This window comes from Tiliqua scincoides, chromosome 1 (genome assembly GCF_035046505.1).
Source record: "Tiliqua scincoides isolate rTilSci1 chromosome 1, rTilSci1.hap2, whole genome shotgun sequence".
In the NCBI taxonomy this organism is placed as follows: Eukaryota; Metazoa; Chordata; class Lepidosauria; order Squamata; family Scincidae; genus Tiliqua; species Tiliqua scincoides.
In genome coordinates this window covers 125,680,315-125,824,493 of record NC_089821.1, presented here as the reverse complement: position 1 = coordinate 125,824,493, position 144,179 = coordinate 125,680,315, and the positions used below count along the sequence as shown (strand labels likewise).

The 144,179-nt window shown below is 44.2% G+C and overlaps 1 protein-coding gene, 1 long non-coding RNA gene and 2 pseudogenes across 2 annotated transcripts; 2 read left to right on the top strand and 2 right to left on the bottom strand.

Annotated features, from left to right (window-relative positions):
- Positions 1-37,147: 37,147 nt before the first annotated feature.
- LOC136636274 (uncharacterized) lies at positions 37,148-48,140 on the bottom strand. The gene is made up of 3 exons (XR_010793510.1): positions 47,934-48,140; positions 38,005-38,200; positions 37,148-37,511 (listed from the first exon to the last, which is right to left on the bottom strand). It is a non-coding gene; the product is annotated as an uncharacterized lncRNA (long non-coding RNA).
- Positions 48,141-49,838: 1,698 nt separating this feature from the next.
- Positions 49,839-143,561, top strand: KLF7 (KLF transcription factor 7). Its single transcript, XM_066624001.1, has 4 exons — positions 49,839-50,078; positions 105,176-105,785; positions 126,158-126,281; positions 135,560-143,561. Exons 1-4 carry the CDS (start codon positions 49,977-49,979, stop codon positions 135,609-135,611), a joined length of 888 nt encoding a protein of 295 aa, XP_066480098.1. The 5' UTR covers positions 49,839-49,976; the 3' UTR covers positions 135,612-143,561.
- On the top strand, positions 94,212-94,331 carry LOC136637801 (5S ribosomal RNA; annotated as a pseudogene).
- LOC136637337 (5S ribosomal RNA) lies at positions 135,222-135,343 on the bottom strand (annotated as a pseudogene).
- Positions 143,562-144,179: the final 618 nt, after the last annotated feature.

Here is a 144,179-nt window from a genome sequence, read left to right as displayed (position 1 = left end):
ACAGTGAGTAGGAGGGGCTGCTTGCACAGTGTGTTACTGCACCTGCAGTACTTACCCCTTTGCCCCTCCTCTAGCTACACCACTGCAAGGACATACTCATCAATGCCAATTCTAGAATACCACAACTAGAAACAAGAAATGGATTCGGTTCCCTTAACATCCAAACCCACCTGCAGCAGAGGGTAACAACATGGCTTCAGAATGGATCTCCATCCACGTGCTTCTCAGTTTCATTTTCTGTCACTGTCAGAAAAAGTGGCAAAGGATGTAACTTACATCTGAATCCCATCTGATGTGGGCACGTCTCTGTTTTAAACACAGTTGGCAGGTTTCTTGTTCTTATATTCCCATTTCAAAAATAAAAATCACTCAAAAGGAAAAAGGTGGAGAGAGAAGTGGCTCCTGCATTGTTCATTTCTACAGCGAAAGCTCTGTTACAGTCCCCAGGGGACTCTGTCTGGCATGAGTCAGCACTGAGCCAGATTTACTGCCAATTGATTAAATTAACATTTGTTACAAGCCAGGGATGGGGGTGGAGGGGATGGACAAAGGGAGGAAAGAGAAACCCTTTTCACAGCTTTTGATTTATTTATGCTCTGGAAGGCAATGTGCTACACTCTGTCCATACTTGATAGGTACAAGCAGCAAGAGTGACCTTGCCTTTAAAGAGACAGCACACCCATATGTTTCACACATTGTCTGCATACCAAGTCTCCCTCAAACAGAGACTAAAAACATTTGAACTCATTCCAAAATGTAAGGATTGTGTTGATAGGAAAGGTTCTGCCACAGCTCATTCCCCTCCCCATTAACACTAGAGGAACATCCAGGTCCTGCAGGAAGAGATTCAGCAGTATTCTTCTTTCTGGTGCAGTAGCCAGAAAGCCACACTCAGGATGTTGCTCATCTACCCCCAATAATACACGGGTCAAGATGTTTGGGTTCAAAACAGGCCACAATTTTGTTGACTGAATTAATCAAATTCTGACCATCCTCTTTAGTGAGGGTTCTAATCCTGCAAGAGATAGCCAGCTACTGTCTATTTCCCCCTTTTGAGTGTTCCCAGGGATGGCGTGACCCAGAATGGCAGCTGCAATTGCAAATGCAATTCTTTCCATGTTAGGACAGTCATTACACTATGTGGTCTGAATCACAGCCACAGGAGCAGCCCTGAACACTGATTGCATAGCACCCATATAATCAATGCTGAAGAGCCACAGAGCTCTTCTTCCTGACTTCAGTGCTCAGCCTCTCCCATCTTAGTAATAGCCCCTTCCTACCAAAGATGAAATTAAATACATTTCAAGCCAAAATGGGGGGGAACCACCTAACGGTTCACCCTGGGCAGGCCGGGTGTCTTGACAAATTTGTCTATACTCAGTTTCTGTTCACCAGTGGGTGCCCTCTTTGCCATAGGTGCAAAGATACCAGCACTTCCCCTCTCAAGTGCTGGAACGTACATCATTTATAAAGCATTTTTAAACTGCAGGGAAAACTATATGACTCACTTGCGTAATTATTCCCTCCCTCTTCGATTAAAACATTTCCTACACAGATCCATAAAACCAATCAATCAAAAAAGCCATTACAATATCAGCAGTATATATGACACAGCAGGTAAAAACAATTTAAAACAGCAGTACTAATTGACCTGGAAAGGTCAGTCTATTAAACAGCAGGCAGGAACAATTTAAATAGCGTTGCTAATTAACCAGAAAAAAATGCCAAAACATACAATATACAACCACTAAACAACTAATAATCTCCCGGCCAAGACTAATTACTGTAACCCTTCTCCCTCCCCATGCCCAAGCATCACTTCTCTAGACCCAGAACAGATTTGTAAGATGAACCCCTCCTTCCTCCTCACTCCATGGAAGGACTCGTCTGTTTTGAAAAAACTAGTGAATGGATAGATTGGAATCCCTTTGCTTTGAGGTCCCCCTTCATTTCTGGTGGCCTGATTTGAATGCTTCAGCTAGACATGGTGGAATGGCGTATGTGAAAGTTCCAAATATGTGAATTCCAAATACCCGTTCAACACTGTTTTCATACTGCTTCTGACTGGCTTCCATCAAAGGCAGCGAGTCTCCCAAAATCCGCACGCCTCACAGATACAAAATAAGGCAAATAATGACCTGATCCTATGTGGGCCTTGTGGTGGCACAATCTCACAATCTGCCACCGTAAGTCCTGGGCCGACAGTGCAAAAGCTGTTTTGCCGTTCTCTGGGCTGGTGCAAAGGCTCAGAGACTGCAGTCGGGTTCCACCAGCCCAGAGAACCTCTCTGTCCTCCATCATTGCTAGTAGGCTAGCAACAGGGGTGGTTCAGGGTGGATCTTGGCGTTAGCCATGCATGCTGAGACCTGATTGCCTCTTTGTGGTCCTAACCTGCCCTCAGGAAACTCCTCAGACTTATACCAGCAAAAGAGCTGGCATAGGTCTGAGGTGACCCAATGTGGACAAAGCCATCTATGGAGAGGTAAGTAAAAAAAGATTTTTACTTACCTCTCCTGAACTGTCTGGTCCCAGGATGGCCCATAGCATCCAGCACTGCATGTTCTGTATCGTCCTAGGGTAGGACTGGGCTCTATGCTATCTGTTATCCTATCCGATCCTATTTCATGCTACTTGCATTTCATGCTGCTTAGGATGCATGGGTTGGGGTTGGGTGGGATGGAAAGAACATGTATTTGATCCTCCATCACAGAAAAGGATCGGCTCAGTTGAATGCATCTGAACTGGGGCTTTGTCTGTACACCCCAATAGCGACAGTTCAAATGGGATGTGTTCCTTTGGATATGGTAGGTTCTGAGTGGTTTCTCCCCCTGCCCTTCTGCTTACATTTAACAGAGTTTCTTTGCTTTGTAAGGCTGCCTGCTTGACTTCTTCTCTTTTATGTCTTCATTGAATCAAAGCTTGTCATTAAATTTTTTTTAAAAAAAAACATACTTTCAGAAGGTTAATGTGCAGCACAGATCCCATGCATCCTGGTCACCATAATCTCATCCATGAATCAGAAAAACAAATAAGCTACTCAGGAAACCTCAGCTGATTTTTAAAAAAATCCATATAGAATATGCATTCTATCCAGAGAACTGTTCTTTCACCAAGAACAAAATGTCCCGTTCCCCCCCATACACACATGAACCATCAAACAATTGCTCCTGTCTCCTTAGGGAGACCCGCTTCCCACACTAATAGCCTCAGTTCTAAGGAGAATTTTGGGATGGAGAGATATTGCAGCATATCACATACCCTTGAGGATGCTGCTAGCTCCACTGGGCAGTCTCCTTCAATCATTTCTACGATGAACCCTGATTTCCTCAATAACACAGTGACAGATAGCAATATATTGCCGCTATATTTTTAATGTGCTTCAGTAGCTCATTATTAATCGTGACTGCTGGGTCTCTAGGTACCAGAGGAGCTTCAGTGCTTCCCCATCTTCCTTTTTGTGGCTTTCATGCCCAATCCTGAAAAATAAAGGCTTGCAGGTTTGATATGATCTCTCTTGATTTTTCTCTTCCAGGGGAATGGATTGTTTACATAAATCCCACCTGCCAATTTGTTGTTAAATTTCTGTGACGCTGAGCATAAGGTAAGATTTGAAAAATCCGAAAGCGGCTCTCTTAAAAGCCTCTCCAGAGGCTGCGTGAGCGCACTGTTTAAAAGGAGTCATCATATCAGAGAGAACAACAGAAGAAGAGTGGCATCCAGTGAAAGATGCAAGAGCTGAGTGGAATTGCTGAATATCAGACCTGAGCAGGACGTATTTTGGGAAGAATCATCTGCAAAACCAACTTGGAGAAAGATTTAGAAATTGCTTAAGAAACTGTGTAGCTAAAAAAATGAATTTTACCCAACTTTTGGGAGACAAGAACTTTGACCAGAATTCATGTTTTTTAAAAAGGAGAATATTTCCTGGTTTCCCATAGACTGATATTCTGGTTTAAAAATAACTTCAGGATGTATTTCCTGAAGGGAGCATTGTATATCGAGTAAGTTGGGTAGCGAAAGGTATATTTAAATTCCAAGCAATAAAGCAAATGTTCAGTTCAAGCAAAATATGGATAAATGAAAGAAAAAGACAAATTGAAAAAAGGTAAACATTCAATTCAAGTGAGAGGATTCTGTGGTTCCTGGACTGGGAGAAAATAGGCACAGAAAATGGATCTTGCAACACATGTATTGTCTAAAGCTGCGGTTTTCAAACTTTATGGTCTCCAGAGACCTTTGCACTCCTAAAATGAGCTTGGGGAGCCCGACCAGTGCATGCATAGAGCCCTGGGACATATGCAGAGTGACACAATGCCAAGCCCTGGCTAGGACTGGGCTGTTAGAGTGCTTACAGCCCAATCTGATTCGGCTCTTAGCATATCTCACAGCCTGCTGCTGTAAGGCCTGCTACAGCTTTGTAAATGATGTACTGCTGTTGTGCGCTGTGGATCTGCTGCCACAAATGGCTGGAGGCACCACGCATGTGCCAATGGCCCACTGAGAAGTCCTTTTGAACTCAGTTTCTCGACATGCAAAATGTAATGTGTCAATATAGCCTCCATCAGAAGATGTACAGAGAAGATGAATGAAATAAGAATGGCTGTGTATACTTAAAGTACAAAATCAATGGTGGGGATGATTATCAGTAGCATGATTATGGGGACAGCAGAGTCTAACATGATGCAAAAGGACCTGCTAGTATTGGAATCAAGCCCACCTCACTGAAAGGCTGAGCATCCTGGACTTGTAGCTCACCTTTATAGATATTCCTTCTTCCACCTGATATTCCTTCTTCCACCCAGGAGGGGGGGGGAGGAGGCCTGTTCTCCTTTGTGTCCTGCAGTGCCTGCAGTGCTCAAGAGTAGCAGGAGCCAGTTTGAGCAATCCAAAGGGTCCTGCACATACCCCAGTCACAGAGCATAAGCACTGCTGCCTGGCATTGATGCCCTTTAGGATGAGATCCTGGCATTCAGTCTCAGGAGCTGCTGCCTCAGCACAATGGCTTGGCTCCTAGGTGAGGACTGAAGTTGGTCCATCTGAAATAACTTGCCCTGCATTATGAAAATGTTCAGTGTTTGAAAAGGGCCTTGGCAAAGGTGCTGTTTCAGCAAATAGTTCAGTGGAGAGAACAGCCCTACACACACACACACACACACACACACACACACACAGAGAGAGAGAGAGAGAGAGAGAGAGCTCTGTTCCTTCTGAATTGAATTGCTGACACAGAGATGGTCAATAGCAGAGATATAACACAAAGAGACACAGGCCTAGCCAACTTTCCAGCACTGGCATAGCTGTACCAGTGGGGCATGTGATGCATCCTGCAGTTTGGGGGGCAGTCATGGAGGCCTCCTCAAGGTAAGGCAATGTTTCTTCCCTTACCTCAGAGTTGCATTGCCCTTACCATGGTACTGGAAAGTTTGTTAGGATTGCGCCCATAGTCATCACTTCACTGCCTGCTCATGGTGTTAGTTAAATGAACTTTGCAGAAGTAAAGTAATTAAATTTATTTTTGGATTAGAAATACCCAGGGCTTTTTTTCTAATGGAATGCGGGGGGACGGAGTTCCGGCACCTTTTTGCAGGGGCCCCTCCCCTTTGGAGGCATTCCAGGAGGGGGAGAGCAAAATAGAGGCATTCTCTGGGTGGGTGCTGGGGGTGCAGGGTGGGTGGGCGCCTGGCCCCTGCCTGACCGCACAACAACCCCCTCCTGCCCCCATCTCCAAGCTCTCGCCTGAGCCCAGCCTGCCTCCCCTCCCCCCGCGCTCTGCTTCCCAGTGCAGCTTCCAAGCCGGTGGAGGGCGCGGGGGACACACGCCGATGCCGAGGAGGAGGACGGACAGCCAGCCAGCCAGCCAGGGAGACGGGCTGCGGCACCCACAGAATGCCCAGGTATTGGCTTGGCGGAGGAGGAGAGGAAGGAAGCTGGCTGGTGCAGCCCCCATGCCAATCTGCAGCATGAACCTAGGTGTGTCTACTCAGAAGTATGTCTCATTGTGCTCAATGGGGCTTGCTCCTGGGAAAGGGTGCATAGCCTTGCAGCCTGAGAGCCCAAGCATGTCTACTCAGAAGTAAGTTCCATTGTGTTCAATGGGGCTTACTCCCAGGAAAGTGTCATAGCCTTGCAGCCTGAATAGACAGGCAGAGGAAGGGCTCTGTGGCTGCAGTCCTCTCCACACTTTCCTGGGAGGAAAGCCCACTGCCTCTAGTGGGACTGACTTCTGAGTAGACAGGCACAGGAGGGGCTCTGAGGCTGCAGTCCTGTCCACACTTTCCTGGGAGGAAGCCCCACTGCCTCTCCGGCCATTGGTCCATCCAGGACAGTATAGTCCTCTTTGACTGGCAGCAACTCTCCAAGGTCCTAGCAATAGTATTTGATATTAAAAGCAGCTGAAATTCCTATTTCCCAGCCAGGGAATGCCAAATTTGGCAATATTACTAGTTGGCTCCATCTTTGTAGTAAGATAACTGGGCTGGAGTATGGCGCTATAAGATGTCAGTCTCCGCTGTAGTCTATTGGAAGGTAGGTTCCAGGCTCTGTGTAGGTTAACAGCCATAAAGTCAAGTTACAATTGTCTACAGCAACCATTTTCAACCACTGTGCCATGGCACACTGGTGTGCCACGAATGGTCCTCAGGTGTGCCACGGGAATTTGGGAGAGGGTCATTTATCAAAAAGACCATTGGGGGATGTGAGCTCCGCACTGACAGTACAGTGTGCCTTGTCAATTGTCAAAAAACTGATGGTGAGCCTTGGCCATTTTAATGCCTTGCTAGTGTGCCGTGAGATGAAAAAGGTTGCAAATCACTGGTCTACAGGGTTGTCTGTTCTGTGAATGTGTTTTGTTAATCCGGTTACAGAGGTGAGACCGAAGACTGTGCAGATGTTGCAGGCACAGCATAGTGCTTTGGTTATGGTAGTATTTGATGGGGAGATGTGAGAGAAGAAGGCTGGGCAACAGGCAGTGCCTGTGCTGGCTTGGATGGCAGAGTGTCTCATTCCTCTGATCAGGCTCGAGGTGCTCACAACTGCCCCTCCACCAAGCTTCATGACCCAGCTCTGCACAGATGAGCTGTGGGAACAGAAAGACATCAGCCACACCAGCGGTTCCCAGAAGGATTGGAAGGAATGCAATTCCCAGGCTTGAAGATCATCTGGTCCCAGGACCTGGAGTGGCAGTGGCAGAGATTCCTCAGTGTGGAGAGGAGGTTGGCAAACCTGTGCTCACATTTGTGGCATGTTAGCAACCCTGATATTTGTATTTAGAATTGGAAAACTGCTCCATTCATTAATTTTTTTCTGCTGTTATACCAGGAAGAAAGTACTGTGTTTTGGAAAGAAACACCCAGGTGTCAGTACCAATTAAAGAAAACCAGCTCTTTAAAGGTGATCAAAATCTTCTTGATGTCTCCTTCGGGAGACTGGGGAGAGATTTTGAGGCATCCATGCTAATTTCCTCTTTCTGTTTATCTGCCCAGTGATATCTGACAGGTAGTAGATAGGTGTTGTAAGCAGAAAGCTTCCTCCTCTTTGCTAGTTTTGTTCTTGCTTAATGGCCCAACTCCCCCCCCCCCTTTTTAAGAGATACCAGGAATTTCTCCAAGTTTGGACTTGAAGAAGAATAGGGGGGTGGTTGTGAAAGCTGACCCCCAACATTAAGTACCAGGAACTTTTCTTAGCCTGAGTTCAGAGATGGTTGCTAGTATCTCTGCCCCTTTGCCCACCACCCCACCCCTTCAAAACACACTCCCCTCTTATTAGTCTAGTGGCAGAAGCGGTAGTGGCAATGCATGGGGGGGGAAGGGAGGGTTTTTATTCCTGTCTCCCCTTTCTCTTATACCAAAAGCCAAGGAGCACTGTGCCTTTCCTTATACCATGTTTATGGGGATAGAAAAGGAACAAAGGGGGAAGCCCTCTCCACATGCTGATTTCCACTGATGTGTTCTCTGGTGCACTGAGGAGAGGAAGTTGGGGTGGAAGAAAAGCAGACACACATACCCCCCAGTGCCTCTCCACTAACCATTCCTTATTGCTGCTACTCTCACTGCTGCACTGATTAGTCAAATGCTGGTGTGGGGGTGTATTTGGCGTGGATGTGAAAGAGGGCTATTTTCTTAGCCTCAGATTGGTTTGGCAAAGATAGACATTTTCCCAATCGCAGGAGTGAAGGGGAGGACTCGGTTCATTTCCAAGTTAATCCAAGGTGAGCAGGGAAGAGCTTGCCCATGTCAACTTTTCGGTCTTTTTCGTAGGGCCAGACTAGACATGATAAATGTTTTCAAGCTTCTGGTCTTTGAGTTCAGCTGAGAAAAGTGCTTGGAGAGACAAGCGGCACAGAAGTTGGCAGGGGCACTGGGATGAGGGTGCCACAGTCGTCACAGATACTTCTCCTTTGACCCCCCCCTCTTTTTATATGACTGGGAGTGCAATCCTAGTGTTGAGCTAGGCTGGTACAGGCCTCCTGCACCGGCCCAGGAATGTCATGAATATGTCGTAAAGCATGTTTGCGGCCCACCAGCCAGGGAAGCACTTGTCCCTGCCCCTCTAAGGAGTGGGGAGGGGGGGGAAGGCAACAACATGATCCCCAGGATTATGCTGCTGGGGATGGGTCTCTCTCTCTCTCTCTCTCTCTCTCTCTCTCTCTCTCTCACCAGTATCCAGAAACTGGAAGTGCGGGTTTTTTTCATTTTTCTTTATATGTTTTGAGGCATGGTGAGCCCTGCAGAGAGCTCCCCGGATCCCCCAGAACTCTGGTGCTGGTTGCCCTCTCAACCCCAGCAGCAGCGCAAACCTGAGGATCATGTCGCTGCCGTAGCCCCTCCCCCTCACACACTTACAGTGCTCCCAACTCCTGTAGGAGTTACAATGCTCCAACCTGTAGGAGCTTGAGAAGCACTGCTCTAGAGCTGGCCAGGCCAGCACGAGGATGTACGCCGGCCTGCTGGTGCCATGTTCAGGTCTGGATGGGATAAGTTTGCATTGGCCTGGGTAGGCTGGCATCGGGCGGAGGGAGAGTGTGTTGGAAGGGGGAGATGGCATTTTTGGGTGGGGGAGGGCAGGATGGGAGGCAGATTGGACCTGGGAGGGGGTGGGATTGGCACACCCACACTGTGGGGGATTCTAACCCACACTCTTGGGCCCTCCAGCCTTACACAGGCTGCTTGGCTTTATGCCAGCGATTTTGCTGGCACAGATCCGAGTAGCCCACGGGGTGGTTGGGGCGTTTTCCCAAGGGGAAAAATATCATCTTATCTCGAGTTGTCCTCCAGCTGGCACCTACCTTGTGCTGGATATAGTGCAGGCCACTTGGCCTAGTTGTTCCAGCGCAAGCTAGGATGGGGCTGTGGGATAGTTAAATGCTTGTATAGATGAAACTGCCATTAGGAGTGTGCAATTCTTTTGATTTTATTTGACTTTTGATTTCATTTTGTTTCATTTAGGGCGCAGTCCTAACCAACTTTCCAGCACCTGCATAGCTGTGCCACAGGGGCATGTGCTTCATCCTGCAGATGGGAGATAATCATGGAGGCCTCTTCAAGATAAGGCAATGTTTGTTTCCTTACCTTGGAGTTGCATTGCCCTTAAGTCAGTACTGGAAAGTTGATTAGGATTGCGGCCTTAGTTGGCTTTACTTTTAAGTTTACTTTAAGTTGCATTTCTTACTTTCATTTTAATTTGATTTTTGCTTTCACTTTTTTTTTTTTGGAAACAATAAGCAGTGTATCCTACTATTACTACCAGCTCTGGATTGGGCTTCATTGTGCAGCAACCTCCTCCTAGTGGCCATATTGTTTTATCATATGACCTCCAATGCAACAACAGCTATTTTTTAATGGTGGTGGCCTTTTTTAAATAATGCCTTGTGCCTATGCTGCCTCATGGACCATTTAATAAAGCAATATGACTGCTGGGAGAAGGTGGTTGGCTCCAGCATGGAGCCAGTATGACGCCAACAATTAAAGCAAGATTCTACCAGTTCTTTAAAAGAACAAAATAAAATAATAGACCTTCAGTAAGGGAAACATAATTCATCATCATTTATTCTGGGGTGCATTAATTTAGGAATTAATGGGATATAATATAAATGGAGACCATTAGTGTCTATTACTTTTCAATTACAAAAATGAATGCACATACTTTATCTGCCACCATCAAGTCTAGTTTGGTCTCAAAATTTTACTTCTCCAATCCAAGAGCAAATGCAAGAACTGGAGCCTTCAAGCTACTTATCTTGTTGGCTTTACTAAAAATGTCTTATTTGGAGAGCCATTTCTCTGAGATCCTCATTGATAAACAAGGCTGCCATCAAATACCTTTCATCAACCCCAACGACCATTATAAACATACTTAGGGATTTTGAAAAAAAAGGGACAAGTTGTAAATACAGGAGAAGTAAATATCAAGCTGAAAAACTGCCTAAAGGAACTCAAGGGAATCATCGAGGAAACAGAGCCTTTCATTTCTAGGTCACACAGTTCTCAGTACTGTACTGTGCAGCAAGAGGCAGTGACTGAAAGCACATTTATTTAAAAGATAACATGCCTGTATTAAGAGGTACAGCCCTAAGATGATTATTTCCCCTAGGTAATTTAATAACTAGGTTTCACAACTGATGTTGGAAATAACTGGACATTGAAGATTTCTCCACCCTCCCCAGTCTGGTCTGTTATGACATTGTCAAAATTATTCGAAAAACAACAGGAAGGTGATTTTCAATCCAATTCTATTCCTTTTCCGTCACTGAAATCTGTGTGGGCCCGTGGCATCAGGTCTGGGAAGGAGGTTAGGATTCAGCAGCCACTGCTGTTGTCAAACCTGTCCCCTTCCTGACCCAATCCTACCACTAGTGTTGGGAGAGTTAGGATGGACAAAAGAAAATATTTCTTTACCCAGTGTGTAATTAGTCTGTGGAACTCCTTGCCACAGGAAGTAGTGATGGCATCTTCCCTAGATGCCTTTAAGAGGGGATTGGACAAATTTCTGGAGGAAAAGTTCAACACAGGTTACAAGTCATGGTAGGTATGTGCAAGGTAGAGGTAGGCTGCCTCTGATTGTAAGATGTAGGGGAGGACACCAGGTTGCAGGTTGTGTCTGTTGTCTAGTGTGTTCCCTGAAGCATTTGATGGGCCACTGTGAGATGCAGGAAGCTGGACTAGATGGGCCTTTGGCATGATCGAGCAGGATTCTTCTTATGTTACCAACCTTGCCCAACCTCGCACTGTCTCCTTCAGCTTTCCCTTTCCCCTGTTCCGCCCTCCCCTACCCTGTCCCACCTCCCTGCCACTTCCATCCTGACACGCCACCCTGACACGCCTCCCCCACCACCTCACCTCTCTCCCTCCCATCCCACCTCCCCCATCAACTTACCTCAATCAGTGGCTTCTTCTAGCTGCTTCAGCCCTCCCACTGTTGCTTCAGCAGTGCATGCATTTGCATGCTGCTGAAGTACCTTTTATGGCTGGCACTTTACAGCAGTCAGTGCCAGTGGAACTACTGCCCGGCCCACTTAGCATTTGGCTGCTATATTTGTTTCATAGGATATGACATAAAAAGTGAACGTAAGGGTCTACGTTACAATGAGTTAGATTGCTGGCCCATCTAGCCCGAGTACTGACTGATCTATCTAGCTAGCAACTCTCAATATCTCAGGCGTAGGTCCAGGGCTGGACCAAGAACTCCTGACTCCTGAGGCAGCACCCCAATTGCTGCCCTCCTTACCTGCCCATGAGTCCATCCTCCCATGTTCTCTATGGTCACTGGGTACTGGGGTTTCAAGGACTGGCCAGCTGGGCTTTCTAGTGCATGTGACCCTCTGCCTGCCTGGCTGACCAGTGACACCTCTCTTGGCTACTGGCTACAGGTAAGTAAATAATGTCATCCCCTGTGTGTTCTAAAACCATGACCCCTGGAGAGTTGAAGTAATTTGTGAATAAGAAACTGAATCAGGAAGTATTTGGTTCAAATCTTGTCTCAGCCATGAATTCATCATCTGAAGAAAATCTGTCTCTCAGCCTCAACCCTGCCACCTGCAATATGGGAACGAGTACACTGAAACACCTTATTGCAGTGATTCCCAAACTTTATTGACTGGAGGCTCCCTTTACCAACTGGGCCATTGGCCACAGCTTCCTATTAGGGTACAATCCTATACATTGTATGGGGCGGCGGGGTTTTTCATGAGGATTCCGCTGCTCCCTTATTTGATTTCCATGGCTTTGCGAGGATCCACAGCTCACAGTTTGGGAACGACTGCCTTATTGGTTTGTTGCAAGGGTTATAACAATGCATTGAATGTGAAGTGTTTTGAACAGTCTGAAATGTGATACATTATTACGATGTCTTAGACATTTATACAGTACTGGATATGACTCCCCATAAGTATATCATGTGCATTCTGTTTCAAAGAAGGGGTGTGTTGCCTCCATACTCAGTAGGGAGGCAGGGAGTTTGCATTTCTTTGGAGGAGGGTACTAAATAAGAGGATTGTTTGAAGGAAAAATACAACATTCATGAGAAAAAGTATGAATGAACAGTGAGCTATTATTCACTGCAATTCAAAGCAACTGGACTCAGCAGCAAGTGTCACCGTGGCAGAAAGCTTACAATATCCATGGCAAGCCACATCATTTTCAAATTATGCAGCAATGAGCGAGTTAAGCGTGGAGAAGCGGACAAAAGAGAGAACTGCAATACCTCTGTGTGCAGGACTCCACTTAATGCTTGGCAGACTCTCTGAAATGGCGGGGGTGCCAAGTCTGGTAGAACTGCCCTTGAGTTTTCAAGGAATTTAGTGATGGGAGAATCTGGGTTGGTTAATTAGGTCAGCAGCCTCCAACTTATCAAGAGCTGGGACCCATCCCAGACTCAAATGTGGGACCCACTTTTCAGGAGCCCTGCAAGTGAGAGGAGTGGGCAGGGGAGCCTCTCCTCTTCTTTTTCTGCCCAGTGATGGCCAGTCAGCAGGCATTGCTGCTGTGTCATTTTGTCTTTTGTTTCCTTCTGGTCCAATGGGAAGGAGAGGAGGGGCAGAGAGTGGTAAAGCATCAGCATGACCTCAGTTTTAAAAGGGAAGGGGGAGAAAGAGGAAGTGAGGCAAGGCAAACAGTGGAAGGCAGTCAGGTAGGTGGATGGGAGACTAAGGAGGCCAACTGAAGATTAGGGGGAATGGCTAAAGCAAACCCTCCAATGACAAAGTCTCTGGTAGGATTCGCCTCACTCCTTGGCTACTGTTCCAATTGTGCAGGCTTGAGCCTTAACACAGAATGGCAGCAACAGCACTGCCATGATCCACCTGACCTCAGGTCATGTCTGGGTTCCTGACCCATCTGCTGATGACATCTAAACTACGATGTCTCATACATAAAAGGGTTGACTAGCATTTTAGAGGAGGCTGTAACTTTGAAGCCCTCCATTATTCCCAAAGTCCAATGTGTGATCCACGGCTGGCCCATCCATGATGTGAATGTTGCCATAACGCACTGGTGCAGCAGATGGGGGAACAACAAGCAGACACCCAGCCAGTCGGCTGCTGACAGAGCTGGCCTCTTTCACTTCCCCCTTCCTCCACTTGTGCTCCTTCAATGAAGCAGGAAATGCATAGCACACTGGGATAGTTTAAAGCTTTGCTTAAAGAGCCTGCGCAGAGGAAGAAGCAAGATCCCCATGTTACAATCCTTGGAGTACACTGAACTGGCTCCTTCTGTTCTCCCCTTGCTCCTTCCTCCACTGGGCTCTTTAAACAATGTGGGGGAGAGGGAGATTCTCTTAACAATATGTACATGTTCCCATCTCCTCCAGGCGCCGGGGCAACACAGCAATGTTTCTGGATGAATGGGCTTCTGCGAGTCATTGCAGGATCCAGCCGAATGCAGGCAAATTGTGGCAGAGCTTCCTCTGTGTCTTCCCAGTAACAGGGAAGTCTGACTCAGGGGGTGGCGCTAATTTCTCAGTGATTCACTTCCTCTCACTTGCTTTGATCCATCCTCCTGCTGAACTGTGGAGGGTAATATAGCATGTGACCTATGGCCAATCAGGGCTCTGCTGCTCAGAACATAATAGTCTTCTATTTAGTCTTTGTTTTGTATCGAAATTTTATTTGTTGAGTTCACAAAAATCACTGAAGACTTTTACAGGCCATTTGAGTCAATCAAGTGCAAAAGCATTAATTTTGCTTCAGTTAGTTTCAAGGCTGGTGTGAAAAGTGTATCAAGAACAGAAAGTACGCTCTGAATTATTGTACTGTCTCTCTCCATTCCTTTCTGTCTGAAAGGTGATCTCAGTGTTTCATGTGAGGTCTTGACTCAATTTTGCCAAAGCTTTCTATTATGAAGAGTCCTCCACTAAGATGTGACAAGAGCATTCCTGGGTAGGCAAACAACCAGGCTTCTGCACAAGCCCAGGTTTGAGCAAGGAACGTCGCCAGGCATTGTTCCAACATTGCAGAGTGAAAAAGTAGGTCACGGAAAGTAGGTTTAAGAGAACAGAGAATTGAACTTGTCACCTCAGATTCCATTGGGGTAGAAATTGAAAACTGCCAGCATGATCTAGTGAGTGGGAACTGGGCGCTCTGCATTAAAAATAGCAGGCGAGACGCAAGGCAAGGCAGGCGTGCATGGCCTCACCGTCTCTTTTCCATGAAGGGAGAGAGCAACGTTTGGGCTTTGATTCTTTTCGAGAGCTTTGTTTCTGAGGTTGCTCCACCAAATCTCCTGCTGCTTTAATCCCATTGAAATCAATGGGATGAAAACCAGATTAAGATGGAAATGTAATTAGATACAGGTTGACTTAACTCAGTGGACTGTTTGTGTTGACAAGCTCACGTCAGTGCATCCGTGTGTTCTTTTGAGCTTAAATAAGGAGCGTGTGTTTTCTTCTGGGATACAGAAACCATTTGGAACAGAACACAGCAGTGGTTTGTGAGGGGGTTATTGTAGGAAGAATTACCAGCAGTGTTAAGGGCAAGACAGGGAAGGAGACAAGGGGTGCCTGGATCAACCCTGCACAGGTCAATGGCTGCAGACTGGCTGGGTGCACGTGCTGTGAGCATGGGATACTGACAGGGAAATGGACTGGGAAATTACAGATCAGCAAAATTAGAGAAGGAATGCTGGGGATGCAGCTGGATAAGAGCAGGGGGTTGGGAAGGAGGAGTTGCTGAATATGGAGCAGCCCTCCTGGCTTAATTTCTATACACAAAGAGGCTGGGTGTGGGGACTGTCTATCATTAGTCAGTGGGGAACTAAATGTAAAGCAACTCTGTACAACTTGGGCACCGGACTTGGGAAGAGTTTTGCTTCAATCCAAGCACTCCAGCTTCACTATTTAAAGGTGACTAGGCAGTCACAATAGTATTCTTTAGAACAAAGGTGTTTTCCTTCCTCACAAAGTCGTGAACAATAATACCAAGAACAAGGGATGCTTCACAGGAACTCCAAGCTCTGTGAGGCATCATGTTGGAACAATGGCTTTCTTATTCCACATGGGGGTGACTAAAGGCGCAATCCTAACGCATTTTCCAGCATCAACATAAGGGTAATGCGGCTCCAAGGTAAGGGAACAAACATTCCCTTTCCCATTCCCAAGGAGGCCTCTGTGAGTGCCCCCCAACTGCAGGATGCAGCACACACATGCCCCACTGGCACTGCTGTGCCACTGCTGGAAAGCTGGTAAGGACTGCGCCCTAAGGAAATTTAAGTATAAGTTGAAATGTGTGTGGATCAGGCTGGAAACGAGAGCCTTGTGTTTCAGCTCTCCGATCCTCCTCTTGCTTGCTGAGAGAGAGGAAAAGAGGATCAGGGCAATGGCAGCCCACCTGCTCAGCCACTGCAAACGAGTGACCCTATTTTGACTGCTTGCTCTCATGAGTAATCAGAACAGGGGTTGCTAAATTCTGCCTCCTTCTCCTTCTTGCCCACACAGCAAGAAGGCAAGGCGAGGGAGAAGGAGAAGGAGCCTCCCCCCACCACCCTCTGTCCAGCTTGTTTCCTGTGGGACTAGTGGTGATGGATCTGAAAATAAGAAGCAGGTGGAATGACTGACTCCTCTATGCCCCGCCACCCTCTTCTTGCTTTCTCAGCTGCTTCCCTATGCAGCCAGGCAGGTGGGGAGGAGGAAGAAGGGCAGGCAACCCATCTTGGCGGCATGCATGGGTTCTGAGGTTTGAATGAGGCTTTTTGTGTTGTGGATGTTTGAAAAAGGATAGGATTCCTTTTTCCAAAGGAATTTTAAAAAGGGATTCTTTTAAAAATGAATGGGTCTAATTAGAATTAGCAGGGTTGGCGAGTCTACTCCTGTTCAGGCTGTGGATCTTCTCAGGCTGCTCCTGCGTGAGGCAGGTGGCGATTAGATAGGAAGGAGACTGGTGCCTGGTCCCAATCACAATTCCTTCCCCCAGTTCTTCCCATGTGCCTTGCGGCCTTCAAAAGCACAGCTGCTGCTCTTCTCTTCAAACTCTCGCTCTGCTTCTTCCAGAGCTGCTTGCAAATGATGCTGCTGTTGGTGACACGTTGCTGTTTTCGTCCTTTGGCTACCATTCAGTCAGGAAGTCCTTATTCCAGTGGGTTTTGCTTACTCTGAGATGAGGCATGGTGCCATTTTGTTCCTGTTCTTGCTTTCTCCCGTTCGTCTGGTTGACAGCGTTAATGTATCCTGAACATATCTGAACTGCCTCCTGCTAACCACTGGGGTCATCATTTATTCACAGGACTCGAGCCCCCAAAACAGCCTCCTGCTGCTTGTCACTCGGCAGGGGGCTAATGCAGCAGGGCTAGCCAATCACCAAGAAGGATGACATCATTTTTATGTCAAGAAAGATGAGTGCAGATTGGGAAATGGAAGCACGAACAGGACACCTAATCTCATCTGAGATATGTGTACATGTGAGCACATGTATTTTGCACACCAATCTGGCAACTCCCATAAGCTTTTCTGAATGTAGGACGCTGTGAATTAGTTGCATCTAAAACTAGGGTTCCCAACCCGTGGTCCGCGGACCACTGGTAGTCCGCGGTGCCCTCCCAGTTGGTCTGCGACCTCTCTGGTGAAAAAAGAAAAAAAATGCCCTTCCAGGAAGAAAAAACACCTCTGCAGCGCCAGCAGCCAATCAGAGCAGCTCAGAGCCAATCAGAGCATAGCCTTTCTCTGTCTCCTGCCTCCCCCTCCACCTTCCTTGCCTCCTTGTCTGTGAGTGCCCAGACAAGCAAAAAAGTGAAGCGCAGGCGCCTTGTAAGGTGCCCGCGTTTGTGCAGCCTCCTGGCACAGCTGCACGCAGAGGAGAGGTGCCCTGCCGCCGCTGCCTCCAGCCTGCTGCCTCCATTCCTTGACCCTGTGCCTTGAGGAGAGCCCTCGCAGCCTGGTTTTTCAGGAGTCAAATCAGGACTGCAGCCAGCCTGGGAAGTCTCTTGGGTGGGTGGGTGGGCAGGCGGGGGGGCCACAGCCACCGCTGCCGGAGGAGGTGGAGGTGGGGGGACCTGAGGAGGGAAGGAATGGGAGTAATAAGGAGGAGGAGGAGAAGAAACAGGCTCCCAAAGCATCGCTGGCTGGCTGGCTGGGGGGGGTTTCCCTGGGAGTGGGTTTCTCTGGATGTGATTTCCCTGGGAGTCTGGACTCCAGCTGGCCAGGGAACACAGAGGAAGGGAGTTGGAGGCAGTGTGGCAGCAGGAGAGGGGAGAAACAATATGCTCAACCCCCAGCCCTGGTACCCCCTCCCCAGTTGGCAGGATTGGGCCCCCTGGATGTGCTCTTCTAGCGCCCAGGGGTGGAGCAAGGGATCCAGGCAACCAGATTTGGGCACCCGTTTTGGAGAGGGAAACAGGCAGCACCTCTGCTGTCTTACTGCAAGCTGCCCACCTGGGGAGAAGCAATCCCAGAAGTTGCAGAACAGGCACCACCATAGCCAAGTACAGCAGGTGCAACCCTCCTCAGAGAGCAGCAGCAGCTTTGTCCATGGGGAGCCCTCCCCCACCCCACATTTGGCCAGTTTCCTATCTCCTCAGATTGCAATCCTATGCATGCTTACCTTGGAGTAAGCCCCATTGACTATAATGGGACTTACTTCTGAGTAGACATGCCTAGAATGGGGCTGTTAGTCACACTGTGGCTGTGATGAACTTCTCCAGAAATTTCTCCCACATGTCACACACAGTCTGCACAGCTGATGACAGTATGAACTTGCCCTCAGCAGACACCACATTTTCACCTGGGATAGCTTGGTCATCGGTCTCAATCTGCCAAGCAGCAAAGAAAATTTAGCACACATAAGCTACAGACGTATGGTTTAATGGGGATCTGTAACTATCTGGGGTCTAAAACCTTGCATGTTTTCAAAAAGGGTCACGGTGACACAAATAACCTGCTGGTATCCACTGGCTACCTCTATTGTCAAATGGTGACTTGCTTGTGTGAATAAGTCCTTCCACATCAAACACAACAGTTCATACTGTCTCATATCACCCAACGTTTAAATGGGACAAGGAAGCTCACGAGTTCCGCTGCGAGTCATCAAACATAAAAAAAATCAAGCAAGGTACCTGCTGGAGTGAGGTTATCATTTTACCATGTTCTGTGCTCTGCAGCACAGTTGCAGCTGTCCAGGTTTCTCGTGGTCTAATTGTAGCTCTCAGCACATTTGTTAAATGGTGAGCTCAGCAGATGAACCAGCAAAACACCTAGGAAACTAAAACAAAAATTTTACTCACTATCATTCTTCAGTCTTATACTTTATCTTACAACCATTATCCTTTCTTTGTCTGGTTAGATTTGCAATCCCTTTGGAACAAGCATGAATGCAACACCAGGGATGCTGTGGACATTGATTTATAAATCAATAACAAAAAAGCCAAAGACACAGAGAGATTAAGAGAATTTTTTTTTTCAAGTGTGCAAGCTCCCATAATAATGACCTAAAGTCTCTAAACAAGCAAGGCACATATTTATATGACAAATTTAGACACACATAAGCCAAATACATAAATAGGTCCCCATCAAGTCATTTGAGGTGTTTTTTTCCCTAATGGTGGGTCCCTTTAGGGAGAAGGGCGGGATATAAATAAAGTTTATTATTATTATTATTATTATTATTATTATTATTATTATTATTATTATTATTATTATGTGTGTGTTTTTGGATGGGGGAGCTTGTCTGATGGAATAAAAGGAAGCTTGGTGCTTTAGAAAATGATGCCTTAAATGGCCCAGGGCATAGTCTGAAGGCACATGGTGGGGCAACATGCTGACACTAAGCTGGTCGGGGTCTTTGGGGAAGGGTCACAGCTCAGTGGTAGGGCACATGCTTTGCATACAGAGCACTCCAGCACCAGTCCCTTTTATCTCTAGTTAAAAGGCTATCAGATATCAGGCCCGGGACCCCAGAGAGCAACTGCTGTCAGAATAGACAGCATAGGCTGGATAGATCAGTGGACCAGGGCAACTTCATACGTTCAGAGAAAACAGACCCTACGCAGCATGGCTTTCTAGAGGCATATGGAAGTTCTGTGGGAATCCTAGAAAGCAACACAGAATCTCAAGTTTTATGGTCAGCCCATACCACCGAACCGTATAGGACAGGGGCAGATATTTTTGGTGTTATTATTTCTTACTACATTTTTATTAGATCTCTGCAAGGAAAAAAAGAAATATCATTTCCTGCCTCTGTTCATTTGCATAACTAAATATCTTGTGTCCATTTATGACAATAGGATTCATGTCGTCATGAAAAATTGCCCACTGTCATTCAATGGATTGCCTGTTTTCATTCCCATCAGTTTCGATGGAGGAACCAACTTCAGTTCTCCTGCCCATACGTTCCCTATTGTCTGCCAAGCCACGTAACATTTCTAGGCAATTGAGGATATGATGACTGAGTTCCCTTTGCTCTCTTCTTTTTCCTCATATGTTTCCTTTAAGAAAAGCTTCAGTAGGAAAGAGGCTTCCCTGAGACACTTTGAAATCAGCACCATTGTAGAAAGACAGCCTGCCCATGCAGACAGGCCACTGTGTATTCTGTATCTTTTCCATATGAGTTCCCCAAGAACAATAGGTCCTAGCCACCCACCTGCTGAGATTGGCATGTGCCAGCCCACTTAGTTTCCAAGGCCATCTGACCAGGTCAGAGGGCATGTAGGGATGCCCAGATACTGTAGCTGTAAAACATCCAATAAGCCAGACAAAGATATAATTAAACCTGTAGGTTTCTTAAGGATAACACCAGGGTCAGCCCATCCATGAGACCAACTGAAGCAGTCCGCTCAGGCAACAGATTGAGGAGGAGAGCCCATCTCTGTCCACCTAACTTGTCTCTTCCTTCTTCTTTCACTGCCTGGATTGGATGAGGAAGAGGAGGACAGAGGGGGAGAGGAAGTGTGGTGGGGAGAAATGTGCTGAGCCAGAACATTGAAGAGATGGAGGAACAAAGGCTGGCAAATCTTTGGGTAAGGGGGTCTTGGGCCAGTCCTGGGCAAACCGAAGGATGAACTGTGTGTGTATTCCTGCTTGGCTCCTTCAGAGAAAGCATCTGTGTGTAGTCAAGTTCTCACTCCCCTCCATGTGGATCAGAAAGGTGTCATGATGTCAGAGACGTATCAGGCCTCAACCTGATCCCAAGGCAAGTACAGTTACAGAACAGTGAGCCTGAGGGCGAAATCCTATCCTGCACTGGAATAGGCAAGCTAGGAGGCTTGCACTGTATCCAGCGCAGGATAGGGGCTATAAGCGGCTTAGCCAGATGGAAGGGGAATCTTTTCCACTTACCTCTGGGTAAGGGCCACTGGCCCCAATGAGTCTCCTTGGACTTGCGCCAGCTCTGGAGGTGGCACAAGTCTGAGGAAAGCGGAGCGGCTTGAAGCTGCTCTGTTCTCCCTGGGAACAGGGGTTGGGATCCAGCATAACTGCCGGATCCCAGACCCGCCTCCCTCTCCCTGCCTGCCTGCCCCTGGGGCCGCTCACCACCCACCCTCCCCCCACCCAGGAACACCTCCCTCCCTCCTCCTCCTCCCTGCCACCTACCTTTCATCCTTTTGTCGGCTCATGCGAGCCGATGCAATGCGCTGGGAGGAAGCCGGCGCGGAGGCTTCCATCAGCCTCTGCAGGCTGGCGCTTCTTATGCCTTATGGCTTGTTTGTGACCTTCCCAGGCCAGTCCAAGGAACTTGGGCCAGCCTAAGTACATGTTAGGATTGCGCCCTGAGTCATGTTAGGGAATTATTTTGCTAATAAGTCTGCCTGCTTGTATTTTTGTGAAGATTCACACCTGGGCACTTCCAACATCCAAGCCCATTTGCTTGTTTTATTCTTTCCTTCTTGCATTACCCACAGTGGCATACCCACCCAGCCCCACACCCAGGGCAAGGGTCTGCAAAGCCCCCCCCCCCGTGCGAAGCCATCCCCCTCACTCACCTGGAGTGAAATGGAGCCTTGCATGGCTCCAGGACCAACCTGAGAAGCTTTCTAAGGCTTCCCTGCAGTCTTCAACTGTGCTTTTGGCATACTGGAAGCACAGTTTTGGACCGAGTCAGGAGCCTCAATGAGACAGTGAAGGCCACTGATTTTGACCTTGGTATGGGCAGATACCAGGTCCATTTTACCAAGGGAAAGGAGGAAGGTGCCATTGGTTCCTGGTGGTAGAACAAATGCAAAAAGCAGCATAACTCTGTTCTCTACATAACTTATTATACTGAATCAGGTCTTTTGTAGTGAAGAATAGCACTGGGTTATTTGCACATTTCTGATATCTAGGCACAAAGATAAATGAACCTCCCCTCTTAGTTAAAGGAAAATTTTTAGGAATAAGAAGGCACCCGCCATCTCTGCCAGGCCTTGATGATTGCTGCAGTAGGAGATGGGTATTTAATGACAATGTGCCACTATTGTTAACCTCTGCAAATAAGTCTCATTAAAACAGATTAATGAAAAGAACTTCACGGAGGGGTTTCTCCCTAGCCATGTTTCGTTATCTTCATAAGCACCATCACTCCCCATGCATGCTGTTACATTCATTTGAATATTATTTTAGATGGGCCAGTAAAACAATCAACACAGCAAAAGCCCACCAAAATATGTAGGAAAGCTTATGTCTGATTAAAACCAGGATCCCACCGCATTTGTTTGCTTTCATAAGCAGTTTGATAAGTGAGTAGGAACTGCATTGTACAGCTTCATTATTCACTATGGATTACCTTTCTGTGACTCCAGATAGTGATGCCAGCTGATTTTTGCAGAGGGAAGAGGCTGCTCCATAGCCTTTATTTATTTATTTATTTATTTATTTATTTATTTATTTATTTATTTATAATTAACACACACAGACATACAAACATATATTTAGGAGTGCTAAATACCATATACCATTACTCATTAATCATACTATATCTCCTAATCTTACTCATCTACTTCTGCCTCTTAGTTTATCCATTTATTTATATAATATATACTAAATTTTCCCTAATGCCCTGTACTATATTTTCTAAATTTTCACTTTCTATCAAACATAAACTTACTTCAATTACTCATTAATACTAAAACAAAATAATCTAATTACCAAAGTATAACAACATATAAAACAATTCTTCCATCTACTTCTAACTGTTCTACTCATTTATATATTTCTTATATCAAATATAATAGATTATTCCTAATTCCCTATAGTATCTTTTCTAAATATTCATTTTATCATCTCAACTAGTTCAATTACTCATTAATATCAAATAAGAATAATCTAATTTCCAAATTATAATAAAACCAACAATCTGTTATAATATGTTCTTTACCATTCTCCAATCTAATTCTCCAATCTGATTACATTTTTTTCTTTAACATAATAACCACCTATAAAACAATTCATCCACACACTAACATTTCCAGCTACCTTTTCTAATTCATTCTAAATCATATATATCAATTCCGTATATATTTATTTTTAAAGTAAATTTAAACCAGTTACCGTATTAACTAAATAAAATCTAACCCTCAGGTTTCTTTTTCTTTCTTTCTTTCCATTTTTTCTCCTGTGATATCTTTAATAATTTATCTCCATAACAGAATCCAATAAGCCCACACTTTCTTGTATAAGGTATGTTCATTCTTTCATTTAACTGGGATATGTTTTCTTCTTCTTGTTCCAACAAATTTTGTATTTTGTGCACCCATGTTACTCTGTCCATCTTCTCTATTTCAATCTCCATCAGCGTCCCCTCTAGATCCTGTTGATTTTCTACTCTTCTAATTTTCCACTCTTCTGATGATGATTTCATCCCTCACCATCATCTTTTCCGCTTTCTCCTTCTGTTTCTCTTCTGTTTTCTTCACATCTTCCAATTGCTCCTTGCACACATCTATCTATTGAGAGAGAATCTTTAAACTGGCTTGAATCTACAAGGACCAACTCAACTGCTGTCTTCTCATTGTGAGCAATTTTTCCAAATTTTTGAGGATCATTTGAGTCCAAATATCTGGAACAGGCTCCATCTTGCAATTTCTCTCTAATGCACAAGATGTCCACAGCGTATTATTCTCCTTACTTCCACAACATGTTTTTTCAGTCAAACATTTTTTGAATTTTTCTTACAGATAACAGTGTGATTAATGGAGAAAAAGAAAATGAAAGAAACAGTCTCAAGGAGACAAAAATCTTTCAAGTCTAATAAAAATGATGTCCACAAGTAATTCTGGATTTTAGTCCACACACCAAATTATATTTATAATTATAATCCACGACCGATTTATTCCACTACAAAGATAAAAAGCACTTTCAACATCCTTAAAAAGTTTCTCATTAACGCCTTCAGTGTATCCAGGGCTTTTAGCCAAATCAGTCAATCAAAACTGGGGACAATATTCACATACTTATCTTAAATTTCCAACTTAAACTTTATGCTTCATGCTTTTTCTTCCATATGGTATCTTAGCACGGAGCCAGCAGCTTGATTGCAGACATTGCACCTCCCCCAATACTGTCCCTGATGATTAGGTTTCCGAGAAGAAAGCCCCCCCCCCCTCTGGCCGGGCTTTCAAAATCTCTGGTATCTGCACCATGGAAAGATCTTATCTCTCCTGATAAAGATCTTCAGATCCTCTTCAGACCTGCAGTTTTTTTGGGGAAAACACACTGTCTCTCAGGAGCCCCTGGAGACATGTCTGTTCATCCACTGTTGGCTCCTCCTCCTCCTCTCCATAGCCTTTCTACAGGGGGTGATGGAGCAATTATTTCAGCCAAGAGAGTCCCTCTATTTTTGCCTCCTCTTCCATCTGTCAAGGCAAGCTCCGTCACAAACCGTATGGAAGCCCATGTAAGGCGAAGCCATGGGCAGACCAATTCTAGCTAATGTCGTGATGCAGTGGTGCCATCATGGACTACACTGTATCCCATAGGGGAATTTTGGCTGCTGGAGGTATCCTTGGGATAGGGGACTGTTGTTCCCTTGCCCCTGGGTAGGTCCCGGCAGCCACAATGGGTCAACTTGGACCTGGTTTTGGATATGGTGTACGCTGGCACTGCTGATCCTGCCCCTCCTAGGCCTGATTTGCCCACTCTTGCCCCATTTCCTCCACATTCCACTCCTTCCTGCCCTCCCTCCACCCTTTGCTGGACCTACCTGATCTGGTGGGCATCCCTACGACTACGGCACATGCACGAAGGATCTAACCTTCCCACCAGTGCTCTGATACATGTTCTGGCAATGCTACTACTAAACAGGATTGGGCCATAAAGCTAGTTTGCTGAGGGTTCCCTAAAACCTGGAGCCTGCCCAGGTAATGACAATTTAAGTGAAGGAGAAACAGTGGATGAAGCATGAGTAGTGACTCAATACTTGATTGGAAGAGTTATGCTGAGAATCACTCTGATAAAAAGACCACATGCAGAAAACATTAAGTGCAAACTTGACACTTCCTATTTGGAAGCATTCAATCTGGTTTCCTGTATTTTCCCATTTCTCTCTAACACGGCGATTTTCAACTACTGTGCTGTGGCATTTTGGTGTGCCGCGGATGGTCTACAGGTGTGCTGTGAGAGTTTGGGGAGGGTCATGTATCAGTAGGGCAATTGGGGGATGTGAGCCCCCTACCAGCAGCATGGTGTGACTTGTCAATAGTCAAAAACCAACCGTGTGCCTTGACTATTTTAGCACCTTGTCCATGAGCCATGAGATGAAGAAGGTTGAAAATCGCCACTCTAACAGGACAAAATCTCTGTGCTTTGAGGGATAGCATTTCCAGGCTTTTTACATCAGCTAGGAATTCAACAGATGTGGAGGAGGCTGAGAGGGCATATTAGTATGCGACCAATGGAGCCACAGATGCAGAGCTGATTAATGCGGTGCTCAAATTACAGCTGTCTCAAAAATGTGTAAACAAATAACAATAACAGAATAATAAGAGAACTTGTAAATAATGCAGCATGCTGAAGTGACTTCTCATACATGATCTACATATCCTTTGCAGGGAAAATTAATTCTGGACCAAAGGGGACAAAATAGCACACATTCTTCTAAGATGTATGTTTTATTTATTTCCTTCCTCAACCATTTTTTAAACAGGCTAAATGCTACATTCTGAATCTTTTAAATACTTGTATTTGCTGTTCCAGCAGCAGCAACATGGACTGCATGACCACAACAAAGGAAACACATAATGGCATGCTGTAGAAAGACTGCCAGCACCATCCTATCCTCTTCCTGTACCAGTGCAATGACCACTGTGCAGGTGATGCTGTTGCAAGCATACCATAAAGCACGTTGCAACAGTGCAGAAGACAGAGGCATTGGCAGGAAGACCTGAGCCATCAGAAGCCTCATCACATGCCAGAGCAGATAAGCTGTGCACTGGGCAGCAGAGGGGTGAGGGAGTGTGGGAAGGGTGTAAAGAGCAGGTGTGGGCAGATTGGGCCTGGGAGAGGGTGGAATTGGCAGCACTGGCACACGTTGTATCCTATCCCCCTTCTCAGGCTAGATCTGCTGACATGGTTCCACTCAGACCAGCGAATTAGCAGGTGCAGGTCTGAGTAGCCCCATTGCCACGGCTAGGGCTTTCCCCGGGTCAAAGGGACAACTGTCCCTTTTCCTCAAGGAGACCTCCAGCCTGCTCAATTCATGCATAGGATGCAGTGCATCCGTGCTGGCCTTGCTGTATCAGCTCAGGTTGGGATTGGGCTGCTTGTCACTTTGTAGTGGCTGGTGGGGCAAGGGGATGCTAAGCTCCAGGCAAGTCCCTCATCTGGGAGATATGGTATGGGACAGGGAGCAGAACTGGGGATCTGATGTATACCTTGATGCAAGCAAGGGTCTGAAGGAAAGCCAGTACTGATCTCAAGAGGCTGTCTGGCTCTGAGATGCAGGAGGGTGACCCCTCAGACTTGAATTGCAAAGTCTTATCTCAATGGCTTCCTGGTTTGGGATAGACTGAACAATTTGGCTGCCACTACCCCCTTTCCAGGGGCTGGTTTTGGGAAGCTGGTGCTGCCGTAAGGAAATGCTGGATTTGAGGTAGGCTGGAGAGGCCTGGGGGAAGGCGCTCCCCAGAGTAAGTGCCTGCACTAAAATGGTAGGTGAAGTTCATTAGACTGAAATGGAGTGACTTATAAGAGGAATCCAGACTCCAAGGCTCTAGACTCCAGATCCAACCCACAGCCAGTGGCATTTGAATTTAGCTTTCCCACTACATCAACTACTCCACAATGGCGCCAGGTCAAGTTGCTTAGTTTGCATAATTCATTCCGCTTCGGTTTCTAATTACAAACTATGGGATTTTCATTTTCTTGCATACAATTCCAGATGTTCTCTTAAATTTGGGTTGGATGAGTGGAATCTCTTGCTTCCCTTCTGTACATATTCTGTGAGAAATGTAATGACAGAGCAAATTCACAATCAGGGAAACATCCCCAGTTCAAAAAGCCTTATACCATTTTGAATTGGGCTCAAACATATTCAAATATGGATCTAGCTCAAAATGTGGGTTGACCTCCATACCCAGTCAGCCCTCCTTGCTAGTTTTCCTCCTTCCCAAGCAAAAAAAAAAAAATCTTTTTGAGAAGCTCACCAGAAAGAGGGCATGCCTTGTTGGGTCACAGCTTACCAGGAAATGACACTTCTGAGCATGCTACGGAGTGACAGTAGTGGTCTTATGTGGTTGAGTGTTGAGTACGATGACGGAGACTTGGGTTCAAATCTCTATACAGCCATAAAGCTCATTGAGTGACCTCAGGCCAGTCATGATCTCACGCCCTACTCTACTTCATAGGGTTCATTAGAGCCTAAGAGCAGCATTCTCCGTGCACACCTCAATTCAGGAAGCAAATAAATTACAAACTCCATTATCCCAGTTGCCTTAAAGTTAACCCATTTTTGCCCGGCTCACAGGTGTACACATTTGGTCCCTGTTGCGTTTCTGCAACATTGTGCAGAAATGGCTTAAGGAGTGGCCCAGTGAGACTGCTTTAGGGCACAATCCTAACCCCTTATGTCAGTGCTTTCCAGCACTGACATAAGGGCAGTGCAGCTTTGAGGTAAGTGAACAAACATTACCTTGCTTTGAGGAGGCCTCTGTGAGTGCCCCCAACTACATGTCCCATTGGCACCGCTATGCCAGTGCTGGAAAGAACTGACATAAGGGGTTAGGATTGCGCCCTTAGGCTCTGTCAAATCCTACCTGCCATCAGGGAGAAAGGCAACGGGGAATTTTCTTTGTTTGTGAAGAGGGAAATGGCGGGGGGGGGGGATTGGGAAAGTGGCATTTATTTATTTTAAGGTTTCTTGGCAAATGCAACAAAAGAAGAACCGCTCTATTATTTTTAGCATTCATTCGAAAAGCTTGGGGGGAAAGCAAAAGAAATTCCTTCTATCCCCATTGACAAACACAGCACTACAACCCCATATACTATTGTCTTTTCCTTTCACAGAACTTGACCCCAAAAATCAGGTTTTGTCTGCAACAATGCTTCCTTAATTAACAACCAAACTACACGAGCAGAGAGATAAAAAACAGTTTCTTCCCCCAGAGAGCATTCAATGGCTGTTCCAAAATTATACTATCGCCATTCTGAAATTCCCTTCCTGTGTTTATTTAGGGAAATTGTTTGCAGCTCTAAAAGCCATGCTTTGGAAACCTCATATCCAGGATGGAAAATGATCCCTTGTATTCTAGTGTGCAAATATCTGGTGGGGTTATTTTTAAAGGGCAGCACCTACATTATCCCTTCAAATCAATACCTGACAGCTGCTATGGGGATGGCTGTTGCTATGGGTTACGGAAAGGCACATGGCAACAATGGCCTTTAACGTCACATCCTCCACTGAGATAGTGTCTCTCAGGAGAGATGACCTTTTCTTTCCTTTCCCCCCCCCCATTAGTGTATGCTTATAGATCCATAGCATTGTAGAATTGTCATGTCACATTTAAAATTCACAAGCAGATGTATTTTGGCACTGCCTACAAATGGTGTTTCTTGTCATGAAACATGGCCCATTGCTCATTGTTACTCTTAAGTCCACAGAAAATTTCAGTGTAGAGTATTACAAAAAGCAACCTACAAGCCTGACTGCAAGAGATAAATTCTAGGCCCTTCTGAAAATTCATGACAAAACTTTCACCCAAGAATGTATTTATTTATTACACTTCTGGCCCAATCTTATACTGACGCCATGCGGGTAGCCCAGCAATAGCAGTGCAATAGTGGCAGCACAACTGCTATATCCAAAGCCTGTCCAGTTCAAAATGGAACACCAGAGCCCGTACAGCACCATGCTGTTGCAGTCATTCCAGAAATGCTGGCAATGTCCATGGAGGCCCTGACATCCATAGAGTTGTGGCCAGAACCTAGTGTGCTCTAAGCGTGCACGGCAAGAGGCCAGAGAGGTACAGCCCTGTGTCATCATATAAGTTGTGGACTCCCTGGCAGGGGCTTAAATACTGGAGCTGAGGTGCTGTAATTGGCTACAAAGTGTACTCTGTACCCTATGGGCCATTGTAGGAAAGTGGAGGGGGTGGCTGAAGTGTTATTTTCTGCTTCCCCATCATTCTCTAAAAATTTTCCTCTTCTTATACTAGCTCTGTTGGTGGTGTAGCATTTTTCTGTCTTGGAAGTGTGACCATCATCTGAAGGGGCTTTAGGATATGGTGTCCATTAACTCTTCCTTGCTCCACCATGTCCCTCCCACATCTCTGCTCTGTTTTAGCCTCCCCACCCATGGGAGTTGTGTCAGCATCCAGGGCTCCTTTAAATGTGTGCTAGTATGCAAGAAATTCTCTCCAGTTTCTGTTTGACTTCTGAATTTTTCTTCATGTGAAAAAAATTAGACAATAGCAGATGAGAAGGTGGCATTGATGGGTTTGAAGGGCCTAGTATGCCAATAATCGCCATCAAGTATTTAATTTACCTACAGTAGTGGTTCCCAAACTGTGCGTCAGGACCCACTGGTGGGGTGCGACCTGATTTTTGGTGGGTCACCAAAGGATGATGGAAAGATCAGATAACTAATTGCTTCAAGCCCTGAGGCTGTTCAGAAATCAGATACTGTAGCTGCTATTGACCCTGCAAAGAGCATAGCTCCTGAAGTTTGCAAACATGTGTAAATATAGGCAGATAAATGTTTTTTCTGGTTATCACTACTTCTAAATAAATAAATAAATAAATATTATTCTTTTCTATGTCTCCTTTTTTAAAAGTCTGGTAAACCTAGGTGGGTCTTAACAGAGCAGGCATGGGCAAACTTTCAACTTTAGGGATCCTGGACCTTTAACAATTGTACAGAAGAGGGAATTTCAGCAGGTGCAGCTTGTCATCTCAGAGATGACAAGCTGTACCTGCTGGAATTCTCTCTCCTATACAATTGTTAAAGGTCCAGGATCCCGAAAGTTTGCCCACCCCCGCAATACAGTATCATTTAAAAAAATGGGTCCCAGTGCTAAAAAGTTTGGGAACTACTGACCTACAGTAATATCAGTTTGGCAGCTACCTTCACCAAGTGTCCTGTGAATTTTCTCTGCCTTCTCTATGGTTTCATTTGTTGGTACAATTGATAGTTCAGAGAAATCCCATTTAAAATAGGTAGAGCAGAATTTTTGCCCAGAAGTGTTTCTGAAAGAAACTCCCTCTCACTCCCCCCTCCATACCTTCTAGGGAAACAAAAGCATTTTTCCATTGTTAGCATAATAGTAATGCTTGAGACGGCTGTGGGGATCATCTCTATAAATTAAAACTACTGCTTTAATCTGCAGAATTTGTCCAAAGTGTTCATCCTGTGTGTACTCTGTTTAGTTTCCCCCTGTCCCCATGCACATTATACCACCTCACACTTGGCCTATTCATTTGAGCTATCTTTCAACTGCCACATCACAGTAATGGCTTCTTTGCAGATAATTGAGAAGGAAATATAAATATGCTGAGATGATTAAGATATACATTGATGAGTATGAGGAGAGCATCAAGTACAGATGAATGAAAAGGCTGTGCTGTGTAGCAATGACACAGCTATGACCCTTGTCCAGATTGTGTCAGAAGGCAAGTCAACTACATTTCAAAATCATGGCTCTCTGCCTTCTGGGATTACTCGTATATTATCATGTCATCTTCATTTCCTTGCTGTTGGTTATTTAAAGCAAGTGTGTATATCAATATGGCACCTATTGATTAAGCACATGTTTAGAAAAAAATGTTGGCTTATGTTGGAATATTGGCCAGCTAGGCTTGTGTCTCTCATACAACTTCTATTATTTCTATCACACTAAAAATGTGTTGTGGAAATATATGCATTTCAGACACACAAACTGCTTTACTGTATTCTTTTGGGCAAAAAACCTACTTCCTTTCAGTAGATCCCCGTAGAGTTGTTTATCCTCCTCATAATCAAATTTTTATACTGCCCTTCTTCCAAGGAGCTCAGGATAATGTCCATAGTTGCTCCCTTTCTTTTGTTACATTACATTACAACCTGTGAGGTAAGAGAGCCTGAGAGATAGTGACCAGCCCAAGGTCATCCAGGAAACGCCATGGCTTAGAAATGGCTTAGGCTGCAATCCTATCCACACTTTCCTGGGAGTTAGCCCCATTGACTGTGATGTGACTTACTTCTGAGTAGGCATGCATAGGATTGGGCTGTTAATCAACAATTTGGCATCAACGTTGATTAGTCTGGATGGAATAATGGGGGAAATTAATCTTTTAGTGGATTTTGCTGGGCCTCTGTTTACTTTTTCTGGTAGCAGCTATACAAATGCACAGGCATATAGACAAAGGACTCTGCCTTCCAAGGTCAGGCACAATGGAGCCTACTAGTAGTGTTTGTGAATGCCCTAAGCAAGCAAACACACCAATAAATAAGTTAAAGCTGATGAACACCCATTGATGAAGCCTACAGTGGCTGTTGGGGATGTACTAGTACCTTCTGACTAGATTAGCTACCTTCAACCTCAGAAAGGGCTTTCTACTTAATATGTGACAATCACACACATCCTTACCCCTACTGTTTACTTATCAGCCTTGCAGCTTCTCTGTTAAGATAGCAGCCTTTTCTGTTCCTTAAACCGTACTGCTCATTCACTTTCTGTACAGCTGCTGGACTAATTTTTGTAATCCCACACCTGGTCCTTCACCCTCAGCTTTACCTATTTTCCATGAAAACAGAGTAGTTCAGCCAATGAGAGGGAAGATGTGCAGCCAAGTGACAGTCAGCTTTTTGCCTATTACAAAATAGATAGCGCACAATTCAATCAATATGTGCCCCACAAATAGGAATAGCTAAGGACCAGATTCTACATTTTAAAAGAAAAAAAATCTAATTATCTTTCCCAAGTGCATTAGCTGAATCAGTGATTTGCAGACTCAAGCAACATGATTATCCCTCCTCAAAACATCAAGAGTTGTCTTGTGCAGGTTTTTTGTTTACTTGAAATGAGAGCTAAGCTTTAGGTATGCTGGGTATCTGGATTAGGAGTAACAATCCTAATTTCTAGATCCTATCCTACTTGAATTTCAGCATGCTATTTATTTTCACTTGCTACAAGCAGGTTCTTTCACAGAACATGTGCAGAGCAACTTTTACCAACAATACACTTTACCTATAATGGTAATGTGACATGTGAAACCAACCTACATGGGCCAACCTTGATCACTAAGGTGATCTTAACATGTGCTTGTCTCATAGGACCAGACACAGAAAAAGGCTCCAGTTCAATGTCAAGCATCCCTCGCAAAAAGGAATTCGGTTAGTTGGGTTGGAAAAGGTCTTTGCCCAATACTTTTGAGACAAGCTGCCACTCAGATATTAGTCCAACAGACGAACAGACTAATAGATGCAAATAAAGCAGAACGTTCATACGTTCATATAAAATACTTTGAAATTATATAATGCAGCATTTTGACAGTGTAGGCCAGTATTATTATCCCCATCTTATTAATAGGGAATTGAGATTTCCCAGTTTATCCCGTTTCCCAGCTTATCCCGTCTTATGCACTTATCCCATTTTCCCAGCTCTATCAAGCCACCCAGCAGAAAGACTAAAAGTACAAAAAGCACTGGAATGCAGCCAAAATATGCTCGAGGGTGATATGTAGAGCAATGAGGAAATATATGACAGTGCTTGGGGGTTGCAGGTACTGTCTCCCAATTGCCCAAGGCAGGCAGCAGAAATATTGGACACAACAGACTTTGGAGGTCCACCTTGTGAGACAAGATGACTTCAGAACTTTGTGTGTCTTTCCTTTTTTTTCCAGATACATTTTGAGAAAACTTGAAAAATAAGGAAGATCACAAGAGTAATCTATTAGGACCTATGCTAGCAAAATTACTGGTGCAGGTCTGCATGTACCTGTGCCACAGGATTGGGTCCAGGAAGGGGAGTTAGGATTCGAGAGCCACCACTGCCACTGAAACCCTCCTTCCTCGACTCTGTCTGCCCATCCCCCTGTCGCTGCTTCATACCATCCCCCATCCCAGTTCTGCCCTCCCTCCCCCCCCCGGCCCACCTCCCCCCCACCTTGTCTCCATCAGTATCAGCCTTTGGTTGCTCTAGAGCACGTGGGAAGGCTCTGACCTTCTCGCTGGTGCTCTAGTAGCACATAAGTTCATGTGCTGCTGAAGCACATTAATGGCTGGTGCTGACTATATTAAGGCAGTCAGCCCCAACGAAACATCCGTTTCGCTGCCACCCAGCCCAGTTAGGATTGGTCTGTATGCATAGTATTGGAAGACTTAAGTGCATTAACTTTTGTTGGATCATACCCTAAGGCTTCAGTATTTACAGTAGCTAATACATCTTATGCACACCTCTCTATGTACCTGCCTTGTGTATTGTTAATTCAACACTTGGGCTCTATAGAAGGAATTGTAGGGAGAAAGTTCTCTTTATAAAAAGAGCCAAAGAGTTGGGTGAAATCCCTAACATACTGAAGCAGCTAGTATGCTTCTTGCTAAAATCTGAACCTCTCCAATCTATTATACAATTTACAGTTTTCCCAGCTGAGATTTTATTGAGGCAATGGGCCCATCATTCCAGGTGCTCTTAAAAGACCCGACACCTAAAACTTTAAGAAATTCTTATAACTTAATTAAATGTAAAAACCACAGTGTAGTACTCTTTTGTGGCAATTTTTACAAATCATGTAGCCTTAAACTTCCACAAGACTACAGGGTGTTTCCCCATCCTATTACAGAGCAAATCACCATACTGTTTCTAAACTGTCCTGTTGCAAATCAAACTGTTTTATGTTTAGTACAGCATTTAATAATGCACACCATGAGTGCTTTAAAGTTAACATTTTGTATTCAGAGTGATTAATGGCACCATATTGTATTTCAATTACCAGAAAATAGGTCTTGGTAATAAACAGTGGCAATAATATTCACATTAAGCCAATAAAAAGCATCTGCAATGTGTAAGGTATAAGAGCTGTTATCACAGCATAATTTGATGGCATCATACAATGAATTATCAGCATGTTTACACAAAAATCCTGGCACCAAGTGGTATATTTTGGTCCTGATCATCAAGCAGTTGAGTATGTATCTCTTGTTTTCACTCATTTATCCTTGTGGGCTGCAATGGGATTGTATAATGAGTAGCCTGATCCCAACCTGTGCTGGCGCAACGAGGCCGCACAGCCTATGCTGTAAGCAGCACATGTAAGAAGCGGGCTGGAGGTATCCTTAGAGTGATATTTTTCCCTGTACCCCAAATAACGCACCAGCCTGCCCAACGGGGCTCCTCAGATCAGCAGTAGCTGAATGACTGACGCAAATCCGACCAGCCTCGTGTAGGGCATTCAGACCCTGGAAGGAGGACAGGAGACCATGGAGGCCTCCACTGTCGATCCCATCCCCTCCTGAGCCTGATCTGCCCCATTCTGCCCTCACCCCTCCCTGAAATGCCCACTCTCCACCTCCATCCCAACCTCCCCAAATCCCTGCGCTGCTCAGCACTTTTCTTTCTTCTGCTGGCAACCTGGGCTCTGGATGCAGTGCTGGAGGGTCAGTACTGGCCTTTCCACCAGTGCTGCTGGCTCTCGAATAGCTGCAAATGTGTTTTACAGCATGCTTGCAGCACTCTTAAGCCAGTGCAGCAGTTGCTACGCTGGCGGAGTGCACCATTAGAATTGCACTGTGTGCCTATGGGTGCAATCCTAACCAACATCCCAGCACTGGCATAGCTATTTCAGTGGGGCATGTGCTGCATCCTGCAGTTGGGGTGCAGTCGCAGAGGCCTCCTCAAGGTAAGGCAACGCTTGTTCCCTTACCTCCGAGCTGCATTGCCCTTATGTCAGTGCTGGAAAGTGTGTTAGGATTGTGCCCTATATAAACTAACGCTGATAAGATCGTTCAAAATATTGCAGACTTTAGTGCCACTTTTTAAATTATGAACATTTAGCCCATAAAATCTATATATAGAGAGATACAAAAGAGAGGATGATGATGATTACAGTATACTACCTTTCAACTAAAAGTACGGTAGTTCGCAAAGTTATTTACAAGGCAAAATAAATTAATAAATGGCTCCCTGTTCCGTCTGGGTTGTACTACTGCAAGTCAAGGCTCATGTGACTGTTCCCTTGTACCAAAACAAAGCAAACAAATCTGTTCATGTAACAAAGGTAGATATCAGGATGAAGAGATCTAGCCTGGTCTTTTCTCTGATATACTAGTATTTCATAAAGACATGAATATTCTGTCGTGTAAGCCTCCACAGCGCTCACAGTCAAAAAGAGTTTTTAACATTGGTTCTTAAAAGTTATATACATAAATCCATACAAACGCCATAACATTTAATTAATATAGGACAGAAATAACTCTTCTGCTTCATTTAGCAGCTCTCAAAGCTAAGCAGAGCCACTGCCTATCTAATTTATGTTGTCATCATTTGATATATTGCCCTTGTAATGCTATCACCACCTGTGTGTCAAACAGAAAAAGTCATGTTCTTGCTATGTTCTGATGAAGCGCCTGGAGCAGGAACAGGAGTAGCAGCAGGAGCACCTGGAGCTGGGGCATTTCCCAATCCTCTGCTAGCTGGCATGCTAAGTTATTCCTAGACATCTTCTTACTTCTTCACCTGCCCGACTTCATCGCTTTCCCCACTGCCAAGGTAAAGCTGCACCACCTGTGGGAGGAGTTCTGAATCATGACAGGTTTACCAAACATCATCTCCATGGTTGACAAGATACATGTGGTTATAGTCACTCTTGTAATGTACCAACCTGGGATGTAACAGAACCAGCACCACCAGCATACCCTAACTGTCCGGGCAACCTGTGACGTATGAAGACCCTTCACCAGTGTCATAACAAAATTCCCTGGCGGCATCCATGATGCCCAGGTATTTGACTTCTCCACCATCAAGGGCATCCTGGCATCATGGCTCAAGGGGAACAGCTGACTCCTAGGTGGGACAAGATCCCAGGGGGGCAGGGGGACAGATCCAATGGTTGGTTGGACCTTTTGATGACAGCTAACTGCATCCCCCCCCATCATAGCAACTAAGATGATTAATGGACTGGGGCACCTTTCTTATGAGGAAAGGCTACGGCGTTTGGGCCTCTTCAGCCTAGAAAAGAGTGGGGACATGATTGAGACATACAAAATTATGCACGGGAAGGATAAAGTGGATAGAGAGATGCTCTTTACACTCACATAACACCAGAACCAGGGGACATCCACTAAAATTGAGTGTTGGGAGCGTTAGAACAGACAAAAGAAAATATTTCTTTATACCCCGTGGTTGGTCTGTGGAACTCTTTGCCACAGGATGTGGTGACGGCATCTGGCCTGGATGCCTTTAAAAGGAGATTGGACAAGTTTCTGGAGGAAAAATCCATTACGGGTTACAAACCATGATGTGTATGTGCAACCTCCTGATTTTAGAAATGGGCTATGTCAGAATGCCAGATGCAAGGGAGGCACCAGAATGCAGGTCTCCTGTTGTCTGGTGTGCTCCCTGGGGCATTTGGTGGGCTGCTGTGAGATACAGGAAGTTGGACTAGATGGGCCTATGGCCTGATCCAGTGGGGCTGTTCTTATGTTCACTGTGGCTGTACCTCCTCATGCCATAGGTGGTGGACACCCCAAGGCCCATTGCAAGGTACAACATTGCACACCAGCACAAAAAGATGATTGTGCAGTGAGCTTTTAGCATGCTGAAGATGCACTTCCAATGCCTGACTTCACTGGGAGCTGTTTGATGAGAACACCTGAAAAGGAGGCCAAAATATTTGTTGTGTGTGCCATGCCCCACAACATGGCCCTGCAGAGAAACATCCTGTTCCTGATAAGGAAGGGGCCCGTGGCAATGGACATTCCACCAACAGAGGAGCAACAGCACAACAACCAGGGTAGGGCCCCGGGGCATCACAATCAGGGACCACATCACAGTCAAGTACTTTGGCTGCTGAAGGCAGGGCAGGGCAGGGAGCTGGGGGTTTGTTGGAGGCTGCAGGAGCTTTGGCTGAGACCGAGGGGCTTTGGCTGGGATCCCAGGATCTAACCACTGCCTTCCCACCCACAGGGCTGATGGATTACATTGTGAGAGGAGCTCCTGGCCAGGACAGCTCCAGAGAGGCCACTGTGGGAACACACAAAGAACCATCATGATGCAACAGACCAAGAGGTAGATTCCATATGAACTGTTAAAACATTTATGCATAAAAATATTGCAAACAATTTTAATAATTCCAGAACTATTTACAGAGGGCCCAGGTTGTTCCAACATGTGAGCATGGTAACCAGGGTTGGGGAGGAGACACAACGGTGCACAGGGGTCGGACATCAGGGTGCCTGGGACTCACCCCCAGTCTGCCATGATGGCCAGAAGACTGGCCTGGGAGGCAGTAAACAGGCCTAGCAGTTGGTCCTGGATTGCCAGCACCTCAGTCGCCTGGGCAGGCATGCGCTGCTGCTCTAGGGTCTCCATCACACCGCAGTATGCCCGGTCTGCAGTGTTGCCCAGGCATTCTCCTCCAGGTACAGCAGATGACCCTGGATGGCCATGTTCTAGCCATATTCTTCATGTCCCCACAGAGGCCAGAGAGGAAACAGGGCACTAGCACAGAGACGAAGGATACAGGTTAGAGCAGTTTAGGCATCTCAATGCCTGGCACCCGAGCAACTTGCCACTGGTCAGAGCCCCAGCCAGTCAGAGCCATGCCCCCAGTGCTGGGGTGCTGGGGTGCTGGGGGTGGAGTTCTGGTTCCAGTATAGGTGGGAGTGGTGGCTCCATAGGCCATGCTCTTCGACCTCATCCAGGCAGATGAGGGAGCCAGCCTTGATGACGACTACAGGAACTTACTGCTCTCTCCCTCCTCTGCCTTTCCCCAGCCCTAAAAGTGTTAGGGAGGGCAATTACCGCTGGTTCCCAGCACAAGCAGTCAGCTTGTGGGGTTGGATGTCCACCCCACCCCCTGGGAAGAACTAGCCATTAGGGGCCAGTTCTTGCAGCCTGCGACTGAAGCCAAGCAGGTACCCCGGGTCCAGGGATGAGGCTACCCCAAGCCAGTCAGCTGCCTCTCACCCTCCCTAGGAAGCACTTCACTCACCTGCACCAAGCCCAGACGGGGAAGCCCCTCCCAAGGGATCCAGTCTGCCAAGGAGCTCCTTCTTGAGAAAGAAAGCAACTGAACTCTTGCTAATGGACGGTACAGGAACGTTGTGAAGTAACAGGCACTCATGAATGTAAAAGCCCCAAGTAGATTAAATGGCACTTGCAAACTGCTCATCTAGGTTCCTAGTTTTCTAGGTGCAAGGAATAGAACATTTAAGCATATATACGTCACCTTCCTTCCAAGGCACTCAGCATATGATAGCTTCTCCCTATGAGGTGGAGCTTCCATGTTATCTGTTTGCTCCTGACATCATCACTTGGTGGAGTCTCATGAGACCCTTCTGGCACCTCAAGCAGCTGTGGTTTTGCTCACTGGGCATGCAATTGGGAGCTGGGAAATTTAAGGCAGAGCCAGAAAAGAAAGGGTGAGGTTGGTCGGTCAAAGGAGGTGAGAAGGCTGGAGAGCAGAGATGGGGCATCAGGCAGTGAGAAAGTGTGGTGAGGGAAGAGGTGGAAAGAGGCTGAAAGAGAGCATGCAGGTTTGGAAGAAGGCTATGGAGGAGGAATTGTAGGACCAGAAACAAGAGGGAGAAGACTGGAATGGGTAGCAGAAGAAAGAGGGACTAGGATGGGGAAAGCCAAGGTGCACAGGTATGCATTCCAGAGGCCACTGGCCTATCCCTTGGAAACAGCCTCTATCTGAGCCTTTGGAGAGCATTAGCCAGGCAGTGTCCTAGCTTCCTGGCCACTTTTAAATTACATATCATGAGGGCCTTCATTTAGGCTGAAAGCCCCATAAGGCTCCCCACATGGCATGAAGATGGAGCATTAGTGAGGGGTGAAAGAGTGGGACAGTCTTTGGGGAAAGCTGGTGAAGAACCTGTAAATGAACTCCTTAAAAAACAGTAGAGCAGGGGTGTCAAACATAAAGCCCAGGGGCCAGATGCGGCCTCTGGAAGCTTTTTATCTGGCCCTCAGGCTCTCAGCTGCTGAGCAGTACAGAGGTGTTACTGCTGAAATGGCAGCCCACATGAAAATTGGGCTTTCCCAAATCTTGAAATATGATCAAGATTTGCATACTTTCTCTTCTGTCATTTGCAGTTAATGAGTTTCTGTATGAGAACAGAGTCTGATTTCTGGGCATTAGCTGCTTAATGATGTCACTTTCTGCTGAATGACATCACTTCCGGCCCTCAGCTGGAGCCCTGGATGCTAACCCGCCCTCTGTATGAAATGAGTTTGACACCGCTGCAGTAGAGCATCAGAAGGACAATCTGCCTATTTTATACCTCACCATGCCTTTTCCCAACCTATACGATATTGACATGTCCCTTAGGAGAAGCAAGGGGTAGCATGGACATTCCTCACAACAACCTTGTGAGGTAGGTTAGTCTGAGAGAGTGACAGTCCCAAGGTCCTCCAGAAAGCATCAAGCTTGAGCAGGGATTTGAATTCTGGTCTTTCTGGCCCAATACTCTAACCATTACACTACACTGGCCCTTATATGCAACAATTATACATGTATTCTACAGTCCCATGCCAGAAAGCCACAAAACTGCATCTGAGCATATGGATGGTATCTAAGTGATGTTCTTTCTTAAATATCAATATGAGAAAAATATAGCAAAATAAATTTATTTACAGTATTTTTATCCTGTCTTCCTCCCTGAAGGGACCCAATTACACAAAAATATATTTTTTTATCTTTTATTGCAAGATACTGCTCATATGTACTCTTTAGTATTGTCATGGCAATGGCCTAAATGTATCATGTTAAACAATGGAAGCTAATTTCCATTAAATAAATACATTGCCATGAAAATCAAGTAAGGGTGCTTATTGCCACAAAGTTGGTTTTCCACGTGGAGGGATTTTTATTGTATGAAGTATAATTCAATCATGACGTGAACTACATTTGAATTCTGAAGTGGTGCAGCTAAAACACAGGTTTTGCACCATGTGAGGACTGGGCTGTGAGATACAGGAAGCTGGACTAGATGGGCCTATGGCCTGATCCAGTGGGGCTGTTCTTATGTTCTTATGGGCCAGACTCATCCTGTTGCTTAGATGTGACTAAATTTTCCTGAATTGTGTCTATGGATTTTAAGAGAAAAACTCTTGTGCATCATAACGTGAACCCAAAGTCCCATCCTGCAAAATTTGCTTGAAAAGAGAAGATGTAATGTCATCATGGCCTAAAGGTTCCCCTCACCCAATAACCACAGCTCTGGGTCCTCAGGATTGTCAGCTTTCCTAATAGCTTTCTATCGGCCTCACCCACCTCACAGGGTTGTTCTGAGGACAAAGGGAGGGGAGGAACTACGTACACCATCCTCAGCTCCTATGAGGAAGGGTGGCATAAAAATGTGAAATAAACAAAGCAGTTCCACTGTGCAATTTCATATCATTTTACATGAATATACATGTGCATGTGTAACATCTGGAAGTGCCTTTGCATATATAATCATAGCTATAATGCCTCCCTTCACAATATCATTCTGGGCACCATCATTTGACTCTGCTGACATGTCTACAAATTTCACCCTACATTGCAGATCTCAGCCTATTTCACAAAGCCAACATCCCTATAAATAGCCATGTGAGTTGAATGAACAAAAGGAGGTACTTCTCCACACAGGGTATAACTGCTTGGTGGAATTCAGTGCCACAGGTATGTTGATGGCCACAAGCTTGGATGGCTTTAAAAGGGGAGTAGACAAAATTCTTGGAGCTCAGGTTTATCAATGGCTACTAGTCGTGATCCAGATCCAACAGTAGTGTGCCTCTGAATACCAGTTGTGGGGAATAAATACCAGGAGGAAGTCTGCCTAAAAAGTCTCCCTGCTTGTGAATTTGCCCTCCCATACACCTGGTTAGTCACTGAAGGAAACAGTCCAGGAACTGCTGGACCAGATAAGCCTTTAGCCCAATTCAGCAAGGTTTTGTCCGTATGGCTCACAACATTTCAGGAAATCTGCATGAGCCCAGGAATAAATATTAGAGAATTTGTGGAACACTTTCTGAAGGAGCTAGCTGTGTTTCTTTGCTGTACAAACTATGTGGCTTTGTACAAGGACAGAAAGGTTTAGAGACTTGTGGAGACATGTTTAAAAAGAGATACCCTAGAGATATACCTTCAATTAAAAAGTAGCAGGTTAAAAATATGGGCCTGCAAGGATTTTCCTGCCCTAGAAAATGAAGTCTCACGCTGGGCTACATTCCCTCCCCTACTTCCCCAAATCAAGTAATGAGATAGCAAGAGCACCAATTCTGTTCTAGCAACATTTGCAGCATTTTGTCCCTTCCTGCTTGTTAACTCATTTCTGCCCAGCTCTCAGGTGTACACATTTGATCCCTGTTGCGTTTATGCACCCTTGGGAAGAAAAGCTGTGTGGTGCATTTGCTAATATCAGAGTTTTGAGATAGTGCTTCAGAAAACCTGACACAAAATAGTTTCTGCACTTTGCTAAAGTACCACAGTGGAAGTGGGGAAAGGATAGTTTACCTCAATTTTTAAAAAGTGTAATTTAGGGAAGGAAAAAAATAAAGTTTGACAAGGAGGTGCTAGGTTGAGGAGGTGTTATCAAAACACAGAGGAAGTTAGGGGTCTTCAAGGGCTAGAAAGGAAAATTGTGTCTCTTATTGCACTGTACTGTTTGAGATTTTAGTTTGTTTAAATCTGAAAAGGAGTAACATTTTCCCTTGGGATAAAAAATAATAAGGCTTCAGCTGCAATCCTATTCACACTTACCTGAGAGCAAGTCCCACTGAACACAGTAAGACTTACTGCTGAGTAGACACGCATAGGATTGCACTGTTGCTCAAAGAAAGCAACATGTTTATATAGGGCTTGATTTTCCTCCACAGCAGGGTGGCCAACATTTCAGCTTCAGGGCTCTTGGACCTTTTTCAATTGTGTAGAAGCAGGAATCTCAGCAGATGCAGCTTGTCATCTCACAGATGACAAGCTGCACCTGCTGAAATTCCCTCCTCTACACAACTGTTAAAGGTCCAAGAGCCCTAAAGCTGAAAGGTTGGCTACCCCTGACCTAGATAGTTGTTGGTTATAGGTAGGAATGTGTGAAACCATCCTAAGAGATTTCACTAGTTTCTTGACACTCTTTGGACTTCCCTCAAAATTCCTCAGATGTTTTTCCAGATTAAAAAAAAAAACCCCTCCAAACTCATTTTACGTTTTTCCTATTGTGCAATCTAGCAAAACTGGATTCCCCTCAAAAGAAACGCATCTGAGGAACTTGAAAGTGCAAGTCAAATTAATGTTGATAAGACCAGTTCAGGTGCAACCCCTCCCTCTCCCTAAGACTGTCCAATTATCAACATTAGTTTGCCATATACCTTGAAGTTCCTCTGGTGGTTTTGCCTCAGGGTAACCCTCCCAATTCTTTTCAAATTTCCCTGAAGGAGAATGTTCAGCAGCAAATCTTGCTTATCAGGCAGTTTGGCTATTCAGAAGCTGCAGGTGGTAGAAACTGGTTTGGAAGGTGGACTTAGACCTGGAAGATCCAGGTTCAAATCCCCCCTCACCCAGCTTCCTGGGTGACCTTGGGCCAGTCACTTTCTCTCAGCCTCACCTACCTCACAGGGTTGTTGTGAGGACAAAAGAAGGGAGCAGCTGTGTACACCGCCCTGAGCTCTTTGGAGGAAGGGCGGTATAAAAATGTGAAAAATAAATAAATAAAAATAAACTGGTAGTTTATCTCCTGAAAATAGTAGATTACTTGGAAGAGTCAATGCACCAGAACCCAAACTACTTCTATTGTTTTTCAGGAAAGAGCTGCATGTGGCACAGAACAGAAACATGAGGAGAGGCTAACATATTCGACATAACCAAACAAATTTTGAACTGCAGGCTGCTAGATTGGAAAATATGATTCTAAACTCTGTTTACATTCCTTTTGTCCTGTCCAGTTTCCCAGGAGCTCAGGGCAATGTAAATGGTTATCCTGAAATCCCATTTATCCCCACAAGAACTGTGAGTTAGGGTAAGTTGAGATGAAGTGACAGATCCAAGGTCACCCAATAGGCTTCGTAGGGCACAATCCTATTCAGATCTACTCAGAAGTAAATCCTATTTTGTTCAATAGGGCTTAATCTCAGAGAAGTGTGGTTAGGATTGCAGCCTAGTCTAATAGATTTGTACCGGGCAGCCCAATCCTGAGCTGCCCAGGGCACCCAGGCTCGGCGGCACCAAGGAGGGCTGCCGCCGAATCCAGTGCCTCCCGTGCTACCATGGGAGGCACCTTGGGAGAAGGGGACTTTCGCCCCCTTCCCCCGAATAAGGTAACCAGCCCTGCAATGGCGCTACTCACTTTACTGTAAGTGGTAAGGAAAAGGCGCTCATGTAGGGTGTGCAGCCCTCCACGAGTGCCCTGGATCCTGCAGAGTGCAGCTCCATGGATCCTCCTCCCTCCCGCCCCCTGGCACACCTCCCACCCGCCCTCTCTCTGCCCCCCGCTGGCATCCCCCCTCCCCGAAACACCTCCTCCCTGCCCCCATCCCTGCACCCGCCTACCGTTCTGCAGCCCAGCGGTCTGGGGGACTGCCGAGCCATGCAACCTGGGTAACCGCCCCACGCTAGCCCAGCATCAGCCGGTGCTGGACTAGCACAGGCAGGAGCCCGGCGGTGAGCCCTGCGAATGGGCCTTATGGCACGTTTGCGACTATACTCGGCAGCACGGAGCTGTGCTGCTGAGCACAGGATTGGGCTCCTAGTCTCCCCATTTTTAGTCCAAGTTAGGAGTGTCCAAACTTTTTGGCAGGAGGGTCACATCATCTCTCTGACATTGTGTCAGGGGCCAGGAAAAAAAGAATTAATTTACATTTAAAAATTGAATAGATTTACATAAATTTACATAAATGAACATAGATGGAACTTATATGAATGAATGAAGGTCCTGCAATAGCTCCAGGCCTATAAAAGACCTTGCACAAAGCAAGGCCAGCCCTTCCTTTGCTGCTGCTGCTTCACAGATGTGAAACAGCAAACAGTGGAGGGAGGCCTTGGCCTGCAGCTTGAGTGAGAGATCAAACAAACTACTTGCACTGAGAGTAGTTGCATCATTCCAGTGCCGGCTCCAGCAAGTTTCCAGAGGGCCAGAGGCTCATTGGAGACTAGGAGCTCCCTGTGGGCCAGATTGGGGGTCCCTGAGGGCCACAAATGGCCCCCGGGCTGGGGTTTGGCCACCCTGTCTCGGGGGAATGAACTCTATTTTATTTAAGCATTTGGTTAAAGGTCATGTTCAGTTATTGAATGGCTTATGTGAGATATTTATTTTTCCCAGCTTTCTAGTCTTCCAGGAGTATCACCAGTGCCACTCAATCTATGCATTTGTTATTTTAAAATATTTATACTCTGACTTTCTATTTGGACAACCAAAGAATCAAGGCAAACAACAATATTTTAAACCACCAAGAAATACAGTTAAACAGTGGTTCTCACACATTTAGCACCGGGACCCACTTTTTAGAATGAGAATCTGTCAGGATCCACTGGAAGAGATGTCATGACCAGAAGTGACATCATCAAGCAGGAACATTTTTAACAATCCTAGGCTGCAATCCTACCCACTTACCCAGGAATAAGTCCCGTTGACAATCATTGTTAAAAGAATATAAATAGTAGCTTTTTAAAAGTACAGGTCTGTAACATTTCCACAAATGCGATCATAGACCATGGTAGCATCAAATCTAGTATATTAAAAAAATAATATTGAAATGAATGGGAACCCACCTGAAATTGGCTCGCAACCCACCTAGTGGGTCCCGACCCACAGTTTGAGAACATTGCAGTAAAAAGTAGACATAATGAAAAGTAAAACCAAACCAAACCATAAAAACAGCCAGCTTATGTAATCACATGTATTTCTACTGTTTGTACTTTTGCCATTCCACAATTATTCATTCCCTGAACATTGAGAAACAATGCATAAGAGCCAGAATAGTGTAGTGATTTGGGAATTGGATCCACAAATCCTTGCTCAGTCATGAAGCTTCTTCGGTGACCTTGTATCCGTTACTACCTCTCAGCCTCACCTACCTGACAGGGTTGTTGTGAGAACAAAAGGAGGGAAGGGACCATGTACACCACCCTGAGCTCCTTGGAAAAAGGGTGGTATAGAAATGTGGAAAATTTGCAGACAGAGACCACCTACACACCTTTCATCCTTTAGCAGGGATGTGTTACAGTATACATAGCTTGTAACTATTTTGACATACGGATACATTTTCTTTTTCTCCAAACTGCTGTACAGAACATACATGTGCAAGAGCAGAAAAGTGGAGCTGCTATTACTGTACTATAAAGACAGATGGTTTAACAACATGTGGCAGCTATGGTAAGAGCCAGTTGCTAAGAAAAAACGTACAGGGGATAGCCTAGTACCCCTCATCTTGACTAGACCTGGCTGGATAGTTAATGTGAGGTCTCTTCAAAATAGATAGAAAAGAGGCTTTCTTTGCAGTGTGTCTGTGGGTGTCCAAACAAAAAAAATCAAAACTTTACATATAGGCTGATGGGTTCTGAGCTGTCTGTGACAGATCAGGAGAGAGATCTTGGGGTGGTGGTGGACAAGTCGATGAAAGTGTCGACCCAATGTGCGGTGGCAGTGAAGAAGGCCAATTCTATGCTTGGGATCATTAGAAAAGGTATTGAGAACAAAATGGCTAATATAATGCCATTGTACAAATCAATGGTAAGGCCACACCTGGAGTATTGTGTCCAGTTCTGGTTGCCGCATCTCAAAAAGGACATAGTGGAAATGGAAAAGAAGTGGAAATGGAAAAGGTGCAAAAGAGAGTGACTAAGATGATTACTGGGCTGGGGCACCTTCCTTATGAGGAAAGGCTACGGCGTTTGGGCCTCTTCAGCCTAGAAAAGAGATGCCTGAGGGGGGACATGATTGAGACATACAAAATTATGCACAGGAAGGATAAAGTGGATAGAGAGATGCTCTTTACACTCTCACACAACACCAGAACCAGGGGACATCCACTAAAATTGAGTGTTGGAAGAGTTAGGACAAAAGAAAATATTTCTTTACTCAGCATGTGGTTGGTCTGTGGAACTCCTTGCCGCAGGACGTGGTGACGGCATCTGGCCTGAATGCCTTTAAAAGGGGATTGGACAAGTTTCTGGAGGAAAAATCCATTATGGGTTACAAGCCATGATGTGTATGTGCAACCTCCTGATTTTAGAAATGGGCTATGTCAGATTAGCAATGCAAGGGAGGGTACCAGGATGCAGTTATCTGGTGTGTTCCCTGGGGCATTTGGTGGGCCCCTGTGAGATACAGGAAGCTGGACTAGATGGGCCTATGGCCTGATCCAGTGGGGCTGTTCTTATGTAATCTGGTGTGCTCCCTGGGGCATTTGGTGGGCCACTGTGAGATACAGGAAGCTGGACTAGATGGGCCTATGGCCTGATCCAGTGGGGCTGTTCTTATGTAATCTGGTGTGCTCCCTGGGGCATTTGGTGGGCCCCTGTGAGATACAGGAAGCTGGACTAGATGGGCCTATGGCCTGATCCAGTGGGGCTGTTCTTATGTAATCTGGTGTGCTCCCTGGGGCATTTGGTGGGCCACTGTGAGATACAGGAAGCTGGACTAGATGGGCCTATGGCCTGATCCAGTGGGGCTGTTCTTATGTAATCTGGTGTGCTCCCTGGGGCATTTGGTGGGCCCCTGTGAGATACAGGAAGCTGGACTAGATGGGCCTATGGCCTGATCCAGTGGGGCTGTTCTTATGTAATCTGGTGTGCTCCCTGGGGCATTTGGTGGGCCACTGTGAGATACAGGAAGCTGGACTAGATGGGCCTATGGCCTGATCCAGTGGGGCTGTTCTTATGTAATCTGGTGTGCTCCCTGGGGCATTTGGTGGGCCCCTGTGAGATACAGGAAGCTGGACTAGATGGGCCTATGGCCTGATCCAGTGGGGCTGTTCTTATGTAATCTGGTGTGCTCCCTGGGGCATTTGGTGGGCCCCTGTGAGATACAGGAAGCTGGACTAGATGGGCCTATGGCCTGATCCAGTGGGGCTGTTCTTATGTAATCTGGTGTGCTCCCTGGGGCATTTGGTGGGCCACTGTGAGATACAGGAAGCTGGACTAGATGGGCCTATGGCCTGATCCAGTGGGGCTGTTCTTATGTAATCTGGTGTGCTCCCTGGGGCATTTGGTGGGCCCCTGTGAGATACAGGAAGCTGGACTAGATGGGCCTATGGCCTGATCCAGTGGGGCTGTTCTTATGTAATCTGGTGTGCTCCCTGGGGCATTTGGTGGGCCCCTGTGAGATACAGGAAGCTGGACTAGATGGGCCTATGGCCTGATCCAGTGGGGCTGTTCTTATGTAATCTGGTGTGCTCCCTGGGGCATTTGGTGGGCCACTGTGAGATACAGGAAGCTGGACTAGATGGGCCTATGGCCTGATCCAGTGGGGCTGTTCTGATGTTCTTAATAGACCTGGACACTGCAAATTCTTAGCTCCTTCTCTTAGCTCAGTCTTCATTCCAGACACAACTTTGTGTCGTCGTCCCCCCCTTCCTGGAAGAGAAGTTTGGAAAAGCAGATGTGGCTCATTCTAACCATTTAAGGAGAAACTCCTCAGCTCAGTCTGTTACCATGTTTACTCAAAATGCTTTGCACAAAATGCCAAGCAGGTTTCTGAATGCACAAGTACAGATGGATCCTGGCACTGTTGTTTGCATAGATCTCAAAGGGTTGAGACTCTTTCCCTACCTCTTCTCCCCCCCCCATTCCTATTTAATTCTACATTCTTTGCACAATCAGATGTTCACGCCACCCTGCAGTACACCCTGCAGTTGCACATAAAAAAAACCACAGACTTGGAAGGCTGCAAGTCTATGCACACTTTCCTTGGAGTAAGCCCTACTGAACACAATGGAACTTACTTCTGAGGAGGCATGCGACTGTGCCCTCAGTGTCCTCTGCCAGTGCTCTCTCCCTTCCCCCCCACTCCCGCCAGAAAGGGAGACTCGCGTTACTCCACACACAGCACATCTCAGCGAGGAGCTTGGCACGCCGCACATGGGCAGAGCGTTCAAACTCAAACGGTACTTTTGCTGGCGCTTCAAGGTCAACAAGCGTTGCCAGGAGCCCGCAGAAGCAGCGGGAGATCCGATCCTCTGAATGTTTTTACTCACAGATCGTGCAGTGGGGCTGACTTCTGCGTGAGTGCATGGAGAAGCTGCATGAGACACCTCCCCCACCCCATCTGCTCGCTCTTTCATATTATTTTGTAGCAACACTATAACGCGGGACAGACTTTCAGCCCAACCCTGTCCACACTTTTCTGGGAGCAAGCCCCATTGTCTCTAATGGGGCTTACTTCTGAGTAGACATGCATAGGATTGGGCTCTAAGGCTGCAATCCTGTCCACACTTTCCTGAGAGTAAGTCCCATTGACTCTATTGGGGCTTGCTTTTGAGTAGACATGCGTAGGATTGGGCTCTAAGACTGCAATCCCGTCCACACTTTCCTGGGAGTAAGCCCCATTGACTCTATTGGGGCTTACTTCTGAGTAGACATGCGTAGGATTGCCCTGTCAATGGATGGGGTGAGCTTAGCCTTTGCAAAACATTGCCAAAGCATCACGCATAAGCCTTTTTTTTTTTTTCTGGTGAGCTCCAACTTCCTCTTGGAAAGAACAAGACCGCATGGCTTTCAAAGGGGAAGCTGGATGCTGGGGGGTCTGACAGCAGATCAGTTTGCTTTGAGGAAGGACCACGGAAGCCCTCCTCCTGGTGCCACAATGCCCAACCACTGAGCTCTCCCTGTGGACCCAGAGTCTCCTGCTGCCACGCAGCCCCCGCTTGCTGCTGCTGGGTCGCCTGGCTGGCCATGAAAAACGCAGCCCGTTGCGGTGCAAAGACACGCTTTTCGTCTCCTGCGCGCCTGTGAAATTTGCATGCATGGGAGCTGGAGAGCCACTCTGTACACTGCGCGCGCGCACAGAGCCTGCGCCTCTCCATCTCTCCTTCTCCCAAGCCTCACCACGCAGCAACCAGCCCGGCCCCTTTATATAGTTCTCTAAAAATAGCTCCCTTTACACTGCCTTATAAGGCGGCAGTCGAATGGGGCTCTCGGCCAATAGGCAGGGCTCTTCCGTGCTGGGACCCGCCTCCTGCCCATCGCTGCGGGCTGCCATTGGGAGCCAGTGACTTCATGAGCAGCCTTCTTTGCCCGCCCCCTGTTTGCCTTACATGGTCACGCGCTGCCTTAATGGACAGTTTCCTCCGAAGGTTCCACGACTGCGCGGAGCAGGGCTGGAAGGGGGCGGGGGGCAGAAGCTGTGGAGCAAGGGGAGGAGGGAGGAAGGCAGCGGTGGCGCGCGCCGGGTGCGCGCAGGAGAGAAAATGCAACATCCCCAAAATAAAGAGCAAAGATTGCATTCAGCAGCGACCAGCAATGCAGAAATAGATGGCAGTCTCGTGTCAGTGAGTTTGCAGAACCCCCCTCCCTCCTTCCCTCCCTGGTCCAAGAGCTGGAGTCAGCTGCAGAGCTCTGGAAGGCAATTGCTTTTGACTACAAGTGGAGAAGTGCCCCCACTCTTGGGTTGCCAGGCTGGCTGCTTGCACTGTACACGTTTGGGTGCTCTCATCCTTTCTCTCACTGGGTGGTTGCTGATGGGGCTTTCTGCCCCCCTTCCTTCATTCGTGTTCCTGCTTTGATTTTTTCCCCCCCCTGTCTCTTAAAAGTGTGACTACAAAAAATATATATACATCAAACAAAGCAAACGACAGGAAAAGGACAACTGGATTGATTGCTCTTTAGGGTGTTTTTTAAAATATATATATATATATATTTTGGTTTTTTCATGAACAGAATTAAAACCCCATCCCAAAATTGCAAACACAGACCTAAACAAAAAGGGTTGGGGTTATTGTCTTTTTTTTTTCTTTTCTTTTCCCCTGCTCAGCAGCAGCAGCAACAACATGGATGTGTTGGCTAGTTATAGTATATTCCAGGAATTGCAGCTTGTCCACGACACCGGGTACTTCTCCGCTTTGCCATCCTTGGAAGAGAACTGGCAGCAGGTGAACCATTTACATTACTCCTGTAAATCTCTTTAAATGCAGGCATTGATGAGTTGAAGCTGCTTTTTTTTTTTTTTTGCTTTGCTTTCTCATGTTCTGTACTCTTGATTTCCCTGCCTCTTTATTTTCTTAAGCGCCACTGTCATAAATATCATCATTAATAAAGCAGTCCAGTTCAAAGCTGCCTGCATTAAATCCTAGATCATATAATAATCATAAATCTGGAAGCATCTGAGGTCCGGTGGAAGTTTCTTAGAGCGCTTTCTGAATTGTGTCGTGGGGTTTTTATTTTCTGGAATTGCAAAAGCTGCTTTCTTCTCCCCCCCCTTCGCTTGAACAAGGGGCGATTGCTTTCTACCAGTGTTGACAACTGACAGCTGGTGGAAATGGAAAAGATTTTTCTGATTTTCAAGGTAATTGGTGTGTCAGTGCAAGCCAGTTGCTTTGTTGGACAGACTTGGTTCCGGAAGCCAGGCTCCATGGGAATAAAAACAATAGTCCTCTTTGAATTTCTGCTTTTCTTCCCCCTCCCTTCTCGAAATCTTGACTTGGCTTAGAACAATGACACTTCAAACTTGTTTCTGCACCCCCAACAGAGAGTTCGGAGACTCCAGAGGGGTTAAGCAATATTTCCAAAGATGGAAATTGGGTAATCAGGTTAAACCATAGACAGAACTGTCGAGAGTCTAGAGAGATGAGAAACTTGTATGAAATCTGTGATTAGCCTAAATACAAAGATTGGGAGGAGAAATGATGAAATAAAATAATCAGCTGGGATAGGGAAAACTGTAGGGAAAAAATGCTGGAAACCTAGAGAAAGCTACCAAGATACTAAGGGTGTCTATCTTATTAGATAGTGCTATGAGTTGGACTTGACAGGCAATCAGGCAAGATTCCTTGTCATTTTGCAAATGACAGTTTTAAAGGAGGAAAAATTGACCACTCCAACCTGCCTGGTTACCTAGACAGGTGCAAATGCAGAAACATGTGGCTGCTCATGTAACTTGCATGCCCCCATAACAGTTCTGGGGGGAGGTATAAGAGAATGAGCTGCTGGATTGTATCTTTCAGTGATCTAAATGACACTTGCTAGCATAAAACCACCATGTGTCTTTTGGGTATTGTTTGTGTGTGTATGTGTGTTTGAGTGCATCTGTGTATAGTATATTATAGTCAACCAGCTCAAGCCCATTTTTTTTTCTTACAAGGAAGAAGAACCTTTTTCTCTTGGCTTGGTTTGTTAGGTACACCCCTTGAGCAGTCGCATCTGGTTTTCTTTATGTTCTCTCAGTTGAGCTGCTGATTCAGTTGGAGAGGCGAATAATTCTCCACTTAGCAGTTCTCTCTTGGTTTCTAGCAGTGTCCTTGCTGTTGAATCAGTTGCATATTAATAACAGTCTAGACTGCTCAATGCGAGATAATCTGTTGACATAGCCAGCATGCCTAAGGCAGATACTGTATGTCACACTTTGTGGGGCTGATGCCTGGCTGGCTTACTGTAAAGCAAAGCAGGTTGTTCTCTGCAATACACAAAGCTAAGGAAGTGGCTGTGTTTCAAGGTCTTTTATTTCCTTTTTTAAGGAGTCAATTTCAGGTGTCTGACTGAATTGCTTTTTCCAGTTCTTGTCTTAATGGCCATGTGCACCTTTAATTGAATCTTTTTGGTTTCTATGGGAACACATTGCCCATTTGATCAAAGGCAGGATATACACCTTCATAAATAAACCTTAGTGCCTGTATAGCATTTTGGAGGTTTCACATTTTATCTCCATTTTTCTTACCTGCAGCCCTTTCAAGTAGGCCCCTGTTATCTCCTTGTTTTAGAGGAGGCTGAGCAAACAGTGGCTTGGCAAAAGCTTCCTCATAAGGCTGAGGCAAGAGTTTTAACAGGGGGCTTCCCATTCACCCTCTTCTACATCCCATTGGTTTAGTCAGTGGATGAGAGCAGTGTGGGCTGAGAAGTGTCACAATAGGAAGCAGGAATTTGCCTTCATACTAATCTGTAGAGCTACATATCTCACTTTTTGCCAATCACTGTGCTTTTCTAGGGATGCGTCGACAATAATAATGATAAGCACATGTCCAGGACCAATATATTATCAATATATTTAGCTTACTGCCATGGACTTGTATTACATGAAAATGCATTATTTTGTATTTTGAAAATGCACTTATCCTGGGTTAGGGAGGCTGCAATATTGTCTCAAGAACCATGAACACTCCAAAATGTTGCTTTGAATTCTCCTGAAACATGGTTGTCAACAGTTGGAGGGGACAGCAAAGGGAAAGTTATTTACTTTCCCTCTTTCCTCTGCCCTTGTGGCCAGGTCTCAGCAGTTTGTGGAAACTGCTCCAGAGAAGCAATTCTTATATTTGCAGTAGCTGCCAGGTGTGGTTCATCAAAGTGAAAATCATTCAGATTTCCCCCAGCATCCTCAGTCCTGGCTTTCTGCCTTTAAATTCATCAGTAGTGTGAACTTGCTGTTGAGAATGTCTAACTGCGCCATACAGAGTCAGACCATCAGTCCGTCTAGCCCAGTGTTGTCTACACACTGATTAGCAGTGTCTCTCTGGGTTTTCTGACAAGGGTCTTTCCCAACCCTGCCTGGAGATTTTGGGGATTGAACTTAAGATTTTTTGCATGCAGAGCAAGTGCTGAGCAATGGTCCCTCCCAACAATTTGTCCCAGTTCTATTACTGAAAAGTAGTTAGTTGCTGTGGCAACTTGAATGGTTGTATGCTCCAGTCCACATTCTGAAGCAAATTTCCCTGTTGTTGAAATAATGAAGACAGACCTGGGATGTAAAATCATAGGCCAGCCATGACTTCGGTGGATGGCCTTAGGTGTAAACCACTGGGTGAGCCCCAAACATCAATCTACAGTGAGAAAATAAATGTGCTAGGGTATCTTGCAGGGCTGTTGTACAGAGCATTACTGAGCTAATGCATGCAAAACCGATGGTGGAGTTAGGAACAGTGCTACATAAATTCTAATAGCACAATCTGGCCATAACCAAACTTGCTGATGTCCCATTGATTTCAGTGGGGGAACTTGAAATCAGTGGGTCTGAACCATGCCCAGCCTAAGTAGCAGTATGACATGGAAGTAAAGCTCATTGATTTCATGGGAACTTCCTTCGAAGAACATGCCACTGTAGAAAAGTAGGTGTAAATTACTACTGTGAATATTTGAATGGCAACACTGTATCATTTCAGTATCCTTTCTTCCTTCCTTTCTCTTGGCCCACTGTTTTGCAGCTGCCTGGTGAATACAGAACAGGAAGAGTTGCATACAGTTGGCAAGTGTCATCATAACCTGAACATCTACAGTACTTTCTGCAGCATTAATGCAAGCCAGTTGCTAAATAATCGCTTGTTGTCACCCATCCTCCTCTCTGTGGCCACCACCCCCTCTATAGCTTGAAGGAAGAGGAAGTACTTGGGTCTCTGCTTCTGAGAATTAGTTGCATGGAGAGTTTCGCCATCACCCAGCCTATAAAATGTAGAGCAGACAGACTTTGGAGTGAAAGGGAATTAATGCCCACTTGTGTACACTGTTTTTAAGAAAAAATGAAATTGGCATGTACTGTTGCATAAAACCTATGAAGTAGGTAGGCTGATATATTTATTTGAACTGCATTCAGCTGGAGTAAAAATTGCAACTGTTACACAGTGAATTCTTAGCATTGTGGAATGTTTTGATACAAATATCCATTTATTGTGATACTTGCATTTATAGATCACTTTCTGACTGAAAGCCCCAAATGCCACTTGCAACCCTTTAGAATCATATCAGTGACCAATACAATTGATCAATTAGAAACAGTCACAAAAAACTTTAAGATTCAGGAACAGCACCAACCAGTACAAGCAGGGTATGAGCACAAAATCTCAAAAGTTCTTGGAAAATGAAAATGAGTTTTACCTTGTGTCAAAAGGCTAACACAATTGGTGCCAGGTAAGCCTCCCTGGGGAGGGAATTCCAGAGGCAGGGTACTACCAAAAAGAAGGTCCTGTCTCTGACATTAGAGGTACTTGGAGAAAGCTCTCTGAGGAAGATCTTGCATGTGGGCATGCTCATGTGGGAGAAGGTGGTCCTTAAGGTACCAGGCTCTAAAGTTGTTTAGGCCTTTAAAAGTTAAAACCAGCCCTTGGAATTGTGCTAAGAAAAGATAGCTGTTTCAAATCTCACTGACCCACCTAGCTACAGTACTATATTTTGAACCAATTGGCATTTCTGAACAGTCTTCTAAGACAACTCCATGTACAATGTATTATTTAATACATTACACTTGTCCAAACGATACATTACCAGGCATGGTTATTTGTGGCCAGGCTATCTTAAGTGCAATCCAATACATATTTGTGTGGATGGTGAAAGTTAAGTTCCGCTGTGTTCAGTGGGGCTTGTTCCCAGGTAAGTGTGCATAGGATTGCAACCTTATTTACTTTGGGTAGATCAAAAGTGGGCTAGTCATTGAGAGCCAAGGTAGGCAAGTAATGTATGACTTTGACTGGGGATACCTGCACTTCGGTCTTTGCTGAGCCAAGAACTCTGAATGACTAGGAGCGAGTCATCTCATCTCTGCCTTAGTATATTGACCCACAGATTTACTGTAGTCCATTGGTTCCCAAACTGGTAGGTTGTGATCCACTAGCCAGGGAAGCACTTGTCTCTGCCTCTTTAAGGGACAGGGTGGGGGGAGGCAGTGAGGTGATCCCCAGGATTGTGCTGCTGCTGGGGCTGGAATGGGCTATTTTTACTTACTGGCAGCTAGCGGTGGAGTCCTGGAGGGCCTGGGGGGTTTGGGAAGCCCTCCTCAGGGCTCCCTGTGCCTCCAAAAATCTAAAAAAGGGTGTTTTGTTTTGTGACGAAAACTGGAAGTGTCCAGTTTTTTTGTTGTTTTTACATGTTTGGAGGCACAGGCCCTGCGGAGGGCTCCTTGGACCTCCTAGGACTCCAGCACTGGCTGCCAGTTAAGTTAAAAAAAAGAAAAGAAAAAAGGATTTTCCTGTCCCCAGCAGGAGAGCAATTCTGGGGATTGCATTGCTGCCATAACCCCTCCCTCACACCCATTTATAGTGCTTGTAGGAGTTTGGGAAGCACCACTCTAGTCTTTTCAAGGAGCCAAGATGTCTCTTCAGGTTTTTCAGGCAGTTTTAAAGGTATTGCGCAAGTGTCCATTTTACAAGAGAGGCAAGAGTTATGGAGCAGAAAGGGAATGGCAACATTGGATGGCATATTCAGCTACAGGCAGCAAGCTGTTCCTGGCCATGAAACATGCTTCTATGTAAATTGATGATTCAGGATTGTGAAAGACACTTCGATTTCATCTGGACTGGAACCATTGCGTTTTACGGCCGATTCTATTAGTTCTACCGCATGCTGTGATTGTGATGTTCTGAATGGCTGGGCATTAAGAATATGAATTTTAGGGATTGTCTCAGTGTGTATGTGTAATGTATAAGTTTATTTTGCAGTTTTGATTGGAATCTGAAGCTGTTGCCTGTGATGCATGGAGTGGGTGTGGGTGGTAGAAAAGAACATGATCCTAATCATGAATTTACCAGAGTATTGTATTCTCCCCATTTTGATTTGTTTTTTTGCTCTAACTCCTGGGTTCAGAGAGATCTTAACAACCTTGTGGGGTAGGGTTAGGTTCACACTACTGGCTGTTCTTTCCTGAGAGCATCTGGAATTGGTTTGTGTCACTTAGGTTTTGTACTCTATATCTTTGTCAGAATCTGCTCGTCTCCATCTAGCATGTCTACTGCAGTTTTTACAAAACATAACTTTGAGCAAGCCATGCTCTGTCACCCCCAGCTTTCCTGTCACGATATGGGGATGATAATGCTCAAGTTCCATATAGAGGTATTGTGAGAAAAGTCACAGTACACTCCTATGCACATCTACTCAGAAGTAAGCCCAGCTGTGTCCTGTGGGTTTTGCTCCCAAGAAATTGTGCATGAGATTTCAGCCCTGTAATCCATATGAAGCACTTTGAATGTTCAGAAGCACTATATACATGCTAAGCCAGGGCTTTTCAAACTGGGGCATTGCGACGCCCCAGCCTGTGGGCCCTGACCTCTGCCCCCTTAAGGGGTGGGGGCAGCCTGGTGGCAGGGATCCCCAGGATCAGGGGACTGCAGGGACTTGGGTCCACTTACCCAAGCCTCCTGCAGCCTCCCCGGGGTGTGGGGAGCCCGGCGCAACCTTTGGCAGGGCTCCCTGCAGCACTGAAAGTGAAAGAGGAGCGATTGTGCTCCACTTCCGCTTTAGTGGAGACGGGACGCGATTGCTCTGCTTTTACTTTCACTGCTGCAGGGAGCCCTGCCAAAGGTTGCACCCCGCACCCCAGGGAGGCTGCAGGAGGCTTGGGTAAGTGCACCCAAGCCCCTGCAGCCCCCTGAGTGGTGCGATCTTGGGGATCGCACCGCTGCCTTCCATCTGCCCCCGCTGCCCCCCGCTGCCCCTGCAAGCACTTACAGTGGCTCAAACTCTCCATGACAGTTTGAAAATGACTGTGCTAAGCTATATACATGCTAAGCACTATATACATTTTCACTGATACTATTGTAACATGTGCCTGACTTTTGTCCACCATCACTCAGCATTCTGGAGCCTTGCTAAGATTTTGAAATGTTCCTGTCTTTGTTCTGTTGTCAGTTGCACTGGGGTATGGGGTCCATCTTAGGCTGTGGAAAGAGGGTTTCATCATGCGCTTTCAATAAGGGCATGAGGAAAGAGTAAGAAATGGTTTTGTTCAGTAACATGCTTTGCTGTTACTCATGATACATGAGGGTTGTGGAATCTGGCCTATAGAGTTCTATGGAACTTATGTTTTTTTGGCAATAAGGGGAACTTATAATATACCTGACAATAGAAGGGCCAGATGGTAGCATACACAGAGCTGGATTTGGCCTTGAGACCACCAGTTGCTGATTCCAGTGTTTTCTGTGGAATTGATATGGTTGAATAAAGATGGCCTTTTAAAATAAATGACTCATGGCATTGCCACTTGATTTGGATCCTGTGAAAGTGTAGGACATGGGTATCTGAAGGCTAAAGTGTTCTGAAATCTTTCTCATGCAGTGTGGGAACTATGCATTATCATTTTGTAGAAGCACTCAACTAGCACTCATTCCACATCATTTTGAGGTTCAAGGTGGGAGCTGTTTCAGGTTTGTGGAGAACGTGGAGGATAGGATGAGGACGTAGCTATGTGCATAATGGACAGTTTGCATTTGTCGCTATAAATCTTGCATAATAGATCACTGGAAATGTAAACTGAGATTTTCATGGTATAGGGTATAGAGAAGGGCAGTGGATTTTCCACAAACATGGAATTCAGTCGTGACCACCGAACTTGGTGTCCTGACCATTCAACTTTCATTTGTTTAAAAAATAAAAACAGGTTTCTAGCCCCTGTTGCAACATAAGAAAGTTTGAAACTGCAAGGACTATGGCCAGAGTGAGAATGAGTAGCCAATTGATAGCCCATGATGTGAGTTGGTATACCCAGGTGGTGATTCTCAGGAATTTGCATAAGGTTCCTAAAGCTTCATGAGACACCAGATGCACCCTTATGTTAATGCTGACCTGGCACAGCTTTTGTCATCATTGCTGCTGTGCTAGTACTAACCCCCCCTCCCCGCTACTAGGCTCAGCGTGGCATCACTGTGCAAAATGTGGTATTGGTGCTCTTAGTGAAGAAGAGGCAGAATCATTGCAATGAGCATGGAGTACATTGACCTATCTCATGTACTGAATGAAGAAGCTTCTACTTGCAGCAAAATTGTTCTAGTTTATTTAGATGCTGCAACATCAATTTAGCATCAACCATGTGCTGTCCTGCTGTATACAGATGGATCTACATAGCTCACTGGCAGATGTGTGGATGTGAGATTGAGTGGACCGTGCAGTGGTCATATAAGCATATTCTGTTTCTTCTCATTGTGTTGAGGGACAAGAAACAATGCAACCAGACAATTGGTTCATTGTTTGCAGCTGGTAGTGGCTCTCTCAGGTGGGAGGTCTTCCCCAGCCCAACTACCTGAGTTTCTTTTTATCTGTGGCTACCAGAAATTGAACCTGGGATTGTCCACTGAGTTAGATCAGGGCATTACTTCTTGTTGCTTGTCAGAGTGAAAAAAAAAAACAGGGTAGGTGATAGGAAACAAGAAAATATGTGCATTTTGCTAAGTCCATGTTTCATGCAGATTGGTGAACTTCATTTCCTTTAGCACAGAATTTGGGTAACACTAATAGGCAATTGAGGGTTCTCATTTTTAACTTGGCATATAGACATCCAAGGGTAGATGGAGTTTAAGAAGATGTGCAGTTCCAGGAATTCAGTGGACTCTTGGCATCAATTTCACTTGTTATGGGCAAGCACATGATTGTATACTTTAAATATCTAAGACCAAGTGAGGGAACCTTCTGCATGCCCACCACTGGCAGAAGTCTGTTTTGCAGTGATACATGAGAGGGCCTTCCCTGCAGCGGCACCCAAATCATGACTTTTCTTCTGGGCGTAAGGCTGGCTCCATCACTCAGCTGTTCTGATGGCAACGTAAAACATTTCTGTTCTATTTAGCTTTTAGAACCCACGTTTTTGTTAATTTGTTCCTCTTGTGATTTCTCCCATCTGGCTCTGAATACAGCTTAATGTGGGGTATTTTCTTGTTAATTGTTTTTTTAAAAACTGTTTTTTAAAAGTGATGTGAGCTGCCTTGGGCTCTTCCCTTATATGCTAGGAAAAGAAAGCTAAATGTATTTTAAACAGTCCAATAACCCACAGTGTTCCTTGTAACATGCACAAGCCATTGTGAATTTTTTTGTCTTTCTCATTGGATATATGCTACATATAGATGGCATGATGACTTGGGGCCAATCATAAATCTGTGTAACATGTCCAGAGGAACGTATAACTTGCACATGATGAGGAGCACCAGGGTATATGCATTATTTACCTGTTAATCATTTTTGCCATATCTGTTGTGATAAAAGGGTACCCCTATGTGTGTGTAACCTAGGGCTGATTTGGCTGAGATCTTGGGCAATGTCTCCATTTTGACCTCAGTAACCTGCATGTCTACCAAATAGGGTTAATTTCAGGTGTGTATTGGGCACACCAGAGTGTCTGGCCCCAGGCTAGGTGAAACAAGAGACCAAGCAGAAATCACTAGTGCCCTGCTGGGTTTTGCTAACACCTGATTATTGATCAAAAGCATCTGCATGACCAGGACCAAGGGGGTGGTTAAAGGAGCTGAACTAGTTTCCCACCTCTGAGCATCTAATCTAATTGGTGCAATCATAACTCTAAAAATCTCATATTAAGAGTTGGCTAGTTTGAACTAGGGAGCGTTCTGTTCTAGCACTGAATATTACCTACTGCCCTTCCTGCTTCCTGTGAGGTAGACAAGGTAGCTACAGCTACACAAATGACTTAGCAAGACTGTCTAGTTAGTTGTTTGGTTTTTGTTTTCCTTTTAACACTAAATTCAAGTGCCTTTTTTCAATTTCCTATCCCACTTTTTATGTTTGCCTCTTTAAGCAAAGTCTTGTCACCTTTATAAGTCACTTGCCCATTTCTTTCTGACTGTTGCTGTTGTCCCTCACTCCCTGACTGATAGATCCAGATTCTTGTTAGCCAGGGCAGCTGTATGTGCGAAGGAGTTAGGGTTCACAACACCACCATGTGATTAAAAAAGACCATAGATGTGAATCCATGTTGAGAAACATTTAGAACTGACAAAGAATTTTGGAAGTGATGTGACCTTTAGGGCTTCTCCAGTTCTCCTTTAAACACCATATCTCCAGCACTGGTAAAGAGGTGCAGTATGACTTTGTATGCTTGACTTTTGTTGTTCTTTCTGTGCTGTTTTTGAACCCGAGAATGCAGTCTGTCATCCTTAGATTTATTTTATTATTCACATTTCTAAACTGCCCTCCTCCAAGGAGCTCAGGGTGCTGTCAGGGATGGATCCAGTGTTTGTGTTGGGGGGGGGGGGCATAAGCACTACCAACTCCAGAGCCCAGGTCAACCAGCCAGGTAGACCTGGGCTCCAGGTTGCTAGCCTCCATGGCCAAGGTTTGCTGGCTGGATAGACCTGGGCTCCCATCCCAGCCAATCTCACCTGAGACCACCCAGTGGGTGTTCCCCTGGCGCCAGCTTTTGCTCCCTAGCTTGGCAGGTGCCCTTCCCTACTGGCAGACAGTTTTGGGGGCCATGCACCCATGGCCCCCCGTTGGATTTTCCCCTGGGTAGTGTACATAGTTCCTCTCTTCCTTTTGTCCTCACAACCACTGTGTGAGGTAGGTAAGGCTGAGAGACAGTGGCAGGTCCAAAGTTAGGAAGCTTCATGGCTGAGCAGGGATTTGAACCTGGCTCTTCCAGGTCTAAGTCCAACTCTATACCAGGGGTGCCCAAACGCCAGCCCTGGAGCCACTTGCAGCCCTTGAGGACTCCCAATCCAGCCTGTTGGGAGCCCCCAGTCTCCAATGAGCCTCTGACCCTCTGGAGACTTGCTGGAGCCCGCACTGGCCTGATGCAACTGCTCTCAGCGTGACAGCCAACTGTTCGACCTCTTGCGTGAGCTGTGGGACGAGAGCTCCCTCCACTACTTGCTGTTTCACATCTGTGATGCAGCAGCAGCAGCAAAGGAAAGGCTAGCCTTGCTTTGTGCAAGGCCTTCATTCATTCATATAAGTTCTGTCTCTAATATATTAATGTTAATTTATTCAAATTTGAAATGTAAATTAATTCTTTTTTTCCCAGTCCCCAACACGGTGTCAGAGAGATGATGTGGCCCTCCTGCCCAAAAGTTTGGACACCCCTGCTCTATACCATCCTGGTCTCAAAATCTTACTTTAAAGATGCTGTTTTGCAGCAGTTCTCTAGCATTTCAGGGATGGTATCCCATCCAGCCCTATCTAGAGATGCCAAGAATTGAACCTGGACCCTCTGCATTCAAGGCATGTGTGCTAGCTCTATGCTACAGGGTCAGGGAGCATCACTTCCAAATTTCCAGCTAGTAGAAATTAGTATCACCCCTGTTTACTGAAACTGGTTGGCAGAAATAAAATGTGAGTGATACTTCTATTATATTGTCTTTTTCCTCTTGCTTGTTATCATACATCAGCACAATTCACCAAGTTTTGTTTTCTCTTTAAAGGAGATGGGGGAGGGAATTTCAGGGTCGTGGAAGTAGTGCAGGTCTGGCTTTCCTCCAAGGCTTTAGTCATGGGTGTCCTTACGTCAGGGGATTTTCCAGACTCTTGTGCCAGTGAGTCTCTTAAGGAAGAGATTGAGAGGAAAAAACCCTTTGGCCTACCTAGGCTTGGTGAATACCAGTCCAGTCCAGTCACTTGTTTGTTGTCATTGTTTCAGAACAGGGAGTGAACATGCTGTGAAAGTAAGAGACACAGTCACATCATGGGGAGCCTGCACAAGGAAACAAAAGTGCCTAATTCCATTGAGAAGTTTTTTCACAATTTTCTTTGAAGTCCAGAGGATTTGCATAGGTAGGGCTTTCACAGGAGAATGTCCCAGTGGCTTGTACCTTACTTTTCAGAAATGCTCAGGATTCACATGCCAGCCTCTCAAATTCAGTCTGTCATCTAGTTCAGTGATTTTTCAACCAGGAATTTGCTGGAAGAATTTGAGGGAGGGTCATTTATTAGTAGGGCCGTTCGGGGATGTGAGTCCCCTGCCAACAGTGTGGTGTGCCTTGTTAATTGTCAAAAAACCGATGGTGTCCTTTGTCAATGTTAGCACCTTGTCAGTGTGCCATGTGATAAAAAGGTTGAAAATCACTGAGCTAGTCCACCCAATTTTGATTTAATTAACAAAAACCGTATTGGGGGAAGGAGGAGAGGGATCAAGAAAGACATGTGATACCAGCCTACACCTTCCCAAAATGCCTTTTGAAAATCATGAACATAAGTCTCATAAGACAAATGTTCTTTGCATTTGTCTTGCAACGCAGTCCTGTGCATGTTTGTTCAGATGTATGGTAAATCCCACTGTGTACAACAGAGTTTACTCCTAGGTCAGCATGCATAGAATTACAGCTTTAGTCTTGTTGCCTGTCCATTAGGACAAGCAGTCATCTCATTGTAGCCTTCTCCCCTCCCCCCCCTTGAGTGGAGTTAAAGGATGATGGTGCCTAAGAAGTGGTCTGAAATCTTGGCTCTGTGGCAGTATTATAATGATGCAACTCATTTAGCAGAACCCTGTTAACAGTTAAACCTGCTTATATTTGGCAGATGGGGCCATTTTGCTGGCTGGTGGAAAATTTTCCACTGCTTCTGGAATGGAATAAATCACACCTTCTGGAATGGAATAAATCAAACATTCCTTCCTCCTTGCCATCCCCCATTGTTCTAGAATAATGGCATACTTGGTCCCTCCATAAATAAACAAAACTCATCTCCTTTAATATTGCTGTTTCATCTTGGTTCCAGTCGCAGCAAAACACATTTCTAAGTGCTTATTGTACATCATGCCTCAGGAGGATTGCTTGCAGTAAGAGTTGACTTCCAAGAACAGCCACCTGTGTGGTGCAGAGTTTTGGAACTGGCTGCTAAATGATCTAAAAGGCTTCCTGTCACACATGCACACAAGGGGTGATGCATCAGAGACACGTTGCCCGTAACCAATTTGATGTCTCATAGCTGCAGAAAACGTTGCTATCGGTGGTTATCTCCCTGTATTGTGTTTTGCTGTGCCTCTGTAAGGAGGCAAAGAAGGCTCATGAACTCCATGCGCAAATGGAGCCATTGAAACCTGAAATATAAATTGGGTTGACTGTAGTGCAGCTTGATATTAAAATATTTTCAGGATGCTTTCCTCCCATATGAACTTCCCTAAAGGGGTGATCTTTGCACAGGAAGAACCCCCCCCCCTTTTTTTTTTTTTGAGAAATTTGACCTTGTATGGCTTGGAGCAGTGCCTTCTCAGTAGTGGTGCTATTGTGATGCAATAGATCACCCCCCCCCCATCACCACCAAAAGTCCAAATTAATCTGATGTGTTCCATGACAGTTGCTATGTTTTCTTGGGCAATGTAATCTGAATGTTGGATATCTGATATCTCTGCTGTTTTTTTCTTATTTTTGTTTTACATTTTTTAAATGTTTCAAATATTTTTTTATTTTATTCTACATTGCACTGAGAATTTTTCTTAGAAGGGTATTAACAAGCAGTCGATCAAAAAATTCAACCAGTATAATAAATGAACTGTGGAAACATGGTTTTAAACATCAGTTCGACTTCTGTAATAGATTTTCAGTGTTTTGAGACCTTTTTGGAGCACAGTAATAAATTGGCAGTACAGTGGCTGTGAGGATTTCACTCTCATTCCTCAAGGCAGAGTTTCTTTTGCTGGGGAATTGCATTTTCCCAGTATCCAAATGTCAGCGTTTTGTCAGTTGAAAAAAATGATTCTCTTCCCCCACCCTTTCCATTTTTGACAATTGTGAGATTTTTGCATTGAACGTCTGGACTAAATCATACATGCTGAACAGCCCAATCCTTTGTAGTGCTGGTGCAATGGGGCTGCCAGGCCTGTACTGCACTGAATCCAGCTCTGCGATTGAGCAGGCAGGAGGTCTCCTTGGGGTAAGGAAATTTTTGTTCTCTTACCCTATGTACTGCCCCATCCTGCTCAATGGAGCTACTTGGATCTATACCAGCTATTTAGCTGGCCTAGAACCAAGTAGCCCTGTGTAATGCTGGTAGGCCCAGTAATAATAATAATAATGCAGGTATTTCTATACTGCCTTTCTTGGTCCTCAGATTTCTCCTTAGACTTTATTCAAGGCGGTTTACATAGGTAGGCAATTTAAATCCCCGTAGGGATTTTTATACTTTGAAAGAATGTTCTATCTTTCAAGAAACCACAACATTCAGATGTTTCTTTCTTGATCTGGTTGCACATTCTGGCCTCCATCCTCCCACGCTCAGAGCAGATGGAATAGCTCGGCTCAGCTTGTCAGCTGCTTCAAGGTTGCACGGTGCCAGTGGCCTCGAACTGGCGACCTTCGGATGCTATCTTCAGGCAAATGGAAGCTCAACCCCGTAGACCAGACCTCTTGCCCTCCATAACCAGTACAGAGGTTATGATGTGGCAGAAGCCTGCTCCACCATTCTGCCCCCTCCTGGGCCTAACTTGCCCCTGTTCTGCCCTTCCCCCACCCAGAAGCACCCCCTTTCTATCTCTGGACTGCCCTCCTGTCCCCTCCCCCACTACCACCCTGGCACAAACCTTATGGTCTCTGGTGGCTGTCAGGCAGGATGCCACACCTGTGGAGTGGGATGGAACTGGTCTTCCTGCCAGCACAGCTTACTTACTGGGTGCTGAAAAGAGCTTTACAGCACTATTCCAACACATTGTGGCCACAGTGCCAGCGCTCACAACTCATAGAACTGGGCTTTCAGTTCTAAGTGCAGTTTGTTTAAGGTGAAATCTGCCTTCTCAAGCAGCCATTTTCAACCAATGCGCCATGGCACATGAGGCAGTTTGGGGAAGGATCATTAGTTAGTAGGGTGACTGGGGGATGCAAGCCCCTGCCTGTCAGCGCTGCGTGCTTTGTCAATTGTCAAAAAATTGATGGTGCGCCTTGACAGTTTTAGTGTCTTGTCAGTGTGCCATGAGATGATAAAGGTTGAATATCACTGTTGTAAAGGAACAATAAAGTTCCCTGTATTTCTCCCTCCTCATTTACACTGTTTGACGTGCAGAAAACTCCACCCACTAGACTCCCTCCTCCATGAGTGGCCCTCCCATGTGTGGAGAGCTGTACTTGCAGGACAGATACTGTTTGTACTGCATACATAAAATAAAAATGCTTTACATATTAAGATTTCTACCATGTCCTTTCGCCCTTAAATGCTTTACATATTAAGATTTCCTTTGGCCCTTAAGCTGTTTACAAAAAACCCAACCATTTGTTCTGAAGACCAAAATCAAAAGCCATACATGAGAAATTCAAATGATTCAAACCTTATTAAACATTAAACAACAATTTGAAACCAAAAGGTGAGAGCTAGCAAGAAACAAAATTCATCAAGAAGGAAGCTTTTCATGGGAGGAGTAATTGGATTATGGAAATTATTGTAAAATTGTGGATTGCTTGCACTGGTTGGATGTTATGTTTAATGTATAGGAAAAAAAACTAGTGTCATTTTCTTTTTTGTGCCTAGATTTTTTTCCCCACTCACCCTTCCCTGCTCTCCTGAAACTGTGGGACAGCTCCTACTCCGCTTGCATACAAACAACTGAATGTTATAGAAAGGGAGAGGTGTGTAGAGCAATGCCATTTGGCATGCAGTAAAATATAAGTGAAACTATAACATGCAGACAAATCAAATGGCGCAAATTGGTATTGCAGATGATGTCTGGCAAAAAGAGTGACACCTAATCTTCCTAAACACATCCCATGGCATAGAATAGTTGCAGAAAGTGGGACAGTTACTACAGCACAGAGTTATAGCATCTCCATTCCAGAGTTTCCTTTCTAGAACATTTTTCTTTTTGTTTATACAACTGGGAAGTCTTCAGAGAGATGACACTTCATGCCCTCTCTTCTGCTGTTTACCCTTGCCCCTATAAGGAACTGTGTCAGTAATTTTTTTAAAGCTGCCAGTTTAGGTCTCATCTGTATCAAGGAAGGATGTTGCTCTGCTATTGTATGTGGCTGCAGCAGCAGGGCTGCAAATCTTTCAGTGTGCCTCAGACTTTTATAAGTTGGGTGTTTTTATTCTTACATATTTTGTTTAAAGTCCTTTGAATTCATGCCTGAACTGCCAGTCCCATAACAATTGCAGAGGTGAATAGCAACGTCTATTCTACGCCTCCCTTTCCCCTCACACTCTGCGCTACAGAGTTAGTGGAAAACCCTGGCATGGAGATGTTATCTCCTCTAAATCTTTCTAAGCCTCCCTTTCAAGTACTTGGTTTCAGTTTTGTGTTGTGCTATGGACTGTGATGTTGTCCGTGGGCTCATCAAGGCACAACTTGATCAGTAAAGTGCTCCCTCATTTTTGTTGGAAGATCTGATTTCTATAATGAATGAAATGAGAACTAAAATTCACTTGGAAAGAGTGTCTGCTTGTCTAGAAGCTCTTTCTCCTGATCCCAGAAGTCTGGGGACTAGCAGGGCTTACATGAAGGCTGGAGGAAACTAGTTCTTAATTGGCTGCTCCTTTGCATTGAAAATGGGTATTGCGGACTGAGTCCTTTTTCCAAGTCAAACTGAATGAAGACTCATTGAATTGACTGGCAATCTAGGCTTCAACTAACAAATTGGACTGTGCTTGAAGTGCAGATGCTATGCGTAAAATTATAATGAAATGTCCCTTTTGGGGATGGTCAAAAATGAGCAGTCTCTCCACCCAGAACATCTGTAAAATGTCTAAAGTTTTTTGTTTGCATAAGAATCCCTCTCTTAGATTGAAACTGCTGACTTCATGGGATGACAGTAAGATACTGAATCAAGTGCAATAAAATGTAATAATAGGGTTTGTGGAAAAGTGGCTGTTCAAATAGAGATTTCATGTAAACGATAGTGATAGGACAGCCTTATGTGCCCTAAAATGTTCCAATTATGCTGAATTTTAAATTTTGGTCTTTAAACACTTTGACTCAAAGCCAGCTTTATTTATGCCCTGGAAATGGGAGGAAAAACTGTTGCAAAATCAAAAGCCCTACATGATTTCAATATTAAAATGTCTGTTTTAACTTGGGAAGCAATTACATAAGAACATAAGAACAGCCCCACTGGATCAGGCCATAGGCCCATCTAGTCCAGCTTCCTGTATCTCACAGCGGCCCACCAAATGCCCCAGGGAGCACACCAGATAACAAGAGACCTCATCCTGGTGCCCTCCCCTACATCTGGCATTCTGACTTAACCCATTCCTAAAATCAGGAGGTTGCGCATACTCATCATGGCTTGTACCCCATAATGGATTTTTCCTCCAGAAACTCGTCCAATCCCCTTTTAAAGGTGTCTAGGCTAGACGCCAGCACCACATCCTGTGGCAAGGAGTTCCACAGACCGACCACACGCTGAGTAAAGAAATATTTTCTTTTGTCTGTCCTAACCCGCCCAACACTCAATTTTAGTGGATGTCCCCTGGTTCTGGTATTATGTGAGAGTGTAAAGAGCATCTCCCTATCCACTCTGTCCATCCCCTGCATAATTTTGTATGTCTCAATCATGTCCCCCCTCAAGCGTCTCTTTTCTAGGCTGAAGAGGCCCAAACGCCGTAGCCTTTCCTCATAAGGAAGGTGCCCCAGCCCCGTAATCATCTTAGTCGCTCTCTTTTGCACCTTTTCCATTTCCACTATGTCTTTTTTGAGATGCGGCGACCAGAACTGGACACAATACTCCAGGTGTGGCCTTACCATAGATTTGTACAACGGCATAATACTAGCCGTTTTGTTCTCAATACCCTTTCTAATGATCCCAAGCATAGAATTGGCCTTCTTCACTGCCGCCGCACATTGGGTCGACACTTTCATCAACCTGTCCACCACCACCCCAAGATCTCTCTCCTGATCTGTCACAGACAGCTCAGAACCCATCAGCCTATATCTAAAGTTTTGATTTTTTGCCCCAATGTGCATGACTTTACACTTACTGACATTGAAGCGCATCTGCCATTTTGCTGCCCATTCAGCCAGTCTGGAGAGATCCTTCTGGAGCTCCTCACAATCACTTCTGGTCTTCACCACTGGGAAAAGTTTGGAGTCGTCTGCAAACTTAGCCACTTCACTGCTCAACCCTGTCTCCAGGTCATTTATGAAGAGGTTGAAAAGCACCGGTCCCAGGACAGATCCTTGGGGCACACCGCTTTTCACCTCTCTCCATTGTGAAAATTGCCCATTGACACCTACTTTCTGCTTCCTGGCCTCCAACCAGTTCTCAATCCACGAGAGGACCTGTCCTCTAATTCCCTGACTGTGGAGTTTTTTCAGTAGCCTTTGGTGAGGGACCGTGTCAAACGCCTTCTGAAAGTCCAGATATATACTGTCCACGGGTTCTCCCGCATCCACATGCCTGTTGACCTTTTCAAAGAATTCTATAAGGTTCGTGAGGCAAGACTTACCCTTACAGAAGCCATGCTGACTCTCCCTCAGCAAGGCCTGTTCGTCTATGTGTTTTGAGATCCTATCTTTGATGAGGCATTCCACCATCTTACCCGGTATGGATGTTAGGCTGACTGGCCTATAGTTTCCCGGGTCCCCCCTCTTTCCCTTTTTAAAAATAGGCGTGACATTTGCTATCCTCCAATCTTCTGGCACCGTGGCCGTTTTGAGGGACAAGTTGCATACCTTAGTCAAGAGATCTGCAACTTCATTCTTCAATTCCTTAATAACCTTTGGGTGGATGCCATCAGGGCCCGGTGACTTATTGATCTTTAATTTATCAATGAGGTCTGAAACATCTTCTCTTTTAACCTCTATCTGACTTAACTCCTCGGTCAGGAGGGGCCGTTCGGGCAGCGGTATCTGCCCGAGGTCTTCTGCCGTGAAGACAGATGCAAAGAACTCATTTAATTTCTCTGCCATCTCTAAGTCTCCTTTTATCTCCCCTTTCCCTCCCTCACCATCCAGAGGGCCAACCGCTTCTCTGGCGGGTTTCCTGCTTCTAACATATTTGAAGAAGCTTTTATTGTTCCCCTTAATGTTGCTGGCCATGCGTTCCTCATAGTCTCGCTTGGCCTCCCATATCACCTTCTTACATTTCTTTTGCCACAGTTTATGTTCCTTTTTATTCTCCTCATTAGGGCAAGACTTCCATTTACGGAAGGAAGCTTCCTTGCCCTTCACAGCCTCTCTAACTTGGCTGGTTAGCCATGCGGGCACCCTCCTGGATTTAGTGGAACCCTTCTTTCTTTGCGGTATACACCTCTGCTGGGCCTCTATTACTGTTGTTTTAAGCAGCCTCCATGCACTCTGGAGAGATTGGACTCTTTTTACCCTCCCTTTCAACCTCCTTCTAACCAGCCTCCTCATTTGAGGGAAGTCCGCCCGTCGGAAGTCAAGGGTTTTTGTTAGAGATTTGCCTGGTATTCTTCCCCCAACGTGCACGTCAAAACGGATCGCAGCATGATCACTGTTCCCCAATGGCTCAGTAATGTTTACATCTCTAACCAGGTCCTGCGTACCGCACAAAATTAAATCCAGAGTCACCTGTCCTCTGGTGGGCTCCGTGACTAGCTGCTCTAAGCCACAGTCATTTAGCACGTCAAGAAATCCGGTTTCCTTATCATGACCAGAACACAAATTGACCCAGTCAATATGAGGATAATTGAAGTCCCCCATGATTACAACCCTGTCCCTCCTTGTCACCTCCCTGATCTGTTTCCTCATTTCAAGGTCCCCATCAGATTTCTGGTCTGGAGGACGATAGCACACCCCCAGTATTACATCGCTGCACAAGCCTGGTAATTTAACCCACAGAGATTCTACGGTGGAGTCGGACCCACCTTCAATCTCTACTTTGCTGGATTCTATCCCTTCCTTAACATAAAGGGCCACCCCACCTCCAACACGCCCCTGCCTGTCCCTCCTGTAGAGTTTATAGCCCGGGATTGCGGTATCCCACTGATTCTCCGCATTCCACCAGGTTTCCGTTATGCCCACTATGTCAATATTTTCCCTTGTCACCAGACATTCCAGTTCTCCCACCTTTGCTCGTAGACTTCGGGCATTCGCATAAAAGCATTTATACACGGAATGCCCCAGGATGGGCTGCTTATTCGCTCCTTTGTCCCCGCATCCTCTCATTGTGCCAAACTGTCTATCACATCCCATCACCCTACCTTTCCCAATTTCTTCTCCTACCCTGCCTTTGTCTTGTTGTTCTCTAACCTCCCCATCCTCATCCCATAGGGATGAGGAGTCCCGAACTGGATGCCCCTCGGCTCCTGTCGGCCTTCCCCCAGGGATCAGTTTAAAAGCTGCTCTGCCACCTTTTTAATGTTATGCGCCAGCAGTCTGGTTCCATTCTGGTTCAAATGGAGCCCGTCCCTCTTGTACAGGCCCCGCTTGTCCCAAAACGTTCCCCAGTGCCTAATGAATCTAAACCCCTCCTCCCTACACCACCGTCTCATCCACGCATTGAGACCCTTGATCTCCGCCTGCCTAGCTGGCCCTGCGCGTGGAACAGGTAGCACTTCAGAGAACGCTACCTTTGAGGTCCTGGCTTTCAGCTTCCTGCCTAAAAGCCTAAATTTGGCCTCCAGGACCTCCCAGCTACACTTGCCCACGTCGTTGGTGCCGACATGCACCACAGCCGCTACCTCTCCCCCAGCACTGTCTACTAGCCTGTCTAGACGGGAAGTGATGTCCGCAACCTTCGCACCAGGCAGGCAAGTCACCATGCGGTCCTCACATCCGTCGCAAACCCCCCTCTCTATGTTTCTAATAATCGAATCCCCCACTACAATTTTTCCAGTATCTTGGGTATCTGGGAGCTTGTCTCTTTGTTTTACGTATACTTGTGTATAAGTGACTCTTACCCTTGCTAATTGGGTAAAAGGCACTTTTTCAAGTGGGTGCTCCTTTTTTTAGCAGGGGGAGAGTAATTAGCCCATCTCACCCCAGCAGTGTCTGTTCTAGTGGCTGTCTGCTGGTGTTCATTTGCATCTTTTTAGATTGTGAGCCCTTTTGGGACAGGGAGCCATTTAGTTATTTGATTTTTCTCTGTAAACCGCTTTGTGAACTCTTAGTTGAAAAGCGGTATATAAATACTGTTGATAATAATAATAATGTATGTGTATTTTTTGATATGACTTCATGTGAGATGTTGAGTTTTACTTGGGCAATTGGGCAACAGAATACAGGTAGTTAGGGCTTTAGATATATGGAACGTGTGCTTGTGTAGATTTCATTATGTTTTGAGTTGTTGTCCTTGTGGTTTATTCATCTTCCCACAATCACAGTGAAGTTGTGATGCTTTTTCTGAAGCAGCTTCTGCAGTTAGTGACAGTCCTTGGAAAGATGAGAAGCAATCCAGAGTCATTAAAATAAATGGGAGATTAGCCCCTGATTTCATCAGATATGTGGGGTCCCTGAGATATCTGATGGCCCTAGCAATGCAACTTCTTTAGGCCATAGGTGGCTTTGTCAGCTGCCTCATTTTGAATCATCTTCTTCCACGAATTGCTTAAAGTTTCACAGTCATTTGTGCCTTTTTTCTTTGTACTCCTAAGCTGTCTGATTTTGTCCTAAGTAGTGACCCAGTTGTTCATTGTAAAATTGCATCACACAACCAGGGGAGCCTAATATGAAATCTGTGTGTGGGGTGGGTGCGTATGGGTGTTGCCATGTGGTCTCACAGTTACTTTTCAATACTTGCATTGCACTTAAAAACAGCAACGGCTAAGGAGCTGCTGAACAAGTTGCTGAGTACAGAGAAGAAAGGGAGGAAGGGGGTTGGGTGGCAAAGGAGCATTTAATACAAGTAAAAAGGATGCCATTTTGCATATTCAGAGGGAAAGTACAAATAATTTAAATAATAAATAAGAAGCACAATTCAAATATTGCTTTGTCTTTGACATATTGCTCATCAGTATCATTATCTAATGCAAGTCTGTTTGAACTCTGGCCCGGGGGCCAAATCTGGGGTTTGGACGAATCAGTTCGCCCAGTAAGCAGACCTTACTGTTCTGCCTGGCTGCCATGTTCAGTCTGCCCCGATGGAGGGCGGTGCAGGGACACTCTGGGCAGTCACGTCTTCCCAGATGTCCTGTTCCATGGCCTTCTGGGATGCTGGGCAGCAGATGCGACTGTCCAGAGCATCCCTGTCCCCTGATTGAGAAGGATTGCATGCAGCGCCCAGGTGGAATGGAAAAATGTGGTACAAACGGGGACCGCATTTCCATTGCGCAGTGGTGGTGAGTTTAGCTGGTCTAATGGAAGCTTGGAAGACTGCTGCCAGGGACAAACCTTGCATATTACTGAGCAGATTGGACCAGCAATGAAAATCCTGTGTGTGTGTGTGTGTGTGTGTGTGTGTGTGTGTTGCATCTTTCAATGTTGCATTTCAGAATAGACTCCTGGAGTACTGTATTTTGTTTCAGTGGATAGCCATAAAAACTGGGCAAGGATGCTCCATGCAAATGCCCTTGCCAGGGCTATGAAGGGTGGCTGTTATTGCTAGTTTATGCTAAAAGCATGGTAACCATCTGTGTCAGCCACTTCTGTCAGAGTTTCCATGTTGTGTGACTAGAATTAGAAAATATGAACTTTTGAAACCTTCCACAGGTTGCTGCTGCTTCTGTGCAATGATGGGAGGTGTCCAGGGCCAGACTTACCTGCCTTAGGGAGCGATCTAGGTGAGCCTTAGGGGAGCCCGCGTCTAGGTGCAAGCTGGAAGGGGCTGGGAAAGCCTCAGTGAGGCAGACCATGGGCTAATGGTCAGTTGAGCAGAGTGTGCCTACTCATGCAGTAGGTTCCATTCTGGAACCTCTCGCGGATACCAGGGTCCATGTTTAAATGCTTAAATGCCTCTGGAAAAAAGGGGGCGCTTTTACCGGTTTGCATCAAAACTGTGCCATTTCCAAGCTTCCATGGCTATTTTTAAGGCTTAAAGTCCCACTTCGGGGTCACACAAGTCCCTTGTTCCTCTCACCCCACAATGAATTGCAGAAAACCATACATAGGCCAATGACCCTATTCTGGCAAGGACTCCAGTGGTGGCAGGAGCCCAAGATGCCCCCCCTTCTCGGGCCCCCTGACAGAAGGATAGATGTCCTCCCAGGGTATTGAAAAATGTAATATAGCTACGGTATGTGCATGATTACCGAAATTCATCAATTAGACCAAACATACAAATTAGCTTGCAAAATTTTCCTGCCTGTGAATCTCAGTGTTAGTCACTGTCACCCCAAAGAATGAACTTCTGTAAAAGTTCCCTGTCTGCTTGACATGTAGCAATTCTTACTTTTGACTGGTGACTGAGAGTAACTGCTTACAAGTCTGATGAGTGATATGATTTTGTGCATGCTTACTTGAAAGTAAGTTCCTTCAAGTTTAATGGGACTGAGAGATGTGTATAAGAGGGACTTCTCAAGGTGCACTTCTTAGAACCCTGGGAATCCATGTGCACACTATAAGTGGCAGGCATCTGCCCACTGCCCAGTTTGCTCATCCGTTTTCCAACCTTCCTTGTTCACCTTCTAAACATTTTTTCCACTCTTTACTAGTGTTGGGCTGGGCAGAGCTGGGTCTGCTGGAGCAGACTCCTTTTAGGAGTGCAGAGGGCTCCAGAGATGGAAAGGTTTGAGAACTGCTGATCTAGAAGATATTCTAGTAATTTTGTATTAATTTTTTTGGCAGGACTTTGGACAAAACCTGATCAGAATCTGCCTTTTCCCAAGGCAAACCAGTATTTTGAACTATGTTTTGCAGATCTCTGTTGAACCTGATGCTGAAAAGAACCAAACGTCACTCCATCCCATTTCAAATGACAAAATAAAACAGTTTTCTCTCTGTGCAGCCAGCCCTAATTTTCCACTTACCCAAGACAGCTTTGTGACTGCTGTGTTGATTGATCCTCTTTGATGGTTGATATGTTTTAGGCTTCTCTGCTAAAATATTTGCTGTTGGTAGATGTGCCTATTTGCAGTCAGTCTTGATGTTTTAGGTTTTGTTTTATTACTTATCAGCCACAATTGTCTGAGTATAAGCAAAATAAAATGTCTAGTGTATTTTTGTGAAGACTTGAGCAATGATAATCCCTCTCTATATAGAGATGGATGAGCACATAGTGACCTGTAATAAATGACATTTGAAATTCATTTTTTAATTTGACTGAGCGTGGGTGTACATTGTGGGTTGAGAATGGCATATGCCAGTGCCCTGATTTTTCAGAAGTAAGCATTAATTGTGGTTCCTCTGAGACCCCTGTGTTGCCTTACATGATAGCCACCAGAAAACTCACCTCTCTAATTGGGACTTTACATGTAAACAGTAAGTTGAAACAAGGGCTAGTCACATGGAGTAATGTGCATCTGTGCTAGTGGTTGTTTGGCAGCTGCCATTGTGCCATGTTGCTTTTTAGCAGCAATTGTGTTGCCTAGAGAACATATAAAGATCCTTAAAGGACCATCACTTTCAAGCTGCAAGGTGGATTTCTTTCAGGGAGTATGAAAAGATGTTAAGGAAGGCATGAACTGCTACCTGCTTACTTCCAGCCTTTACTTTTCAGCTCTGTTGTGTATGGGGTGGTAGTGGTGGAAAGGGAGGAATGAGGTTGCTTATTGATGTGGACCAGGAAGTAGAATTCCAGCTTACTGCATGGTCCCTTCTGAATCTGTACGGTGGTGGTATATGAGCTGTGTGGCTACCTATTTGTGTTAGCTGTTGTGTTGTATAGTGGGAAAAATATCTGTGTAACCACCTCTTAAGTCTCTCCCTGTCTCTTTGTTTGGAAGCTGTGGCTAAGAGGGATCTTGAGGTGCACATGGGCTTCTTGGATACCAGTGGGTCTCTAAGGTGCTGGCATTACAAACATGTGATGGAGCAAATCAGGGCCACTTGGTTCATAAAGGGATTTCACTATGTGTAGTAGGGAGGTGGGAGAAAGAAAGGACTCAGTAGTGGCATTCAGCTGCTCCTCAACTTCCTAGGGACATTAGAATATCCAAGGTCAGCCTTCACCTTATCTGCTTGTTCCCTCCCATCTGAAAAATTCCTGCTGGTCTGAAATGCTTCTACATGCCTTGCCATAGTTGATCCTTTAGTCCCTATACTCATGAAAATGAAAAATACCTGTCTTACTTTTGTTTACTTACACTTGGAGAGGCTCTTAATGTTTGTTTTTTCTTAAATAAGGTGACTCCCTGTTGTAAAATTTGCATCTTACTCAGAAGAAATTGCTAAATATCTGTTGCCTGTAACTTACAGTAGTGCCTTTTTAAACTGTGCTTTGAGCTGGAAGCCTAAAAACTGTAATGTTGAGAATTGGCGACCCCCCTGGCTATAATGTTAGTGGGCTGAATAATCTCAGAAAGCTACTGGCAGGCTCAGATACAGGAACTATCTTCAAGGTGACATTGTAGGAGTCTTTCTTCCACTGACATCAACCTTGATTTGCAAGATCATTTACTCAGAACTTTGCCAGCTAATCTGTATTCTCTCTTGAATGCATCCAGACTATAAATCTGCCTAGTTACAGAAGCAATGCTGCTGTTTTGGAGAAGATCATAAAACTGAATACATTATTGTCCTTAGGTTTGAAACGGGCCATAACCAGGCTGTTATAAAATGCTCTTAAGTACCAGCCATTTAGGCATTCAGCCTCTCACTTAAAAACTTCTAACAGTTCAATCCTAACCAACTTTCCAGTGCAAATGCAGCTGTAATGTAGCCCTAGACCAGAGAACAAACATTCCTTTACCTTGCGGAGGCCTTTGTGACTGTCACCCCACAGCAGAATGTAGCATGCACCTCATTAGCACTGCTGCATTGGCTCTGGAAAGTTAGGATTGGGCTGGCAAATACTGTTGCCCTATATTTACTCAAAAGATGGGCTGAATTCCTACAGGAGACCCACATGCAATGAAGATGGACGCTTGCCTAGAAAAACTGGCTGCAATGAGTCTGAATTTGCAGCCTACGCACTCCCTTCTTGACGCATGCATCACTGCATTTAAGTGTGGGCACTTGTACCTAGGAAAATGGCAGTTTTAAGGATGATCCCATGTGCTTACGTTTTGCTAGGATTTGATTTGTTTTGTATTTATCAGGTGTGCTATTATGTTCTATGCTGCCTTGAATGCTTCTCTAAAGATAGAAAAGCTGTGTGGTGTGTTTGGGTTGTGTGTGTTTAGTAAAGTGTGCATAACAGCGCAGTGTTAAAATGGGCTTGTCCTGGCAGGCATCACTGAGTTTTATGGCATGCTAGGTAAGCTGTACCAGATTGTTAAGGGGCCAACCACCATAGACTGTTTGACGTGATAGAGACATAGCTTTACAGCTTAGTAAGAGTATCTTTATAAAGCCTGCTCTTAGGATTGCTTGCTGATCCTTGCATTGCAACCCATTAAACGGACTGGAATTATAGTATTGAATTTGTAACTCTGCTTTCAGTGGATGAGACACAGAGAAAATGTTCTGAACTGAACACCACAATCTTGCAACCTCCCCTTGCTTGAAAGTCCTTTACTGGGATGAAACATATTTGGAGTGTGATTTAAATAAATGTTACTTTGGTCCTTTGTGGCTAAATATTTTTGTGAAGATTTCTTCTTTTTTGCAGTAGTTCATAGTTAAAAACAAAGTTTCACAATCTGGTTGGTTACAGTGTGGGATTTCAGACTGAGGAGAATGAGTAAAATGCAAGGACTTGGTAAAGGATCACCCACCTGTTGCATTTTAAAGACAAGTGAGTTTGATGGGAGGATGCTTAGGCTAAAACACTTACATTGGGTGGGATCAGACAATACATCATGTTTAGCATTATTAGCACATACATTAGGCTCATGTACTCTCCCCTCCTCTTTGCACATGTGGGGAAGAAATTTGCCACTTCCATGCATGGTTTAAATAAACCATGATTTATTGTAGTGTCTGAACCTGATACATTCCAGTTTGTTCCTTGCTGGTTTGATATTCTGGCTCATTCATAAACTGTTTAGAACAAAGAGGTTTGTTTTGGGTCTGGATGCAATAACAAGTCCTGATTTGTTTTAAACCAGGAAACCTTCCCTGTAACTCAAGACTTAAAAAAATTATTATTAAAGGTGTTTAGTGTCTTAGAAATGTTAGCTGTCTGCTTATGCTTTCTGTGTGTATGTGAGTTCAAATTGGTGAAATTGTTATTGGCTGTGGACTTTAGGAATAACCCAGTTAGAAATTAATGTTAGTTTTGTCAATTCAGCTGGCTTCTGACAAATGTCTTGCATGGTCAAGATTTGATTTGTGATCAGGTCTGTAACCGTTGTTGTAGATTGAATATAGAGCACTTTATGTTTTCTCTATAAATAGATTTTTTCCCCTCAACCTCAGCCATTTCTATTGATCTGCCCTGGATATTTGCCAGCTTGTCAAGATCGTTGCTCAGCAGTGAGGTGCACAAGCCTGAATGTAGCATTGCAGTTGCAAGTGATGGCAAAATTAAAGAGCAGAATTCTTAGTCATTACCTGTGAACGTATATGCACCCAGGTTTGGCATCCGTGGATTTGAGCATCCACAGATGCTGAGCCCACACTACAGAGGCCTCCCAAACACGACTGGAAACCACTTCCTGTTTTGTCTGGAAGGTGTTCAGAGGTGCTGGAAGGCAGCCAGAAGATGCCAGCGTGAACCAGAAGTGGTCATGTCTGGGAGGTTTCTGAGGAGGCTGGGAGGTCTTGCATGACCTCCAGAGGACCAGGTACAGCCTTGAGGTAAGTTTTTTGGTAATGCGCCACCCCCTGCAAATTTCAGTATCCATTGATTTCCGTATTCACAGTGGGTCCTGTAATGGATCCCCCACAGATACAGAGGGCCTACTGCAGTGGTTCTCAAACTCTGTGGGAAGAGGGAGAGTTTGAGCCTTGAAGTTCTTGCGGGGGTGGGGGGAAGCAGCAACGTGATCCTCAGCATCACATCACTAAGGGGGGCACAGGGACTAGCATGTACTTACCAGTCCCTGCAGCAGCCTCCCCAGGGGTGTGGAAAGCTCCCTGAAGCTTAGAAAGTGAAAGTGGAGCAATCATGGCCCACCTCCGCAATACCGGAAGTGGAGCATAATTGCTCCGTTTTCACTTGTTAAGCTATGTGAAGCTCTGCAGATGGTCACGCAGTGCTTCCCGCACTTCTAGGAGGCTGCTGCAGGGACTGGTAAGTGCATGCCAGTCCCTGCGCCCTCCTTAGCGATCAAGTCACCGCTTCCCTCTTGCCCCGCCTCTTATGGGGATAGAGGCCAGGGCCCACAGGCTTGGGGCATCATGCTGCCCTAGTTAGAGAAGCCATGGCCTACTGTGTTGACTGGTTTGTGGTGTTTGGTTTCCATTGCACATATAGCATGTTGTATCTAATGTCTTGGCTTTGCTTTCCTCTTATATGCAACCAGGAGAGCCGTGCTGTACCTTCTAAAACTCCAATTTAAGATGAAACAGCCATGACCTTTCCCATCTAATTTTCTTTTAGTCCCTCCAGAATTCTAGGTTTTCTACACAAGTGCTTGGTAAAAAGGACCAAGGGAATAACTTGCAGCTGTGGATTCTGATATACAGGTGGGGCCTTGGTATCTGCAGGGGATCTATTCTTGGACCCGGGACCAGAAATCCCGGATAATCAAATCCACAATCTTCAGCCCCTTAAGCCCTCCGAAGGAGACTGGAGTTGTGCTCTTTCCCCTCCAGAGGGCTTTCTGAAGCCTTCAGAGGCAGCGTGTGACCGTCCGCTGCCTCTGTAAGCTTCAGAATGACCATTTTGGCTGAAAAAAATGTTACTTCCAGTTTCCTTTGGGAAACCAGAAGTTATGTTTTTATGCCATATGTAAGGCATTCTGAGGCCCGATGAAGCCCCTGGAGGCTTCAGAAAGCCCTCTGGAGGAGGCTGGAGCACAGTTCCAGTCGCCTCCAGAGGACTCGGGTGAGCCCTAGCGTGGTTCAATGCAGTTTCTGACACCTGCGTTGAGTCAGATCCGCAGATGCACAATCCACAGAAATGGAGGCCCTTACCTATATTTGTTATGATATTTATATATTGCCTTTCTTAGTAGACTCAAGGTGGTTTACATAGGCAAGCTGAACATAAACCCATTTTTTTAAAATGACATTTTTGCAAACTTTATTCCATAGAAATCTTCCTTAAGAACATAAGAACAGCCCCACTGGATCAGGCCATAGGCCCATCTGGTCCAGCTTCCTGTATCTCACAGTGGCCCACCCAGTATCTCACAGGGACCCACCAACCACTGCATTCTGTTGTCTAGGACATCTCTGGTGACTTATGTGTTTGATCCAAGTCATAAGGATTCTCTACAGACACTGTTTTATATGGTGATCTGTCTTTGTCAGCCACCAGTCAGCTGTGATGATCCTGCCAATGAGCAGATCACTTATACAAATTTAAAATGCTAAACAAGCAGCAATTTAGGATGGATAAACCAAGAAAGTGCTGAGAATTCAGGGGCACTGTGGGGCTTCCCACATGACTTAATGACACTCCTTTCCTGTTCCACATTGATTTCCATTTAATATCAGGCCAGAGGAGTTAGCTTAATGGGACTGTAAATATCTATAAAACCAACCAGCTGCTAATACCCAGAGAATGATATGCAAGCTTGATGCAAAAATGCAATGAAAATGTTTGTGTTTAAAAACTGAACTGCAGATGAGTGCCCCAACAGCCAGCATGTTAGTCCAGCAGGAAGAGGGGGCTCTGATCTTATTAAAAAGCAGATTTCAAAATGTGCCAGAGATGAGGCAGGGGTTCATCATGAGTAGTGAGCATGAACTGGAGATAGTGAGCAAGTAACATTAATTAGTAGAATTAGCACAAAGCAGCTGTTAACTTGATTGGTACTATGGCGCAGGCTGCATTTTTATTTGGATTTTTCCAGAATTTTCAGTATAGAATTGATCAAGGATAGTGCCTGAGGAAGAAAATTCAAGCATTTCCTCTAGCGTGGTGGTGGTGATATAAATAATGAAGTAAACATTGAAAACATTCTGTCCTTTAATAGTACCCAAAAATCTGACACCTGAGGTGTCACCTGACACCTGAGGCTGGTCCAGATTATGACCATTTAGCTAATTTTTAAGAAGTTGCTTGTGGTCAAACTAGGAAAGATGTGAAATCTATGATTGCATTTTCTCTTTTTAAATTGTTTTTCCTTCAGATACCATGGAAGGTACCAGTCCAGACTGAGACTTTAGCTCAGGGTGAAGGAGTGCTTTTTAAATCCTTTCTCTTGCACAGTTTCCTTCCTGAAATTGCAATTTATCCTGGTAGCATAGAACAGACATGGGCACAAATAACAGCTTTGGTGGGCAGTTTTGGAGGGGGGGAATAGTGCAGGGGAATAGGCTCGACCTTCCCTCCCTCTCTCCCTGTTAGGGTCCCAATTTGGGGTATCCATCCTTCCATGGTTGTTGCTTTAAAAGGAAGTTTAAAGAGGTGGAAATACAATGATGCATTTCAATCTTTCCTAGTTTGACTCATACAGCACACACAATGCCATTAAACTCAGGCCTACAGCATAATAAATGTTCTTATTGCCACAGACAATGTAAAGCTGATGGAAACCTTAAAAAGCAGAACGTTCTTTTTTCAGTTTAGTTCACAGCATCATCTGTAAGCACAGGCCATGCTTCATTATACTGTAATCCAGTGCCATTCAAACTGGGGCGTCGTGACACCCCAGCCTGAGGACCCTGGTCTCTTCTCGCTTAAGGGGCAGGGGCAGCCTAGAGGTGGGGGGAAAACCACGACACGATCCAGGATCGTGCCACTCAGGGGGCTGCAGGGGCTTGGGTGCACTTACCCAAGCCTCCTGCAGCTTCCCTGGGGTGCGGGGAGCCCGGCGTGACTTCTGGCAGGGCTCCCCACAGTAGGGAAAGTGGATGCGGAGCAATCACACTCTACTTCTGCTTTAGCAGGGAAGGGGCGCGATCGCTCTCCCAGAGAGTTTGAGAACCACTGCTGTAATCTTTATCTTATTTCTGCTCTTAGACACTCTCAATTCATTTACTGCCAGCTCAGCATCCTGAAACAAGCCACACACATCAGCTTCTGGACTATGTTGTATCCTTCCTCCTCTTTCCATTCAGCGACGCTCACAAAATGATGAAGTTCTCTGGCGGCTTGTCAGAAATCCCACACTGGGAAACCTTCCTAAAATTACTTCCTAAGATGTGAATTCATAGTCTATTAATGAAGAAGAAACCCAACCCTAATAAAACCCATGACTTGTTTCTCGGAACAAGCCACAATCTGGCATTACCACAACATATACACAAAGTATGCCTTAGTCCACATTGCTAATAATTAGTAGTAGGGGTTAAGCCTCTCTGTACCAAATGTGAAGTTGTCCTATAGCCTTATCTTGTATAATTCTCAATCTATAATGCAGTTGATACCTAAGAAAAAATTTGGAGGACTGATGTTCTCTGTATTGATATTTTGACATCTGCTTAAATATTCCATCTTATCCTTTACAAAACTAAATCTGAGGCTTGTGTTTCGTCAGTTTGCCATAAAATCATGGTGTTGGATTTCTTAACATATGAACCTTTTTTAAATACACTGAAATAGGACCTGGTCAAAATAGTTCTTAACAGCCCAGTCCTATCCAATTTTCCAGCACTGATGCAGCCATGCCAACAGGATGTGCACTGCATCCTGCAGCAGAGGGGCAGTCATGGAGGCCTCCTCAAGGTAAGAGAATGTTTGTTCCCTTACCTCGGGACTGCACTGCAGCTGCATCAGCCCTCAAAGTTGGATAGGATTGGGCCAAAGTGACCCAACTGGGTATGTTACCATTAAAACTGTGCTCAATAATATTTAGTCTTATCACTGTCTTTGAAAGGACACCAAACAGATTTTGAAGATGTTGTTCTCTTTCTTCAGCAATCTTACCCATAAAAATAATTTGTCCATATTTTGTTTAGAGTTGCTCCATAACTGGCCCCGTGTGTGTGTATTAATCAAATGTATTTTGCTGTTTCTATTATAATTGAATTGCTTCAATTACTGAAGTGATCATTTGGCTAATTGAAATTTCATGTAAAAACATGCTTGTTCATAGTACAGAACAGAAAAGATAATAGTAATATATGTTTGAGTGTAGTTAAATTTGTTGAAGCATGGGCAGCCCAATCCTACCCAACTTCCCACATGGTGATGAAGCAGCGCTGGTATGAACATAAGAGTCCCACTGGATCACGCCAAAGGCCCATCTAGTTCAGCTTCCTGTATCTTGCAGTGGCTCACCAAATGCTTCAGGGAGCACAAAAGACAGCAAGGCACAACTTGTGTCCTCCTCTGCCTCTGGCATTCTGAGGCATTCCATGGCATCTCGGAGGGGGGGGGTCTCCTTGGGGTAAGGGGACATTTGACTGCTTGCCTTGAGGTAAGTCAGAAGCTGATATAGTTCAACTCATATCAGCTCAATTGCTGGCACAAGTCTGTGTTGATCAATGAAGGTGGATTAGGCCAGGGAAGGAGGTTGGAATTTGGCATGTGCTGCCACTGATCTCATCCCATCCTGGGTCTGATCTGCCTTCCTACCTGCCCCATCATCACCCCATTCCTCTCACCCTGTCCTGTTCAACCCCCTCCCTACCTCCCTCCAAACCCTTGCTCTGGCTCACTTAGTCTGGCAGGTGCCCATTGACGCACAGAGCTGGCTGCTCACAGTTTGTGGTGGCAGCCAGCCTGCGTACAATAACTAGTTGCATTTGTGACCACTATAAAGGAGGTTGGTTGGCAACCTTCAGTCTCGAAAGACTATGGTATAAGCCGACAGCACCCAGTATTCCCAGGTGGTCTCCCATCCAAGTAGTAACCAGGCCTGACCCTGCTTAGCTTCCAAGATCAGATGAGATTGGGCATGTGCAGGGTAACTGGCAGAACATGCGTTCAGTCAGTGTAATCATGCAATAGGATTGGGCTGTAGTATATCTCCAGTTGCATGGACTGGTATTCTAGAAAAATGTTCAAGTTGACCAGGTCTCTGTTCTTGCTGACTTGATGAACAGGCCTTGCTGAGGGAGAGTCAGCATGGCTTCTGTAAGGGTAAGTCTTGCCTCATGGACCTTATAGAATTCTTTGAAAAGGTCAACAGGCATGTGGATGCGGGACAACCCGTGGACATTATATATCTGGACTTTCAGAAGGCGTTTGACACGGTCCCTCACCAAAGGCTACTGAAAAAACTCCACAGTCAGGGAATTAGAGGACAGGTCCTCTCGTGGATTGAGAACTGGTTGGAGGCCAGGAAGCAGAGAGTGGGTGTCAATGGGCAATTTTCACAATGCAGAGAGGTGAAAAGCGGTGTGCCCCAAGGATCTGTCCTGGGACCGGTGCTTTTCAACCTCTTCATAAATGACCTGGAGACAGGGGTGAGCAGTGAAGTGGGTAAGTTTGCAGACGACACCAAACTTTTCCAAGTGGTGAAGACCAGAAGTGATTGTGAGGAGCTCCAGAAGGATCTCTCCAGACTAGCAGAATGGGCAGCAAAATGGCAGATGCGCTTCAATGTCAGTAAGTGTAAAGTCATGCACATTGGGGCAAAAAATCAAAACTTTAGATATAGGCTGATGGGTTCTGAGCTGTCTGTGACAGATCAGGAGAGAGATCTAGGGGTGGTGGTGGACAGGTTGATGAAAGTGTCGACCCAATGTGCGGCGGCAGTGAAGAAGGCCAATTCTATGCTTGGGATCATTAGAAAGGGTATTGAGAACAAAACGGCTAGTATTATGCCGTTGTACAAATCTATGGTAAGGCCACACCTGGAGTATTGTGTCCAGTTCTGGTTGCCGCATCTCAAAAAAGACATAGTGGAAATGGAAAAGGTGCAAAAGAGAGCGACTAAGATGATTACGGGGCTGGGGCACCTACCTTATGAGGAAAGGCTACGGCGTTTGGGCCTCTTCAGCCTAGAAAAGAGACGCCTGAGGGGGACATGATTGAGACATACAAAATTATGCAGGGGATGGACAGAGTGGATAGGGAGATGCTCTTTACACTCTCACGTAATAGCAGAACCAGGGGACATCCACTAAAATTGAGTGTTGGGCGGGTTAGGACAGACAAAAGAAAATATTTCTTTACTCAGCGTGTGGTTGGTCTGTGGACCTCCTTGCCACAGGATGTGGTGCTGGCGTCTAGCCTAGACGTCTTTAAAAGGGGATTGGACAAGTTTCTGGAGGAAAAATCCATTATGGGGTACAAGCCATGATGTGTATGCGCAACCTCCTGATTTTAGAAATGGGTTATGTCAGAATGCCAGATGCAAGGGAGGGCACCAGGATGAGGTCTCTTGTTATCTGGTGTGCTCCCTGGGGCATTTGGTGGGCTGCTGTGAGATACAGGAAGCTGGACTAGATGGGCCTATGGCCTGATCCAGTGGGGCTGTTCTTATGTTCTTATGACTCAAATATTTCAAAACAATACCTCGGTAGATTCATAAAACTCCAGGTTGGACTGTGTCATCTGTTGATTTTTTTATCCAAAAATTTGACTCAACTTGGTCCCCTGACCTCTCTTGAGGCCTGACCTGTACTCTCCGGATGCAATCAGAGCACAGATCCAGTTGCATTTAGAGGTCTGGTGAACCCAGACCCATGGATTTTTTTATCTGCTGGTTTCTGCATCTGCAGGTGTTCTGTGAACAGAACCCCCATGGATGCTGAGGCACAACTGTATAAAAGATTGGGCTATATCCCAAATTTAATTAGAGCTAACTACATCAAGTTCCATTGATTTCAGTGGCATGTTATCACATGTAACTAAGGTTACAGTTCAATCCTGTGCATGTTTACTTAGAAGTAAGCCCCCCTGAACTCAATGGGACTTTCAGGTAAGTGAATATAGGATTAGGATATAGGATTGCAGTCCTAGGCTATTCATCATTTGCATGATGAAAAACCAAAGGTGCTTTATTAGGTCACACTTTTAAACTGATTTTAATCTGGACCTTTCTGAGTTAGTGGTTTTATTTTTTGTTCCTGTAGACCAGGTCTGCCCAGAGTCTGGCCTGTGGGCCAGATCTGGAGCCCTGCCCAATCCTCCCTTGCATGAATGACACTTACTGTTCTGCGGGGAGCCTCCCTTTCATGCTGCAAATCGCCCCCGACCTTTGTGCTCACCAGCCACGTCTGGGGTCTTTCACCCTAGCTGGCTTCATGCCTGGTTTTCTTGGCCTGTGCGACTGGCTGATGTGAATGAAGGTTGGGGTCAATCTGTGGTGTGAACAGGAGCTTATTTGGTGGAACAGTAAGCTCTGCCTGTGCTGGGTATGGCTTTACCAGTGCACAGCGGTCTCAACTTTGGGATGTGGTGATGGTGTCTGGCCTGGATGCCTTTAAAAGGGGATTGGACAAGTTTCTGGAGAAAAAATCCATTACAGGTTACAAGCCATGATGTATGTGCAACCACCTGATTCTAGAAATGAGCTACATCAGAATGCCAGATGCAAGGGAAGGCACCAGGATGCAGGTATCTTGTTATCTGGTGTGCTCCCTGGGGCATTTGGTGGGTTGCTGTGAGATACAGGAAGCTGGACTAGATGGGCTATGGCCTGATCCAGTGGGGCTGTTCTTATGTTCTTATGACTGCTGCTCTAGACCGGGGTCTCCAAACTTTTTGGTCAAAGGGCTGCATCAAATATCTGGCATGGTGTTGAGGGCCAGAAAATTTTTTTAAATATAAAATTCAAATGAATAAATTGGAGATGGAACTTAGATGAGTGAATAAATAAATGAATGGGTCATTCATTCAACCTCTCTGGCCCTCATAACACCCTCCAGACACAACCAGAGCACAGCTCTGCTCGTGTTCAGTTGAGTGGGCCAGAGGCTTTCAGGGGACAAGAGGTTGGCTGCGGGCCGGAAAGAGGCTTGCTGCGGGCCACATCTGGCCCCTGGGCTGGATTTTGGAGACCCCTGCTCTAGACATATATTAGGTAAGCATCCTTGAGCAGTTCAAAAGGCTGTTGCAGGGCACTTGTGACCAGCAGAGCAGCAGTGTGAAGAAATGCAGTTATGTGATCTTTTGCATGTCTTGGAGACACTGTGGGAACTGGTTACTATGAATGCTCCTTTTAACCCTTGTAGCCTTGAAGGTTCTTGCTTCATTTCCTGGAATCTACAGTATTTGTCCTGAACCAGCAGCAGAGCTTTTCCCTGGGGATCACACTTTCCATTGGGGATTACTCTACTATTAGACTCTGTTTCTGATGGTATTCATGTGCTAGCCAGGTTTCTTGCAACTCATGGTTATATTTCCCATGTACCCAACATTTTACGTGTGTATTCCCAATAGTTTGCTTATTTTGCTTATTCTTACCCCTGCTAATTTGGTAAGAGGCACTTTTTCAAGTGGGTGCTCCTTTTTTTAGCAGGGGGAGAGTAACTGGCCCACCTCACCCCAGCAGTGTCTGTTCTAGTGGCTGTCTGCTGGTATTCTTTTGCATCTTTTTAGATTGTGAGCCCTTTTGGGACAGGGAGCCATTTAGTTATTTGATTTTTCTCTGTAAACCGCTTTGTGAACTTTAGTTGAAAAGCGGTATATAAATACTGTTAATAATAATAATAATAATAATAATAATAATAATAATAATAGTTAGCATACATTTATGAGATTGGCCGTAGAGAAGAGGCACTGCTTTATGAACTTTCACTCATAATGTGTGGCAGAGCTTAGATCCTCTGGTTAGCAGGTTTGATTCTGTGGCTGAATCTACAAACATTTGACTGCATGTCTTTTATGAGTTCATGATGCTCAACATGGCATACATTAGCACAGCTTTTCTGCCTTTAGTGGCCCTTATAAATTTAGGTGGTTATTGGTTCTGTGCTTCTGACTAAACATTTTGGAAGCACCTTCAAGCTGCTGTATAAATGTATAAAGAGAAGGTGATAGTACACTGCATCACACAAGATATTCTTTGTAAGCAACCATTATGCATGAAGGAATACATTTTGAACTGTGCAAGGATAAATTGTCAGTTGTGATGTATATTCTTAACTTGCTTTGTTTTAATTTCTCAATTTAACAAATCAATCGAGGTAGAAACTAGTTGAAAGTGAAGGCTTGAGACCCACTGTATCTAGAGGCTCATGACTTGTCTCTGTTCCAATTCAGGAACAAATAGCAGTCTTGTGTCAGCAGAGACGGGCCTAAAATCAGGAGTAGGCAAAGAAGACTGTGCAAGCGGACATTACCGGGGTGTTGTAATTACGGTGCCTTGATGCAGCAGAACAAGGACCACCTTAAGATGACCTTGGGTATTTATGGAAACAAATTGTCCAATCTGCTAATAAAGCTTTAACTTAATGCTTTTAATTTTGAAGACTAAAAAGGATAGTAGCTGCATTTTCAAAATTTAGTTTTGCAAGCATATGTTTTCCAAGGTGGGGGGATGTAGAATCCCAATTTCTGATCACTTGAATGTTTCTGATTTTTAATGCCCTTCACAACTTAGTTTTGCAATCATTTTTAACCATCTGGTAATATGCAGTGTCATTCATCAACAGACATAGCTAAGTCAAAAAATGTAGCAATCTTGACTAGTCACCAGCGTATGCCTTCTTACTTGTGCAACCTTGGTTTTGTTCACCAGAAATCCCACCATGTTGGAAAATATTGTTGATACAATTATTTATATGGATCCTCCTTGGGCAAATTCTTAACATTCTGGGAAAAAAATATTCAAAAGTGTGTGCCCCCTTCCCCACGCTCCCCCCACGGTAAATTGTTTCTCCCCTTTCCTCGCTGCACAATACTGATTTGTTCAGGCTTTTTGTCACTAGGTATTTGTTTTTAGGTCAGAAATATATTTTCCAGATACCATTTTAAAAAGGCAGGCTGTGTTAACAATTTGTGGTGCTGAACAGAAAAATTCAGGTGTTCAGGTATCCTTTCTCTCTCTGGTGTGCTCACTATCTCTAAGGCAATTCCTGCTTTAAATATGCTTATAGTTCATTCAAATATATCAGAAAGGCATGTGGTTCAGTTCTCCCAGCTGCCTTCTGAAGCAGTAGTGCTCTGTGAGGACTGTACCATGTGCTTTCTCTGTACCTCTGAACTGGCACTTAGCCAATGTCAGGTTGAGCACACGATTATAACAAGATCTGATTCTGTGCCCTTGAGAAACTCCTCAAGGAGACATTTAGTGAGTGCTTCCTGCTTCTGGAATGTGGATAAACATGCCCTTACGGGAACAAGAGACGTTTCTTATTAAGGTGAGCAAAACAGAAACAAAATTGTGTGTAAGAGAATGTTCAAAGTACTGTTTAAGAGCTGCTGAGCATGACCTTGTTTAGTAGATCACTCTACCTGAAGAGATTGCAATAATAATAATAGGATTTTTGAAGAATGCTTTTTAGCATGACTGTTTGCCTGTGGGGCATTGACTTCACTTAAGGTCAATTCTGAAGTCCCTTTTCTCTACTTGCACCTTTAAGCCATAGGTAAGGGAAGGCATTTAAAAAAAAACAAAAAAACACAAAAAGGGTAGAAGATACAGACCTTTAATGACAGGACAGACATGCTTTTACCTGGAGGTATATTCTGTGCGTGCCTTCCCATCTTGAAGATATGATTTAGGTTAGTGCTGAAAATAAGAACATCCAAAAAGATTTTACTAGCCTTCCTGCTTGTACCAAGGCTAATGGGTCATACCAATGATCCTTTCAGAACCAACTCCTCTGTGTGTGATGAACGGGATTGTGTGTGTTTGGCCTCTCCTTCCAGCATGCTTTCCTTTTTCCCCTCACTAATCTTGTGAAGATGCAAACCACTTAGTCTTTAAGGTTCAAGTGTGAGGGGGAAGATGAACTGCCCCAGCATGCAATCAGTAAAAAAATAAGTGTGCTGGAAGGAGGAGTGGATGTGCACAAAGGGCCAATTCTGAGAGCATCATCTGAACTGACTCGATGTTATTTGTGGACTTGAGGCTGGCCCATTCATGAGGCCAACTGAAGCAGTTGCCTCAAGTTAGCAGGTTGTTGTGTGGATGCCCATCTCTCTCTGCTTACTTGCCTCCAGTATTTCCACTTCTCATATTGGCAAAGGAAGAAGAGAGCAGAAAGGAAGAAGAAATATCATGGGGAAGGTAGTGCTGAGCTAGACCAGTGATTATCATCCTTTCCAATCTCACAGCCCACTCACCACTGCTAAAATGGTCAAGGCACACCATCTGTTTTTAGACAATTGACAAGGCACAAGCACTGCCAGCAAGGGCTTGCATCTGCCAGTGGCCCACTAATCAGTGACCCGCCCCCAAACTCCTGCGGCACACCTGTGGACCATTTGTGGCACACTGTGCTGTAGAACAGTGGCTGAAAATTGCTGAGCTAAAATATTGGAGAATGGGAGGAGCAGAGGCTAGCTCCTCATCAGGTACAGGAGACATTGGAAAGGCACCTCAGGTGTCAGAAGATCTTGGACTGACCCTGTGGGAACTGAAAGCCATTTATAAAGCTTTCCTGCCTGGTCACTGGAGGAGATTCTCCTTTTTCCACAGCATTCTCCATTTTCAACAGCAAATGACTGTTTCTAGGCCTTGTTAAGCAGCAGACTTAAAAAAAATAAGTAAATAAGATCCATGTGAGACAGTTTCAGAAAAATCTATTGCTTTTCCCAATTATCCAGGCCAGCTTCAGATCCCAAACGTGGGTATGGGCTGTCTACTGACTTCTTTCAAATTTTATTGGCAGATTGAAACCAATTTTGTCCATGGAAGGAAGATCTCTGAGACAGTGCAAGTGGAGGCTCCATGCACTCTACCTGCATAATTAATATATCTGTGGCATTTCTCATAAGAGCAAATGCTGGTGCTATTATTCGTTGGCTAAAGCCTTTCCCTTAGATGAACTGTTCTTAGGTCCTGGAATGAAAAGGAGAAAAAAGGAGGTGGGGGAAGAAGAATTGTAGGTTTATGCATTCTGTTTCTTGCTTACGAGCCTGTGAATGTGTGCATTGCTTTTTACATTATCACTTTCTGGAGAGTTTATGAAAAGCGGGACCTACAACATGTTGCAGTATATGTCTGTCCCCTAAGAGGAGTGCTGCTGATGTTCAGGGCACCAGCTCAAATGCAACAGGAGTTCTGTAGTTGTCCAGTGTTGTCCAGGCCTTCACAGTAAGCAGGAGTTTTGAGGGAAAAGGAAAAAGAATGTCTTGTTTCTTTCCCATTCCATTGAGGCTTTTCCGTAAAGAGAGACATAATGCTAGGGGTTCAGATTTGGGGGGTGCCAGTTCATAACCTGAGCATATTATTGCTATACAGTGGGGAAGAGGAGAAAGTTCTAGTGAAAGGTAGAAAAGATAAATTGTATCCTTTTTCCTTTCCTTTTGAAACATCTTGGACAGCCGATGTGCCCAAACTCACCATGGTGCCCTTTGCATGATTCTTGTGCAATCCACACAAAATTTTGCATGGTCTTGGCCCAGCAAGCCAGGAAGAAGAGGCCACAAAGTGCTCCTGTGAGTGCACAGTTTGAGAATCTCTGCTGTAGATGGGGAGCCTTTTTATTTTATTTTTTTTAAAAGGATCATGGTACACATTCCTCCAACTCAAATTGTTCCTCTTTTGGATCCTTATAAGCTGTTAGTGTCCTGAACAGGCTAGTTGCTCATCCCTTCACCTTACACAGCTTACCTGACTTTTTAGACTTTTTTCTGCTTCTCAGATTACAAGTGAAAGTAGTGTGTAGAAATTGATGGAGGAATTCAGGATTTTAGGATAGCTGCAGCAGTACTGCAAAGGCAGGAGCCTCCCCATGACTTCCCTCTAAACATTCTTTTTTCTATGCCCTCAATATTCTGTAATGTTCAAGATTGCAAGATTAATTTTGTTTCTTTAAAATTTTTTGTTATTCTTTAAAAGTCCTCCAAACCTAGTATGTAATTACTACTACCTTATTCTTGGGTCACCTTGTTTCATATCCAAGCTCAGAAGGACTGTTAAGAGTACACTGTTAGAAGGAATGCCACTGCTATGTCCCTCAGTTCAGTATAAAATGCCAAACAGATTCTCTGTAGATTCCAGGCTAAGTTGGTCTTCATGCTTGATTCAGTAGGATCTCTCTTGTTCCGTTTCCTGTCAAAGAGTGCTGCTTGTAGAGTCCTGTATACCCAATAACAGACTGGGAACAAGGAAAGCCTTCATATGGTCTTGCATTCTTCTCTGCTGCTCTTGTGTTGGGCACATTACTAGGCCAGGATTCTGTCCAAGTGGTAAAGTATCTTGTCCTTCAGGGGATTTTGAAGTTTGCAGAGGTGGAGTGCGGCAGCTCTTTGGAGGAAAGTAAAAGGACTGAAAAGCAGGGTGTCTGAACAGATTGTGGCTCATGCTGTTTCCCCAAAAGTCAGGGAGCACAAACATGAGCTGGAAAGTACACATTTGCAGCTGTCCAAGGTGCTCAAATGCCCAGGCCTGCCCCTGCATGCAAAATGAAAAAAAATGGCCTCTCTCCCATATTGAACACAGATGTGTGTTGCTTCCATTTCTCAGTAATACAGTAAAGAGTGGATTAATGCAATGGGAGAATAGAACCTTGCTACTGTGGTCTACTTTGCACCTGCCACTTTCCAAGGTAGTGATGGTATTAATAGATGATGAGCCTTTGGTGCTGTCTACATAAGTTGGACAAAAAATCCCCTCCCTTTTGCAGTGGCAGTGCCGGTTTCCAGAAAACAACAAAGGCTTAGGTGTAGAAGAGAAGTTGAAAATGAAGTTGTGGACAAACACGAATCTGAGAGAGATGCCAGTCTCTTCTTGTCAATTCTCTGCACTGGTTGACAGTTTTTCTGTTTCAGCAAAGAACAAAGTAAGCTGTAATAAAATGCCATCTAGTGCTGTAGACACAGCATGAATGGAACCTAATTGCTGGACTCTGAAATCATAAGGGACAAGTATTTCCTGTGGTGTTTGGTTTAATGGTGCTGTTGCTAAAACAATTGGGAACTAGACTCAGGCAGCAGCTCCAAAATACTAATGCTATTAAGGGAAAACAAGAACAGTGTGTCCTAGTGAATCTTTTTGCTGTACACGATGTAAACGATGGACCTTTGCTCCATGAAAAATTCCATCTGCTTTCTTCTTGGGCAGAAGTGGCAAAAGAAGTAGGTTATTACAGGTCTCAAATGAGCAAGTGAGCCCTGTTTATAAATACAGGTTGAGATTAATTATTTGCGTGGATTCCATTCCAAGCACTCACCTGGGTTAAAAAAAATGCACTATAGCAAATCAATTTAAAAAACAAGTTTATTTGCTCCAGTGATTGAAAAACAGCCTTGCTGACCTTTTGACTCTAAGATAAGAGTCATTAAGAAGACAATCCATCAGCACTTCACTCAGCCCCTCCCTTCACTAATGCAAAATGATCACACCTTTCTTTCATGTGCTGGGGGAAGGGAGGGGCCTGCAGGAGAGAGAAGGATTGATGGATTGTTAGCCTGCTTCCCGCCCTCTCTCTCTCTCTCTCTCTCTCTCTCTCTCTCATTAAGGAGGCTGTTGTTAAAGGACTGTTCAGTTTTTAAGACTGATTTTAAAGGGATGCATTTTTCCCCTTCTCCAGGGATCAGCACATTTGCAGGGGCCATTCGTGTTGAGTCAAATCCGTGTATAAAAAATCTGTGCATAAATAGGCTGGAGCTGTATGTGCAAACATGTAAGACACATGAATGCATCAGACTACCTTATACTGAGTGCAGTTATTTAAGTACTTTGCCTGGTCTCCAAGGCTTCAGGCAGAGGTCTTTCTCAGCCCATTACCTATGATCCTTTAACTGGAGGTATTGGAAATTGAATCTGGGATCTTTGGTTTGGTACAGCATCTGTTCTACAACAGTCCATCACACAAAGCTTAGCCAAAAACAAGTTAGGCATTCAAGAACCAGTTCAATCATACTTTGAGTACTCCTTTGTCACCCTTTCGGGTAGAGAAATTATGGTGTTTATATATGTACAGGCATACATATATAACCTTTGCTGATGTTTTCATTCTCATTTGCTTTATTGTAGTTTCGTTTTATAAATGTTTATATGGTAAGCTAGCATGAAGTTTTTTATTGGTGAAAAGGAACCTTATGCGTTTCATAAATTATGCATATGCATTATCCTCTTGTATAGTGTATGAGATTTCAGTCAAAATAACCACACCAGACTCTCCTCTTAGCAGAGTCTTAGGCAGAGTGAGGAGGAGAGGCAAGAGTCTTGCCTCATTTACCCATTCTAACTTGGTGGGGTCAGGAATCCATGTTAGTGTCCTATTTTAAACCTGTTAGAGCTAAGTGAAAGAACTTCATTGCTTTCAGAAGGCTTTGGATCAAACATTTAGGCCTGTCCACATGCATTCCCTCCACCATTTGACAGGTGAAAAGGAGCATCTCTATGTAGTTGCAGGGTCAGTGTTTCTAGTGCTATAGCAAAAGACGCAGATGGTTTTAGAGGCACGAATTATGTATGATGGCTTTCCTTTGTCACTTCAATCCTCTTAGCTTCAGTTCTGTGAAATTATGATTTTCAGACTGTGTTCCAGAGAAACTGGGAACTTTCTCCGAACAAAGGTTCCCCAATGAGATGATCAGTGGACCTCTTTCCCTGAAGGCAGCTTATCTACCATTACTAGAGGCGGTCTGAAATGGTTTTATTTTTTCATGGATGGTGGTGTTATCCTAAAAAGGGAGGGACTGAAAATATGTGGTTTTATTCCAAATAAATATTTTAATCAATTTTAAAGCATATTTATCAAGTGTAGTCATTGTCATATAGGTGATATGTATGTATGTATTTATACTGACATAGCAAGGAACCAGTAAACATTTGCTTACCTGTGAGTATACATAACCAGGTAGCTCAGTTTTGCTTTCCACAGGGTTCAATACATTTATCAGCTTGGAGGGAGGGACTTCCTTCTCAATTGTTATTGGGGTAATTCTGCTGGTTTTGCGTTTCTCTCGGCCTGCCTTTCCAGGGGACCAAGGCACAGTTGCCTACTCAGGAGTGCGCACTTTGGCTCAATTTCATTTTCCATAGTGCTCCATGCATTTTCTTTGGCATGCTCAGAAGACTCTGAAGCCCAGTGATTTTCAACCTTTTACATCTCATGCCGCACTGACAAGGCACTAAAATTGTCAAGGCACACCGTCTGTTTTTTGACCATTGACAAGGCAGCCCACACTGACAGCAGGGGCTCACATCCCCCAGTGGCCCTACTAACAAATGATCCTCCCCCAAATTCCCATGGCACATCTGCAGACCATCCACGGCACACCAGTGTGCCATGGCACAGTGGTTGAAAATGACTGCTATAACCAGTTAAAACAACAGAACTCCTAGGGAGTTAGGGGCTTAGAAACAGAGTCCGAAGCACTCAGAACAATCCAGAGACACTCCGCAGTCACTTTAATAGGTACATGTTGGTGTTGTTTTATTTGAACAGGATATCATACAGCAACTGTTACCTTGCACATGCCTGATCTTGTCTGATCTCGGAAGCTAAGCAGGGTCAGGCCTGGTTAGTACTTGGATGGGAGACTGCCTGGGAATACCGGGTGCTGTAGACTTATACCATAGTCTTTCGAGACTGAAGGTTGCCAACCAACAGGATATCATGTTTTAGCATGTTTGTAAGCCCAGTTTAGCATTAAGTTTTGTTTTTCTATTTTAGACTGCCTATAATGATCACATTATTTCCATACAGCATGCATCTTGGATGCATTAGAGGTTATGCTCTCAGTTCATACATGGTGACAATGAGGCCAAAGAAACATGGTTGGCAGCATCCTTATGAACTGTGTATGCAGCCTAAAACGTTTCCCCCACATCTTCTGGTACACACACACACACACACGGCTTCTGTGGCTGAAACTCAGGGTGTCCATCAACAAACAAGTGAATGTGGGCAGTGTTCCCTGAAAGCAGTGAGCCTGAGAACTATTGTGTACCCAGTTTTACTAGGAACAGTTTTATTCTTTGTTGATATTGCATATAACTGGCACGGGGTACTTCCATACTTCCTGTGACACATGAGCAGGGATGGGCAAATCCAGTGCCTTGACTCAAGTCAAGTCATGAGTCTCCACCTCCCACTACTCGATTCGAAAATGAGTCATAACAGCACTTTCAGAGTTGCCAAGTCACCCCCTTTAAAAAACCCACTGTGGAAGAAAATGGGGCTGCTACTGGTGTGTGCATGTTGGAGCTCTCTTTAAACTCTCCCCTGCTGTTCCCTCCCATCTGTAAACAAGATGGGATGGGATGGGACAGACTCAGAGAGAGCCAGGAGAGAAGCAGCAAGAGAGGTGAATCACATGCAGTGGCTGCGAGGCTTATCAAGATGACCCAATCCTTTGTGGCTCTACTCAGAAGTAGTTTCATTTGTGCCAGTTGTTCAATGAGGCTCCCTCCTCCCAAGTAAGAAGGAGCCATGAGGAGGAAAGTGTGATTGCTGTGAACCACCTCTTCCCCCTCCCTGGGCTTTTCCAGCCAGTCCCAAGGCAAGAACTGCCTTGGGCTCCTCCATCTGCCCTATCTCAGTCAAAGAAAATGTCAGAATGTTCATCCTTCTTCCAATGATCATTGGTTCTTTCAGAGATGAGCAAGAGAGCCTGCTTCTGCCTCCTATTCCTTGCAAAAGCAAAACATTAACCCTTCCCTGTCTCCTGGCTGGAACTTCCCTGCTGCTTGCCCGGTCTGAATGATGGCCCCATGAGGTTTTTGTAGTAAATGACTGTTTGCTTAGAGCCAGGATGGGGAACACTCATAAGGAGAATAGAATGCAGCTGCTGACTCCCCAAGTAAGAAACCTGCACCAAAAGAGAGAGGGTTTAATGGTAGTATAGTTAAGACTGCTGCAAGTCTTGTGTACATAGTTCAATGAAATGGTGGCCTATTAAACCTGAAACCTGTTTGTCTTGGAGCTGCTTGTCTTGTGTATTGTTGGGGGTGGGGCGGCAGTGCAAAAGCATGGGAACTGGTGCTTCAGTTTGTGTGGCTCACAGATCCAGTTATGGAGCAGATCTTCCTGCATAATGTTTTGCACACAGAGTAATAACTAGAGTACAATATTCACAGGTACCACTTCTTTTGTGGAGGAAGCATATTTGTGTTCACAAATATATTTGTGAATATATGCTCAGTTCCTTTTTAAAATACACATGAATTGGCTTCCACATACAGGTGGGGCCTCAGTATCCACGGGTCTTCCATTGTCAGAACCCCTGGGATACTGAAAGTTGTGGATAATAAAATCCGCAATCTTCAATCCCTTAAGCCCTCTGAACAGGACCAGAGCTGCGCTTCCTTTCAGCGTCTGCCTGCTTTCTGAGTCCCCCCACAGCCTCTATGGGCCTTATGGCCCCCCCCCGAAAAAAACTACTTCCAGTTTCCTGAGAATGTCTTATATTACATATAAAGCATTCTGAGGCCTGGGGAAGGCCCTGGAGGGCTTTCCCAGACATCAGAATGCCTAATATGGCTTGTTTGCTCTGTGGTCCATTTCACAGAAGGTCGTTAAAAGGTCACAGAAGGTCATTTTTTTAAGTTTAAAAAAAAAGCCAAACAGAGGAATGTCTTAAATCATATTTAATGAATACAAGCTGTATGAGCAGGCAAAAGCAGTGGTTTTCAAACTGTGGTCCAAGAACCACCAGTGGGTCATGATCCAATATTTGGTGGTTTGTGAAACTGCCGCACCCCTTGGCATTTATAATCAGGTAGCAACCTCGATGGCAGCAATTTTCAACCTTTTTCATCTCACGACGCCCTATCAATTTTTTGACACTTGACAAGGCACACATGCTGATGGCAGGTGCCTCATGTCCACTAATAAAGGCCCCCCCAAACTCCCATAATACACCTGTGGACCTTCCGTGGCACACCAATGTGTCATGGCAAAGTGGTTGAAAATTGCAGCTCTAGGGCCTCTAAAAACTTTGGGAACCATTGGGCAAAAGAATCTAGACAGATATATGGCTCTTTAACCTCTAGGCCAGCAATTTTCAACCAGTGGGCCACAGCACATTGGTGTGTCATGAATGGTCCACAGGTGTGCAGCAAGAGTTTGGGTGAGGGGAATCTATTAGTAGGGCCATTGGGGGATGTGAGCCCTCCCCCACCAGTAGTGTGGTGAATCTTACCAATTGTCAAAAAAACTGGTGGTGTGCCTTGACAATTTTAGCACCTTATCAATGTGCCATGAGATGGAAAAGTTGAAAATCGCTGCTCTAGGCAGTAGAAAGTGTGGATTTGACTCAAATTGTGCATTTGGCAGGGAACCACAACCAATTCTGGCTTCCTGAAAAGTTTACTGGTATGATCACCTGCTCATGAACAGTTCCTGTACATTTCAATAACGTTAGGTGTAACACCTGAAAAAAGCACCACATGTGAAGACACCATTCACTGAAAATAAATGTTACTAGATTATGACACATAATAGCCCGGCGGATGACATCTCACACGTTCACATTGGTGTCCTCCGCTAGTGGGTAGGTAACCCCCAAAGAAGCTTTCAAGAAAATGTAAAATAAATCCATACAGTTGCATGTTTCATGTGATGATCATACCAGTCATGCACAACTGTCAGTTGTCACTGGTAACCTTCAATAAAAGCTCTTGAGAAGCCAGTGGGAAATTGCCTCCAACATCTGTAAGCCCAAGACAAGGCCACAAGAACACTTGGGAGCATAATAAAAAAGTCCCAGTAACCAGTGCTGCAATCTTATCACTTATATTGCAGTATTGGATGTCTTTATTAATGCCCCAGGCACCAGTCAGGCAATTAGGAAAGAATCTCAGCTTTCATTATTAAAGAAAAAAGTTACATTCTAGCTCCTGAGCTTACAAGAAAATATCTGAAAAACACAATTCCCAGAGGCTTGACAGTAAGGAAGCAATTAAAAGGAGCACAGAATTCCTTTAAAAAAAATAGGGTATCTAGATGCACACATGGACACCTCATAGGTTTAAGTTCCTTAAATGGTTTAGAAATACAGGTGGAACCTCTTTATCCATGGATCCACCTTATGGAGGATGCTGGACCCCTGGATTACCCCCCCTGCAGACCTCCCAGATGTGACCGGAACCACCACCTGGCCTCATCTGGGAGATTTTCTGAACCTTGGAGATGCTGCACTGCCTCTTTAAGGCTCAGAATGCTGGCCGGAGCCTTTTAAATGCAACTTCCGGTTTTTGCTGAAAACCGGAAGTTGCGTTAAAGTCATTCAAGCCAATATTCTGAGCCTTGGAGAGGCCGTGCATGGTGTTGCAATGGCTTCTCTGAGGCTCAGAAGGGCTCCAGACATGAGGTATTATTTGGAGCCCAGGTGGGCTGAAAATTGTGAATTTGTTTATTTGCAATTTTAGGTATCCTGAGGGATCTGACAATGGATCCACTGTAGGTACAAAGACACCATTCGTATTGAAATGGTGTATAAACTGCCTTCTCTCACGTAGTCCTGCCTGCCTCATAAGATAGTTAGGGAGGGCCCTGCTTAGGATACTGCTGCCATCCTAGGCTAGGGAGATGGTGCAAACCCCAGTGCCTTTTCTGTCATGGTGCCACAGCTCTGGAATGATCATCCAGAAATCTTAGGACAGCCCCCTCTTTAGATGGTTTATGGTAGAGCTTAAACATATATTTCACTTAACCTTTGAGGATCCATGCTCCAGGAGCCTTTTTTTAGTCACTGGTTATGAGCCTTTGTTTTAATATTGCTGCTTTTATAGTTTTACACTGTTAATAATCTGCTCCCATGATATTGTTTTCTGTTGGTTTTAAAGTACCTATTTTACTGCCTTGTATTTTGATTGTTTGAAATATCATAATTGCCTTACATTTAATATTGTTTTAGCTATTTTAAATTATGTTGCAAGTTACTTTGAGCTGTGGAAAAGCAGCACAGAAATATTTTACATGAATATGAACACAGTAAGGAAGATGACTTTAAATATGGAGAACACTTTTTCTATACAATGGGTCTCAGTCTCAAGGGGAAATAATTGTTCTATATAAGAATGTCATTTGTAAGGCAGTTAGTGGCCGAACATGTAGAACTTTGCAAAGGAATCAAATGCTATATCCAGTAATTTAAAACTATTAGTGAGTATTAATTTTCAACCTCATCAAATGGAGCATATCTTCAGTTATGACAACATACAGTGACTGCTGAACAACACCAGAAGTTAGCAGCTATTTAACAATGCCCAAGCTTATAAGATGTATTAGCATATTTAAAGAATTGCGCTGTAATGCTACACATGCTTCGTCAGCCTCAACAACATACAGCTCATTATCCAGAACCCCAGTGAATTAAAAAAAAAAAAATCTGTGGATACCAAATCAGGGAAAAATAGCTTTAAGGACCCACTTCCAAGTTTCTTGCTTCTCCATTGTCACCTTAGAATGCGTTGGTATAGACCAGTATTTCTCACACTATGGGTTGGGACCGAGAAGGTGGGTCACAAGCCAATTTCAGGTGGGTCCCCATTCATTTCAATATTTTATTTTTGATATATTAGACTTGATGCTACCAAGGTATGTGACTGCATTTGGGGAAATGTACTTTTAACAAGCTCCTTTATATATGCTTTTAACAATGATAGTCAATGGGACTTATTCCTGGGTAAGTGTGGGTAGGACTGCAGCCCAGGATTGTTAAAAATATTTCCTGCTTGATAATGTCATATCCAGTCATGACATCACTTCCGGTGGGTCCTGACAGATTCTCATTCTAAAAAGTGGGATCCAGTGCTAAATGTGTGAGAAACACTGGTGTAAACACTATATTGCATTCAGCCAGTAGATGGGGTGAACAATGGAATGTAGTGGAATGAAATTATTATTTAATAGCTCAAAAGTGGGAAATTGGATTTTGGTGCTTTTTTCCTTGTTGTAAGGCATTTAACGGTGGACCTCGGTATCAGTGTTGAGTCAAATCAGTGGATACCAAGGTACCAGCTGTATCTTGTTGCCAAAATGAGACAAAATTGGATTTCAGCAGTAATTCCAACCATGTGTCTGTCTTCCCGCATTTCACTTGAAATTTGGATGTGATGGTGTGGGTGAGAAACAGCTATGGGTGAGATAGGAAGCTGTAGCACAGAGTGGTAAGTCTCTGCCACCACTGCACCAAGCCTGGAAGGTTAATCCGAAGGGCTACAGTTTGAAGACCACTGTTCTAAAGCACTGTGCTCTGGGTTGTAGAAAAGGATACATTGGGTGATGTTAGAACCCCCTGTCCATCACTTCAAGCCACAACTCTGACAATGAGTAGCATCTGTTAATTTCTCCTATAGCAGCTGCATTGCATTATTTAGGTATCTTTGTTCAGTATCTATATTTGCAAGACCAATCCATCTTTTTCTTAGCTTCTGTTAGTTGTGCCCTGGTGTGAAGCTGTGTTTTCTTTCTCCTGAAGTTTGTGGGGTTTGTTTCCCCCTATTGGGTCTTTTGTGCACTCTAGGAAAGAGCTAAGGGCCTATTTTGGAATGGAGATCTTTTGAACAAAGTCTTCATTCTGAAACTCTAGGGGCCACAAAGCCTCCATTCCTTGTAGCAGAAATCCTTTCTCCAAAATACCATGTTTCCCTGAAAATAAGACACTGTCATATTTTTTTGGTTCAAAAAAAAACAAAACACTAGGTCTTATTTTCAGGGTAGGTCTTTTTTTCAGAAGTCAGTCCCTTTATAGTTAATGGGACTTACTTCCTGGAAAGTGTGGAGAGCCTCAGAGCCCAGTAGGCAGGTTTGCCTCGCTTGCTGCTTCCCACTTCAGCTCCTCCTCAGCGTCCTCTGCCCAAGGTAGCACAGCAGGCGCTTTCTAGGTGGCATGCACCGGAATGCACCGTTCCTTGTCACGTTGTCCGCCCCCCCCGCCCGAGGACCCCTTCTGCCCCCCTGGCCCTGATCACAACTAGGTCTTATTTTGGGGGTAGGTCTTATTTTCGAGGAAATAGGGTAAGACTACAGGTTTCAAGCACTCACTTGGATGGCAAAAAACGCACTATAGCAAATCAATTTAAAAAACAAAGTTTCTTTGCTTGGGTGATTTAAAAACAACCTTGCTGACCTTTGTGATGTAAGATAAGTCATTAAGAAGACAATCCATCAATCAGTCCTCAGCTTCACTCAGTCCCTCCCTTCACCAATGCAGTGTAATCGCCTTTCTTTCACATGCTCAGGGGGAAGTGAGGGGTCCCCTGGAGAGAGAAGGATTGATGGATTGTCAACCAGCTGCCCTCTCTCATATTAAGGAGGCTGTTAGAGAACTGTTCAGTCTTTTAAACTGATTTTAAAGGGATGCATTTTCCCCCTTCTCCAGGGATCAGCACATTCCTTCTTATTTGCAGGGGCCATTCGTGTTGAGTCAAATCCTTGTATAAATAGGCTGGACCTGTACTAGTTTCTGTCATTCATGGTATTGTGGCCACCACCACCAGACCCAAATAAGGATAAGAGGGGAGACTGCCTCAGTTGGAAAAGGCAGGCTATAAATCATTTAAATAAGAGAAATAGTTAAGAGTCACAATCACCCCCAGTTTACTTTATATTGAGCATTAGCATGCATTATTGTAAGCATCTGTTGGAGACATGATCGATATCTGTTAGTCCAAGGATACATTTTGCCTATCTCCTTGGCTTGTCTGCCTTCTGGCCACTGCTGTGTAGATTCTGTCTGGTGCGAATTTACATTCCTGAGAAGCTCTGCTCCTTCCTATGCCTGGTAAGATTTGAACTCTCAGAGGTTATGAAGAGAAGCAGGCTTGTTGTGTAGCCAGCAAACAAAAAGGAGACCAGCACAGGGAAATGCAATAGGCAAAGCCAAGTGGGTGCAAATAGAGCATAACAGAAGATTCCCAAGGTGTTTCAGAATATCATTTTGGGGGAATATTATTTTATTACTGTTAAGAATGTTCCTGTATGCTTTTCACCAAAAACAGTTCACAAGGAGGTTGACATAGCAAAATGGTCTCCATAGCGCTCCAGCAAAAGATGCAAAAAAAAGCCAGGAAGCAGCCACTACAAAATGCACTATGCAGGGGTGAAGAGGGACAGTTGCTCCCCCTGCAGGACCACCTAAGAGGTTCCTCTAAGAGGACCACCACTATATAGCACTTAAATGGATACAATGTTGCATTCCTTTCTGATACTCTGTTTGTGGCAGGACTAACATTGACCTTTGTTTTACTACACAAGCTCAGTAACAAGATCCTGCTTTCACTGGTGGTGTGGGACTGAGAAGAAAGACGGTCCTGTAAAGTATTTCATGTTTCATGTTACTTTTTCAGAACAACAAAAATGCATGCAAGGAAGAATTCTGGTAGCATGTAGGAAAAATGGACCCTGTAGCATGGCAAGTAGCAGGCAGGAGTTGAATTGGGGTTCAGGGGGCAGCAATAGTAGTACCCCTTATCCATTTGGGTTTGGGAATGTTTTATCGGTAACACCACTGTAAAGGTATAGGCAAAATAGGCAACACAGAGGGCCTCGTTGGGGGAAATTAGTGTACATATAAATAAGGCTAGAGGTCATTTGCTTATTTGACTGTATGGAATTGCATATTGCTTTTATGAACATTGTGGGCACTCTGTGCTTCTTTTGTACTAAATTCTCATCAAATATGAGAAAAGTCTGAGTCACCACTTGGAAAAAAATGCTGCCATGTGGACTTGGAAACCATGAGACTCAAAATGGAATGAACACTTCTTTCTTATTTTATTTTTTAGTAGGTTAACATTCCTGCCATCACACTTTGAAGCCTAATATAACTGGGGGGGGGGGAATGTATATATTCTTTTTAAAAACTAAAACAAAGATTCTGTGGGACTTGTCAATTACCCACAGGCCGGTGGGGGTGCTTTGAAGGCCACATGTGGCATACAGCCTCTCTGTCACTCACCCCTGCTGTTTGAGATTGAAATCTTGTCTAGCTCTGGGGCGGCCTGTATGTGTGTTTGGAAAGCTGTATCTGTCTCTCTCGCTCTCTTTCTCTCTGGTGTTTTTTTCCCCCTCAAGTTGCCTGTGTGGGTCCCCCCTTTCCTTTTAAGGGGAGATGGGCTTGATGAGGTGGTTTTGTATTTCAGAGGCAGAAGGCAAGACTTGACCAGCTGGTATCTTGAACTGACACAGGTGCAAAGACTGCAGGGGGTGGGATCCAAGAATAATTATAGGTTTCTGAAGCATCAGGCCTTGCCTGAAAGGGGCTTGTGGAGAAACTGTTCTTTATGGAAAATTAATGATGAAACTCAAAGACTGTCAAGATCACTGTGGTTGTCATAAGAGGAGCAGTGCCTTAAAGGGACAGCCCCCTCCCACTGTCCTCTCCACAGGAAGTTAGGAGACCAAGCATAGCGCAGCAATGTCCAGGCAACAGAGGTTTTGTATGAGTGGTACTAGGTTTTGTGGCCTCTTGTCTTTGTCCATCTCCACTTTTGCTTACCTGTGGATTATATGCTCTTGACAGAGTGAGCTCTGTGTTCTTGTTTTGCGAAGCTGAATGTATATCAAGGCCTAAGACAGAGCGCAGAAAATATTGCAGTCCTGTAGACTGGAAGGAATACTTGAATTTACCTTCACTGGATATCCACTGAGTATGGAAAATAAGCCTTGTTATCTTGCTGGATTTCCTTGAATATTCAACCTTGTGCTGAGTGACTGAAAATTCAAAGGACTGACATAGATCGGTGGTTGTTTACAGGCCCCTAAAACCCCACTTCCCTCATTCCATAATCAATACTGAACCTCCAAGAGCCTTGTCTGTTCTTTTTTCTTGAGCCTAACTGAAAGAAGCATGAACATAGACCTAAAGCAACTTGTGGTGGTGTAATAGAAAAACTCTTGATTATCTTGGGTGATGTCCACAAATCCTAAAGCTTTCCCCTTTTTTGTGCAGTGGAAGATATTTATATTGTATATTTATGTGGTTGTCGCTGTCTTCTAGAGATGGATTTTTTTTTAGTCCTGGAGCAGGGAGAACACAGCACAGGCAACTTCTCCTGTTCTTTTGCTGCAACAATCTGTCCTTGCCTACTCTGAGACAAATTCCAGTTCCTTTCCACTGTGACTGGGCAAGGATGACACGTAACCGGATTGATGTGCCAGGCCCAGAGAAGTTGCCACTGTAGAATAGAAAGAAGGATTTGCAAAATGGAGTGAAACTGGTCTGCTTCCTTGAGAACGAACAGTTCCACTGTATTCTGCACTACTACTTGGTGCTCATCTGGCGCAATGTTTGTTGAGTCTGGAAAAGAGATGATGGGGTGGGGACACACTTTGTATGCCTAAATGTCTGTTTACAAGACAAATGTACAAGAGGGCAAAGGACTTGTTCTCTGCTGCCCCAGAGAATGAAATCTAATGGCTAGATCTAATGGGCTTGTTGCAGGATATTGGATTGGACATTAGGAGAAACTTCTTAAGAGCAATTGCCCAAGGGGTGAGTGAAGTCCTCTTCTTTGGTAGAGAACTTCAAGCAGAGGTTGTACAGCCATCTGACTGAGATACTCTAGCTTTGGATTATCTACATCAAGTAGGGGGTTAGACTAGATAACCTACGAAGCACCTTCATGATTTTGTGCATATCAGTGTCATTTGGGCATGAAGATCATGTTGTCCCAGCAGTCTGGTTTTTTCCTTTGCAATTGGATGCTGTGTCAAATTCTGTTAGCATTTTGTCTCATTCCATGATACAGTTCTTTAGTCATAATAGGTGTTCAAGTGCAGGTAGAAAAGAAGCTTGAAGAGAACCATTTTTAATGCACTTAAACCATTTTTAGTGCACTGGAGCGGAAAGAATCATGCCTCCCTCCCCCCAGTTCTTCCACTTAAAATTCACAACCTTCTAAAGCTTGCTATGGATTTTAAAAATAGTTGGGAGAAAGATTCCTGTACAAAATGTTGGTTTTGTGACTTCTATTTGAACCTGCCGGTCAAACTCTTTCCTTCCAGAGCTAAGGAGTTTCTCACTGCCACAGCCATGCTTCAATTGCTGCTTAGATGTCTTGTAGTTGGGGGAGGCATGGAGGCAAAAATGCTATTTTATTATTTTGAAATATTTATAAGCATGCCTTTCTTTCAGTGTAGTAGCTAATAAAAATGGCAGGTAAGTAAATACTTCGGGCTTGCTTCAGAAGTGAATACTTCTAGGGTTGCTAAGGCAACTTGTGCTCTTGAGCCTTCAATCACCTTCTTCCTAGCAATGCGGGTATTATAGAAGACAGAGGGTGACACATTTTTATTCTGTGGAGAATGTCACTGTACCCAGTCTTGGTGCTATGTTTTATTTCTGTCTCCTTTTTTTTAAAATGATTGTTTCCAAATAAAGCAACTGCTATTCCTTTTGTTTTGAGCAGTGATTTCCCCTGATTTGGCTGTCAAATGAGAGCTTTTTTCCCTTTGTCTCCTCAGACATGCCTTGAGCTGGAACGATATCTTCAGACAGAGCCCAGGAAGATCTCGGAGAGTTTTGGCGATGACTTGGACTGTTTTCTTCACAGTTCCTCTGTTCAAGACACAGAAGACGGTATCCAGCGGCTAGACCCCCTCTTGTTACCAGTAGACATGAGTACGTGTGACAAAAATGCCAACATGGACGTTATCCTCTCAAGGGACAAACTGCTGTCCGAGACCTGCCTCAGCTTACAGCCGACCAGCTCCTCTACAGAGGGCTATACTGCCGTTAACCAAGCCCAGCTCAACGCAGTGACCTCACTAACACCCCCCTCTTCTCCTGAGCTCAGTCGCCATCTTGTAAAAACCTCACAAACTGTTTCTTCAGTGGACGGCACAGTTACGCTGAAATTAGTAGCGAAGAAAGCTGCCCTCAGCTCAGTAAAAGTCAGCGTGGTGGCACCAGCAAGCTCCACAAAGTGTGCACTCAGCGACAGTGAGCAAGGAGGGGCAGGGGTTGACGCATCCCCAGAAAACAAGAAGAGGGTTCACCGCTGTCAGTTTAATGGGTGCCGGAAGGTTTATACGAAGAGCTCACACTTAAAAGCGCACCAGAGGACTCACACAGGTACTTGTGTTTGATACTTTTGCCCGACTTTTTAAATTTGTTTTGAGGGTTTTTGTGTTCATAATCGAAGTACAATTATAGGTCTCGGTTACTGGAAGATGGGTTGGAACAATGTGTTATGCAACTCACGTATATTAAGGAAGACTGGAATCCAACAGCCAACAATGACCTGTTTAGACTTATGTCTTGACAATTCTCAAGTTTTTTTAGTGTTCAGGATGTTCCTTCAGCATTCTGGAAAACATTGGGGGCACAGAGAATCATGCAGGTCATGTGACATGAAAAGCTTTCACAAGTTTTTGTTCTGGGTCTGCTGTTTGAGTTGCCTAGATTGTATTCCTTGGGCACAGAAAGCATTATTTAATTTTGACCTCTCCTTTCTCCCCAAAAGGCACCAAAGGTGGCTCACAACAAATTAAAAATACATATACAATAAAATGCATAAATATAAAATACACAAAACATTGAAAACTAGCTAGTAGCAAATAGCAGCATAACACCATCAATCATAAAAGCATATCTTCTGTAGACTAGGGCTTGTTCCCATTGCCCAGGTGAGTGTTGGGAGAGTTAGAACAGACAAAAGAAAATATTTCTTTACTCAGCGTGTGGTTGGTCTGTGGAACTCTTTGCCACAGGATGTGGTGATGGCGACTGGCCTGGACACCTTTAAAAGGCGATTGGACAAGTTTCGGGAGGAAAAATCCATTACGGGGTACAAGCCATGATGTGTATGTGCAACCTCCTGATTTTAGAAATGGGTTATGTCAGAATGCCAGTGCAAGGGAGGGCACCAGGTTGAGGTTTCTTGTTATCTGGTGTGCTCCCTGGGGCATTTGGTGGGCCGCTGTGAGATACAGGAAGCTGGACTAGAAGGACTATGGCCTGATCCAGTGGGGCTGTTCTTATGTTCCTATGTTAGCATAGGGGGAATTAATGCACTGAGGCTCCTGCCAACCGAATGTTGCTATAGAAGTTCTTTGTTTCACACCTGGTGTATGGTTCTATGTATTCTTTAATTGAATTGTGGGCAGAAAAGAGGGCTGGGTCCATGGTAGTCACACCATGCATTTGAAGTAGTAAAATTTGTGGATTAATTAGGTCAATGGACTTTCCTGAAAAATGAAAATCTTGTAGAAATACTGTTAGTTCTATTGTCAAAAGAAATGTAGGCTTCTAAACCAGTTCAGGTCACCCTCATTCTTACTTACAATTTTTGTGTTTAGGGGCCCTGTTCTTACACATTTTGAAAATGTCTGTCCCTATAACATGTGAAATCGTTAGCTCCTTCTCCCCATTTTTCAGGTTCATGAGACTGTTATACTCTTGAAATTAACAAAAGCTTTGTGATGGTATATGTTTGTATTGCTTGGTGCTATGGAATATAAATGTTTTAGTAGAATGACACAGAATCAAAAAGGGTACAGGAAGTATTCTCTCTGCTTATCTGTGTATGAAGGGAAGACCAGCAGAGAGATGTGATTAAGCACTGTTAATTTTACATTACTATCGTTTTCTAGCGTCGTACTTATAAAGCCCCAATGTACTTGTAAAACCTTGTTCGATCTGTATTTCAATTCTACTCAGGAGCAAGCTAGACATGTTAGACATACTACTGTCCAGTCTGGGAGGTGTTCAAATTAAAATAGCAGCTGTATGGGGGCCTGAATTAATTGGGATGGCAGAAGAGAAACAAAGAGCTTTTTAATTTCATGTAGTTTTCCCACCAATAAAATTGAACATGTTCTGCTACCATGAGTCCCCATGGCAGCAGGTGGCACCTTCAGGGGCCCATAACAAATTAAGTGGGTGTGATTTTTTTTAGAGAGAAGAATTAGGTTTAAGGGTTTAATACCCTCTACTCATGTGCCATGGCCCTGATTCAGATCAGGACCCCATAGTTGCTATTTTAAGATAAAAAAAAATATCTTGGGAAATAAACACTCATTTTGCCTAAAGTTTTCCTGTAGGTGATTATATATTTGCATGCAGGTTTCCAGTTAAAGCAATGGTTTCCAAACTGGTGGATCATGACCCACCAGGGGAACCAGAAGCAGGCCATTCCCCCTTAAGGAGAGTGGCCCAGCATGGATAGCAGCAGCAGCACTGCAGCAATCATGCTGCCCCCATGACCAAGGGGCTTCCGAAGTCCTTTTGGGGTAGCACTGGCCATCCAGATGGCATGAGTGGCTTGTATCTCCTCCCTGCTGCTCAGAAAGGCTCCTTGATCCAGTTGCGACCCACTTCCAGTTTGTGATCGTGAACCCAGAAGTGGGTCGTGATCAGATCCAGGTGCCTTTCTGAGCAGTGAGTAGTCCTGCAGAGGGGGCTGCATGCCCCCCACATCCTCTGGATGGCCAGCGCAACTCCCCAGGTATGTTAGGAAGATTCTTGGTTGGGGTGGCAGCACAATCACTGTGGTACTATTGCCTCCACCACAAATACTCACAGGGTTCCCACCTTCCGAAGAGAAGTTCAGGAGCCACTGAGTTAAAGCACATTCCCAGTCAAAAAATGCCATGTTCTGTCTACAAAATGATTTCCATTTCCAGGAGCAGTTTATCTCGCTCTCTCTCACGCACACGCACACCCATATATGTATACAGCACACACACACAAAACATGGCCTTTCATGGAATTCTGCCCCAGTGTGCACAAAGGAAACCACTTGTTTGCAGGAGCCCCTGTGTAAAACTTCTCAATGTGTGTGGAATGCATACACGTTGGAGAGTGAAAAGTTTTGACATGAGAAAGCTGTTAAGACTATGAGAGAGCAAGGATGTACGATGTGCCCAGTCGTAATCATCCCCATCTTTGCATCTGCACTCTGTGGAACTGTCTTGTTTTTTACTTGTGTTCCTTCTCTTGAAATATTTCTCAAAAAATAATTCTGCAATTGACTAATATCACTCTTCTCCTCAGCTTCCCATGTGAGGATGATAAGGTTCCGTGAATGTTAGGCTATTTTTTGCTGCCAAAGGAACTGCTGAGTCAGTTTCCTCTGTTTTGCTGTAAAAAGCATCAACTATGAGTGTGCCTCATTTAAACCATTACCTTACCTTTTATAGAAGAGAGTTCCTAGATATAGGGTTTCTGCTCCTAATAAGACAGAGAAATAGTTCTTTAGGAATGTCAGTGGCCATGGATAGGATGTGCAGGATATCCATTCTTATGCCTAGGATACCCCTGGCACATTCATGGTCTGGATTTTTGAGAGTGGAACATTCCGTTTTCCCCCTCTGCAGTTAAAACTGCTGAACGCAGGTCACTTTTAGAGAGATACTGAGCTGGATGGACCCAGAGTATGACCCAGAACAGCTGTGCTTATGTTTACATGGCTCGCCTTTCTCATTCTGCTCCATCTGATCCCTCTAAACAATAAAGCAAGCATTACTTATGCAAGAAGAGAGTTAAATTGCCTCCAAAATCAAAATAGGAAGTATTAAAGGGGTGTGGTTTAAAAATTTTGGGGTGTATTGTAAGGGTCCCAAATGCACATACCCAAGATTATAGACACAAGGCAGTCATTTTGTTAGTTCCTTTGTCTCTGCACATGGCTGCGGCTTCTTGGAACTATCATCAGTGTAATGCACTGTCAACTGTGAACATGCTTGGCAATGCCAATGGCTGCCAGCCACTTGGCTCGGCTGACAGCTGAACTGAAGGTCTGAAAAGATTGTGTGATATTATTTTTCCCTTTGGCTGCTGCTTACTCTCTTCTGTGCAGGAGAAGAAGAGGCTCTCTGTGGCTTAATTGTTCTGCATCTATGCAAAAAATGGAAAGACAAAGTGCGCTCTCTCTCTCTCTCTCTCTCTCTCTCTCTCTCTCTCTCTCTCTCTCTCTCTCTCTCTCTCTCTCTCTCTCTCTCTGTCCTTGGCTATTAGGTGGATGAATTTTCTTTCATTTTTCAGTGACTTTTGAAGTAGCCATGCAAGTAGAACATATGTGGAGGGGGTAGAATGTCTCAAGCAGTCCATCATGTGGTTAACTCCAATAGACTTTGGCAAACTTTAGTGAAAAGATAGTGGTACTAGAACAGCAGGGGCTTCAAGCTTTGGAAGGGGGGCAAGTCTGTAGGCACCCACATAACATTGTCCCATGCTTTGGAAAGCTCATGCATGTGCTAGCTGTTCCTTCATGATGCCCAGGAACCGGATAGTAGACAACACGAGTCATCCTTTGCCTCTGCTGTCATTGTGGGTGGTGCTCTGTCTGTCTGTCTGTCTGTCGAGTTCCTAGTTAGCTTTTATTCCTTGTCAGGTCACCAGTACAGACAATGGGGAGCAGACCCTCCTTTTTCTCTTCTCAGTACCGTTTAACAATTCCTAGATGTCTGGAATACAGTCTCGGGGTGGTGGTGGTGGAATGGGTCAGAGCAGGACTTCTAGGAATTGTAAACTTGCAGTGGGAGAACTGTTTCTTACTACTGCTGCTTTCCCACAATTGCCTGATATGCACCTGCAGGGACTCTGTCTAACCATGTGGCAATGGGGAGCTGCAGCAGACCCTTACAACCTTTGGGATTGGCTTGGCATAAGTGAGGGCCACTGGCTGGGCATACGAGTTAACCCACCACTGTAGCTATTCCTGTATTGAAAGCCCCCCTACAATGGACCTAACAGACTGCAGACATATGTTTTGAAAAACAGGAGCAGAATCTACCACAGCTCAGTGGCAGAGGACATGCTTTGCATGCAAGAAGTTTCAGGTTCATTCCTTAGCATTTTCTGGTTGTTTTTTAAAATGGATCTTGGCTAACAGGATTTGGAAAGACATCTGCTCAAGATCTTGGAGATTTGCAGCCACTTGTAGTAGTCAGCGCTGGGATGGAGGTTCTGACTTGGTGCAAGGCAGCTTTATATATTTATATGTATCCCAACTTATTACTTGCATATTTTTTTCAATATTCTAATTATTTTTATCCCACTTTCTGTTAAAAACAGCATGCAACAGAAGAGTCAACCTGCTTCATATATAAAGCAAAGAATTAGAAAGTGGAGAGCATTCAACTCTCTCTAAGATAATCCTAAACAATTCTGCTGTTGCATTTATAACTGCTTTAGACTTGCAGATAACATAGTGAGTAAGGTCTGGAATTTAGACATGGCTGGTGTGCATACTCACTAAGGTTGGGTTGCAGCCCAAGTGCACTAAAGAGTACCATGAGGCCCAGCTTTGGAGCATTAGCCTACTCTACTGACTGTTCATCTGGCTCACAGGTGAGGAAGCTGGATCCCAAAGCAACCCCACCTTGCTGGGGAAAGCACCCTAGCCCAGAAGAGGTACTACAGCTCTGTTATCTGGGGGACAACAAAGGATCATGTTAGAACTGAACAACTCTGCACCCAAAGGAAGGGTGCTTCATGGGCCAAGGTGAAGAAAGGGACAATGACTTGGGGGTGCTGTTGAGAGGAATGAAGCAGTAGGATGTAGAGAGCGTAAGATAAGGAGAAGTGAGGGCTTTTCTCTCTTGCCATATGAAGAGTTGGTGTGCAGCTCTCTGCAGAAAAAGAGTTAATTCAACTGAGTGTAACAAGCAGTCCTCTATTTTCATCCCAGTACACTGAAGGATTTTTTGGTGGTGGTGCTAATTTATGTTGCGCCAAGGAACTGTTGCGAAAAACAAATGTGCAAAGAGGTGGAACCAGATTTTGACCTGGAGGAAAATGGAGAAGTCACTTGTCATATGGGAAGGCATGTGTGAAAGCATGCTGTAGGAAAAGGTGACAGGAAAAGGTGAGGCCTGTCGTCTGGAGAAAGAGCACCTAGTGCCTGGGTGTGAGGAAGAACCAAAATAGAATAGATATTTATCTAGGGATAGAAATCTAGCCTTAACACATTTGTCCCCTTGTAATTACATAGCAGATACTTCTGCAAGCAATGACAGTTTGGGCTGCAAGGGGGGGGGAAGAATTTTCAGTCCCATCTCAGCAAATGCCAATGTGGCTAGTGGCAGAAGGACAGCTAATTTAGAGTGAACAAAACAAAAAGCACATAAATTTGTTGTTTTCTAAGATAGGAACCAAAATGCCTGCCATAATGAACAATTAGGGGAGTATCTTATAAGGAGCAGGGTGTTTTTTTGGTTTTGTGTTTTTTTTTGTTACAGAAACTGATGGCAGTAGAAACCAACTTGGGACACAGGCTGCTACTTGGAAACAGCTGGATGTGATGGAAGAGTGGAAGGACTGAAGCAGCAATTTTCAATCTTTTTCATCACATGGCACATTGACAAGACACAAAAATTGTCAAGGCACACCATTGGTTTTTTGACAATTGACAAGACACACCACACTGCTGGATGGGGGCTCACATCCCTCAATGGCCCTGCTAATACATGATCCTCCTCCCCAAACTCCCACAGCACACCTGTAGACCCTTCTTACTTTTAAAGCAGGTGTACCTTTTAGTGTTTTGTCACACAACTGACAAAAGTAACTGAGAAGCAATGGGAGGGACCAGGGTATCTGTGAACAGGAGTGCCACATCAGTCTTCCTTTGCAGATGGGGAAGGTGTTATCCAACCCCAAGACTGTCCTTGAGGGAGAGAATTGTGTAAAACAAGAAGTATCTATCATCACAAAGCAGGTGGGGGGAGGAAGGGAGCTGATGTGAACTAAAAGCACACCATGTGGGGAGCTGAGCTGAAAATCTTCCCAAAGTGTCTGCTGACAGACAGCTGCTTCTGAGGGTGATTTTCAGCAGGAAAACAATGCAAAGGAGAAGGTGTTTCCCTCACACACACTCTCACAGTTACAATCCACATTGCCTTCATCCATTCTTTTTTTATAATGAGACTCTCCCTGTTTTAAGCCTGTCTCTTAATGACCAACTTTAATGCCATGTGTACTTTCACCCTGAGCGTATAGCTCACAGACCCTTGCAATGTCCACTTAAAAAACAACAACAAAATAAACACCAGCATTTGGTTCTTTTGTAGAAGGTATTAAAAACTTCATTTTGTACTGTTGATTCTGTTTAAGGACAGATGCTTGCTTCTTCTTTCTTCCTTAAGGAAGATCATTGCAATGAAGTCATGTGGGGATATCCCACAGAGCAGCTTCCCTATAGTACAGGGGTGTCCAAACTTTTTGGCAGGAGGGCCACATAAGCTCTCTGATACTGTGTTGGGGGCCAGGAAAAAAAATTTACATTTAAAATTTGAATAAATGTATGTAAATGAATATATTAGAGATTGAACTTATATGAATGACTGAAGGTCTTGCTCAAGGCCTATAAAAGGCCTTTCCCAAAGCAAAGCCAGCCTTTCCTTTGCTGCCACTGCTGCATCACAGATGTGAAACAGCAAGCAGTGGAGGGAGCACAGCTTATCCCACAGCTCAAGTGCAAGGTCGAACAGTTGGCTGTCACACTGAGAGCAGTTGTATCGGGCCAGCGCAGGCTCCAGCAAGTCTCTGGAGGGCCAGAGGCTCATTCGAGACTGGGGGCTCCCTGAGGGCCAAATTGGGTGACACCACCCTCACCCCTGGACTCTCTGTGCAAGAGGAATGGAGCCCAATTGCCAAAATTCCAAGATGCACCTCAGAAGACAAAGAGGAGCTATTTGCACTATAGCAGGGGTGCATTTTTTCAGATACAAATCCCCAAAATCTTGGTATTTGCTTTCACACTGTGCATTGCATTACAGTCATGGTTACATATGGCATCCCTATCAGATACATGAATAAAATGCAAACAAATAAAAAATTAATTGTTAAAGTATCCTAAGAAAATCTAATGTAGTGAATTTGGTCATTCCTCCCCATAATATGTTGGTTTTGCAGCTGTAGCCTTGTGATATATCCTGAGCTCTTAGTGCTAAAGTGAATTTGAAACAAAAGCTCTTGTTACAGATATTTTTTAAAAGTTCTCCTTACCTCTCTGGGGACAAAAAATAATGGCAAATTGAAGCAGCAAAGAGTTGTCAATTAGGGCAAAAAAAAAAAGGTAATGGGTTTGAATGAATGGGGGGGGCAGATGGACTTGTGCATCCTGTTGCTAGGACACCACATCAGCATTAAATACAGTGTGCTAATTGGCTAGCTTGTCAGTGCCTGGGTACCAGCCTGGGCCTGCTACACAGCTGTTTCTGCTGTCTGGTTGCTAAGCAACTGCATCTTACCCCCTCCCTCCTTCCTCTTCTGGCACCTAATTGTCTACTTTTGCTGCTGGTGTTGCTGCTGGGTACCAGTCTGGGCCTGCCGCTCTGCTGTTCTCCCAAGGGGTCTGAGATGGGGGGGGGGAAGGATATGTCAGCAATTAATGGAGCAGAAGTGCACATTCTACAGAAGGTCTGGCACCTGTGTCCTCTAATTCTCCCCCCTACCCCTCCCCAACAAAATCCTTCTGTTCTGAACACACATCAGGTGCCTCAAGCTTCTTTTTTTGCTAAGCTTATAAGAATGGATTTTAAAACGAACAGAACTGTAGAACCTTTGTCCCTTTTGAAAGGCGACTTGCTTGAACAGTGAAGGGATAAAAGTACCATTTTTTCAATACGTTCTGCATAAGTTGGCTGTATGCGCTGATCAATTACTTTCCTGCATGCAGAGTTGGTCTGGGGAGAGGAAGGAGACAAGCAATCTGAATGTATTGCTTAAACATTTGAGACATCTTACTCTTTAAAAAAGACCATTGTTTGCCCAGAGAGAGAAAAAGAGACTTAAAAAAATGTACATTAACTTTCATTTATTGAATTATACTATATGAAGGCTGTTGTGGAAGATTAAGTATGCGCTTAAGGGAGCAATAACTGACTTGATCCACAATTTATGCAAGTAAATTTAAGCAGCTCCTTTTAGCTGCTGTAAGCTTTCTCTTGGGCCAGTTTGGGAGAACAGACCAGTATCTGCCAGCAGTACCTCAAAGGGGGGCAGGCAGGTTGGCTCATGCATGGTCACCTGCTAACACTGCAGCATTATTGAGCAGTTGCTTGCTGATTAAATTCCATGGGTAAAAATCTAGGCATCTCTCACCACCTCAAGCAGTGCTTTTCAGTGGAGTCTGTTCGTACACTGAATTGTGTACCATCAAGTTTTGGAAAAAAAAAAGTAATGTATGAACCAACACAAAGAATCCTATTAGAACAGGTCCCCAACAGTCTTTTGCATCTGTGTTGCATCCTTGTCAAGGGATTGGTGAAGGTCTTGTACAGTGGTTCCACAAGGAGCTCTGTGTTCCCCTCACCCAGTAATGGTGATACATTTTTGCAAGGCTCTCCAAAGAGGTAAGTGGGGGGCAGAGGCAGGGAGGCAGTTCTGGGGCTGAACACAAAGAATTAAAACCCACCACTTTTCCAAATGTCATTTGTCAATAAGAAGGTAGGGAGTGCTACAGCTCTGAACTGTAGTACTGTAGTCTCTGCTTAATGACAGGCAGTCAGCACCTACCTTGCATTCAAAGGAGCATTTCGAGTAAGGAGTTAAACACAATATGTTGATGCTGTATTTTGCTTGCTGTGGCTAATTCTGTGACTTGAGCAGTCATTGATCTGCCTGTCTGTCTCGCAGCTAGTGGCCATGATGCTCTTTCTTCTCATCTAGCCATTTTGAGCCTCTGACATACAAAGCACTGTGTGAAGGAGGTGAAGAAAAGCAATGTCCCAATAGCATTGTGCTGCTGCTCATCTCATACTTCTGTCTTGCTTCTCTTCTTCATTGTTCATCTGACTGTACCTGTGTGAATTCTCCTGCTCATCAGTGCTTTTGATGGTGTCTTCCAGAATTGTGCCTTTAAAATATCACCTTGCACGCTCTCTCTATTGCGCTCTCTCAGTTTTCATGTCAGAAAATAAAAATGCAGCAATACAATATTATCCATTACCTTGCCACCTTAGTAAGAAATGGCCCTTTTTCTTTCTCAGTGAAATCAATTAGAGGCATATTTAGGAATGAAAGGACCTTAAAAGAAACTGTAAATAGATTTTTTGATTAGTTTTACTGGCTGACTTGAGAATCACATACATTTCAGGCTGAGGTTGTATCTTTGACCTCTTAAAGCTGTGTATGTTTAACAGCTATGTTGGTTCTCTCTCCATCTAAAAGCATCAAAATATGGTATTTTTCATCTAGTAATCTTACTTGTACACAATGCATTTAGGATTGAAAGCAACCCTAGAGTGTTTTGTATTGGAATGTTGGAGGGGATGATTGTATTGTAAATCATTAACTTCCAGTACTTATGAAAAATTTCATATTTTTCCTATTTGTAGTGCTTGTCGCATTATAAAAATACATGTGGTGCGTGCACGCATTCACACAAGTTAAAAGCACAGCCCTTGATTTGAAATCTGAAACTTGTGGCATAATGTCTAACCAGAAATTTTAGCTATAAAGATCTGCCATCAATACGTTTTTGACAACACAATCAGGACAAATGTTAAAGACTTTGCCTTGTATTATGGTACATCTAAAAGATAAACCCAGTTACTTCAAAAAATAGGTTGGAGTGTTTTAACCTAAATAGCTCCCAGTTTGTTGCAATGTGGCAGGCTGCTTGGGGTAAAAAGCTTGCTGTGTCCTTCCAGGTGATATAATGTTGTTGTTCCTCTACTTTTTATACATTTTTGTTTGTGAATAATGCTTCTAGTATTTTGCTGAATTGTTAATAAGGACATTAAATATTTACCAAAAAAACCCAGAAGCATGCAACTCAGTGGATGCTGCGGTGTTGTTCATGTTGACCATTAGGAATGTATAGTGTTGAGGCAAGTTCTGGGGATCTAAGCGGAACTAGTAGCTATCTACCTGAACCCTCTCCCCCACAGTTATTGCCTGGACATACTTTAATTACCTTCCCGTAATTTAAAAGTGTGCATAGAGGCAACAATCTTATAGAACAGGAAGGTAGAATGCTAAGTGTAAGCAGCTATCTTCAGAATATTGGAAAATTAGGGCTGCAATCCTATAGACCAGAAGTTCCCAAAGTGTGCATCATGACAGCCTGGGGCATTGCAAGGTACTCACCTAAACAGCAGCAGGAGGCTCGGCTTGGTGGGCAGAGCTCCAGTGCATGGTTTTAGCTGGTTTTAAAAAGCCCTCCAGCCTGCCCTGAGCTACTGTTTGTAGGGTTGCATCTGGCCTCCCAACTCAGAAGTGACAATTACATCATCACGCAATCATGTTGTACATCATCACCACTTCTTTCCTGTTGCTGGGGCATTGTGGTGAAGGTAGGTTTGGGAAGCATTAATTTAGACATATTTTGGAGTAATCCTTATTGGTCTCCATGAGATTTACTTTTGAGGAAACATGCATGCAGGTGTGCTAAATGACTAATAATGACTGAACAAACTTCTGACAGATATGGAATAAATATAGCAAATAAGAATTGAGACTGTATTAGGAGAACTGGAAGAAAAGGAGGGAATACTCTTGTGGAGAGGATAAAAATGATTTTCACACGGGGCTTGTTAATGCACTATATCGGCTGCTGTCCTGCTGGTGGCCTTGACCTCATTCTCGAGGAAGACCTTTTCAAAAACTACAGAAGAGAGAGCTAGGTGCCTGTCCTGGTTTTGTTGGGTGTTCCTGGACCCTTAATCCTGGTTTCCTCAGGGTTTGGGCTTGATTTAAACATGATGATGAGCATGGGTCCTTAACCACCAGGAGTGCAGTTTAGCACTTTAGAGCAGGCACCTCATGGGCCTTGCATGAATCCTGTGCTAATGCTGTACGTGTCGGCGAGGTGACCTGATTAACTGCAGGTTACTTTTTCTTACTATTGCTGTTAGTTCACATCACTGCAAGCTTTGAAACTGGATTCAGGCTGCCATTGCCTGCCTTACTGGTGGGGAAACTGTACAGGGCCTGGCGTGCCTATCAGTTCATCCTTTAAGAGACAAAAAATAGGGAGCTGTCCTGAGAAGAAACTTAGGTGAGGGATGAGGTCTCTTTGAGTTAGAAAACGGTTCTCTTCCCTTTTTCCTCAGAAAGACAGCAATGCCCTTTTCTGCTCTAGCCCTAAAATTTCAGAACTTTTAAAGACATAGCAGTGAATATATGAATTCTTTGTTTGTGATGAGCGTATGGAGACTGCACCAAATATCAGTTGCTACAGCTTTGGCAGCTCACCAGGGGCACAACATTCCAGAGCTGTGGGGTAACCACTGGTAGGGCCACATGGCCACTCTGTGTGTACTTTTTGTCCAAAACTGGCTTGTGGATGAAATTCTTGGCTGGTCTGAGATTATAGTCCTCTTGGTTGGCTGTCCCACTTTGATCTCTGTTGCCATTTTGTTTCATGGTTCATTTTAATTGATTGTTGTATTTAAGCCTTTTTTTACTGTGGTTTTGTTCATGGTTTTATATTTTTCCTTGAGCATTTCTTGAAATGGTGATATGCACCTCAGTGTGGTCTTGTAGTTGTGTCTACTAACCAATACGAGTCAGGCTACTGGATCACTTTCCTGTGAGAAATTAACTTTGACCTGGTGCCATGTACAAGCCTGACTGAGTAGGAAGAACTGCTTCACACAGAGCTCCCCTGGAGACCCATACTACAAGCAGTGACCTCGAGATTGACTTGGTGGGAAAGGGGACAGCTGGATCAAAAGTACCAGCAGTGCAGAGATAGCATGGGCACTGGACTAGGGTCCTGATGCTGATCTAGACTGCAGCATTCCTCTTACTGAGGGCCTCACACTGTTTCAAGCCTGTTGACCACCACAGATGGTGTACCTAGCAGGAGATCATGAAGAGGCAATGGACCAGCAGTCTGTAGGCTACAAGGCTGACCCTCTTTCTATACCTTGGCCAGGGAGTGGGTCTGGGAAGCACAGTCAGGCCCAGGGAGTATATTAGGAATCAGCTCCACAGCTCTCTTCAGATATTGTATCATTTCATGCAGCCAGCGTATGAGGGTGGTACTGGTGCACGCACTCCACATTTGGAGGATAGCGTATTTGGTGTTTGTCTGCACAAGGCAGACACCTGGACAGTTGTATCACACAATTTGGAATGCTGGCCAATCAGAATTTCAAGCTGCATGAAGGAACCCTCTGTGTTCAACTTTTCCCTGTGCAGACCAGCTCCCAATGTGCAAACACTGGGGGAGGGGGCATGGCTGAACAATGGGAATCAGTATTGGGGGGCAGTGGCTAGCTTGCACCACCACCAACCCTGCATGGCTATGTATGGGGGAAGAATGTGTGGAATGAGAGAGCAAGTTGCTTTCTCCTTGGGACCTGTCCAGGGTTCTGAATGACCTATATATTTCTCCCCCCCCCCCCCAGTGATTCCTAGTTCTGGACCTTAGAACAGATCCAGAGCTCCAGTCCCACTCTTCTCACTATCGACTCCAGACCATTGCTGGGTCAGCTTCCCACAGGCTGCCCTGTGGGCTCATCCTCACCAGGACTAGACATTGCTATTACTTGACTGATGTTTTTTGTAGTAGCAAGTAATTGGGATTTTGAGCAAAAGAACCCACCTATAACTGTATCAGATCATTGGTATATTGAATCCAGTATTGTCTGCTCTGTCTGGCAGTGGTTCTCCAAGACCTCAGTCAGTCAATGCTGCTTCTCAGCACTGCTGTTGGAAATATCAGTGATTGAATTTTGGACTTTGTATGCATGTGCTTTGCTGTTGACATTTTCAGTCTGCCAGAAGATAGCAAATGGTATGTGAAAGGCTCTAAGAGCCATGCATTTTGAAAATGTACTATTGCTCATCCCTTTGTCTTATGTAGATGTGGAGCACCAAGTAAGCAGCATGCAAGCCTGGTGGACAGAGTTGGGCCTGCATTTGTTAAAAGCTCATTGTGCAACCATGGGTAATCCGAAATCAGTTTAGTATTCCTAAAATGGGCAATAATGGTGATCCTACCTCATCACCATTACAACAGTATTGCAAAGCTCTTTTCCAAGTACAGCTTCTGCATATACTCCATTTCTGGTACTCTTAAAAGCCAGATTGCATTCTATGGGATACAACCCTGATACAAATAATATTGTGAATATATGTTGTGCTTAAGTCCCCTTGTCATAAAAAGTTAAATTTATATTTTTTAAATTTTAAAATGTTTATATTCACCTTTCCCCTCCAACTTGGAGGTGTTCAAGGAAGCTTAACAAGGATGTCCTCTTTTGCCCTCTTCTTGGGATGACTTGCATTCATTGTATAGGATAGTGATTCTCAGACTCTCTGGGAGAGTTTGAGAGCCACTGAGTCTTTGCTGCAGGCAGTGGGGGCAGGGGGAAGGCAGAGACATGATGCTCAGCATCACACCTCTGATCGGAGCGCAGGGGAACGCTGCCACTCACTGCTGCCTGCAGGAGCCTCCTGGGGGTCAGGGGTGCCGGGCGCCAGCCTTAGCCAGTAGAGAGCCCTCCAGAAGGCGATTGCAACCACTTCCAGTTTCTCAATCGCAAAACCAGAAGTGGTTGCGATCACCTTCTGGAGACACCGTGCCGTGTGGGGAGTCCTGCTGAGGTTGGCCGTGGACTTCTCCAACCCCCGGGAGTCTCCTGCAGGTGGCAGTGAGTGGCAGCAAGCCCCTGCACACCCCGATCAGAGGCACAATGCTGGGCATTGCGTCTCTGCCTTTCCCCCCATCTCGCCAAGGCTTTCAGGCTGGGGCGTCGCGACCTCCCTACACCACTGGTGTAGGATGTCACCAACGGATGCTTTCATTATCAGGGAAAGGAAAGCCATTCTTAAGCAAAAGTAAACATTCTTGCAATTTTCTTGTACATATCATGAGATGATGTTGCTTAGCTGTTCCTATGTTTTTGCTCAAATAACCTTCATGGGGGGCAGGAGAGCAGCCTAATCTTTACTGAGGTCTATGGGTCAAGGATTCCTTTAGACATGGCTTTTAAAGGTCACATTCTCCTTTGTCTTTATATTTTGCCTCTGCACTGCATACTGTAAGCAAGCGTGCAGTGCCTCGGAACACAAAGCGACACTGTCTGACATCTGGCAGAAAGCAGCTTGTGTTACAAAGGAAAGGAATCTGAAAGGAAAGCTGGTTTCTGTGCTTTGCAAAGCTATTCTGGAATGCCCCTGCAGCTCGGCTAGCATAGATGTTAGAGGAGGTATTTCTGCGACCGAAATAAAAATGCTCTCTAGAGCTTTTAGCAGTGACTATGCTTGGGTTTCACACAGCACTTCATATTGTCAAAACCGTCAATCTTGGGTCATATTTTCCAGTTCGTTCTAGCTGAAGGCCACCCAATTAGTGCTTGCAAGAAATTTTTTTTGTTAGACTAGATCCTGGCTGTTGAATTAAGCTCCAAGGGAATTTCTCACTTCTGTGACAATCAGAATGCCTAACTTTTGCCCTGAGTGCACCCAGGATTTTCAAAATCTCAGGCTGCAGTAGAAATTGGTGAATTCTTTGTCCTTAATAAAATGGAGTTTGCTAAGCACAGCTAGGTGTGTAGTGTGCACTGTTACTAGTGCAATCTTATGATTTAGGCATGCTGTTTCATGATGCTGTTTTTGCATGTTTAGCTGTATGAACGTGTATTTAATCAGTTCTTTGGATTGATAATGCAACTCTTTCCCAGTAGCTCAGGGAAGATAACAGTAGATGGAGAAAAATATATATGGAGCTTTTCTTCCACAGGTTTGAAGGGCAGTCCACCACTTCACAAGATAAGCATGACGGTTGTGGTTATATAGGTGTTGTGTTGGGGAAACTGTAGTTGACATGAGTGTGTCTTTATATTCCAGTGTACATGGTCCAGGAGCTCTTGGATCGATATACACAGGTTTAAAGACATGCGCATATCATTCAGAAACTATGTGTTTCCTGCAGGAGATGCTGGAATGCCACAGGATTCCAGCAGCAGTTTTTTTTTCTATGTAGAGAATAGAGCTGCCATAAGTTAAACAGTAGATGGAGAAGTAAACAGAAGATTTTTACATGAGTAATAATCCCTCTGCAATTCATTCTTGCCCACTCCAGATTCCCAGTGCAGAATAGTAGATCATGGAACTACCAAGACAGATTGCACGAAGAAGAGATGGCAAGTTGGGACAAAAGAGGGGTGGAGAATTGATTAAAATGAGAGTGTGTGAGAGACAAAGGTGAAGGTAGGGTTTCTAGAAGTGTGGCATGCTTAATGGATAGTCCCTGCTGTCTGCCCAACTGATTTATCTCCCTTCATTGCTTCATACACAGTGCTCAGACAGTTATACAAACCTACCACTTTCCTCCTCCTCCTCCTCCTTTGCACTTTCCCTTTGTGAAGGCCAGATGTAGAACATCCCTTTGCAAGCATCCCCTAGTAACTCCTTAACTCTTTGATGGGGATACCTTTAAAATATGTTATGTAGCAGCGAGTGTCACACAGTGCTCCATATGAACAAGACTTGAAACAGAGCATAAGGATAATTTCAGACTTTGTCAGTCAACTTGAACTTGGGAGAGTTCCTTCCTGGGTCTGAACCCTGCATTTAGTCTTACTGAACCAAATCTGCATTCTTACAAAGCATTCCACCTTGCATCTTTGCCAAACTACAAGAAAGGCTATTGCTGGTTTCAGCCAGGATCTCAGTACATCTCTTACCAGCAAGACGCTGTCTGCTTGGCTCTAGTTTACTGCCCCGACCCTTATTCCTGAAGTTCCCATTTACTTGTCTTGTTTCTCTTTCCCTGCATTTGTCCCTTTCTAGGTCCATGATACAATACTGAAACCACAGCCGAAGCTGAAGTAATTTGTGATGGAAGCAAGTGATGTATTAATAATTAAGGTTTACATTTTTTTTCCCTAGTGTTAGGCAGCTGCAATCCCAGTACACGACTGTATTTTTTTAATCAACCAACAGGATATGTGGATGAGATACTAATCTGGAGAAAATCCTACCTAAGAGTTGCCAACTGGGCAGCATTTTACTGGCCTTTAGAATTTATTTCACTTGGCCAGAAAAAAGAACCCTCAGTTATAAAGGTGTAGTGTATGTTTGTTGCATTCAGACACTGTAGATTGGCTGTACGCTGTTTCCTTAACTGCAGCCGAGTCTTCCCCTTATCATCCTTGAGACCAAAGAAAACCCTGTGCAGGTTGTTTTAGGAACTACATGTAACACAGGTGGTCAAACCACAGCTTGGAAGCCTCATGTGGCTCTTTGACATATTATGTGCAGCTCTTGGAAATATGTTACCTGAGTTCCTTTTTGCATCTCAATTAGTATAAAAGGTGAATAAGAAATGTCCAAGCTTTCTAAGTGTTTACTGGGTATAAACGGAGAGTCCAGTGGATTAAAACATAAGCTTAACGTTCATGGTGATTAAATATATTTAAGAATGTGGCTCTCAAACACCTGAAGATTGTTGTATGTGGCTTTTACGTTAAGCAAGTCTGGCCACCCTGATATAACCTTATAAATAAATCGGTTATCAACACTTGTGTTTTGCTTGAATCCAATAGCTGAGGTTCAACTGATAACATACTTTATTTCCCTACTTTCCTAAGATTTATAGGCCTGTTTTTGTGACAACTCTGCAGTGGGAGGCCACTCTACTTTTTCACAAGCATTTTGTATGGGCCTCTGTATTACCCTGCACATGCCCGATCTCGGAAGCTAAGCAGGGTCAGGCCTGGTTAGTACTTGGATGGGAGACCGCCTGGGAATACTGGGTGCTGTAGGCTTATACCATAGTCTTTCGAGACTGAAGGTTGCCAACCACTCCACTCCACTTCCCATCAGAGGGCAAAGGCACCATTGATATGTTTGAGGACTCCGTCCTTAGATACAGGACAGTTTGGCTCTGTTTACAAATGAAAAATATTCTGATTCCAAGGTTTAAGAATATTTGGAACTTTAGCAACCCTCACGTATTAGCCTCACGTACACGTTTTTCTAAAGTCATACAACCAACAAAGATTTGGAAATACATACTGTATTGTGTATTCCTTATCTGGGCTCATCACCTTCATTGTCCGCAAGACAACCTGAAGATTCTTTTTATTGTTGTTGGTTTTGAGGTTCCTGAGTATACAGTATCCCAGTTTGGGAATTTTTTTATTAAGTTTTTATTCCTTAGAATTGCAGAAATGGATTTGCAGATGCACAGGTATTGTCCCCAAACCGGGTTTGCCAAAGTCAGGTGATAGAAGGTCATAAATGTATGAACTAGAAACTTGATGCAAATATGCATTGTGAAATATTCACTTAGTACAAGCTTCCTGGAGATGATCTTGTATGTCCTGCTATCTTACATACCTTTCCTTCTCACTTCTTTGTCGAGTAGCATTTATTTTACTGATGCTGTGTTTCCGCACACTCCTCTGGCTTCACATTACTTCTTATTCCGGCCATCTGCTGTTTGCCAAATAATTCCAAAAATCATTGATTTAGCAAATTGAGTCAGACTGTGAAACATAAAGAACTACGTTGATATGCATCATGGTTTTGCGCTCAAAATTTGGGTTGCGACTGGCGTGCATATCTCTCCTTTTAAGGGTCTTCATCTAACCAGGCAGGTGCTGGCTGCAGTTATGCTACTTCATGCACCATATATGTACAAGATTGTCTTTAGAGGAATAATTTTCTCAGCATCTGGATTTTCTTTAACAGATTTTTCAGGGACACATATAAGATTCTAAGTTAGCAGCAAACAAGTTTAAGTGAGCTGCAAGAAATTAACTTGAAATCAAACTTGCTGCTCATTTTTTATCTCCAACACTGTTCCTCCCTCTCCTTAATATTCTATCACTTTATCCTCTATATCTTGTGGGCTGTGATTGCTTGGCTGATAGCAGACAAATCAATTAATGTTTGGCTTACCTACACCTGCTGCAATATTGTGTAGGGTTTCTTCTCTGCATTGCTTTGCTTTTTAGTTTAGCTTCTCCCCCTTCATTTTGAAACCCCTCTGAGCTGAGAATAAAAGGCTCTGGTTGCTGAACTGCAGGAGATATCTCTGCCCATTCTCCTCTTCGGCCTGTGCCAGATTTCCACTTTATCTTTGGAGCAGCAGAGCCTAGTTGGCAATCAATAATGTTTAGTAAATGACTAGCCACACAGAAGCTTTTCAGCCTTCCTTGGGCCCAAATGCTTGTTAGCTTCATTATAATTGAAGAGCTTACACCAGAGATTAATTTGGCCCCACTTTGTCTTCTCACCTGTCTTAATTTGCTGACACTTGAACATGTAGTTCCCCCCACCCAAAAAAAAATGGGGCTACAAAACAATTGGATCTCCTATCCCTCATGCTCTTTTTTTTTTTTAATGCTCCATTTAACGCAGAGACTTGCAGTTAGGATTCAAGGCAAACTGTGATTGTGATTGTTCCTGTGTGTGCCTGTCACTTTGAAGGCATGCCTGGAAGTGATCTTTTAAAGGGCATCTTTCAGAAGGTTTTAAAGCTATTTCTACCCTCCTTGATGCTTACAGTTCCTTGTTAAAGGCTCGACAATAAGGAGTGTTTTTTTTCCTCTTTGTGAGAGCTCGTTTTCTCTCTCCTGGGTCCTTCTACTGTGTCCAAATACTTTTGATTTGCTGAGTAACATGTTGAATGTGTAGGATTCTATACTTGCTTTCATCAGGGGGATAATTTATCATGTTAAAATATAGACTGATGGAGACACCATTCTCTATCTGGAACTGGATGCAAGACAAGTTATCTGAATTGTAAGGGAAACAGTTAGATGGAAGAGAAGACCTGAGAACTAAAACAAGATGCTCAGTTCTCTCTGAGTTAGCTGTCTTTCAAAGAAATCTTTCAAAGAAGTGCAATGAGCATACCCTCCACAGCTCTTTTTGGTATGGGAGTTAATCTGTGTGTTGATTTGTGGTTGCTAGGCTCCAGGTTGCGTGGGGGTGGGCAGCTGTTTGTAAACAAGTACAGGCCTTCCTCCCCTGCCACCCAGTCATTTTAAGGCAAGTATTATTTTCCAGGATGGGCTATGGGTTCTTGCTGATGTACTGGATAAGTTTGAGCTAGGAGCAGTAGGACACAACAAACCATATTCCTTTCAAGTTTTTCTTTTAAATTGGCTAAAAAGGTGATCCTAATTAATTGGGCAGCAGATTATTTTTAATACAAACATACCTATTAAAAAACTTCAGATGGTAAGCATCATCTTAAGAGGCATTTCCCCAGTGCAAGTTCTACAAGCAGATTAAAAACATTTGCCAGTTTAGCATAATGCAGCTAGAAGTTAGTCATGGGAAAGAATCATGAAGATCAATGAGGCCTAGCACCTTGATTTACTCAGCTCTTTTCTGGAACCTTCATTCAGGCCTCACCTACACGTCGCTCACCTCTGTGTTTAGGATTAGAAACTTTGCTCTTTAAACACAATGAGAGAGAATGCTGAGAATCTTGTGGTACATTGTCAAATGGAAATGTGGAAGAGATGTGGTTCTGGAGTTATTTCCTTCGCATTAACTTGACTACTTTCATTCTCCCCCTGCAGGTGAGAAGCCTTACAAGTGTTCGTGGGAAGGATGTGAGTGGCGTTTTGCACGAAGTGATGAGCTTACACGGCATTACAGGAAACACACAGGGGCAAAACCTTTTAAGTGCAACCATTGTGACAGGTAAATGGCTACTGTGTATTCTCAACTTTGATCCTGCTTCTTGACTCATATAGAGCCTTTAAGGCAACTTGCATCAGATCATAAAAAGCAATGATCAAAAAAGCAATTTTAAAATCTTTTAAAAAAGATTTTAAAATATAATCTTTGCCTCCTTTTAAAAAATAAAACATAAAACATAAATGGTATGATTGTGTTGAAGGGTAAATACGATTTTGTTGCCTAGCAACTCCATTGCACTTTATGCACATTTTGAGGTTGAGTCTACTTCCCTCTACTTTAGATGGAAGTTTGTCCTGGCAAGTGCGTAAGATAACCTTATATACAAAGCACATAAAAGGTCCCAGGTTCAATCCTAGGCATTTTTAAAGCCTCTCTGAGAGCTGGTGCCAGTCAAAATAGACATTAAGGGCTTAGATGGACCAATGATCAGATGTGGCACAAGGCAGCTTAATATTTTTTGTGGCTGGCATATTTGTAAAGTGTTAATTTTCTAAAACCTTTAATCCTCTTGCAAGTGCTCTTGCATGAAGATGGATGTCAGTTCATGATGACAAGTGTTTACACCAGCAATTTTCGATCTTTTCCATTTCACGGCACACTGAGAGGGCACTAAAATGGTCAAGGCACACCACCAGGTTTTTTTTTACAATTTGCAAGACACCCCACACTGTTGGGGGGGCTCACATCCCCCAATGGCCCTACTAATAAATGACCCTCCGCCAAACTCCTGCAGCACACCTGGCTCTTAGCTACTGAACAGAACAGCCATTTTATCCAGAGCAGTGAAATCAACCTCAACATGTACAAGAAGTAAGTTTTATGGTTGCTAGGTAACCTTCCATGCTTGCTCCCACCAGGAGCAAAACACACAATTCTGTGGTGCCTGCAAGTGACTGGCCAAAAGAAAGGTGACAAGGGCAGTAGCAGTTTAAGTTGTAACCACTGAGGTTCAGCAAAATCTGAATTTATTGAACTGAAAGATGGGTCCAGAATAAGACTAGAAGTTGGTTGCTTGGAAACATGTTGCTGCCTCTCTTTAACTTCTACTCCATTAATCATGGTATATATTCTCTATTTGCAAATAATTGTGACCAAAAGAATCCGCCAATTTGTAAACTATAGCCCAACTCCTCCTCCTCACCCTTATGAACAGAATTTTCTAAAATTGATCTAAGGTGGAGATCTTAAACTAGTTACATTATATAATAAACTATTTGTTACGTAATTACATACTCTAGTTTTCTTCAAAGGCACCCATACTGGGAGCTCTTGATTATTTCTGTGTCATGTACTGCAGTCCTCTGGGAATCCTCTTCTTTCATGGTCAGATTTGCATTTGTTGGGAATGCTTCCTTCCATTGCTGAGCCAGGTTGCTATACGTGAAGCCCAAACGTTCAGGGAAGTCAGATTGAGGAACAAACCAGACCTGCTCTTAAAGGCATTGTTGCTGCCTGTAAGAAGCAACCAGATTAGGGACAACAGTGTCTGGGAAGGGAACTTCAACACATTCTTCTCATACCATGATCCTGATGAAAATGTCCCCCAACTTGCTGTAAGCCTCCAGCACGGATGCTTCCACTGAGAACAAAATCTTGGCAGTTGCAGACATGGTACAACTTCCATCTGCAATAAATGTTCTAGTCTAAATATGGTGATCCTAGAACTCTTTGGGGACTAATTAGGTGAATGTGTGCCCAGTGCAAGAAAGTACAGGCCAATGCATACTGGGACAAAGAAGTCATAGCCACTCTCCCTTTTGGAAGTGACTTGGGCTCTTGGTTACTTTTGCAATCTGTTAGACTCAGAATCTAAGGGCCCAATCCTACCCAACTTTCCAGAGAAGATGCAGCTGTGCCAATGGAAAGTGTGTTGCATACTATGGGGGGCAGTCACAGAGGCCTCCTCAGCATAAGGAAACAAGTGTTCCCTTACCTCAGGGTTGCATCAGTGCTGGAAAGTTGGATAGGATTGGGCCTTAAGTCAGGAATACTTGGTTCCGTGTCCTTTAGAGTATCTGGCTCTTAGCATATCACTGTAAAATAAAACAAATCTTGGATGGGCATTGCAGAGCAGCCTTCCTAGTAATAAAAGCTGATAACCAAACAGTAAACCATCTAATTGGAGATATTGGCCATGCCCTGTCTAAAGCCAAGATCCGATTGAGGCAATAATCAAATAATAAGCTTACATCTGGCTGTGCCATCTTTTAAAATCCTATTTATATATGTAACTTGGAAAGCAGCTTTTAGAAAATTACCCATCTTTTTAAAGCAGCCTCAAGACCTCTGCTGTAATAAGAAAATGCTCATAATACAATCAAAGATCTATTTAGCTCCTGCACAGATTAGACTGCCAAGGCTCAAGAGGATGCACTGGGCATAAACAGGGTCCCGTTCTTTAATGGGAAGGAAATCTGATCATTTTTCACATCCTGTGTTTCTAAGGCCTTCATTCACCCCACTGGGTTTGTTCTCTCTCTACTCTCTATCAGCTCTGCCTTCCTTTGCCTTTTATCTGTGGACGCTAGACTCTGCTATTGTTTGTTCCGAATGAGGAGTAATGTAAACTAAGAGAAGATCTCTGGGGTCTTGCCTCTTCTATGCACCTTTGTCAACCAAAGGAAGATTTGTACTTTCATTCTGGCAGACAGGCAGTGGGAGGTGGGAGAGCAGGCTTAAACAACTGCTGTTCCATTGATGTTGGTGAATGGTTGGAAGCAGTCAGGGATTTGTCCTCTTGGAGTGAGACCACCAACTTCCTTCTCATCTTTCTCTTTTAAGAAGCCACCAAACAAGTTACTGACCTGAGGCTGGAACAATTTGGTTCATGTCAGCACAGAGTTCAGTGTTTAACCCTGTCTCCTCCCCTAGTCCTTCATCATCTTGTTGTGGGGAGGAGAAAGACAGAATATATGTACTGTAAAATAATTAGATATTCTTCAACCCAGTGAGCACTATAATTTAGAAATATAAAAAAACTGCTCAATGAAGTCTAAGTGCCCAAGACAGCTGTGGGAATACCTTGCCCCATGGCATTTGAAACAGTTGCCTGTGATATGAGAGAAGATTAATCTGCTGTTCAAAGAAAGAAAGTAAAAAACCCTCATTGGGCTTGTTGTAAAGTAACTCTTTTGGATCTAGTCCAAAAGAAATATACAGGTTGAGCCTCATTATTCGAGTGGGTTCCATTGCAAGCACTCAGGTGGATGGCAAAAAAAACTAGCAAATCAATTTTAAAAACAAAATTTCTTTGCTCTTTGTTTGCTTTGTGATTTAAAAACAGCCTTGCTGACCTTTGTGATGTAAGATCAGAGTCATTAAGAAGACAGTCCCTCAATCATTCATCCTCCAAGCTAGCTCCTCCCTTCACCAGTGCAAAGTGATCACCTTTCTTTGGGATTGATGGATTGTCAGCCAGCTGCCCTCTCTCTCTCTCTCTCTCTCTCTCTCTCTCTCTCTCTCTCTCTCATTAAGGAGGCTATTGTTAAAGGACTGTTCAGTTTTTTGAACTGATTTTAAAGGGATGCATTTTTCCCCTTCTCCAGGAATCTGCACATTCCTTCTCATTTGCAGGGGCCATTCGTGTTGAGTCAAATCTGTGTATACAAAAACTGTGTATAAATAAGCTGGACCTATACACCTATTTCCAACACTCTGGTCCTCGTGGATTTTGGTGTTGGACATTCTCAACTGGTTTATGTAGGGAATGTAGATGTGAGCATGCATCTGATTTTTTTCCCCCACCTCCTTGAATGATTCGTGCCTACTCAGAAGTAAGTTCCATTGTGTTCTGTTGGGCTTACTCCCAGGAAAGTGGATATAGGATTACAGGCCAAGTCACAGGGAAGGGAGGCTCACAATTTGTTTCATAAACTGCCACTACCCACTTGCATTGGTCTTGTTGCTGACCAATGTGTTAAAGTTGTGACTTCTTTCCACTGAGCAATTTCTTTCCTCCCCTGCTTCACTCAGAGACCATCACAGAGAGACCATCTTCTAAAACATGACTAAAACTACAGGTGCATGTTGGTCCTGCTCTTGGGACCAGCACCCTCTGGCTGGGGGCTGTGGAAGGTGTTGAGTTTCTTTGCTGCATGATCCCGACTTGCCATGGCTCCTGCAATCTGCCAGACTGGGTTTGGGGTATGATCCTCTATGCCTAGTTACCCTAGAAATCCCAATGAGTCACCAGCAACTTGCTCCTGCATAGCCAGATCATCCCTGTATACATCGACCTGGAAAACAAATAGCACATGAATCTTGCTGTCACTGGCAAGAGCAGGGCATTTATTGCCCTCAGGAGGGCAGGCTTTTGGGGGAAGCTCCCACCCTTTTTTTGTCTGGCAGGTGCTGCTAGAATACCTTCCAACACAGGAAGTCTAGCAAAGGAAGACTGGTAGTGCCAGAAGAGGGACTAGCACAGCTCTTGTCTCAAAGAAAGCCCTGGACTTGCCATAAACGTGTGGTCACAAATCCCACATGAGTTGAAACTTATGGATATGACTAACGTGTGTTTTCCCATGGAATAGCTGCATGTTTGGTTTGTGCCTCTGACTAGTATTGGAGCCTGGGGAGGAGAGGTTTTGCTGCTCAGACTTCTTTAGTGTCTTCCGAATACTTCTCATTTTTAAAGGTTCTCTTTCTCATCCTTTGGTTCCTTAACTGGCCCCACCTTTTGTTCTGCCTCAAGGACATCCTACACTGTGGGGAAAGCCAGTGGACAGCAAATGGGGATTCGGAGGGCTGCCTGGAAATTGATAGAACATCTGACCTTGTCTCAGAGATATCCAGTGCTTAGTGCTTAGTGCTTAGGGAGCCTGCCTCTTGGGTTTTTCGCTTCTATCAGAGTAATCACAAAAGGTTATACATCTTGTTTGAACAGGCTGATGAAATAAACACTCAGACAGATTTCCAAATGCACTGAAGAGGGGAAAAAACCTTTGCCATGTGAAGAGTCACACTTTTTCTTATCAAATAAGTTCTGTCAAATATTTTTTCCATGTTAAATTATCTATGGGAATGGAAGTCTTGCTGCTTATCCAGAAACTTACTTTATTCAGATTGGCAGAGTGATGGTTTTTCTTATTAAATTGTAGCCAACTTTGATTGTAACATTTGCTTTCATTACTTTCCCTCTTCCTTCTCTATCCTCAGGAGTACCTAACATAATCGCTTTTAAGCTCTCATTTGTGATTAACTGAATAGGGATGCTTTCCTACATGGACAAAAGTCCTGTTTTCATCATATCTGCATGTTGGTTTGTGTTGAATCTGGTATTTGACCTCTTCCTCTCCATCTTGCACTGATCAGCAGAAACTTTATAGTTACAGCATGTGGTCATTTTAGACCTTATATCACCATCCTCTACAGAATTTGCCACTTGCTACCTTTTTTGGACACAATGCTCTTGTACCTGGCAGCACAGTGCACTGTAATACTAGTGCAAGTACTAGCAGTGGTTTTTTTCTTTGTATGGCAGGTGGTTCTTGACCATGTACGTGATTTAGTACATGTGCATTTCACTGTTGCACAAGGACCATGTGATATTGCTGTGCAATGCTCAACCCCTGAAGTAGAGATGGCCTGGGTGCCACTGGCTGCAATCCAGATTGTTGTCTATCAGAAAAGGTGTAGGCTGGACAGGAAGGTGGTGGAAGTCAGGCACAAGGGACAAAAGCCTCTCACGTATAGCAGGGAATGACTGAACCTGTCAACTCCCACATATAACAGAAGTTCCTAACGACAGTGGTACTTGCACAGACAATGCGCAACAAGTTTGATAGTTGCAAAAAGTAGAACTCACAAGGAAAAGCAAAAGACAGACTGGAAAGCCCTGGTTTGCATACAGCCATGAGGACTTTTCTAAACCAAAAATTGTTAACTTTGGAAGCCAAGTCATGTCCATGGGTCAAGTTTATTTTGATGAATTTAGATGTGGGAAACCTTCAAATTCCTGCTCTAATATGAGATCTTGGGCAAATCACACTTTGCTAGCCTTTCATGGTTGTTATGAGACTAAAACACAGATTTGAGCTTCTTGGAGAAATGGCAAGACATGTAAGAATGAAAATTAAAGTCTCTCCTAATCTTGGGGCACGGAAGCATGTGATGATGATAGATGGAATCAAGTCTTCATTCACTCCAGATTTCTACCAAGTGGTTGCCTGTATCAGTCCTTCGGCCACTTTGATGCTTGTTTGTCATGTGATTAGATAACAAGTTGAGGTGTTGGTCGTGAAGAAATCTTAGCCTTGTTTATATATTGCAAATCTTTAGCTGTTAGATGCTTTATATTGTGAAATTACACAAGAAACATCTTTCCAAATGGGAAAAAGAATGATCAGTAAATCTTGGGTAAATATCTCCAAGCATTTCTTGTTGTCCGACTTTAACTGAATCATAGCCGCCTTCTCAGGAATTGCATATAAAAATAACTGCTTTTTAAAAATCTTGAAGAACTTAACATGTGGTTCAGTTGGTGAATCAGAAAGTTTTCAGAAGCTGTACTGATATGGCATGGAGCTTCTGCTCAGCCTGTGTACTTAGGATAAGACTATTGCACTGTAAGTTCTTTTGAGGCAGAGAGAGACAGCAGCTTAGCTGACAGTTGATTCTCACCAGTCAAGGAGTAAACCTAAGATTGTTGGGATTAACAAACTCCTTTTTTGTTGTTGTTGATGTGGCTTGTAACAAGCTACATTGAGTTTGAATCTTTCCAAAGATCACTTTTCTCAGGGAAACCGTGACATTGCTAGAAAATGGCACCTTGTGCCAGAAGACAAAAGATTGTGTGAATCTACCCTTATATTTCCTAAGACATGTTTCCCTGGCATCTCCAAGTAGGGCTGAAAAAAGGCTACTGATAGCCAGTGTGGATAATCTTGTACAAACTAAATCCTCTGATTATCTTGGTGTGATTTTGATATGGGCAGCCCAATCCTACCTAAATCTCCATATGGTGATGCAGTGGCGCCAGCACATCTGCTGCTGTATCCCATGGGGGATTTTCAGCTGCTGGAGGTCTCCTCAAGTACTGGGGCATTTGTTCCAGGTAAGCCACAGCAGTTGCTATAGGTCAACTCGGAGCTGCGCCAGATGATCCATGAAGGTAGATCAGGCCCAGAAATGGGGTTTGGATTCGGCGTGCGCCAGTGCTGCCAAACTAAACTCAGGCCCAATCTGCCCAATCTAACCCATCGCCATCCTGTTCCACCCACCCTGCCCTGTTCAACCCCTTGTGTGGGCTTACCTGATCTGGTGGGTCTTTATGGATCTCCTGGTACATGGGAAGCCCATTCCAACCTTCTGACTAACAAGCCTGCAGTGCATGCCAGCAGAGGCTGCTTTACAACTGCCATGAAGGAGCCTATGCCAGCACGCTAGTTGCACTGTGACCATCCTGTGTGACTGTGAGAAGAAGGTGCAAGAGTGGTATAGAAACCCGTTAAAGGTGTAACCGTAGTGTGTGATTAGTTGTATTTAAAGAAAGAGGCTGGTGTATATAATGCATAAACATTGCGAGGCTTTAAACCTTAAATATATACATGCAACTCTATTTCTTAGGAGCTAAAGAAATACACTCTGCTTCTTAGAAGGTAAATTAAACTGTACATTAGTAATTGTTAACACGAGGCTGCTAATACGCAGGATCATTCTGTTTCAGTGTGCTGCTTCATACTGCCTTGACTTGATTAGTACAAAGCGCGTCATTCTCTCCTGCTTGACATGAGAGAGGGTGTTTTGCAAAGTGATTTGTATCCAAGTTGTAGCACCGAAATGCCAGCAAGGGCCTATCTTCCTGGCACCCTTTCAAAACCACTGTTTGTTGTAGCATTGCTAATGGCGAGAATGTGTTGCTTTGTCAAATGTTATAGACTTGGCGGGATTGCTGCGCCAGGACTTATTTGGTATGCTGGCTGCTGCTAGTAGAAAACTCTAGCTGCAGCGAGCCTTCTGGATTACAACACATTGGTTATAATAAGGCTTTATTGTCTCTCACCAAAGAAGGCAATGCAGTGGTCCTTCTTGGAACACGAGAGTATGCAGGATTCCAATTTACCAGCCCAGTAAAAAAAGAAAAAAAGACTTTTAATGTTGCTAAGAGAGAAGGAAGAGCTTAAGCATACTCAGAAGCCACTCCTTCTGATCTGGAAGCCCTCTCCCCAGTCATGGCTGTTTGGTAGTGGGCTGTAACAAATAACCAGAGAGGAAGCACAGTGGGCCATCCATATCCATGAATTCAGAACCCACGGCTCTGATTTTCTTCACCCCCAGGTTCCAAACTCGCAGCTGGACCCCACTGAAGACCTCCCAGATGCAACAGGAACGTCATTCTGGCTGTGTGTGGGAGGCTTTCTCAGGCCTGCAGAAGCTTCACGCTGCCTCTCTAGGGCCTCAAATGCTGCCCGGAGGCTTTTGAAGTGAATTTCCGGTTTTCAGCAAAAACTGGAAGTTCATTTTAAGAGCCTCCGGTCAGCATTCTGAGGCCCACAGAGGCAGCACGAAGTCGCTGTGGGCCTCAGAAGGGCTTCAGGCACAACTAGAACCATGATGCGTTCAGAAGGTCTCAGTGACCCAAATCTGCAGGTTCAAGCATCTGCTGATTTTGGTTCTGGGAACAGATGCCTTTGTTTAGAGCAAAGATCTGGCTATCAAACCAGTTTCAGATCTGAGCCTTAATTAACTTCTCTATTTTGGACTCAATTTCAGTCAAGGCTATTATCCACTTCTCAGCAGGGCATTGTTATCCTCATGTATTGCAGCTATGTCTTTCTAAGGTTTATACATTAGAATACCTCAACACTTTCTCAAAGAAAGGCAGCAAATGTAATCGCACATGGAGTGTGACATTAGAATGATAATGATGTTGTCCAAGTTTGCTGATGTGTCCTCCTTGATGGAGATGGTTGGCAACCTTCAGTCTCGAAAGACTATGGTATAAGCCTACAGCACCAGGTATTCCCAGGCGGTCTCCCATCTAAGTACTAACCAGGCCTGACCCTGCTTAGCTTCCAAGATCAGACGAGATCAGGCATGTGCAGGGTAACAGAAGAGAAGCAGGATCTCTGGAGAGTCCACCTGACCATAACTTGGAAGAGTAAACTGGCAAGCAGCCACTTAGCCTTTGCCCATCCCTTAGCCAACTCTGCAACTTTGTGGTGATGCTGTAAGCAGAGAAACTTTTCAGCCAGTCAGAAATGCTCTTTTATGGAGTGAGGAATGAAAACTGAAAGATTTATTGTTCAACCTGGATTCATTTCCTGATTTTATTTTCACAGGTGTTTTTCAAGGTCTGATCACCTTGCTCTGCATATGAAGAGACACATCTAAATAACTGAGCTCATTCATCGGGACCCAGAAGCAGCCAGACTTCTGTATTGTGGATGAGAAGAAGGTTTGAACGGCGTTATATCTTGCTTCCTTTCAGGAGAACTGGATCACATGTAAACCTCTGTACACAAACCATGCACTAAAACGTTGTCATGCACCCAACTATACTTAACGATGTACGCCTGTTCTTATGTCTTGCTTGCCAAATCGGCAGAAGACACGTGAATGAAAATGTGGCACAGGAGAAGTCAGTAAGACAAAAACAATTGCTTACAGCACTTCAGCACTCTAGAATTTTTGTTTATTGCCAATGGAAATCAAGGCAGACGGAAGAAGATTACCTGCAGGTGGACAGCAGTAGGAGTGTATGTTGCTTCTCAATGCAACTCAGTGGGGGAAAACACAATTTGGGGGTTAATATTTGTAGCACTAACTTTTGTTTTTAAATAGATTTTGGAAGGAAAATAATGACCTAGAAAAACCAAATCCCAGTTTGGTAGCCAAAACGTAAATGTCTTGGTTCCTTTCTGTTTTTGTTTTGAGACTCCCTTATGTACAATGATGCATCAAGACGCCTCAAGAACACTTTGATCTACTCCGGTTTTGATTCTTCTTCATAGAACTGAGCTGTCAAGATCCGTTTCAGTCAATACCAATGGCCTTAATTGGCAGTAGACTGTGGAGTGACACCTAGGACACACCTATCACCTTTTTTGCTTGAGCTGGTGTAGACTTGGTCAAGGATATTTGGTTTGGTTCCACAAATGTTGATACTTGGTTATGGCACATCCTGTGCACTAGGGGACTGCGAAAACGATTTCACAGTGGTTTGCCAGCAAAGTCCCTGAGCAACACCACAGTATATCTTTGGAAGCATCACCATATTGCCATAGTTCAGACTTCCTATTTAATTGCCTAGTGAAAACTTGAAAGAAAAAAGCTTGTTTGGAAGCTTGAACCTTTTCTTCATGTTCCTCAGAACTCATTTCCTCACCTGGATATCTGTCTTGGATTCTATCACTCAGGCATGACTTCAGGTTTTCCTTCTGTACCATGGGGAGGGGGGGCCCTGCTTCTTGCAATCCACAACAATTGGTTAGCAACTCTGGTTGCTTGTTCTTGCTAGCTGTTTTACCCAGTCAAATGTCTGGTTAACTAATTTGTGTGTCTGGCACCTGCAAAAGATATATTTTGGGTTGAGCAGATCAATAGAAAATATTATCATGATCATCATTAATGGAAATCGGAGAACCTTTTCCAGTTAAAATGATCCGTACGGCAGTCTGCTTTAAAGAAAATACCTACCTAGGTTCTCCTGTCCCCATTTATCAAGATGGTAAAACTTTCCAACTCTTTTAACATTTATGGTTGAATGAAAGGAATTGGCTTTTTGTCGAGCCCTGACTTCCTTCCAAATAATTAAGCAAAATAAAAAATAAAAAAATAAAAATTTTAAAATGCATGAGTCCAATTTGACAGACAGTTATATCTTATTGATCAATGAAGGCATCAGGTTCATCCTTGAATCTTGTAGATAATTTGATGGTTGTGGCTCAAAGTGGATTAATTTCCCTGTACTTTACACAAAACAATTTATTCTCTATATACATAATGTCTATTTCTAGCTAGGTGGAGCTGGCACTGATTCCAAAGACTGCCTTTTCAATCTATCTCTCATGCAGGTGGAGAGTTAGTCATTGGGAATGATTCGTGTACAGTTAATATTCTTGCAAGAGGGGCTGACAAATGAAAACGGCATGTGTGTCTCCCTTGGTTGCTGCTCTTCCACTCTTTAAACTAGCTCACTGCCCTCCTTTTGACTGTTTTTTGACTTGCTGACTGTTCACTAATTTCCTAATTTATGTTTAGGATGCAAAAACTTTTAAAAAAATTCTTTTTTTATACAGAATATCTAAAATTGTATAAAGTAAGTACAGACACAGGGATTCTTAGCACTTGGTCTTTTTGACTTTTTCCATCTCTGATTTCACCAAACTACCAAGGTTATCTTGCTCTTTTTGGATCACAATTCCTGTGCACACTGTGTGAATATCAGTGGCCATTTGTGTTGCAAATACAAAGTCTGGCCCTTAAGGATGGGATGAGGAATGGACCAAAATCTAACCATCTCTGGGGGGAGGGCAATTAATGTTAGCGTTTTAAGAATGTGGGAGATATCTAAGTTTTTATTCCAAAGATTTATGGTTAACCATGATTTAAAAAAAATTGGAGCACTGCTTGCTGACAATCTTGTAGTTCTCTGTTTGCATATTTTCTATTCCACCCAGGGGTTACGGATCATCCAGACAGTGTGTTGTTTAAAAAAAATTTATACTATCCAAGAAATCTTCCTTGTAGTATCCTACATAACATGCATACATATTTTTCATGACAGTATTGGGTACCAAGATCCATGAATATCATCGTGTGAATTAACTCTTACTGCCTCTAGAATTCTTAGTGATTATCTACAAGCACTAGTGGCAATTTCATTTAATGCAAGCCTGTACTTTAAGTAATTGAATGTGAGCAGGACGGGGAAGCTAGGAGGAAAAAAAGGAAACAATGTTGATTTTCATTGTTCTCACCTGTGATCATGCTTGCAACTCTGTTGTGCAGCAGAATATGAAATCCTCAGATTCCATCAGATTGCTGAAAACCCTAATTTTAGGTGCGTTATAGCAAAAATTCTGTTCTGTTGACCATTGTTTTTCAAAATAGGATAGGCCCATGCTTCTCAATCTTTCTGCCACTGCAACCTGCTTGGTTGGCTGCAGCTTCCAGGTATTGCTGGTGTGTGACTCACCAAAAATTGGGTTGCGGACCACTGATGGGTCGCAATGCACAGTTTGAGAACTGCTGGGATAGACAGAACCAAAATATTTGAGAACACCCCAAATGCACATTGGTTTCAAGGTTTCTCTAGCTTCTTACATTTGCCCTGCTATTTACTGGCTTTCCCACATTAGTGAGATAATACACATTTATTTGGCAGTGAGACCCATTGACTTGCTTCTGAGTAAATGTATGTAAGATTCAGCAATGACTGAGATAGTGAGCAAGAGGCCAGTATTGCTTAATGGCAGCTGAATAAGAGAGGAACCTGACAGTCTTAATTATGGGTGTTATGAGGTAGTGGTGAAAGCATGAAGGCTACCAAGCCAGCATCCTGCAGTCAAATTTCTGTTGACTAGCCAAGAAGACCCACCACTGTGGACCATGACATCAATGATACATGCTGCTGCTGTTCAGTTAGCAGCTGTGTCCCTGCATAGTGCTGATCTAGCACTTCCCACGCATACCTTCACTGCTACTTTGCAACACCCATCATTAATTCAGTGGGTCTCCTTCCCATTGGCCACCACTTACTGTTGGCATTTTCTTATTCCAGGTTGCACTGACAGGATTGATGTTTCAGGCTGCAATTTTAATCTACTTCCTAAGAAGTGAGTCTGCTGAAAATAGCTGGGATGTTATTTCTGAATATGATAGAGATTAGATAGACACAAAAATGGTCTTCCTGTTGGTCTTGTTTGGCCACTTAGTGAAAGACATTGTGCCTAGTGGGTATGCCAGAACCATACTAAATTGTGCTTTTTTACAGGGGGAGGGGTTCCTTTGGAATAGGGTCTTTACAAAGACTAAAGAAACTGAATTTGTCAATATTTCAAGAACTGAATTCAGTCACTTGACCCATCTCTTCTTGGCTTCACTATGCTGTACAAACCAGATTTTTAAAAAGGCAATGTTCATAATTTATGGCGATGATGGTCAACTACTTTTGCCTGGGGCTGGCCTTTTCCCAGGGCTTCCAGAGCACCTGAAAGTAAAAAATGGCACCTTGAACTCCCACAAGGGGAATGGAGAGAAAAATCCAGGAAGGGGAGGGTCTATATGTGGTTCCTGGACTTTTCAGTCAACCCTCTCTGCTTTAGCACTGAATGAATCATATTTATGGAGAGAGGCACACTAGTGAGAGAGCATGTGCAGCCCAGTGGCTGGAGAGACAGCACTCTTGTTTCTTCAGCTGCAGGTGTGTTTATTATCTCCCTTGCATTCAGGGCACTATTCAGAGTTCGCTTCTGAAGAGAGTGTTCTCTGCAAATTGTATTCAAGAATTGGTGGTACTTTATTCCTGATCATGTTAAAATTGGCTTAAAGAAGAAAACTCATCTGTACTTTTTGTCTTGCCATTCCTTGCTGAAATCTATATCTACTTGTAACTGAAAGGTGATACAATATCTTATTAGGTGATATCTTACATTTTTCTCCTTATGTTCATAGCATATTTTTGGAATGAAATTTGGGCTCAGTAGAAACCACCAAATTCGACCTCACATACTCTTACCAAGATCAATCTGGCTTTCTTCTTTTATAATTAGATTAGACCAGTACTACATATCTTTCCAAAAACAGTGGGTTGGAAGCAAGTAGGAGGACCATATCGGGCATTTATTATCTGTTGGAATATGTTCAAAAAACACGTTTTAGTTTTTAGACTTATGATGGATTCAGAAATTAAGGTTGACCTACTTAAGTACAAAAGCTTTTGACATTTTTAAATTTTTTTTTAATTTTCAACTGGCCATAATGCCAGAACATATGTTCTGTACTCTCCATGTGCATTGCTTATGTGTATTTGTACACGCATGCCCATGTGTGCCACCTGAATTTAACATGTCCCTACCCCCCCAGTTAAAACTTAGCACCCACTATTTCCAGTGTAGTAACCAACAGTGCCTATTTCTGTCTGGCTTGGTTAAGGGTACAACTACCAGTGGGTTTTGGAAATTGTGTCAGCTTATGTAGGAAAGTTTTTGCCTGTGGTGGATATTTTACTGTGTACTGTGAGTGAATAGATTACAAACTAGGGAGGAATTTGGGTTACAGGAGTACCCTGAGAGTGAAGTCATATGGGTGAGAGGTAACTTTAAGAACCTTTTCATTTGAGGTGTTGAAGTGGGCAAAAATCACCTATAAACATAGTTTCCTGAAAACTAAAGTTTATTTTGTTTCTTATAAAAAGAATCAATTTATCCGGATAAATGAATCTATGTGGTATATATGGTTGTAAGGTTCATCTGGAAGGACATTCCTAAGAGTTTCTATTCTTTAACTTCTTTAACATTTCTATTCTTCTGTACTTTGTGCTTTTTTGTATGTTTTTGTTATTGGTTACGGCCAATGGCCAATACAGATACTGCTCTCTGAAAGGTCAGTTGGTCAGACTGGTTGATGCTCAATTTATATATTTTATGCACTGTAATAATTCAGCATGTCCTTTGTCAATTACACATGCATTTGAGAGCACTAGACTGCTAATCCCCAAACACCAAATATGAGACTGGTTTTAAACACTACTTTGCTACTGAGGCTTTGCTACATGATAAGAGTTGCATTTGGTGTTTTTTGTTTTTGCTCCTACTCCACAGACTTGTTGCAAACTTGCTTTTAAGAACCCTGATTTTAACAAAACGTCAGTAGCACTGTCTCCAGCCTATGCAATCAGCAAAATAAAGACTGGCTAGAGATGGGCTAGAGTTTTTCACTGAGTTGAAAGTGGTATAACAGAGACAAGGCCTGTGGCATACGCAGCACACTTGGTTCTTTTGTCTCAATATTGTCACCTATTAAAACAGGCTTTGTGGGTTTTTGAAACATCATGACACCTGTTTGATCAGAGAGAAGATTGGGACAGAAAACAATACAAGTGTATATGGAGCGCCCCCACAATAGGCGATTTCATTTGGGGGGGAGAGACTTCTGTCCAGCCAGAAGTCACCTCTGCCATATAAGGTGCTTGAGCATGGTCATACCTTCAAGGTTCATAAGCACTTCCACTGACTATTTGCAAGCATTGAAAAGTTTAAAGATTAGGGATAGATGCACATGCCTGAAATTAATCCTTGGCAGTGGAAAATACAGTACCCATTACAGTTGGCTTAGCAGTCATCTTATTGGTGCCTTGTACTGTCAGCTGTACTTTGAAACCTATGATGAGGAATGCGGAAAAAGGTGTGTCCACTGCCACAGGCTGAACGAGCAATCTAACTGCAAAATGGACCAATCCAATGATTGTTTTATCAGTTGTAATTAGAGACAGGGCAAATTTGGAATTGGGAGAATTCAGAAATCCTCTCCCCCCCCCCCCGCCATAACAACTCTGCTCTGAATTGGAGACCCAGCTTTTACTGAGATTGCTAAGAGGGGCAAGCAACAAACATACCCCTGATAAGAGGAAGGTGAGACAGCCAGCATGGAAGGATTGTTGCAGACAAAAGAAACCCAATTCATTAAATTAGGAGGCATAGGAAACTGTACCCCCATTCTTGTGTACCCCCACAGGAAACAAGGAGCATCTAGACCTTAACCCATTTTTGCCTGGTCCACAGGTGCACACATTTGGTTCCTGTTGCATAAATGCAATGTTGGGCAGAAATGGCTAAAGCAAGGCCTTGTTCTTATATGCAGCAACCTCTCCATCCTGGCAATTTCCACTGCCAGTTATCTTATTTCAGCGGCTCAGTTTACCTTAGAAGTGGGAAAGTGGAAGAAATTCCCCAATCATTTAGTTGTCCATTTTGTACAATTGTGGCATGGTCAGGAGCAGCCTTTCCAGTAAGCTGTGCGGTAGTGCAACCACACAGCTAGAATCAAAGTCCCATGCAACTGAACAATGTTGCCATTCACCACCTGCAACTCCATGGGCACAGAGCCTGGCGATGATGTCACCAAGCGCTCTGGATGCTGACTGCTGCACAACCACCATAGGGGTCTATGCAGTTGGGGGGAAAAATTGAAGGAATATTGGTCAGGACTGATTTTCAGTTTTACTACACTGAAGTAAGAAGTGAAAACCAATGTTGTATAGGTGAAAACAGCAGGGGTGTTTGGTTTGCTCAGATCCATATTAGATACTGAAATTCCATGATTGACTCTTAAATTGTACAAGTGAATTAAAGATTGCCACCCCTATATATTTTGTGCTCACAGACCCCAATCAAAAGATCTGAGGCCTCCTTTCCTGAATGTATAGGTTGGAGACAGCAGGGAAGGATGGGGTTAACGAGCCTCCCATATGAACGCAGCTGTGGCTTCCTAGCCTATTGCTTGCAGGTCTGGATCTCCGATACCTGCAGTGGAGGGGGGGGATGATCTGGCTGTGAAACCTGATTCTGTATATGAATAACCCCATGCAGGACTGGAACAATTGAGTTTCCATACTGATTTGACTTGGCTTTTCTCTAGGATTGCTATTGCCTCTATTGTAGCGGATTGAGGAGAAGGGAGGTTTCTGAAGCTGGCTAGCGTAAATTGCTCCCCTAGAATGTTTTTGTAACTTCAAGATATTTACAAGAAAAAGCACCAAGACAGAAAGTGTGTCCACCTAACATTTCTCATGCAAGCAAAGGCTTAGCACACCTTCTTTAACAAACAGAACAATGACGTCCTTTTGCTGTTCTAACACTGTATATAAATATAAATATATATAATTTCTTTTTTCAGTGTTCAAACTCAGTCATTCCTTTGAAAGAGAAAAAACAAAACTCCCACCACAACACACCACGCTTGAAGGACTTTCATTTTGCACTACAGCTTTCCTTTTTTGCCAGATGTGTTTGCCAAGTGCATTTGGAGAAACCTTCAGTCACATTCTCTCAGGCCTTCTCTGGTATTTCGAGTATATCGCAGAAGTACCCAATCTTGTAGCCCTCAGTTCTGCCTTTTTTTGGTTGGCATTTTATTTTTTTTAAGCTTTTATATATAAATATATATATGAATATATTACTTTGTCAATTTTTTTGGCTGTACAAAAGTCTTAAGATTTAAAAAATATTATTTGTATTATATGATGGTGGTATGTTAATGTTACAAGATTATTAATGAAGAAGAAGATTTATTTTTGTTACTGGTCTGTTTCATAATTCTTTTTTAAATTGGTATATTGTAAGATATCTATGCAAAAAAAAAAAAGTTATGTGACGCATTTTTATTTAAGAATGTAATATGTGTAATAAAAAGTAGAATGTGTTTGGCCTGAGAATGGTTCAAGGTGTTCTGGATATTATTGTCCTTTGGGGCATAAGGAAAACTCCTCAAGTAAGGTCTAGATAACCTGGAGGGCTAATTCACACATTGGAAATCCAGAAATTCTGCAGGGGAAGGGACTTGTTCATTTAGCATGTTGCAATGCACTCAATTTCTGCAAATTTTTCACCTTGAGTGAGAAAGAATCATGGGAAACTGGTATATCACACTGGTAACAGGGTCTTCAGCATCTGAGCTCTGAATTTTTGTCTAGTTCAATACGTGCTCCTATAATTATATTGGGAATGGTCTGAAGGCATGCCCAGTATAGGCATACTCCCAGTTTTGAAATTTAAGCAGGTCTGGGCCTGCCTGGCCCAGTGATTTTCAACATTTTTCATCTCATGGCACACTGACAAGGAGCTAAAATTGTCAAGTCACACCATCAGTTTTTTGACAATTGACAAGGCACACCATGCTGTTTGGTGGGGGGCTCATGTTCCCCAATGGCCCTACTAATAAATTACCCTCCCCCAAATT

What these genes read in the sequence shown, in the direction of transcription:
- KLF7 (XM_066624001.1), top strand. Translation starts at nt 49,977, where the DNA reads ATGGATGTGTTGGCTAGTTATAGTATATTCCAGGAATTGCAGCTTGTC. An exon ending in GCACCAGAGGACTCACACAG is followed by an intron (nt 105,786 to 126,157) that starts GTACTTGTGTTT and finishes CTCCCCCTGCAG; the next exon opens with GTGAGAAGCCTTACAAGTGT. An exon ending in AAGTGCAACCATTGTGACAG is followed by an intron (nt 126,282 to 135,559) that starts GTAAATGGCTAC and finishes TTATTTTCACAG; the next exon opens with GTGTTTTTCAAGGTCTGATC.